This window comes from Ictidomys tridecemlineatus, chromosome 2, assembly GCF_052094955.1.
Source record: "Ictidomys tridecemlineatus isolate mIctTri1 chromosome 2, mIctTri1.hap1, whole genome shotgun sequence".
Classification (NCBI taxonomy): domain Eukaryota; kingdom Metazoa; phylum Chordata; class Mammalia; order Rodentia; family Sciuridae; genus Ictidomys; species Ictidomys tridecemlineatus.
Genome location: NC_135478.1, coordinates 57517891 through 57662069, shown reverse-complemented (window position 1 = coordinate 57662069; position 144179 = coordinate 57517891). Strand labels below are relative to the sequence as shown.

The 144179-nt window shown below is 35.0% G+C and overlaps 1 protein-coding gene across 2 annotated transcripts; it reads right to left on the bottom strand.

The window, feature by feature from the left end:
* Positions 1-68350: 68350 nt before the first annotated feature.
* On the bottom strand, positions 68351-137710 carry LOC144375089 (ankyrin repeat domain-containing protein 26-like). 2 transcript variants are annotated; one of them, XM_078038640.1, is made up of 15 exons: positions 137545-137710; positions 135944-136008; positions 119392-119464; positions 117002-117059; positions 116761-116909; positions 104286-104381; positions 101917-102010; positions 98042-98115; positions 89697-89790; positions 88594-88795; positions 86533-86716; positions 81036-81980; positions 75650-75922; positions 74686-74855; positions 68351-70355 (listed from the first exon to the last, which is right to left on the bottom strand). In XM_078038640.1, exons 3-14 carry the CDS (start codon positions 119422-119424, stop codon positions 74718-74720), a joined length of 2340 nt encoding a protein of 779 aa, XP_077894766.1. In that variant the 5' UTR covers positions 119425-119464; positions 135944-136008; positions 137545-137710; the 3' UTR covers positions 68351-70355; positions 74686-74717. The 2 variants fall into 2 exon arrangements, with proteins under 2 accessions (XP_077894766.1, XP_077894767.1); XM_078038641.1 differs by lacking the exon at positions 75650-75922.
* Positions 137711-144179: the final 6469 nt, after the last annotated feature.

Genomic DNA, 144179 nt, shown 5'->3' with positions numbered 1-144179 from the left:
GAATGTAGTGTGGTTTATTTCAATTCTTTTTAATTCAAGAATTTTAGGAGATGGCTCAGTTGATAGAGTGCTTTCCTTGCATGCACAAGACCCTGGTTTCAATAAAAAAGGCATTTTAAAATGTATTGCTGGTTTATTCTATGAACCACTCATCCTTACAATGTTTAATCTTCTTTGTACAATTTCTGTAGTTTTTCTTCCTGTTGAAGAAAACAGGGTTGGGAACAGTGGCACATTCTTGCAATTTCAGCAGCTTAGGAGGCTGAGGTAAAAGAAAATAGTTCAAAGCCAGCCTCATCCATAGGGAGATGATAAGAAACTCAGTGAGACCCTGTCTCTAAATAAAATACAAAATACAAAATAGATTTTTGTATTTATTTGGATTGGCCTTGTGGCCTAAAATATAATGTACTTGGGAGAAATTTTTATGAGTAGCTGAAAATATATATTTATCTACTGTTTCTTACAATATTCTGTAGATATCAAGTGCACTTTATAGTATCTTTTAAGTATAGATAAGATTTTTACAGTTAAAAACAGGGCTAATTTTTGCAGGTGAAAGCTAAATGATATGTATAATTAGTATCATATAATCACAATGCATTTGGAATAATCAAATGGAAAAACTGTGGATACTGGATTTTGAGAGAGCAGAATTAGAAATTAAATGATCCAACACAAAGGTTACTATGTAACTTGAATCTTTGTTGTTGATATATATCTGAAATACTCATAGGGAAATCTATGGATAAAAACATCAAGCTTCTTTATTTTTACTTATTTATTTTAGGGGGGTACCAGGGATGGAACTCAGGGGCACTCAACACTGGAGCACATCCCCAGCCATATTTTGTATTTTATTTAGAGATAGGGTCTCACTGAGTTTCTTAGCACCTTGCTTTTTGCTGAGGCTGGCTTTAAACTTGGGATACTCTTGCCTCAGCCTCCTGAACCACTGGGATTACAGGCTTGTACCAATGAATCCAGCTTGAAACTTGTGATTTCTTTACCTGACCATAATGTTTTCAAGGCTATCTATATTAGAACACATTTTTTTCGGTGGGGGGAGACTCCATTTCTTCCTCTATCCCAATAACTCTTAAATTTGGTCTTTTTATGCTATCCCATATTTCTTGTAAGTTCTGCTAATGAATTCTTACCATTTTCATTGTATAATCTACATTCTTTTCAAGATTATATATTTTATTTTCATTGTCTGAGGTCCTAATTGGAAGTGGTCTAATCTGTTGGTGATGCTTTCAATTGAATTTTTAATTTGGTTTATTGTTTCTATCTCATCTGGGATTTCTATTTGTTTTTCTAAACCTCTATCTCCCTTTTGAAGTAATATTTTGCTACTTGTATTTGTTTATGTAGCTCTTTGTCAAAATAATACTTTGCTGTTTGTATTTGCTCTCTTATATCATCTTTTAATTCACTAGACATTTTAATTAGGTACATCCTGAACTCCTTCTCTTTTGTCATATCTTCTGCTATGCTGGCCATGGATTCTAATAACGTGGAATCTTGATTTGTTTGGGGCACTGTTTCCTTGTGTCTTTTCATATTTCTTGTGTGTCTTTCCTTCTAGCACTGTGGATCCTAGGTGTTACCAATTTTACCCTATAGGATTATTCAGCCCCTGTAGGAATCAAATACCTCTCCTCTGAGGTGAAGGACAATGTTGTCAGATCTCAAGAAAAATAATGTACACCCTAAAAAACAAATGTTTGCTAGTAATACATTTATAGTTTGTTCACAAAAAATGTACAGAAATGATGAATTCAATTATTATCTACAATATACCCAGTAGGATTTTAAAAGTGTTTACAGAATTTTTGGGGTGAGGAGTAGAATGATATACTGATGAGGTAGAAAGTGAGGTTATAGAGTTGTTATGCCTTAGGAAGTGTGAAAGAGAAACCTAAAGAGAAAGATTAGTAGCAGGGGAAAGTAGAGAAAGTACCCTTGGGTATACAAGTAAGTGGGAAGAGAGTAGAATACATAAAACAAACATACATGTATATCAAGAAAGATAAAAAAAATGTTAAAATAGCAGAAATTTGTGGGAAAAAAGAAAAAAAGTTAAAAAAAAAGAATGTACAACGTATTGTAATATACTATTCAGTCATCCCAGACCTCAAAATCCTAATTCATGCAAAGTACCTGGTTTCACATATGTTGCGAATGTGAGGACAGGAAAGGAGAGGGAGAGGGAGAGGAAGAAAGAGAGAGAGAGAGAGAGAGAGAGAGAGAGAATCTTAAGGAAGACACAGGGCTTGTTTTGGTTGGTTATCAGTATATTTCCTGCTTCCCTCCTCATCCAGTAGGTGGGGTCGTCTGTTAACTGGTATCTCCACCCTCAGGATAGTGAAGGTAACCAGGGTGTCACTCTGATGGGTTAGCGGCTGCTGGGGAGAGCGGAGAGTTAGAAACTGGGTACCTGGAAGATGGTAATGAAGGTTACCCAAGATGGAGTCTCCTGCTTTCAGTGATGGGGTATCCAGTTGGGTGGGGAGGCTGGTGATGGTATTGGACGCTGAGTTCAGTGGCGAGCTCTGTGGCTTGACGTGTCCACGGACTTCAGAGCTTGTGTAAATTTCCTGGGTGCAGACAGGTTACATCGCATAGGGAATTATGTCCACTGCTGCAGAGTCCTAAAATGGCTGCGACTAGGGGATTCCCCACATTGGTAGATGGGGGTCCACATAGAGGTGGCAGCTGGAGTTCTTACTTGTGGGAAGCTATTGGGTGTCCTCTGTGGGAGCAGCATCCATGATTTCTGCTCAAATATTGGTGAAAACATTTTCATAAGTGTTGCTGTCACAACCAACGATGGACTCACTAAGGTATCCAGTAGTCCTGTGTGGGCGAGTAGTTGGGAGACGTACTCTGCTGCTGAGGCCTGTAGCCCTGCATGAGCAAGGTGCTTCCTGAAAGGGGGTCAAGAATATGACTGGAAGAGAAGCCTTATTCTCACAACATAAACCCAGGTCACGGAGTGGCACAGAATGCTGCCTCCCTCTGGCCTGCCATCTTGGAATACACTCTATCATATTTTAATTCTATTTTAAATTCTACTCACACCTTGACTCCTGACCCTGTTAATTTTGGGGGGAAAATGGAAACCATAGGCAACACTCCCAGTAACCAGGTGCTCCAGATCAGAATGGACTGGGGAAGAGGATGCCCATAATAGAGGATGCCCATAACTTCGACCTCAGAGCCAAATGGCAATGCACAGGGGTGCCAGGAATCTCTCAACCAGAAAGAGGCCTTGCAAAATATCAAGTGATTTTTAAATGAATTTGTTCTAGGTCAAAATGAGAGAATTCGATACTTGATAAATGATGAATCTCTCTGATCCCTAATACCCATGTCAATTAACTTAAGAGAAAAGTTTGGAGCCTAGTTCTCCCTAGATTGCTGCTATCCACCAGAGAATATAGTCAAATGAAGAGGCAGGTGAAATGTGCCACTGGGAACATCATGGTTCTGTGCTCTCCAGTAAGACATTGTCACCTTCTTAAAGACATGAAAATTCAGGGCCTGCAGAAAGAGGAATTAAAGACCTTCCTTTCCTAAACCAGCACAGGTTCTTCTCAGGTGCACTGAGTCTTTGCTGTCATATCCATCTGCACAAATGACTCTAGATCCTCAGATGAAGAACCAGGGTATAGGGGAGTCTTAGCAAAACTGTGCAAGGAGGCTTATTAGTGAGATTGTTTGTATCGGCAGAAGAGATATCAGTTCTAAAAGTCCTACTACAGCCAGAGGGTGTGTTCTTTATGGCACAATAAGAATATTTCCTTCCTAGTCTATTTATGACTTAATTTAGAGATTGCTGAAAACTACCCAAATTTTTGCAAAGAAGACATCAATAAAGTCTGGTTTTCCAGAAACTAAATTGCATTTACTGACTAGTTGCATTAATATGTAATCTATATGTAAAATGTTATCTGGAGGTTTTAAATATTAATTCTCTAACACCTTTTAGCAGGCAAGTTACATGTTTTAATTTTACTTTTGTGTGGAATACACATAGTTGTGCCTCTTTCATTATCATAACTTAAATAGAACTACTCTTGATATAAGTGACTTCTTTACTCTGTAATTTATTCAGGTTTTAAAATTGTTATGCCCATCCCCCATTTCTTTACTTCTCTCTTATGAAATTTGTGAAGATTTATTTTAAAATATTGTTAATGTCAATATTCTGAAACACAAGCTGTACTTACATTTATTTTTTTAATTTACTAAGAATTTTATATAATTTTAATCCTTTTTTCAGAAATACAACTTCCATTCGTTTGATCAAATATTCCCTAGGTTTTAGATTACCATATGCTGAGTGTCATTTATTTCAGAGAATCCCTGTATACAACATGGACAGATGACTGTTGAGTGCTTTGCCTCTCCTTGTGCACTGGCTATTTCTTCCTAGTCCCTAGACTAAGGCCACAAGATGGATCATGCTGCTAAATTTATTAATTGTCTCCAAACCACTTGCCTGAAGCAGAGCCTGTCTCACCCCCTAGATTCCTTTACCAATTTTTAGATCAATTTCTAGAAGGAGATGATAGTGCTGATAATGATGAATAACATGAGCTATGGTAAAATGGAGCTATGTGATAATGACACATCAAAGTCTGCTCTCTCTCTCTCTCTCTCTCTCTCTCTCTCTCTCTCGTGTGTGTGTGTGTGTGTGTGTGTGTGTGTGTGTGTGCGTGAGAGAGAGAGAGAGAGAGACAGAGAGACAGAGAGAGAGAGAGAGACAGAGAGAGAGAGAGAGAGAAAGATTGGATATAGATTGCTAAGTAATGGACATGAATCATGTTATTTAAACACATCTCCACTTTAAAAGAAGGAATGATTACTTAAGGTTTCAGAAAAAAAAAGAGATTTTTGTCCCTTCTTTCTCTCATGCTAGAATATATATCTGTCCAGCTACATGTCCAAGCTCACATTGAAGTGTGCAGAGATGTTTTCTCCTTTCTCTCCATGCTCCAGTACCCTCCAGGCCACCAGTTCAGGTGCAGCATCCTGAACATTCCTTACTAGTTTGGAGGCCTATTTGATGATGTCAGGTTTCATAGGATTCTCCAAAATTGCTGAATCTTCAGGAAAAAAACAATTACTAATATGATTATCCCTTGATTCATATAATAAAAGGGTCTTGGCTGGGTTATCCTTCCTCTGAGGGGACCCCAGCTCTCACTATCAACTCAAACATGTGAAACCTCTGATTTTTCTTACCTTCTCTAAGTGTGATGGATTTCCTAATCTTCTCTCTTCTCTCTTTCCTTTCTCCCCCTTCCTCTTCTCAATCTGACCTACTCAAGAAAATTATTATTTTTTCTCAATAAAGCTATATATAATGCCTATCCTCTCTGAAGACCACCTGTGTTTTTTTAATTGTGTGAAATAAGACTATTTTTTGAATTGTATAAGTAGTTTGTATAAATACATCTCAGCAAACATATTTCTAAGACTGGTATTTAGGGAGGATAATCTACAGTATTCTGCTGATGGCAGAAAGTTTCTATCTTATCCTCTGGTCTCCAGGACTGTTTTGTGCCAGCCAAGAGAGAGCCCAATGAGACACAGGTAAAAGGGAACGTTCTAGAGGATTTCCTGTTTTACAAAGGAAACATATTCACCAGAATGCTTTCTGTTAAAATGACTATATAACCCAGAATTAAATATACACATTTCTTTAAAATGCTTACTTATAACATTGAGATAAATTGAAGTCATATGTTTAACAAGTATATCTAATTGATATGTATGAAGATGATTCAGAAGTTTGAGTGTGATGAATAGAGAAATAAGTGTGCTCTACCCTGGTTCTACTTGGGAAGTAAAGTGGGTGATTAAGTTGACATAAAATCAGGCCAATTTCCTTGATCTGCAACCAAGTAAGTAGGTTAATTTTTCCTATTGCTATGGTGAAATTTCACTTTGGTGGGGGATAATTTCCAATGAGTTTTAAAGCTCCATTGCAGCTATGATTTTCTGAATATTAATGCAATTATTGGCATCTGTACACTCCTGACTCTCCTAATACGTTGACAGGCCTTCAGTTTCTGTCATAACATGGCAACTAATACCATTCAATGCCCTGATTAATAGGCAATTATAAGGTACTCCTTGAAGAGCTCTGTTATGTCAAGTATTTCTACAGCTCACATTTTTATTATTATTTATTAGCTGAATTTTCTGCTTTATTTTTTTATTTTAATTTTTATTGGTGCATTATAATTGAATATAACCACCAAATTCATTGTTACATGTTCATACATGTACACAATAGAATTTGATGTTAGCTCAAGTTTTAAAATAATTTAAATTGAATAAAGGACTGGGAATATAGCTCAGTTCGTAGAGAGTTTGCCTAGCATGCACAAGGTTCTGGGTTCAATCCCAGCACCCCATCCAAAAATAAATAAATAAATAAATTGAATTGAATTGAATAAAGGCAAAATTTGTATTCCACAGAAATCATACCAGTGAAAGTGGTTACAACTATTTTTAAATGATAGTTATTCAATAATAATATGTATATATTTAAGATTATATTTTGAACCAGAATCTCAGGAGCCTGAGGCAAGTTTGAGGCCAGTGTCAGCAATTTAATGAGGTCCTAAGCAACTTAGAAAGACCCGGTCTGTAAATAAAAAAAAAATTTTTAAAAAGTAAAAAGGATAGGGGATGTTGCTTAGTGATTAAGTGCCCTTGGTATCAATTCCTATTACCTAAAGTATGAAAAAAAAGTATAAAAAATGATATTTTTGAAAACTTTACCTCTGGATATTTTATCTTGCATTGAAAAAACAAACAACAACAGGCTTATGCCATTATCAGTATATATAGCTCTCATGTTATTATTTTTGTGAACCATAAAACTTAGAAATGAATGTAACTGTGGTATTTTACTATGTGTTCCTTGGGCTACTATGGTACCAACTCAAATGATTTGGAGGAATGAAAGGAGAAAATTGTCACATTACTTGATCATTACTTTTTAAAACCTGAACTTTTTCTTTTTGATCATCCTTTTATTCTGACTTCTCTTTATTGAGACTGAGAATAGGGAAACAAGGCTTTATTTTTTATAAAGAACTTTACAAATCAATATGAATATTGCAGAAAATTTATTTAACCAGGATCCTATTACTATTTTGAATAAAATCCCCATTAATCCTCCTACAGCTACCTTTTTCTAATAATATTATAGAATTTTGTTTCAGAAAATCTGGACTTAATGTATTAACTAAAAATGTGCCAAAGGTCTAAATTCTTCAGTGGTACCCCATGTTTGTGAGTGATTCCCCTTAGAATCTTACATTATAGAACCATTAGCCATAAAATGAATTACTCTCATATGCTTGATTTTCAGATGATAATTCTTTTATTCTTCTTTTACCTTTATTTGTTTATTTTTATGTGGTGCCTGGAATTAAACCCAGTGCATCATGCATTCTAACCAAGTGCTCTACCACTGAGCTACAGTCCCATCTCCCAGATGATAATTTTTACCATGAGACTGAAAAAAAATTTACAATACAATGTATCTCACATAGATGATATTTAATTAAATATACATTCTGTACAAGAAATATTGTCCCAGCAGATTATTCACCAATTTTTTCCAGCATAAAACTCAGGATTGGACCTCCTGAGTCTGAAGAAATGTAACCTTTAATTTGAAATACAGATAACATCTTTGAACTCATCTTTTAGAATTGAGCTAGATACTTTGTCCTTTAATTAAAAGCTTAAAATGAAACAATACCAAGTCTATTTTAATGGCTGTTCTATTTACTGCTTTGATTGTAAAGCAAAGAAAAAAAAAGAACTTTGCTTTTGGTAATATTTCTGGAATATTTTAACAGAACCTACTTATTCCATCTTGAAGATTAAAAAAAAGTGACATGAACAGCCACATCAGAGGATGACATGGGCAGGCAAAAATATAATTAGGTATTCTAAAAGAGATTATGCAAATATTCTACTAGGTTGGAAATTTCTGGATTTTCACTGAACCACATCCCCACTCCCTTTCAATATTTTATTTAGAGACACAGTCTTCCTGAGTTGCTTAGGGTCTAGCTAAGCTTATTTATTTATTTATTTATTTGTTTATTTATTTATTTATTTATTTATGGACTGGGTCTTGATAAATTGCTTAGGACCTCACTAAGTTGCTGACACCAATCTTGAACTTGCCTCAGCCTCCAAAGATTCTGGGTCAAAAATAATCTTAAATATATACATATTATCATTGAATAGCTATCTTTTTTTAAAAATATGTTTTTAGATGTTGATGGACCTTATTTTATTGATTTATTTTTATGTGGTGAGAATTGAGCCCAGGGCCTCACACATGCTAGGCAAGTACTCTACCACTGAGCCACAACTCGAACCCTGAATACATATCATTTAAAAATCATTGTAAAACTACCTTCACTGATATGATATCTGTGAAATACAAGTTTTGCTTTTATCACCACTTCTGGTGAACACAACCCTGGAAGTTCTTGCTAAAGTGATAAGGCAAGAAAAGAATAACACATACAAATTAGAGGAAAGAAGAGACATTGTCATTGTGGGTGACATGTTGATATCTGTAAAAACACTAGATTTCATTAAAAAATCCTTTTAGTATTATTGCATGAATTCAGCAGAACACAAAGGCAACACCTCAATAATTCTTTACAATTGCCATAAAATATATGAAAAAAAATTCAGGAAACAATACCATTTCTAAGAGCAAAATACTGAGGAATAAACTTGAGTAGTGAAGGGAAAGAATGTACCCTGAAAACTATAATGGTGAAAGAAATTAAAGCAAATGTGATAAGAGGAAAGAAGTTTCATGTTGATGTAAGTGAAGAATCAATATTAAAATATCAAGTTGTGGATATAGCTCAGTTGGTAGAGAGCTTGCCTCACATGCACAAGGCTCTGGGTTTAATCACCAACACTTCAAAAACACAGAAAAAGAGAAGGAGGGAAGAGGAGAAGGAGGAAAGGAACAAACTACTATGTCCATTGTCATAATGGTAAACATGTAAACATGGAACAGAAAAAGTCCCTTTAAAAAACAGGCTACATAAAACATCATTAAGAGTTATTTAAAAGCACAGCCAAATTTAGCCTCTTGTTATTGAATGCAAAAGAATGAAAATAGACATGATAAGTGTTCATTTGTTTATGGCTGTATGACATACACAAATATCAAATCAAGATGGATTGAAGATTTACATGTGAAACCTGAATTTGTAAACCTGTTAAAATAAAACAGGTGGAAACCTTCATGATATTGGACTAGAAAATGATTTCTTGGATATTACACCAAAAAGTCAGATAAAAAGTCACTGACATACAAATGAAATGATATGAAATTAAAAAGCTTTTGTACAGAAAGGTAAACAATCAACCTTCAACAGACAACCTATAGGATGGAGAATACATTTTTAAATCACATATCCGGAAAGAGGTTAATTTTCAACATTTATTAAAACCTCCTAGAATATAATGAAACAAAGTAATAAACTCATTAAAAATAGCTCAAGACTTGAATAAGCTATTCTGTATAAGAAAAGACACATATGTGGCCAAAAAGCAATGAAAAGATGTTCAACATCAATTAATTCTCAAGAAAATATAAATCAAAACCACCATGAGCTATCTTGTCACAGTAGTCAGGATGGCTATGGTGTGAAAAGAAATATAACAATTACTGTTGGACATATGCACTGTTGGAAGTATAAAATTGTTTATTTTCCACAGTACTGAAACCAGTATGGGTATTGCTCAAGGACAGGAGGTAGAGCTACCATGTGCTAGAGCCATGCCCTGTGGAAATTTATGCAAGTGAGTGAAAGTCAGCATCAGTAAGAGACGTTGGTACTTCAATTTCATGGCATCCTTATTAACAGAAACCAAGATGTGAAGGTATCTGATGCCACAGATGGATAATTAGAAAAACTGTGGCATCTTACTGAGTCTTTTTAAAAATATTTTTAGTTGTTGATAGACCTTTATTTTATTCATTTACTTATATGTGGTGCTGAAAATTACTTATATGTGGTGCCTCATACATATCAGGCAAGCACTCTACCACTGAGCCACAATCTCAGCCCCTTACCGAGTCTTTAAAATAGGGAAATCCTAGAGTCTTTTAAAATAGGGAAATCCTATCATGTGCCACAACCTAGATAAATCTGGAGAACATTAAAATAAGCAAAGTTAGCCAATTGCAGAAACACAGATGCTTATGGTTCTAAACAGGGAAATTCATGGACACAGAGTGAAATATTGATTGCAAGGGGGTGAGGGCTAGCAGAAAATAATCATTGCTCTCAAATGGATATAAAGTTTCAGTTTTACATGAGATTTGCTGTGTAACAGTATACTTATTTATAATAATACTATACTGTGCACTAAATCTCTTTTTAATACAGTAGAGTACATGGTTATTTCAAGGAAGAAAGAGAAAATTAAAGGAAGAAAGAGAAGATGGACAAACCAAGACTAGCTTCATGGGTGGCAGTCTTTACAGTCACACATGGATCCACAATCAGAACAACCCTGTGATTGGTTTGATGCCTGCCATTGCCATCATGAAATTCTTCCTTATTTTATTATTGTACTTGTGTTTTTTTAATGTGAAGTCAAATAAGAGATAGGATCATGAACCGAAGGGTTATATAGAAACACATCTGCTGCCATTATTTGCCACCCAGTTTAAACATGATGTCTTGTGTTTTCCTAGGCATTTATCATTTTTTCAATTCTTCATTTCTATCCATAGTTTCATGTTCCCATCACTTTTCATTGATCTAAATCCTGAGCAACTTCTATTGTATCTATCCTACTTGTGTATGTATTACAGATTAATGCTTCCAGGTTTCAAATCTGGAAAATGTCACTTTCAACTCTACTCTTCTGGGTTCCAGTGTCTCTGACAGCAATGTGCTATGATTGTCCTCAAGGGCCCTTGCTGTACTATTTCTTTGACAGGGTGTACACTGCTTTTAAGATTTTCTCCTTCTTTTTGGAAATTTTGCAAAGTGACATTTTCATCTGTGTGTATTTGGCCAACATTTTGATATACGATTCATTACAGTTTTTGGTAAATATGCTTTCATCAAGCTTGAAGAAAAAACTTAGTCCATTATTTGTTCAATGTCTTTCTTTTCTTTTTTTTCTTTTATTTGGGGGTCTGTAAGTATATGATTGCATGAATGTTTATGCCTTATGCACACTTCATATTTATTTTATTTTTCTTTGAGTTATACATGAAAGTAGAGTCTGTTTGACATATTTATACAAACATGACATGTCTTATACTTATGAGGATCTGAGTCTTGAGTTAGTACATAATGTGGAGGTTTACTGTGGTGTATTCACATATGCGAATAGGAAAGGAATGTCAGATTCATTTCACTGTCTTTCCTATTCCTTTCCCCGTGCCTTTCCCTTCATTCTGCATTGTCTATCCACTGAACTTATTTTTCTTCCCCACCTCCTTGTTGTGTGTTAGCATTTACGTATCAGAGAGAACAATCCAACTTTTATTTTTGTGATTGGCTTATTTCACTTAGAATGACAATCTCCAGATCCATTAATTCATGGTTAAAGTCATAAAAATAAAATGATTGGGAATCTATCTAACAAAGGGGGTAGAAGTCCTCTATAATGAAAACCAAAGAACACTAAGGAAAGAAGTTATAGAATACCTTAGAAGAGGGAAAGACCTCCCCTGTTCTAGAATAGGCAAAATTAATATTGTCAAAATGGCCATATTACCAAAAGTGCTATACAGATTCAATGAAATTCATATTAAAATTCCAGTGATGATCTGCATATAAATGTCCCACTTAATCTTATTGCCACAGACTCCAAAGAGGGAATGAGGATTTGACAGCACATGTTTTGGGGGTTTATAACCTATGACACCTTCTAGGGCAGCTGTTCACAGTTATAGGGCAGCTGTTCACAGCCATACCAACCACATTAGATTGTTCAGGTGGTGAGAGACAAACATTGTTATATTAAGCAAAAGATATGTGGCAGCTTTTCTTCCCTGCATTCAACATGTACTCCAATAGTAAACCACTATAAACCATGAGCAGAACAGAATAGAAACAGAAGCAAAGCAGAGCAGAAACCAGTGAAAAGAACAGACTCCTCTCTGAAGTTCCTTGGAATAGGTGGATCAGACACAGTGAGCTTCAGTCCAATCGGCAGTGATTTTTTTATACCCAAGGTAAAGAAATATATGTTTCAGGCATAGACAATAACATTAATAGACAATCGCTGAAATTCCTTCTTCTTTCTGCTGAAGCAGTCAGTACATCAGGCAACAGACACTTACCAGTACCCATCAGTCACGCACACCAGGCACCAGGAGGCAGAAGACTTATGTTCTATGGCCTTCAGCAACTCCACATTCTGACCACCTCTTCAGAGAGTGATCACTCTTTATAAGAAACTGTCACAACAAAAGCTTACATGCTGCAGATGGAATTATCCAGGATCCAAGGTGGAACTCATTCTGAGTCTTTTCTTCTCTGCATGTGTCTAAATCTAGCAGAAGAGGCAGAACATGGCAGGTCATTGCTTAATGGGTAAAACAGGAAAGACTCAGCTGAGCTAAGAGGGAGGACACAAAGAGAAAGTGCTCCAGTTGAGGAGACTTGCTCAGAGTAGGGGTGAACGACTCTGCACAACGTTACCAAGAGCACCAAGAGCAAGGGAAGGCACAAGCAAGCTGGAGGTGCTCTCATGTGCAAAGAGACAGAGGGCTAAAATATCGTTTGCTCTCAAGGTGATGATGCCTTCGGTTTTGTAAAGAAACAGGATGTGTATGGGGGAAGGGTGGACAGGCATCTAGGAAGACACCTCTACAAGTTTTACCTTGACCCACACAGCTGCCACAACCCTGTGGCAAGCAAACAAGCAGAGATGAAACACCATCAAGCTCAACTCACAAGCCATGAACTCAAATGTTTCTCCTGGGAGACAACCAGGAGAAAGGGGAACCTTTGTTACAGAACCCAAATGTGTCATGTTGTCTAATGGGAGACCTGTCTCTCCCGCCCTAGCAGCACACCCTTTAAAGACTTTTCCACACTCTCTGGTTGAATTCTCACAACATCATAAAGCTGAGAACACAAGCACCAATAAAGAAACTGAGGTTGAAATGTGAAAGACAAAACCCTGCAGGAGACACTCCTGAATGGGTCCCTTCAGGTTCCAGAGATTTCCTTTGGGCCTTGGGATTCTGGGGAAAAAAAATGAGACTCATGGGTGTTTGCCCAATGACAATCTTAAATTAATCTGGAAAAACAGAAGTTGATACATACAAGTGACTTACATGGACATATTACATCACATGACCACAAATTCATATTTTAAAGGGTGAGGCAAACTGGACATGGTGATGCATGCCTGTAAGCCCAGAGGCTTGGAAGGCTGGGCAGGAGGATGCAAGATCAAAGCCAGCCTTAGAAATTGAGAGGTTCTAAGCAACTCAGTGAGACCCTGTCTCTAAATAAAATTCAAAATAGAGCTGGGAATGTGGCTCAGAGGTTGAGTGCCCCTGAGTTCAATCCCCAGTTAAAAAAAAGTCAGCAAACCAGGTACTGTGGCCCACACCTGAAATTCCAGTGGCTGAGGGTTGAGGCAAAAGGATAACAAGTTCAAGTCCTACCTCAGAAACTTATTGAGACCCTTCTGTCAAAATATATTATGAAAAATGGAAACTCATCAATGGAAAATCTCAGGAAAAATAAACATGACCATGATCATACCAATATTTTTTTTCACTCTTTGTTGTCTTTGTAGATAACTCATCTATGAAGTGTGGCACATCCCCTTGTGCCATAATACTAGAAACCAGGTCACATAAAACTGTTTTTGATTTTGGATATAATTTTCTTTTATGATCTCCTCTAAGACAGGGAGGTGTACACAGGCTCACACATTGAATCAAACAAAACACTGATGAGAAACCAGAGCAGAATAATTGATTTTTATGTGGTATTAGCTTTGGTAGAAAATAAATGGATGAGCAGGGGATGGGGATGGGAGGCGATTCTTCTGTTGGAATTTAATTTCGTGGCTTATAAAAATCAGAGTTCAGTAAAGACAAGAAAATGACCCCAATATTGGCAAAGAGTCCTGAAGTATCCCAGTAATGACAGTTGTAGGAAGAGGCCATGGCTGAATTCAGACCTTTATCTCATTTGTGAATCTAATTGTGTATTTTGTTTTCCAAGAAGACCATTGGCCTAAAACACCCTGGGTAGAGGGTATAATAATAAATCTTCCTTAAGTAGTGGGAAAATTAGTTTCATGAATAAAATTCACTAAGTTACCCTAAAAGCAGTTGCTACTCCTAAGACAAATACTAAAGGGCTTCCCAGTAATCAAACCAATGAACAGGTAGCCCAAGGCTGTGGGCTTCAGTGAAAGTTTTAAGTCCAATTTTGGCACCATATCATGTCTAATAAGGCGCTCAGCACTTCTAACAAAGGGAAAACATCACATTATGTACACGGAGTATTAAGTGGGATGAGTGGGATGAGTTGACAGGTATTTTTGAAGGTTTGGGGGATTTATAGGGATGCAATTGGATGAGATAGCAACGGCCAGCTCCTGAACAGTCTTTATCTCACGGGTAGGAAAAGGGGTAGGGCAGCTAAGTGACATGATGAGAGGTGTGTTTTTGAATAATTCAGAAGTGGAAACTTCACCACGGATGGTATCAATACTTCAGATGCCTAAAGGGGCCTGTTTAATGCCTGCACAGTTCTGGCGCCATCTAGTGTCTAATGCCTGCTTAGTGCCAGAATTCTTGGGCTAGACCAGGAAGAGCAGGTCCCTTCCAGAGGAGATGCGGGGACTTGTGGCTGGTGTGTTTTTACCAGTGTCATCACTGTCTAGAGCTGAGCCTGGTACATGGTAGTTTTTACTGTTTTGTAAAGGGAGAGACCTGTCAGTCTTCCGGACAACACTGTCTCACCTGGTTTCTGCCCAATCACCGGTAAACCCTCTCTTAGAGACCCCTAGAGCTGGGCTGTCCTCACGGCAGCCTGAGAGGCGGTGTCGCTCCGTGTCCTGCTTCACAACAGCAGGGAGTCCCCAATGTCGCCCCTGGCGAGGTCAAAGCGGCTCCCACCTGCTCTTCTCTCTGGTCAGGAAGTCCCTGCCTGGGCGTCAGTGAGAGGGATCCTGGGAGCTGGACAAGGACGAGTGGGCCACTCTACCACTTTTTCTGGAGCTCCAGGTCACACTGTCTACAGCGCAGGCACCAGGAGGCATCTTCCTTATTCGCTGGGTCCATGGCCGCTCCCTGAAAAGCAAATCTCCAAGGCTACATCCCCAGGATCCTTCCAGAGACCCCACCTGAACACACGGAGAGGAGAGTCAGCGGGACTAAGGATGCTGCGCAGCGGGTCCTCAGCCTCCCTCCATGACTGCCTGTGTAAGTGGGAAACTGAGGCCCAGGGGTGCAGGCTCTGGGCTTACATTTTGGGGCTGCGGGAGCCCAAGAGTCCTGCTCCCCTTTGGGTCCATAGGGTCTTCTGATAGGATTTCCAGAATTATGGGCCTCTCCGGGATCCTTGGCCTCTTGAGGACGCACCCATCTTGCCTTCTGCTCAACTAGTGGCTCCTCATTCCCACTCTGAAAATGCCTTAGGAGTCCTGGGCAGGGCTCGTCCCCCATGGGATTCCACTAGTCCTGCCCCGCCTGGACCGCTGTTTCTAGGGGTGGACCTCCACTCAGCCCTGCCGCCACCTGGTGCCACCCCTTCGCTGAGGTCCCCTAGCTCTGCTGGGCTCCCCCCCCACTGGCCCTATCCTGCCCGCTGCTCCTAAAATTTGGCCCCTGCAGGATGACTCAGTCCAGCCCTTTGGCTCAGCATGGCTACGCTTGCTAAACCTGACAGGTAGACGACAATGCTTCTCACTGACTTCTCAGTGACCGCTTGAATAAAGTGAATAAACTTGGAGAGGAGTTCCTTATTCTAGATCACCGAATAGAGATGGGAGATGAAGTTAGAAGCCTGCTTTCTTCTGCTGCTAATTTGCACCCCCAAAGCAGGGAAGTGGAGCCTGCCACTGTGGTCCCCCTGTATGCTTCCTGGGTGCATGCAAGGTTCCACACAGGAAGCACCAGGGTCTAGATTCCTTATAGCAAACCAAGCCCCAGATCTAATCTTTGCACCCCCGGGATGAGGCATTAGACATGTTCAAACTTCTCATCCTACCAGCTGGGAGTCTGGAAGACAGAGCAAAGCACTTACCTGGGATTCCAGAGCAAGATAGTCAAAGACCCACTTGACCTCACTTCTGCTTCCCATGGGCTCTAGGGAAGGAAGGCCATCATCATCACCTGGACACTTATTAGAAATACAGGTGCTCAAGTAACACCCTGTTGCTTCTGAAAAGGGGGAGTGGAGAATCCTGTGGTTGTTAACAAAACCTTCTCCTGTTGATTCTAATGCCAGAAAACCCTAAAATATGCATATGTACACACACACACACACACACACACACACACACACACTCACACACACACACATACAGTAGTTATTTAGTGTAAAATGGCCATACATTTGTCTCAACCTCAAGTTCACTGGAAAATCGTCTTTATCTGGTCATCATTGATGGGCTTGTCACAAGAGAGTATACCAAATCTTGCAAAATCAGCAGTGATTAGTTTCTCAAATTTTGGAGTCAGACAGGCTCCTTCAAGTGGAAAATGGCTTGTAGCTGCCATTTAAGATATTTTAGACAAAGGCAAAGATCAGCTTCAGAAATAAAGTATTTTACCTAAATTTTTTATGAGTCTCACTTCACATGAGATAATTCTCTACCTCTCACTTTACACCAAGTTAGTATGTTTCCAAAGAAGATCAGAATTAAGCACAATTAATGCTATGTTTAAAAGATATATTTTTGATGTAAAAATTAATGTGATCTAAAAAAACTAGAATATAATATGTAACTAAGTAAAGGATTTGGATAAAATACGTTTTCTTATTCATAGCTACTATACAAACTGAACATGGTTTTATTCTTTTTAATTTAATTGTGCATTTTACTTGTAAAACTTTGTAACTGTTGCCTGTTTGGTGTTTTGCAGAAGCACTGCATCTAAAAGAACAACCTGAGTTGGGACAATAAGCCATCACCAATATGACAGATAGAATATAAAATATAAAACACTTCCAGTACTAACAATGATCCCAATTAAAGTGAAAGGGTCATTATAAAATTATATACATTGAAATTAAAACTCAGTACTACCACTTCAAGACTGGTGAAACTGAATTGCTTGATGTTTAAAATCAAATCCTGGAGACCAAAGTTAAGGAAGTAAAAGGGTCAAGGAAAAATAATCCAATATTTGGTCCCTTGCTCTCTGAGGTTAGCCAGAATCTAGGGAAATTTGGTACCCCTCTCCAGTCCCTACAACACTGCTAAGGCAACCAAAAGTCCATTCAGAGAGATTGAAAGTACCACAGAAAACAGGAATCCAACCAGAGCACATTCTACAAAGAGGAGGGTCATTCAACAGGGAAATATTCTGGATACAACCAAGAGAAGCAACATTTGTTCAGCAAGACTCTGACCCAACCTGTCAAATGGCACAACTGGTAGAGAAAAAGCTAAAGGTGCCAAGAGAGTTCTCAAAAGTTATGAAGAGTGATATCTGACCAATTTCAGGTGACTGTAACAGTAGATAGGAAAATGGTCCATTTTGACCAACTTGGTCTTAGACACCTGGCAGGAGAGTATAACCAAACCACAGCCATACATGACATTTAAAGGATAAGATAATAGTTATTTTATTGTTACTTGAGGTGTACATTTGTGTCAGTCCTTCCAAAAGTAAGTGAAACTGGTAGGTTGTGAAGGAAGGGTTTTCATATGGGTATGGCTGATAAATATCAAAGAAAGTTCTCTTGGAGTCACAATCTTTTCTAAGTCAATTTGAGACTAGCAAATTTTTTGACCTCCTGCATAGACAGACTAGATCTGTGTATGTTTTTTTTTTTGATTATTTGTTTGTTTGCTGGTATGGTTATTATGAACTTCTGCTCAGACTCCACCTCTAGAGTTTACAATTCATCAATTCAGCCAGGCAACATGGATTTAATCAAGATCTGTAAAGAAGACAAGCTTCAATTGAGATGGATGAACATTACCAATGTTCCTAATCACCAGAATAGCTATACAAATTGCTAAAAAGGAAAAAAAAAACTGTGTGTGTGTGTATACATGTGTGTGTTTCTGGGGATTGAACTGAGGGCTTTGTGCATGTGAGGCAAGCACTCTACCAACTAAGCTATATCCCCAACCCAGGAAAGAACTCTTATCCATGGGCAATTTCCACTTCAATATATCTAGGATTCCTAGCGATAACAAAAGGTGCAAGAATAAAACTGAAAATAAGACCAAAAAGTATCAAAAGTAAATGGGAGAACTCATGAAAAACAGAAAGTCTGGTAGCCCATTTTCAGAATACAGTATTTAGCCTTAATTGGGATGTAAGATCCAATCATGGGCATTTTGAACTTTTCAACCTGCATCCAATCATAGATATATAAAAGAGAGCTCTTCCCTTTGCCCGCCCAAATTTTAAAATTAGCTAATCCCATAGACTGTAAGCCAAGCTCCTCCTATCAGAGCAAAGGCAGGGCTCTGCTAGGATAAACACAGGTGGAGTGTCTGCCCAAGAATGCACAAGGAATGCATGCAAATTTTCCTACCAGGACTTGTTCTACAGAAGCCAAGTTTACCTTGCTCAGCTACTTCTGAGCATCTGTTTGATTTCTGATGGCACCCCAGTATTTGTCACTCTACCTGGGAGACAGTGTGGCTGTTTTTCTTTAATAATCTTTAGCTATCCCTTTGCTAAAAGATGGTCCAGGCCACACAAGATCCAGATGTTGACATTTACACACTCTTTCCTAACAAAGAGTGACAGCTTCTCTCATATCATGATGATGTAACAGCCTGTGGAGATGAGGTTAAAATAGACTTCTGGAGGGACAGGAAATGTTGTAGACCCAGCACTAGTTTGAATCTGCTGTAATATTTGAGTTGGGCACATCACTGTTCAGCTGTATTCAGCTACTCAAGTGGCTTAGGCAGTAGGACCACTTGAACTCAGGAGTTTAAGACCAGCCTCTTTAACAGAGGCTAAGAAACAGAAAACAATATTTGAATATTTTCTGATGCACAGAGTTTTTAAACTTACAATGATGGAGACACCCCATGATAACATTCTTCCTCTGGTTAGAGTAGACATTTCAATAGTCAGGAGAAATGACAGCCTCCTGGGTTCTTGGACAAGTAACCATGGGAGGCCCCCACAGTAACCCCAGAAATGCAGCTGAAATCTTCACATACTATTCCAGAAGGAAGATGGTGCCTTGGGCTGTCCTCCCGGGGTTTACAATTCCTGCCGCTAAGCAGCTTTCACATTGATCCTGGGTTCAATCCAGCAGACTGACTTCTTTAGTTAGGACCACAATACCACAGGTCAAAACACATAGCCACCTGCCATCCAGCTGTACTTTTGCAATGGAAGGATGCAGGACTGGGTTGGCATTTTAGCCTCTGGTTCTCAGGAGCATTTGCTGTGAATCCTGTGTGACATTTTAAAATAAAGGTCATTGTTGGGCATGGTGGCCAGTGCTTTTAATCTCAGTGGCATGGAAGACTGAGGCAGGAGTATTGAGAGTTCAAAACCAGTGTCAGCAACTTAGCAAGGCCCAAAGTAACTCAGGGAGACCTTGTCTCTAAATAAAATATAAAAAGGGCTAGGGATTTGGCTCAGGCTGAGTGCTCCTGAGTTCAATCCCCAGTACCAAATAAATAAATAAATAAATAAATAAATAAATAAATAAGGATTGACTAATTAATTAATTAATGTTATTGTTCTAGCAGCAATAGTGATCATTGGCTAAGAGCATGACCTACATCCTGACTTTCAAGGTCCACATCCTGACTCTCTTCAGATATTTCTTCTGTAATTTACTTACTTAATTTATCTGGGATTTAGTTTCCTCCAGTGGGGATAGTAGTACTGCAATCCTCACAATATTACTATGGTAACTAATAGTTAATATATACATAAAATATGCATGTACACAGATAGTAACTATTCTTCTTCTTTTATAATTGTGGCATGTTTTATAAACTTGAATCCCATTCTTGTGCAGGGGCCAGTGTAATCTCTGCACCCTCCCGATATCAGGATACATGCCGCCAAAATGAAGACTGTTGTTCATTTGCATCCATATCATAAGCCCCAAAGAGATACTGTCTCTATTTTACAACTGAAGCTGAAAGAGTTAGGCCACTAGTTCAAGGCCACAGGGCAAATAGAAGGAGAATTGGAATTTGGATTATATCTGTCTGTTTCCAATAAAACTGAGCTCTCTTTCTCCCCCTGACTCCTGATTAGCTACTGCTGCCTTTTCTGCCCTCACTATGAGTTTATCATTCAGATGAAAATAAAATAATATTGAAAAAATTTAAAATACAAAAATGCAGTTGAAAAAAATACCAGAAGAATAAAGGTATAATTATTGTTAGAAAATCTCCTGCAGTTTACATGGAGGGAATTTCATTATCCTTATTGATAGTTGTTACTCTAATAAAAGAAATGAATCATAACAGTAATTATATCAGACATATAGAATTGTACATATGCAAGTTTGTTCTCTCACTTGGACAAAGCAGAATTATTCTACAAGAAAGCATTTACAGCCAAGAGAGAAAACTTTGGACAGTGTAAAATATTTGGCTTAAGTGTGTACCGTAACAAAACAGCTCATTTGTGATTAAGCATCTTTTTTTTTGTACTAGGAACTTAACAAAGAGGCACTTAAATACTGAGCCACAACTCTGGCATTTTTATATTTTATTTTCAAGCAGAGTCTTGCTAAGTTTCTTATAGTCTCCATTAGGTGCTGAGGCTAGCCTTGAACTTTTGATCCTCCCACATCAGCTTCCTATGCTGCTGGGATGATAACTGCACCTGGGTTGATTTAGCATCTTCACAAAGAACAAATGTTCAAATTACACCTCCAACCACATCAATTTAGAAATAAATAATATGGGATGACAAAATAAGGGGTTACCTAGCACTGAATAAATATTTCTTCTCTTTTCCCAATGTGGATTGGAAGAACTTGATTATCCATTTATCAGTACTGATTAGCATCAAAGTACTGACAGTGGCATAGCTATTGCCCACCAGCATCTGGAACCTAATGTGAGCCAGGTAATTCTTCTGCATCTCTTCAGAACAGGAGGAGATAACACCATCCACAAAGTACATGAGCACAAAGAATACCATGAGCATCAGGGTGGTCCTGGTGGCCCTCAGTACTGGGGATACTCTTGGAAATAGGGTGGTGCTGTGAAGGTGCTGGCACTGCCTCTTGTTCCTGCACAGTAGAGCCACCATGTACTCACTGGAGAGGGCTTTGAGCCCTAGAAGGAAAATATCCCAGAGTATTCCCACCAGGGTAAATAAGGTCTTGAATTAGTGACCTGTGGAAGAAATAGTGCAGGATTCAAAGGCAAAAGCAAAACCTGATGTCTCATTGGTGGGGCTTTGTATACAGACTATATTATAAACATGAATGAACATGTTGAACACCCAGAGAATGAGTAAGTACTACAGACAGTAGTGTGGATACGAGTGTTTGAACTTTGCCAGAAAAGAGCTTCTGGGGCTGAGGGTGATGGCCTGAAAGACATTCAGCAAGGCAGGTGGTACCGAGAGGTTCCTCATCAACCTACAAGTAGATGACTGCTTTACATGTGATGTCATTCCAAATGTCCTGAATCCCCAAAATGGCTATATTAAGGTATGCCCTAATTATTAGCATCAACAAATGAATTACAACCAAGTGATCAATGGTCACATCAGTGGGCTTAGGCCTATGCTGGAGAAGGAATGACGTGGAAGAGAAGCAGGAAGACATTGGCTGTAATACCAATGACAATTTGGGAAGAAAAGGCATTTCTTACAGCAATAAAAATGCAAAGTTTGTTGTTTTGGGTCATTTTATTTTTCTGGTGAGAAGAAGTATATAGTCAATTTCTTAGAATAAAAGGAACAAAACAATAATGCCCACTTCAAAATATGTGTGTACTCTTTAATACACCCTTTTAAAACTCACTACTCAAGTACAGCACCTTCTGTTGATCTCTACTGTTTGCATAAATTGAACCACTATTAATTTGTCTTAGTATGTGCAGCAACCTGATAAAACACTCAGTATGTAGCATTTGACATGAGTTCAATTGAGCCAGATTGCAGGACTGTAAATAGAACTCTTAAGGAAAGAGCATCAATGGGGTGGCTTTGTACACTTTCTTATTTTCAGTGTTCTCTATTCTAGATTGTTCATCACCAATTTAAGTACAACATATCAAAATGTTGGCTCTGAAATCAGACTTCTTGATTTTATTAATATGTAGTTTTTGGTACTGATATCGAACAGAGGTTTCCTTAACCACTTATACTATTTTACATATATTTTATTATGCCAGAAAAACATACCTAATAAGGCAGAACCTTCAATTATTAGCAGAATCTTCTTTCAATTTTTTATTTTGTCCATTCTTAGGCACATGGAAAAGGAGTGGAAAGTAATCATAATTTTAGTATTTTTTTTAACCAGAGATGGAACCCAAAGGCACTTGACCACTGAACTACACCCCCAGCCCTTTTTATTTTATTTTGAAATAGTGTCTCACTAAGTTTCTTAGGCCCTCACTAAGTTGACGAAGTTGTTCTTGAATCTGCAGTCTTCCTTTATCAGCTTCCCAAGCCACTGGTATTTCAGGCATACACCACCACATCAATAAAATTTAAGTACTTTGGGGAGCATACATTTTAGTGTTTTAATTAGGAGAAAGGAATCCAAACTCATCCTGAGAAAGGAGTTTACATAAGTGAGCTAGCTTTCATATCTTCTTTAAGTAAGCAATAATATTTCTCCTAAGAATAGAGAGGAAAAATTGTACTAGATAATTGGATGATAACACCCTTGTGGAATATCTCCTTATAAAATGAAAGTCTTTTCTTCATTTCAGTTTTAATTCTGCTGTATATATATATGAAGTATGTAACATCTACAATGAGATTAGCAACACATCCTCTCATTTTATCATCTGAAAAACAAGTGGATAAGACTATATATTATTTTTACATCTACCTAGAAGATGGTAGTGTTATAACATCAGTTACTATGGGTTCACAGAAATGACAAGGAGTCAAGACAATTTAAGTGATTCAAGCCTAGTTAAATAATTGCTTTGAAATCTTTGAGGAAGTGTAATTGTCTAAAATGAAAATTAATTAGTGACATTATAAAAATTTAATGTTTTCTGCATGATTAAGTGAGTAAGAATTGTTTTTCCCCATTCACACCTTCAGCAAAAGACGATTTGCTTTCTTGGTATGCTAAAGAAAACAAAAGAAAAAATGCTAATATAGGGTCTAGGAGTCTTCACATTCTAAGACTCACAGATTGTTATTAATAGCCACAGTGCTACATGGTTTCTTTGTATTTTGTGTAGTTATGAATAGATTACATCTACTCCTGTGTCCATACTTGAAGTAAGTTATAATATATACACTGACGCTTTGATCCCAGAAGTCCTTTACAATAACATAAACTGGATATACCATTTGAAGATGCCCTTTACAAATTGCAGAAACTGAAATACTATGATTCTCTTCTAATGTGTTCTGAAATACAGGTTTCTCTTTGATTTAGATTAAGAAAATAAAATGCACAGCAATGAAAAACTGGAGAAACAGTCTATCTGAATTATCTGTTGACTGAGGGCACAGGATTCTGGTTTTCAGAACTGCCAAGGGAGGGAGAGATGGAGCAAGGGGGTGTCATGAACATGCAAACACACAGAATTGTGTTTTCAGCAGAGCTTTGAAACTTTTAATTAGGAGAAAGGAAACAAGTAGAATACTACTTCTTTTTTATAGGAAAAATTTTCTAGTTACAGCTGGAAAACCTTATCATTTTTCCCAAAATGCTGATCATGAAAAGTGGCAGAGTTGGATGCTCTCGTGGGTCCCCCACATGCATTATCTCCTCTGAAGCACCAGCACATGGCATGCAAGGAAGCAGTTGGCTTTCTCTGTGCTGTGCAGTTTGCACATGTGTGTACTAGTGAGACCTAGAGTGCATTTCCATTTTTCACAAGTAGTTGAATTATAAAGAATGTAACATTTCTACTTCCATGCTAACTTACTAGTTTTATTAGAAAACATCCTGAAAATGTGGACATTTCATAAAAACACATTGAAAGGAATCCTGTTGGTCTGTCCTCTCCCAGCTGTGTCTCACCCCACTCACACCTGCCAGTACTACTCAGCCTAGGAGATCAGGGCACTGAAGAGAAGGGCACTGTCCATCATCAGGATGATACCAAAACCTCTCCTCAGAGCTGTTGGAAGAAGGATGCTGAAGCGGCACCTGGGTACCCTGGTGTTCCAAGCTCCAGATCATGATTTAAACCCTGAATAACACAAGCTGTCCTCAGACTGGAGGTTCTGAATATGATGACACTAATCAAAAGAAAGTAACATGAAAAACAAGTTCAGAAACAGGCCACAGTTAGGGAGGTCACATCAGGGAAGAACAAGGAAAGTGTAAATTGGTAGATTAGAGGATAAAACATAAATGGAGAAAAAAATGTGAATGCAAGTCTTTTTTAAAATTATCCCCAGTGTCCTTAGTGTTGACAGTGTGACATCGTTTCAAGGGAAATGTAACACAATAAAGACTCCATTTCCTGCCCTGAACAAGCAAGTCATCACTTAAATATTTTGCATTCTGTCATGTCCAAATTATGGATAATCCTGAGATGTATGCTATTGACCAATCAGCCAGAAATTAGCAAAAAATACCAAAGTTGGTGCACCCTGCCTAGTTTGAGGAAAGCATACCCCAACAGCACCTTTGGCACCTATGGCCTGTGTGGAAAGACACAGGCTGGAGGAAGGAAGGAGGATATATCTGCTTTCTCAGGTGCAACAGGGACACAGTCACATATGTAGTATAAATATTGTGATTTGTGTCCCTATTTAGTGATGTGCATTAGATACATAAAAAGGGCATACTTGGATTTTGTTTTCATACAGAACAAGTTCACCATCACTTCTCCGCTAATGTCCCCTTTCACTTTGGTGTATTGGAGAGATGACACAATTGGACCTATGGAATCTGGGAAGGGGAAAATAGCTACTCTTACCATTTGGTTATAAAATTAAACGTTCACAGTCCTTGGTCACTGCTACAGCTTGAAACCTCCTGGTAGCCAGAGCACCATTGGTTTACTTTTGTGTGATCAAACATGTATAAGAAAACACTATTAGATATTTTTTAGGAATATGAGGTTAAACTCTCTTTATAAGTATATGATACAAAAAAACCCCAATATTTCATTCTGATTAATTGAGAAGCATTTCACTGTATATAATTATTTCTCATTATCTCAGGTAATAAATGTAAATGCTAAAATATTTTGAATTGATTTATGGAGATAAGAGAAGGAAAATCAAATACATAAAATAAAATTATTGCATTAGAACTTATCTCTTCTTTGGTGAATATTAATATGAACAAGTAAAGTTAAAATAGAAAATAACAAGGCAACTTAATGATATGTACTTGGAGAACTGGTAGAGAAGTAAATGAAATTCACTATGGTTTGAGAAATAGATGGAGATTTAAAATGATTTACTTGAAATAACTAGTTTTTACTACAAAAATTAACCATCTATTAAGAAGAAAATTTCCTATTGCATTCCTCTGAGCTCTTGAATATGGGTATATCTGAATACAAAATTTAGGGCTATCAAAGGACCTACCTAACATACAATTTAGCTATTTTTATTCTTCATCAAAATCACAGAAGCCTACTCAAACATCAGTACAACATTTGAGGAAAAATGGCACTTATCTGGATAGGTTGCATGGGGACTCAGGGGACCTGAGATGATCCTGCACCATTTTAAGGAATGGACATCTTTAACTCACCTCTCTGTAGGTCTTTAATTTTAGAATCCATAAGAAAGTGGCAAGATCCCACTGGAGAATGCAGAACTGTGGCTTCCCTAGTGGAACATGTCACCTGACTCTTATTTTAGTTTCCAATGAATAGTAGCAAACTGGTGAGAGTTGAACTCAAAACATTTCTCTCAATTCCCTGGACACATCTTTGAGAGGATCTGAAGGCTGCCAATCACATAGATTACACCCATTCTCTCCTTTCTTAAAAACTTATATTAGCTATGTTAACAAATTAGTGCAAACACATTTCATATATTGTAATGCATCTACTCTGGGGTGAGTTGTTAAAGGCACCTCCCAGGGGTTCCCTGTAGTTCTGAGGGTCTTCTCCCTAAAATGTGAGACTATCGTCTCTGTTCCACTCTCACAGTGATCATGTGGTTTGGGGTATTATGTGTCCTAGGATTCCCAAACTCAGCTTCAGGTTTGCACTTCTGTTTCAGGTTAAGAAAGAAACTAAAGTATCCATGTTGGCCATGAGCAAAAGAAGCGAAAACATTCATAATAAGCCAATTAATTTTTATTCTCCAGAAATTTCTTGTGTCACTAAATGCATTATAAAATTATAGCCCCTCCTACTGGATGACCACAGATTCTTGAGATAGAACATACATCTCTTCTAATAACCAGGAATCTTCTCATTCTGTGAGTGAGGAATGAGAAACCCCAGGGCAAAAAGAAAGAAAAATTATTCTTCATGGGCCACTATGACATGACCAAAGGGCTCTCTGGAAGTAGAAGAGCCTCAGGCTTCAAATCTGAACATTCTATAAAAGTGGTGACATTAGATAGGATGAACAAATCTCGACATTCTATATTTTATTAAATTGATTAGGAAGGAATCATAAAAGTGACACATAGTTCTTTCTATTCAAAGAAGCTTTTGGAAAGGAAAAATATATGCTCAAGACAATTTAAATATCTAGCTAAACTAAATACAGAAATTGAGTTTACTGGCTTAAAAAAGAATGTCATCAATAGTGCAGGTATCCATATTGTGGGGCTCACTCAGGCCATGACACATTGCATCCCTCATTCAGGTCTTTCCTCTTGTTCTTCAACCAGAAATCTGGCATAATTTTTTTTTGTGATTGCTAATAGGACAGACTGACAACAAAAGGGAAGATACAGTTAGTGGTAACTCACAAAAAATGATCAGGAATGTTCTGTCTTTTTATAGCATCTGAGAGAGAAATCAGTCAGACACAGAAGGCAGCTATTTGTGGTTTTTCTCAACCAGCTATGTGATACCAAGATTTTAATGTCACCAAATTAAGTCAGCAAAATGTAGGTTTGTGAGCTGCAATGTATTTTTCCCAGAAGAAACACTGCAACTAATGAGCAGCAGGGGCTGGAGATGGAGCTCTGTGGTAGAGCACTTGCCTAGCCTGCATGACAATCTGGAGGTGTTTTAAGAGCTGTATAAAAATAAGAAGAAATCAACACATAAAAAAGTTGGTGCTTGATTATAAAAGAGAATAAAATCATGCATTTGCAGGTAAATAGATGGCATTGGAGAAGATAATGCTAAGTGAAGTTAGCCAATCCCCCCCAAAATAAATGCCAAATGTTTTCTCTGATACAAGAAGGCTAAATTATAGTGAGGTAGGTAGGGGGAGCATGAGAGGAATAGATGAACTCTAGATAGGGCAGAGAGGAGGGAGAGAAATGGAGTAGGCAAGGGGTTAGCTGGAATGTGATGGACATCATTATCCAAAGTACATGTATTAAGACATGAATTGGTGTCAACAAAAATTTATATACAGCCAGAGATACGAAGAACTGTGCTGAATATGTGAAATAAGAATTGTAATGCATTTTGCTGTCATTTATTTTTTAAAATGGATTAAAAATTTTAAAAATGCTCCCATTCTCAATGTTTCAATAATGATGAAATAGGAACAATAAAGATAATACTTATTGGAAAATTTTTGTATGTTTAATGGCCCAATAGTGAATTGAAAATAAATGTTCAAATCTCACAGGGCATAAAAAGAAACAAACAAAAAGTTGGTGCTTTAAAAAGATAAATAAGAATCATGGGAGGGCAAGACTACAGATTACAGTGAGGCATCATTTCTCCTAGCTCAGCTACCCAGAACTCAAGCACAGGGAGAATACTGCTTCTCCCCAAGACTTCAAGTGAAAAATCCTGAGAGTGGAAGCACAGTTTGCTCTAGCTGAATCAAAGACTCTTTGACTTATTAAATGGATCTAAAAAGAAGTCACTAATTGTTCATGATGAGCTGATCTAGAAGCCATATTGCAACTACACATGGTGGAACCAATTGGAACTGGAAACCCTGTTCTGTGAGTTCAGCACAAGGTCCACATAAACCTATCTAAGCCTAGCTAAGATTTAACTAAGTCTAACAAGCCCATGGAAAATCAGAAACTGAGAGCATTTTGCCCATGAAAACACAAGTCAGAGAAGAAAAGACAATCGAACTCTTCCCAACCCTGTGAGTCCTGTGGCTCACAAAGAATAACAAGGACAGCTACAGCAGTTCAGGAAGTTAGAAGAGTGGATGTGAGGTCACTTGGATATCAAAATGCCTTAGCAAGGGTCCCAATGACTGCCAATCCAGCACTCTCTGGGTTTCCATGGCCCATTCAGTCCAGTTCCCTCTGGGTCAGGCACCAGTCCAATCCTTGGAGCCCTTAGAGTACAACAGGTCTGACACCTGTACAGTTTCTGATACCTGACAGGCCCCCTAGCACTTGTCTGTTCCTGTACCCACCAGTTCCCTGGATATATGGTGAACACCAGGTACAGAATCAGTCCTGCACACAACCAAGCCCCTTGACCCTTATCCCAAGTCCCCCAAAACCCAGGCCCCCTACCTAGACCACTGCTCTTACTACTAGACTTAGTGCTTCACCAGTGGCCCATAGACCAGCGTGCCAGGCCACCACTTTGCTGCCCAGCCTCCCCATCTCTACTTACCCACTGCTGCATTACTGGCCATTGAGGCCCATCAACCATCCATGATTAACAAACTCAGGACAGTCAGGCTTACTGGACCTAACCAGCTGGTTTACAACCCAGTCACATAAGAGCCTGCCTGGCCCACTACATCAAAACCAGGCTTGCCTGACCCAGCCAGCCACTATGCCACTCAGCCCACACATCTCTCTGCTTTGGACATGGTTTACCTGGTCTAGGCCAGCTAAGAGCACTCAAGAGGGCATTACACTGCCTGGCCCAGCAATCCACAGACAAACTTGTCCCACATATCACTTTCCTACCAGGCCCACCTCCCCAATCAGCAGCTTCACCATCCAGCCCCACAGCCCAGCCCACCCATGCCAATCTCCTAAGAAGGGAAGTTGGAGCATCTTAAACCCCAACCTTCAACATGATGAGGAACACATGTTGTTCGTGGCTCATACTTCACATTTATCTCATACTTTCTTTTCTTTTTTATTATTGGTTGTTCACAACATTACAAAGCTCTTGACATATCATATTTCATACATTTGATTCAAGTGGGTTATGAACTCCCATTTTTACCCCACATACAGATTGCAGATTCACATCGGTTACACATCCACATTTTTACACATTGCCATACTAGTGACTGTTGTATTCTGCTACCTTTCCTATCCTCTACTATAACCCCTCCCCTCCCCTCCCATCTTCTCTCTCTATCCCATCTACTGTAATTCATTTCTCTCCCTTGTTTTGTTTTCCCCATTTCCCCTCACATCCACTTATATATAATTTTGTATAACAATGAGGGTCTCCTTCCATTTCCATGCAATTTCCCTTCTCTCTCCATTTCCCTCCCACCTCTCATCCCTGTTTAATGTTAAACTTTTTCTCATGCTCTTCCTCCCTGCTCTGTTCTTAGTTGCTCTCCTTATATCAGAAGACATTTGGCATTTGTTTTTTAGGGATTGGCTAGCTTCACTATAAATGTCACATTTTTTAATCCATTCATCTATTGAAGGGCATCTAGGATGGTTCCACAGTATAGCTATTGTGAACTGTGCTGCTATGAACATCAATGTAGCAGTATCCCTATACTAGCTCTTTTAAGGTCTTCAGGGAATAGTCCGAGAAGGGCAATAGCTGGGTCAAATGGTGGTTCCATTCCCAGCTTTCCCAGGAATCTCCATACTGCTTTCCATATTGGCCGCAGTCCCACCAGCAATGTACAAGTGTATCCTTTTCCCCACATCCTCGCCAGCACTTGTTGTTGTTTGACTTCATAATGGCTGCCAATCTTACTGGAGTGAGATGGTATCTTAGGGTGGTTTTGATTTGCATTTCTCTGACTGCTAGAGATGGTGAGCATTTTTTCATGTACTTGTTGATTGATTGTATGTCCTCCTCTGAGAAGTGTCTGTTCAGGTCATTGGCTCATTTGTTGATTGGGTTATTTGTTTTTGTTGTGATTAGCTTTTTGAGATCTTTGTATACCCTAGAGATTAGAGCTTTATCTGAAGTGTGAGTAGTAAAGATTTGTTCCCAGGATATAGGCTCCCTATTTACCTCTCTTATAATTTCTCTTGCCAAGAAAAAACTTCTTAGTTTGAGTAAGTCCCACTTGTTGATTCTTGTTTTTAAATCTTGTGCTATGGGTGTCCTATTAAGGAATTTGGAGCCCATCCCCACAATATGTAGATCAGAGCCAACTTATTCTTCTATCAGTCACAGAGTCTCTGATTTGATATCAAGCTCCTTTATCCATTTTGAGTTAACTTTTGTGCATGGTGAGAGAAAGGGATTTAGTTTCATTTTTTTGCATATGGATTTCCAGTTTTCCCAGCACCATTTGTTCTACATGCTATCTTTCCTCCATTGCATGCCTTTAGCCCCTTTATCAAATATAAGATAGTTGTAATTTAGTGGATTGGTCTCTGTGTCCTCTATTCTGTACCATTGGTCCACCTGCCTGTTTTGGTACCAGTACAATGCTTTTTTTGTTACTATTGCTCTGTAGTACAGTTTGAAATCATGTATCGCTATATCTCCTGATTCACACATCCTGCTTAGAATTACTTTTGATATTCTGGGTCTTTTATTTTTCCATATGAATTTTATGATTGCTTTATCTATTTCTACAAGAAATGCCATTGGGATTTTGATTGGCATTGCATTGAACCTATAGAGAACTTTTGGTAATATCGCCATTTTGATGATGTTAGTTCTGCCTATCCATGATCAGGGTATATTTTTCCATCTTCTAAGATCTTCTTCTATTTCTCTCATTAGGGTTCTGTAGTTTTCATTTTATAAATCTTTCATGTCTTTTGATAGGTTGATTCCCAAGTATTTTGTTTTTTTTTTTTTTTTTTTTTGAGGATATTGTGAATGGGGTGGTTTTCCTTATTTACATTTCAGAAGATATGTCGCTGATATACAGGAATGCCTTTGATTTATGAATGTTGATTTTATATCCTGCCACTTTGCTGAATTAATTTAGTAGCTCTAGTAGTTTCTTTGTAGACCCTTTTGGGTCTTGTAGGTATAGAATCATGTCATCTGCAAATAGTGATAATATAAGTTCTTCTTTTCCTATTTTTATGCCTTTAATTTCTTTCATCTGTCTAATATCTCTGGCCAGTTTTTTGAGAATTATATTAAATAGAAGTGGTGATAGAGGGCATCCCTGTCTTGTTCCAGATTTTAGAGGGAATGCCTAGAATTTTTCTCCATTCAGAATGATGCTAGCCTGAGGCTTAGCATAGATAGCTTTTACAATGTTGAGGTAAATTCCTGTTATCCCTAGTTTTTCTAATGTTTTGAACATAAAGTTATGCTGTACTTTGTTGAATGCTTTTTCTGCATCTATTGAGATGATCATATGGTTCTTATCTTTGAGTCTATTGATGTGGTGAATAACATTTATTGATTTCCGCATATTGAACCATCCTTGCATCCCAGGGATGAATCCTACTTGATCATGTTGCACAATTGTTTTGATGTGTTTTTGTATCCAATTCGCCAGAATTTTATTGAGGATTTTTGCATCTAGGTTCATTAGAGATATTGGTCTGTAGTTTTTTTTCTTTGAAGTGTCTTTGTCTGGTTTCGGGATCAGGGTGATGTTGGCCTCATAGAAAGAATTTGGAAGAGCTCTTTCTTTTTCCATTTCCGAAAATAACTTGAAAAGTATTTGTATTAACTCTTCTTTAAAGGGTTTGTAAAACTCCACTGTATACCCATCTGGTCCTGTGTTTTTCTTGGTTGGAAGTCTTTTGATGGCTTCTTCTGTTTCCTCCTTTGTTATTGGTCTTTTTAAATTGTGTGTATCTTCCTGATTCAATCAGGGCAAATCATATGACTTAAGAAATTTATCAATATCTGCACTATCTTCTTTTTATTGGAATATAGGGTTTCAAAATAATTTCTAAATATCTTCTGTATTTCTGTAGTGTCTGTTGTGATATTGCCTTTTTCACCTGTATGTTAGTGATTTGAGTTCTCTCTCTTCTTCTCTTCTTTAGCATGGCTAAGGGTCTGTCGATCTTATTTATTTTTTCAAAGAACCAATTTCCAGTTTTGTCAATTTTTCCATGGTTTCTTTTGTTTCAATTTCATTGATTTCCACTCTATTTTTAATTATTTCTTGCCTTCTGCTACCTCTGCTGTTGTTTTGCTTTTCCTTTTATAGGGTTTTGAGATGAAGTGTGAGCTCATTTATTTGTTTTTTTTTTTTCTTTTTTTGAGAATGAACTCCAGGCAATGAATTTCCCTCTTAAAACTGCTTTCACTATGTCCCATAGATTCTGATATGTTGTGTGTGTATTTTCATTTATCTCTAAGAATTTTTTGATTTCCTCCTTTATGTCTTCTGTAACCCATTGATCATTCAGTAATATATTGTTCATTTTCCAGGTGATACAGGATTTTTCCTTCCTTCTTTTATCATTGATTTTCAGTTTCATTCCATTATGATCAGATAAGATGCATGGTATAATCTCCACACCTTTATATTTACTAAGAGTTGTCCTATGGCATAATATATGGTTTATCTTTGAGAAGGATCCATGTGCTGCTGAGAAGAACGTATACCCACTTGATGATGGTTGATATATTCTATATATGTCAGTGAAGTCTAGGTTATTGATTGTGTTATTGAGTTGTGTAGTTTCATTATTCAGCTTTTGTTTGGAGGATCTGTCCAATGGTGAGAGCAATGTGTTGAAGTCACCCATAATTATTGAGTTGTGGTCTATTTGATACTTGAACTGGAGGAGAGTTTGTTTTATGAACGTTGCAGCACCATTATTTGGTGCATACATATTGATAATTATTATGTCTTGTTGGTGAATGGTTCCTTTTAACAGTATATAGTGTCCTTCCTTATCCCTTTTGATTAACTTAGGTTTGAAGTTGATTTTATTGGATATGAGTATGGCCACTCCTGCTTGCTTCCAAGGACCATATGAGTGGTATGATTTTTCCCAACCTTTCACCTTCAGCCTGTGTATGTCTTTTCCTGTTAGATGAGTCTCCTGAAGGAAGCATATTGTTGGGTCTGTTTTTTTAATTCAAGTTGCTAGCCTATGTCGCTTGATTGGTGAGTTTAAGCCATTAACGTTTAGGGTTACTATTGATATATGGTTTGTACTTCCAGTCATGTTTATTTATTTTTTTATTTTAATTTGGCTTGGTTTTCCTCTTTGGTTATTCCTCCCCCCCTCCTTTACTGAGTTACCTCCCACTGTTAGTTTTGGGTGCTGTTATTCGTTTCCTCTTCTTGTAGTGTTTTGCTCAAAATGCTTTGCAGTGCTGGTTTTCTGGCTCTGAATTCTTTTAACTTTTGTTTATCGTGAAATATTTTAATTTCATTGTCAAACCTGAAGCTTAATTTTTCTGGATACAATATTCTTGGTTGTAATCCATTATTTTATAGTGTTTGAAATAAGTTCTTCCAGGATCTTCTCGCTTTCAACGTCTCTGATGAAAAATCAGCTGTTAACCTAATTGGTTTACCCCTGAATGTAATCTTCCCCCTTTCTCTTGTAGCTTTTAATATTCTCTCCTTGTTCTGTATGTTGTATATCTTTATAATAATGTGTCTTGGAGTTGGTCTATTATGGTTTTGTATGTTTGGGGTCCTGTAGGCTTCCAGAATTTGGCAGTCCATTTCATCTTTCATTTCTGGAAATTTTTCTAAGATTATTTCATTCAATACATTGCTTATTCCTTTTGTTTGGACCTCTATACCTTCTTCTATCCCAATGACTCTTAAGTTTGTTTTTTTATGACATCCCGTATCTATTGGATATTTTGCTCATTGTTTCTTACCAGTCTTTGTGCATTGGCTATACTCTCTTTGAGTTAATAAACTTTGTCTTCATTATCTGATGTTCTGACTTCCATTTGACCTAGTCTATTTGTAATATTCTCATTTGAGTTTTTGATTTTGTTTATGGTTTCTTGCATTTCTAGGATTACTGTTTGATTTTTTAAAAATCTCTATCTCCTGGTAGAGTTCATTTTTTGCTATTTGAATCTGCTTATGTAATTCATTTTCAAAGTATTCTTTCATTGTTTGGACTTGCTGTCTAATGGCTTCTTTAAGATTCCATTCCATCTGAGTCAGGTACTCCTTGAGTTCTTTCTCTGTCCATTTTTCTGATGCTTCTAGGTTCTCCTGTAAATTTAAGTTATCCTGCATTGTTTGTAATTTTTTCCCTTGTTTTTTTATGGTGCTCAAATTACTTTCCTACTCTGTTTGACTGCTATGTTTCTGTTTTCTCCTGTAAATTTGTTTTGGTTTTGTATAGCTCCAAGATCTCTCCTTTGTGTTGGGAGACAATGTTTAGAGATGTTGGATTTAATTGTGATTTAAGGTAAATTCATTAGTTTCATTAAAGGCCTACATATTTTGATGGCATATAGAGAATTGAGGTTTGAAGTTAGGATTTTATGTTAAGGTTGGGCGATTTGATGGTAATGGAGGTTAGTATATCTTAGCTTCTTTGGGGGGGTTGCTCAAATGCAGGCGGATTTTAACAAGAGAATAGACAGCAGAACTTGGGGGTAGTTAAGGGCTTAGGCAGACTATAGACCATCTCGTAGTATTCATCTATTTAAATTTAGTAAATTACACATAGTTAGAGTGGTCATGCTTGGGAGGAAGATGGGGAAAAGGTAAGGAAGCAAACCAAGAAAGAGAGGGAGAGAAAATAGAAAGAGAAAAAATAGAAAAGAAAAAGAAGAAATGATAAAAAATAATAAAATACAGTAAAATAAAAATTACAATTAAAAAAAAAGGCACTATTAGCTTTCTATTTTCTTCGCTTCCAGTAGGTGGTGCTGTGCCTTCCGGACCAAGATTTTGCCCTCTGGCTGTAGGAAGCAATCCATATGAGGCTGCTTCCTGCTCCCGCACCTGGTGTCTCTCCAAACCTGTTAACTTAGGTTTATTCCTGGTCTCTAGTCTCCTCGCTTCTCCTGCCAGACAGGCCTTCCCCAGTGTGATACCTCTCCACAGTTCAAACTACACTCTGGGCCTGCAGTTTCCTGGATGTGGAGCGCAGATATTGGGAACCAGCCTTCTATTCTTTTGATTCCCTTCGATAGCCACTCCTCGGACAGTTGGCGAGACAGGTTTCATTTTCACCACTGGTGGGAGGGGGGAGTTGGAGGTCAGGTGCCTTTACCTTTCCCCATGCCTCTATTCATGCTCACTCTGATAATTACACCCCTAGAAAGCCAGGGAGATATTTTTTATGTGATTTCCCCACTGTATGGGAGAAGAGCTAAATGTCACACACCTGTTCTATCGCTGAACTTGCTGTGATGATGTTGGATCTGTCGGAAACTGGCGATGGTGACGTCAGCTCTCCAATATGGTGGCCGCTGGCTTCCTTGGTGGGTTGTCCAGTGTGGAGGTCAGATCTGGACTGTTTCTCTCCCCCGTCTCAAACCCAGAACTCAGCCTGAAGCACTGTGAGGGCACAGTTGGCAGTACCCCACAGAATCTGTAGCATTGTTTCTCTGCATTGCTGGCTCTTCAGTGCGCCGGCTCCAGCTGCAGGGCAGCCCGCTGATCAGTCAGCCTGAGTCTCCAGGTGCACGGTTCACTCGTGATTGAGCTGCAGTATCTGATCCTTGGGTGTTGGAAATTCTTCCTCTAGGTTTCAGTGCACCCCAATTTTGCTGGAAATTCCTAACAAGTCTTTGCCACTACTCTATCTCCCTTGTCCCCCTCTCTTTTATTCCCATCGCTGACAGCCAAATTTCATCGTCTCTTTCCTCTATATTCTTACTATTATTTTTCATCCTGTTCTTAATTAACAATATATCCTAAGTTGCCATGTGTCTGCTGTATTCACCCATTTGAAATGGCAAACATTCTTTTACTCTCCTGTCTCTCCTTCTTTCCTTATACTCGACTCAATGCTTAATACCATTTAATATTAATGGATGTACATATTGCCTGCCTCTACCAGCAATGCCACAGCAATAATTAATACAGCAGAAGTCATAGCTAATAATATTGTTTGATTTTATGCCAAAAGTAATTTGTTATGATTTTAATATTTATTATTATTATTATTTACTTTTTTATTGTTAGAAATTGTTAATCCTGTTTCTGTATATTGCAACAATTAACACTGGAGACATCAAATAGAGACTGTGTTTCTAATCCACTGCTATATAAAATTTATATACATTGTTGCTATTATAGCCTCTCCCAATCTGTGAGTTACTGGCACATAGAGGGACACTAAGCTCATAAGGTAGAAATTCTATGTCTTCAGATATATCAAAAACAATAGACACAAAAACAACATGAAAATGGGAGGGAACAAACTATCTGAAACAAGAGAGAATACCTCAACAACAGACTTCATTGATCTCATGGTGGAGAAAATGACAGAGATGGAATTCAGAAAGTTCATGGTAAAACTCATCTACAAGGTACCTTATAAGAAATGAAATCAGAGAAAATAAGAAGTGAAAGATCACTTTAATAAGAAGATAGACATCCTGAAGAAGGATCAGTCCAAAATCCTCAAAACAAAAGGATCCATAAACAAAATTGAAAATTCATTGGAAAAGAATCACCAGCAGACTAGACCTCTTGGAAGATACCAGTTTCAGCCAAAGAAGACAAAATATGTAATCTTGAAATTGAAGTTGGCCATGGAGAACATGTACTGGGACATGAGCAGAACTTACAAGAAATATGAAAAGACTTGGGATAACATCAGATTTGTTGGGATGATTGAAGGCTCAGATATATAAACCAAACGAATGTACAATCATTTGAATTTAAAAAATGAAAAATTTCCAAACCTAAAGAATGAAATAGAAAAATCAAATATAGGAGGCATATAAGATACCAAATAGCTCAGTGGTAGAGAACTTACCCAGCATGTGTGGAGTCCTGGGCTTTATCCTCAAAATTGCAAGAAAAAAATCCAGTATTCATTTTATATCTGAGTATCTTGAGTCTAGAGAAATGCCAGTGCTCTCTGGAAGAAGGGAGGAAAACCTCATTGTTGAGAGCCACAGCCAAAGGGTCCCCAGCAAACTTCCATCTGATTGGCTCACAGCAGCCCCAGCAAACTCACAGCTGATTGGCTCACAACAGCCCCAGCAAACTTCCAGCTGCCAGCTGATTTGCTCCTCTGTGGTGGTGCTCATTGGGCTGTTTCCCCATCCTTTCAGACCATGGAGCTGCTCATTGGGGGAATCTTTTGGCTCTGCCCACACAACCCAGCCAATCGGCCTCAAGAGTGGAAGGAGTGGGGGTTCAGAGGCTCGCTGGAAGGTGGTGATGGGAGTTGGACTCTGAGGGAATTCCTGAAGAGCTTGTGTGGTGCAGCATGTGTGTTCTAAAAATAAAGTTCATTCCTGCTTGACAAGAAGCTCATGAATTGTGCCCAGCCAGACTGTGGCATTTGGTGGCCTGCATGGGGAATGACTGAGGGTAAGAGATAAGGTAAACTGTTCGCCCCTGAGGACAGGGTGAGAGGGTGGGTAGCCATTTTAAGATTCTTCTTTCATTTTGTTTCACTTTTGTTTTAAGTTGCCTGTCCCTGGAGATGGGTGAGATGGAAGAAAAACCACTCACATCTGAGGAAAAACTATTCATGTTGAGGAACAGATAGAGAGAAAGAACATATGGACATTTCAGGAGGATAGAAAGACTGTCATAATGAATTGTTGTTCCATTTTTGTGTCATTTTGTCTCGGTTTTGTTTTGCATTATCTTAGTGAGGGATATCATTGTCAAAGAAATATGGAATTAAAAATTAGTAAAAAACAAACCAAAAAAATGTTAAGTAAATTGTTAGAGGAAGGAGGCACCCCAGTAATATCAAGAACAATTAGGGCATACGTTAAAGATTTAAAAAGGATAGAAAAGGAAAGCCCAGGAACTCTGCCAGTTGACACATTACTGTTATGGATGTTGGTACAATCTTGTTTACTTAGTCAAGGAGAAGACATATTAGATCAAGTAAAAGAGGAGGCCTCTCGAGATAGTCAGAAAGGGGAAGAAAGTTTAGAGCAGAAAAGGCAATCAGAGGAAAAGTTACAACAGGAGACTGCTACTAACACCGCTCTATCACCAGAGGACATAAGTGTCCAACCAACAGCTCCACCTCCATAGGCTGAGAGGCCCCCAACCCCCGTAGTTGATAGATGGGATCCTGAGACAGGACCTCAAAGATTAGCATGCCCTGTATTTGAGCAGGCAGGAGGGCAGTGAATTCACCATGCTTTAGATTTCAAAACAGTGAAGCAGCTAAAAGAGGTTGTAACAACCTATGTTCCTCAAGCACCCTTCACTGTAAGTATGGTTGAATCCATTACCAACTTGAACATCATGCCAGCAGATTGGACTAGTATGTGCAAAGCTGTGCTAAATGGAAGATAATAGCTGTTATGGAAGGTTGCCGATGAGGAATTTTGCAAGGATATGGCTAGGAAAATGCAGCAGCCGGTTATCCCCAAAGAAATCTAGATATGTTGTTAGGAAAGGGACCTTATGAGGGTCAGCAGCAACAAACTGGATATGATCCTACCATATACTTACAAATTCCTGTAGATGCAGTTAGGGCATGAAAGACTTTACAAGGACATGAAGGTTTACAAGGTCAATTATCTAAGGTAATACAAGGAGCTAATGAACCTTATGCTGAATTTGTAGATAGGCTTATTCAAACAGCTACCAGAGTTTTTTGGGAATACAGAACAAGCAATGCCATTAATAAAACAACTAGCTTATGAGCAAGCAAATCGTTGGTGCAGAGAGGTCATTAGACCATGGAAACATGAAGATTTAAGCACATATATTAAATTATGTAGAGACATTAATGAACAGGGGCAAGTCTTGGCAGCTGAAATACAACAGGTTTTATATGCCAGGCCCAAAACATGCTACAGTTGTGAACAAAAAGGACATTTTAAAAGTAATTGCCCAATAGAAGGAGGGCTTAACAAAACTAGGTATCAAAGGAGTAGAATACCAGGCCCACGATGCCATAGAGGGAGACATTGGGCTAATGAATGCCATTCTCAAACCACCATAGAGGGTACTCTGTTATCAAAAAACAGACAAGAGTCAGGTGTTTACCCATGATAACATGAAGAAAAGTATCGGGCTCCATTGCCAAAAAACGGACAAAGGGGCCCCATGCTCCTGGGCCCACGACCAAAAATATATGGGGCACAAAAGTAACCCAGCAACACCATAAGAGTAGTGCCCAGGACACATTATCCATTAGATCTCTCACTAGACAAACCAGAGGAAGCACAGGATTGGGCATCTGCGCCTCTGCCAAAACAGTATTAACTCCAGAGATGGGAGTTCAAATCATTACCACTGGGGTAAAAGGGCCTCTTCCCCAAGGAACAGTAGGCTTATTATTGGAACACAGTTCTTCTACTCTAAAAGGACTTTTGATAAGTCCTGAGTATTGATCCCAATTACGATGGTGAAATAAAAATTATAGCCAGTTCTCCAAGGAGTATATCAGTAATTTCACCAGGAGATAAAATAGCACAGTTATTAATAATACCAGCCTACATGATAAATTTTCCAGTCATATGTAGAAAGAGGTTACAGGGGATTAGGCTCCACAGGTGTACATTGGGTGATGCTTTTTTAAAATTTAGATTCTCGCCCCATGCTAAAACTAAATATTCAAGGACATGAATTTATTGGGCTACTGGATACAGGTGTAAATTTTGGCATAATCTCTTGTCAAGAATGGCCAAAACATGGGCTGTTACAACAAGCCCCTCAAATGCTTAGAGGCCTAGGAGTGGCGACTAATCCCCATAAAATTGCAATGGTATTAGATTGGATGGATCCTGAAGGATGTAAGGGAACTATACTGGCATATGTATTGGATCATCTTCCTGTAAATTTATGGGGAAGAGATGTCCTAGATCAATTAGGACTAACATTAACAAATAACATCAATTCAAATGCATCCATTATTATGGCTAGACAAGGTTTTAGGAAAGGAAAAAAGATTAGGAGAACAAGAACAAGGTATAGCAGCACCAATACAAATAGATCAAGGAACAGAAAGACATGGATTGGATTTTCAGGAGGGGTCACTGAGACAATAAAAATTATTTGGAAATCAGAAAGACCAGTATGGGTTCCTCAGTGGCCCCTGACTAAAGAAAAGACACAAGTAGCCCATGACCTGGTCAAACAACATTTAGCGGAAGGACATATACAACCTTCTGTATCTCCCCATAATACTCCCATTTTTGTCATCAAAAATAAAGCTGGTAAATGGAGATTATTGCAAGATTTAAGAGCCATTAATAATGAGATGGTTATTATGGGACCTGCTCAACTGGGGATTCCCCAATTGTCTGCTTTAGCAAAAAACTGGTAAGTTTTAGTTACAGATATTAAAGATTGTTTTTTTTTCAATTCCATTTTATCCTGAGGATAGTCCACGTTTTGCATTTACTATCCCTGCATTAAATCATGAAGGTCCTGATCAGAGGTACAAATGGAAAGTACTCCCTCAAGGGAGGGCTAACAGCCCAACTGTGTGTCAAATTTATGTTAACAAAGTAATCCAGCCACTTAGAAATCAAAATCCTGAATTACAAATATTTCACTATATGGATGATGTATTATAAGTACACAAAGAAAAAAACACATTGCTAGAATGTTATGCCACACTTAAGAACTAATTAAAAAATTATAATCTTGAGATAGCAATAAATAAAGTACAATTAAATTTTCCAATTAATTATTTAGGAGTTCTATTATCTTCAACCATGGTCCATCCACCAAAAATTCAAATACGAGTAGATGAACTCAAATCACTTAATGGATTTCAAAAGTTATTAGGAGACATAAATTTGATAAGGCCTTATCTAGGCATACCAACAGGAGAGTTGGGACCTTTATTTGTTCTCCTAAAAGTTCCATCAGATCCAAATTCACCCGTATGTTAACGCCTGAAGCAAGAAAGACATTAAGAATCATTGAAACATATATGAAAAATATGCATTTGGATAGAATTGATATAAGTTTGCCTTTATTATTTATTGTACTACCAACAGAAAATATTCCTACAGGAGTATTTTGGCAAGAAGGTCCATTATTATGGATACATTTATCTTATTCTCCTAACACTATTCTTACTAGGTATCCTGAGGCTGTAGGACAATTAATACTCAAAGGAATAAAAGCAACAAAGGGAGTGTTTGTAATTTCTCCCAATAAAATTATTACTCTTATACTATAGATCATATTGATCAGTTAGCTAATGAGATAAATACTTGGGCAATAATCATTTGCAAACCTAATGTTTTATTTGATAACCACTTACCATCTAATCCTTTGTTGTCTTTTTGGTCTCTGCATCCTGTAGTTTTTGCAAAAATGACAAGAAAAACACCTATCATGAATGCTCCAAATATGTTCACTGATGGGTCAAATATTGGCACAGCAGCAGTAGTTACCCCTGATCAAACTTTTCATTTTTAGTACCCAAACAATCAGCTCCAAAGGTAGAGCTTAATGCAGTATTACAAGCTTTTGTGATGTTTAAAGATTCTGTATTTAATTTATTTCCTGATAGTCAGTGTATAGTTAATGCTATAGTATCCCTTGAAGATGCTGATAGGATTTCCCCTTTCTCTACTGTTTTCTCTTTTTTTTTCTACTATACAAAGTCTAATCTGGGACAGAAAAGATCCATTCTTTATAGGACATACCAGGGCACATACAGGATTTCCTGGAGCCCTTAGTTTGGGCAATGATTTAGCAGATAAAACTATACATGACATACATATTTTTCTACACTAGAAGAAGTTACAAATTTTCATAAAAAGTCCCATGTCAATGCTAATACTTTACAAAAGCATTTTAAAATAACTAAGGAACAAGCTAGACAAATAATAACACAATGTCAAAACTGTGTGACCTTTTTAACCACAAGGTAATCTTGGAGTCAATCCTAGAGGACTGATACCTAACCATATTTGGCAGATGGATGTCACACACTTGCCAGAATTTGGAAAATTAAAATATTTGCATGTTACAGTTGATACTTCTTCCAGATTTTTGATGGGTTCTTTTCATACCAGAGAAAAAAATTAAAGATATTATAGCTCATTGCTTACAAAATTTTTGCCACTGTAGGAGTTCCAAAACAGTTAAAAACAGATAATGGTCCTGCCTATACTTCTACCTCTTTTAAACATTTTTTTCTTATCATTTGGAGTTACTCATATAACAGGAATCCTATACAATCCACAGGGACAAGGCATAGTTGAAAGAGCTCATCAAACTATTATAATGTACTTATTATAGCAAAAAAGATGGAATTAGGATGGGGTATATATCCCCCAAAGATAAAGTTAAAATAACCCTTTTTACTCTAAACTTTAAAAATTTGGATTCATCAGGGCTTAGTGCTGTGGAAAGGCATATGTGTCCAAAAAATGTACACAATCCCAAGGTACTTTGGAAGGATATTCTTACAGGACAAGGAAAAGTACTGACCCAGTGATTGTCTGGAGTTGGGGGTCTGTTTGTGTGTTTCCACAGTGAGAACAGCAGCCAATTTTGATTCCAGATAGATTAACTAATGTCCTGACACTGTGATTGTCTGGAGTCAGGGTTCTGTTTGTGTGTTTCCACAAGGAGAACAGCAGCTAATTTGGATTCCAGAGAGATTAACTCAAGTAAATTCTATAGAACAAAAAGAAGATGATTTGGCTCAAATCCATAACAGCTGATATCCAGAACTCCAGTTTTGCTATCCTTACATCTGTGACAGTGGTTTTCCCACACCTGGAGGCTAATGAAACCAGAATCATTATTTTCAATATCTATTTTATTATTGCCCTTTCCCATATCATGAAGTTCTATTTTGTTTTTTGAGCTCATACAGACCTAGATTAATATTTTTCTAATCAGTTCTATTTTTTGACTATGGAGTTTTTAAACATTGTGATGGAGATTTCACCTGTAAAAAGTTACAAGGCCTTTACTATTATGTTATATGTTTTATGTATTATATTATGTGTGCACACTTGTGTTTTGTGTTGTATGTTTGTATGTGCATATGTCCATATATCTTATATGATGAGTGCTCATGAAAAAAACCAATCCAAATATTTCTTATTCACGTGATTTAAATGGTTTAATTTAAATTGGTTAAACAGGTGTTTAGGATTGTTCTAATATGTGAACAAAAAAGGAGGTTAACAGATCTGTTTGTTTACTTTCACCTTTCCTTTTCATTATATTTAATAATTCTGTTCAGGATAATGTTCAGGAAATTGTTTTATTTTAGTGCCTGCTGGAATGTTACATAATTTTTTCTTTAGTCATCATTGCCAGAATTCCTATCTTCATCCCAGTGCCAGTGAAGACAGAGATAAAACCAAACTAGAGCTTCTGCAATAGCTATCACTGAACTGCTTGCAGAACTTGCCTGGACTATGTATCACTTGTATGCATTGTGAACTATCTGTTGGTTCAGCAACTTGTGGTAGTGCTGGCATATTTTTGCTGATGGTGTCATCGGTGGTACAATTTTTCCAAAAGGAGCCGTCAATTGGCTTGGTGTCATGGCATTTTTTATCCTCGTCCCTTCTGCTTGTGAAGGTCGTTCAGCTAAAATTTGGGGGCCAACAGAGGTGAGGCAAAGAACCTCACCCCCCCACTGGTACAAAGGCCTATCCACAGGTGTGGCTGTATGCTGGACCAGTAGTCAATGACGGGTAAGATCCAATTGCAATACTACCAACCTAAGACACAAGGCTGACACCTTGAGGTCAGCTCATCCGATGATGGATCAATTCTTTGCATGAGCCACCACACAGCTATTCAACAATTAATAATGGATTGGTGCATATGCTCTCTGTGTTGAATGAATAGAGGAAGTGCGATAATTTAAATAATTGCTTTGAAAATTTTGAATGAGAAATACATACCAGATTATTATTTAAATGGCTCCAAAATAACCTAAGAACTTAATATTTCTGATTGATGTGTGAAAAGGAGCCCTGAGAGGTGAACATCACTTACATTATCTGTATGAGTCCATACATTTATAAATACATATAAATGTTGGAGGGACTCTTAAGAAGTCAACAGTCTCTGTAATCTGCATTATGCCTAATAGAATGTAAGTATATTTTGTCATAAATTGCCATCTCATCTGTCAAGAGTACTTTTATGAATATAAAAATAAAGTAGATACTGGGACAAAAACTATTATTTGAACACCATTGCTCATGGTACCACTATTTATCATAGGCAATGGTAGATTCACCTCATGTAAACTATTGTTCATAATCTCATGTAAAATCCAGTATCAATTTTTGACACATGAATATGCAATTATACCAACATAACTTTTGGGAGACACTACTCATTCTCCATTCAATTTCTCTGACAAAATGACAAGAGTTGTGGAGTTTACTTCTAGACTTTTAATTTTCTAACATTATTCTATTGGTAGATCTTATTCTCATTATAATAACTGAATATTCAAATAATTATCATGTTTAAGGCAATAGGATATGTTCATGTCACTAAGATACCCTATGGCACAATAGAAATATTTAATTAATTATGTGTGATATGAGAAAAATCAACCAGTACGAATAATTCAAGCCAAAAATCTTTAAGAAAAACAATTTTTTGGAACCTGGGATTGATCCCAGCATCACTGCACCACCGAGCCACAACTCTGCACCTTTTTATATTTCATTTAAAAACTGGATCTCTCTTCGCTGTTTAGGGTCTCACTAAGTTGCTGAGTCTGTCTTTGAACTTATTATATTCCTACCACAGTCTCCTGGGCCACTGGGATGACAGGTTTGTGCCACCATGTTTGGTTATTTAAAATACTTTTAAGAATGAAGACACTGTTCTTCCAAGTTATTGGAAATAACTTATTATCAGAGATGTTACCAATCAATAAAGTTTGAGATAGATGTGGCCTGTCCAGTTGATAACTGGAACTGAATTTTTATCTCTATATCACTGACCATTCTTGTGACAGAGGTGGCTTTATGCACATCAGGTTTCTATTAATATTGATTTTTTAAAAAATTATTAGTTGTTTTTCATTCATTTTCATTTGTAATTTTTTTCACTATAACATGTTTGGATTTATCCCAATTAAATTTTTATAATAATTTCTTGCAATTAAATTTGTGATAGCTCTATGTTACTGCATATAATCAATAATCATGGAATGCATTTCCCATTTGAATCTATTAGAAATCCTTTTGTATTAACACAAGTTCCATGTAGCTTCATGTTCTTACATAGATAAGCCCAGATAATAATCTCAGCAGGGAGTTCTAGTGCATTCTTTGTAATTTTATTTAAAAGTGTACTCTCCTACACTATCTTTTATGTGATATTACATTTTCCATTTTTAGCACTATTGGGACACAGATGCAGTCTTATCTTTCTAAAGTTTCCATAGAATATTTTATCACCATGCCTATGGAATACACTGTAAGTTTATGAGCATGTGGCATGTAGCTCCCTGGAACCTCTGTGTGAGCACTGGACAGAAGAGATAGGTTACACTACCCAAAATCTTCAGGGGTCTACAACTCCCAGAGGCCTCCCTGGTAGGAGCTGGTCAGATAGGTTAGACTGAATTATCTGCAGTTTCCTCTGGTGATGGTGGGAGTGGGCGTTTTCAGCTCCCAGAGATTTTCAGAGAATTTGTTTCTGAACTACAGTTTTTCTTCACCTCGACTGTCCTTTATGTGCTAGCATTTAATTTTTTTTCCTTAAAACCCATGACCTTAAAACTGAGCCAGTCCCTGGCTTTCACTCTGTCTTAAAGACAATATTTACCAGAGGCTTCTTGGTGGCTTCTGTTTCTGGCTTTTGACCTAAGGGCACATGTATGACCAGACAGGTGCTCTGTGCAGGTGCATATGGTCACCCAGGACCAGGTATTTCATGCCTGTGATGTTGCTGGCCCCCAGGCTATAGCAGTGCTTTGCCTGGTCAAATGTTAGGCTCTTAAAGAAGATCCCAACTCACTTTTTATCCTCTCCTAAATTTATTTATTTTTTTCTTCTCTCCTGAATTTTCACTTTTGTTGATGACAAAGATAAAAATCCAGACAAAAGTCCAAGGAGTGGGAAAAGATTTTATTCAGTAACCATTGATGGTAGAAGAAAGAGCTGTGGTCTCTTTCCACCTGTGCAGAGGTGATTTGGAACTTTTCAAAGAGAGAATGAGGGAGTTCAAGCATGTGAGTTTGGAAGTCAGGGATGGGAAAAAGAATAAAGTGATCATTGGTGTGGGTGTGTCCATGCCAGTGGTGCTAGTAGTTTTGTTTATGGCTCTCCCTGCAGAGACTGCAGATGGCTTGTCTTTCTGGATGGTTGTGTTTGAGAAAAGTTGCTCTCTGCTCTGAGCAAGGCCTTCCTGAACCACACGTATTCCAGTCTTAGCCCTTTTAATAAGATCTTCAAGAAGGGAGGTCAGAGTCCCATGGTCAGGGGTTGGTTATGTCATGGTTGGTTTTATGGCAGCCCTGAGCTTTCCTTAGGCAGACAATAAAAGGAGGTGTGGAGGTGGTGTCCTTCTGGGCTTACCCCAAGGACAAAGTTTCAAAGCTATGTGAGTTGAGCTTGGTGGGGTTTTAAGGAGATATGGAATTGGGGAGGTGGGGTACTGATAGGGTCACCCCAAGAACAGCTTCAAATCTGGGCAAGATGATATTGGTGGCCCCTCTTAGTGCAAAGATTTAGACTGAAATATCATGACCTGAGTTCTGCATTTTTAATGAGTTTCTGTCTGACTGTGCATGTATGTGTTCAAGTGCACTTGCTCATTAACTTGTGTTTGTGTAACTTTGCACATTTTCATATGCATGAGTCCATTAGTGTGCGTGAATGTATATGGTTGTGTCCCAATGTTCATGTGTACGTGTTCATGAGTGTGTTTGTGAGTGTGCACGTGCATGACTGTGTGCATGGATTATGCATATGTTCAAGAGTTGTGTATGATGGTGTGTGCATGTGTTCATGTGCCTATGTTTATGGATGTGTGTGACCATGTGTATGTGACTCTGTGCAGCTATTCTTGTGTCTGGTTCATGAGTTTCTATGTGAACGTGTGTATGACCATGTGAATATGTTCTTGTGCATGTGTTTTTGAGCGTGTGTGGACAAGCATGTGTATGACTGTGTACATGTTCAACTACATGTGCCCATGAAAGGATGTCTATGTTTGTGCACATGTACATCCCCTGAGGGGTACTGAGGGGATGAAGCAAGTTTGCAGAATAGGACTAAATGAGAAAGAATCTGCACCACAGCATTCCAGCTGCTTATGGGCCACTTGTGGAATTGTTCTCCAGTTCAGGCAGCAAATATTTGATGGTGTGCCATTTCTGATAGATGTTCAATAAATACGAGATGGAGACTTTAACACATCTTTCCCCCTTCTACATCCCTATCCCGACTACATCAAAGGGCAGCTGACTGAAAATAAGGTTGGCTAGTTAAACATGCAACATGGTGTGATGGTGCTTTTCTCCATCAACCTTATGGAAGGATGATTGGCAAATAGAAATTGTGCACACTCAAGGGGCATGGGTGGTGATGTGAAACATATTTGCACAGTGCATTCATCTCCAAAGTCAAACTGTGCATGGTAACTGTGCACAGGTGATAATTTGAAACACATTTACAGAGGTGACTGATGTGTGGTGCTACCACCTGCTGCAGATGAGGGAGGATGCCAGTGCAGGGCTGGGTGGTGCTTGGAGGGGTGCAGGTGAGGAGGGACCCAGTGAGCAGGGAGGATTCTGCCCCTCTCTCTCTCTCTCTCTCTCTCTCTCTCTCTCTCTCTCTCTCTCTCTCTCTGTCCCTTTTCCTCTCTCCACCTGTTTCTCTCTGCCAGTTTATGTCTCTCTGTCTCTGTTTCTGTGTCTCCACATCCTTGTTTCTCTGTCTTTTCATCTGTGCCTGTGTCTCTGTCACCTCTCCATTGAAATAATGAAATGAATTCTCCATATCTTCATTTCTAATATTCAAAACTCCAGCCTATTTTTGGGAGCAGACTTAATTGCTATTGCAGATCCCTCTACGGTAGAATGTTTCATTATACATTTATAAACAAACTTGTAAGGGTGAAATATCATGAGTTGCCTATGCCCCAAAATACCCTTGATGTGTTGTCAAAATTCTCTGTTGGCTCACGGAATCTTCAGTTTCTGTCTTCACTCTTTTGTCAGAGTAAATAAAATTGATCTGAAATCATTTGCTTCATACAGGGGACTGGAGTCACCATCCAGGTGCTGTCCTCCAGAATTTGCTGGAAATTATTCCTTAGGAATGTTCACCAATGCTGCCACCTCCTGCTTGCCTATGTGTTCTCCTCCAGACTCTCCTGGAAGTTGTCCCTTGGGAGTGTTGACCTGTGCTCTCACTCCCTTTCTGCCCATGTGTTGTTCTTTAGAATTTATCGAAAATTCTCACTTGGGAACATTAATCCATGCTGTCACCATCTGCCTTCCTAGATGCTGTTCTCCAGACTATAGTACAACCTCCCACTTGGGTAAGTTAACCTGCACTGTCACCTCCTGCTGGCCCAGGTGCTGTCTTTCAGACTCTTCTGGATGTTGTTCTGTGGGGACATTAAACTACATTGTTACTTCCTGCCTTTTCAAGTGCTTTCCTCCCTTCTCTGCAGGATGCTGTACTTGGGAATGCTCTTCTCTGTATTCGTAGCATCCAGTTTGAGCAATAACCCTACTCAACCTGCTAAATCAAGTTATTTCTCAACCTGGATATCTGACTAGATATCATTACTCTGGTCTGCCTTTAGCAAAAGTTCTGTTCAGTTGGTTCAGCAAGAATTTTCCTTGCCCCTGATGTTTTCTCTTACTAATTGTCCATCCAGTGACTCTCACTCTACTCCTTGACTTTAAACCCTCCCCTGTTCTTATTGTATTCATAGTTGAACCAAATCTCTGTCTTCCCCTGAAAGATCTCAGTTACTGAGGTTCCTAAACCTACTTTGATAGCCTCTCCTTGCATAAACTCAACTTTACAGTATTTAATAAGGCTCATGGAAAAATTTTTAGAGTTAATTCCCAAAAGAAATTGAGGATTTTGGAGGGTTGGTTCCAAAAGTCCTATAACATTTGCAAATGCTCTCATCCTTTATTTAAAATGTTATAATATCTGCATGTAATCTTTTCAAATCTTTCTGTATGCTTGAAATTAAATGTAAATAATTTATAATACATAATATTATGCAAATTCCATGTATTGTATTGTTTGAGAATGACAAAAAGTCTGTACATTTTCAGTATATATGAATTTTTCTTTTTTATTTTCTCTCCAGTTTATTTGAATGCGTGGATGTGGAGCTCATTGATTCTGAAGGCAGACTGTGCTTACATTCACAGTAAAATAGTATAATGTATTTTGCAATATAATAGTATTATATTGCAAAATACATTATACTATTATGCATACTAAAAAGAACAAATAACAATTTGAAAAAGAAACTTATTTACAAACTTTTATTTTTTAGTTGTTTATTTGCTTTTGGCAATGGGAATTGAACACACACAGGGGTGTTTTATCATGCTACATCCAGAGTCCTTTTTACTTTTTACTTTATGACAGATTCTTGCTAAATTGCTAAGACTGGCCTTAAACTTTTGATCCCCAAAATAGCCATGAGTTATTAAAATTACAGGAATGCACCACTGTGCCTGGATACATGCAAACATTTATGGTAGCATTATTTATAATGATCAGAATGTGGAAACACCTCAAATATCCATCAACCAATGAATGACTCATCAAAATATAGATGGTATTCTTATACAATGGAATATTTTTGAGCCCTTGGGGATATTTGGCAAAGTCTGGAGAAAGTTCCAATTTTTACTTCTCTGGGTATGTTACTAGAATCTCTGGTGGATAAGGCTTGGAATGCTTCTAAGTATCCCATAATGCCCAGGACAAGCTCCCATAACAAAGAAAGTTAAACATTATTTTCAACATCACATATTAGTACATGGCTAGGATAAAACTTGCTTTTTGGTCTATCATCAAAAATGAAAGAGCTACTTCTACTTGAAACAATGTTGCTGACCTCTTGGTAGTCTCCCCAAAGATTCTTTGAAACCCGAGACTTATACAGAGAGTCTGACAGTAAAAACAAAAATAAAATAATATCAAAACAAACAAACAAATGAAAAAAAATTGCTGAGGGGCCTGCCCTTCTGGCATTGACTGTGGGAGCTTGAGGACATAGAGAAACCTCTCCAGAGATGGTTTCAGAGAACAGCATCTTCTTTATTGCACAGCAAACATAGCTTTATGGAGACATGTTCCAATTTACATATAGTAGTCACGATAGACCAGAGGTCATAAACAACATACTATCTTATGGGAGTCCAGACAAAAAGAGTCTAGAAACTGACAGTTAGGCTGATCTTGCACCTACAGAGGAAATAAATCCTTGTCAAAGGAGCAAGAAAATTGCACTTGCCAGTATTCTGACAGCATTTTGTACCAAAACATAGCATTCTATATTACAGCTTCCCTTCTGCACAATGAGCAAGATAAGCATTCCCCCATGTAGGTTCAAGGTCAGGCCCTGCAACAGTTCCACCCTCTAAGTTTTGAAAAACCTTAGTTATTAAGACAACTTTATGTTCAGCTTCAGGCATACAGTTAATAAGACATTAGATAACAAACAAGTTTAACAATATATACCTATATTCCTAATATGCCCATATATCTAATATGCCATATGTTAACAGACTGTAGGGATTAAACCATAAAATTAACTTTTGTCATTGGTCAAGTTGGTGTGAAGTTCACATTAAAAGAAAGTGGAAACCACAGGCATCTTAATTTAACTAGAATTAGTTTTTATAACTTGGGCAGCCAAATTAAGGAGAGTTTCTTGGAATTGACTGTCCCAAGGTCCATGAATATAATTTGACACATTAGTATAATTTTGTAGAGAATCATTTTAAGGAAATTGATTCAAATAAATGTCCATAAGATGCATATCAAAAAGCAGTAGTTAAATTTGATGTAGAACTTTAATTTTTTTCATTTATATATGACAGCAAAATGCATTACAATTCTTATTACATATATAAAACACAATTATTCATATCTCTGTTTGTATAAAAAGTATATTCACACCAATTCATGTCTTCATACATGTACTTTGGATAATAATGATCATAATATTCCACCATCATTTATAAATCCATGCCTCCTTCACAGCCCTCCAACCCCTCTGCCCCATCTAGAGTTCATATATTCCTCCCATGCTTCCTCTGCTTATCCCACTATGAATCAGCCTCCTTATATAAAAAAATTCACCATTTGGTTATTTGGGATTGGCTAACTTCACTTAGGATTATCTTCTGTAACTCCATCCATTTACCTGTCAATGGCATGATTTTATTCTCTTTTAATGCTGAGTAATATTCCATTGTGTATATATGCAAAAGTTTACCTATCCATTGATCTACTGAATGGCATCTAGGTTGGTTCCATAATTTAGCTATTGTGAATTGTGCTGCTGTAAACATTGATGTGGCTGTGTCCCTGTAGTATGCTGTTTTTAAATGCTTTGGGTAGAAACTGAGGAGTGGGATAGCTGGGTCATATGGTGGTTCCATTCCCAATTTTCCAAGATCTCCATACTGCTTTGCATATTGGTTGCACCAATTTGCAGTCCCACCAGCAGTGTATGAGTATACCTTTCCCCCAACATCTTTGCCAACACTCATTGTTGTTTTTATGCATAATAGATGCCATTCTCACTGGAGTGAGATAAAACCTGAGAATGTTTTGGATTTGCATTTCTCTAATTGCTAGCGATGATGAACTTTTTTAATATATTTTTGACTGATTGTATATCATCTTCTGAGAAGTGTCTGTTCAGATCTGTGGCCCATTTATTAATAGGGTTATTTGTTTTTTGTTGGTTGGTTTTTTGAGTTCTTTATATACCCTAGAGATTAGTGCTCTATCTGATGTGTGAGGGGTAAAGATTTGCCCCCAAGATGTAGGCTCTCTATTCACCTCACAGATTATTTATTTTGCTGAGAAGAAACTTTTTATTTCAAGTCTATCCTATTTATTGATTCTTGACTTTAATTTTTGTGCCATTAGAGTCTTATTAAGGAAGTTGGGGCCTAATCCCACATTATGGAGATTAGGGCCTAGTTTTCCTTCTATTAAACACAGGGTATCTGGTTTTATTTCTAAGACCTTGATCCATTTTGAGTTGAGTTTTGTTCATGGTTAGAGATAGAGGTTTAATTTTATTTTGTTGCATATGGATTTCCAGTTTACCTAGCCTCATTTGTTGAAGAGGCTATCGTCTCTCCAATGCATGTTTTTGGCAACTTTGTTTAATATAAAATAATTGTAATTGTGTGGGTTAGTCTCTGTGTCCTCTATTCTGTACCATTGGTCTACTGGCCTGTTTTGGTGCCAATACCATGCTATTTTTGTTACTATTGCTCTGTAATTTAGTTTAAATTCTAGTATAGTGATGCTACCCGCTTCACTCCTCCTGTTAAAAATTGCTTTAGCTATTTGGGGTCTCTTATTTTTTTAGATAAATTTCATGATTGCTTTTTCTATTTCTATGAGGAATGTCATTGAGGTTTTAATCGGAATTGCTTTAAATCTATATATTGCTTTTGGAAGTATGGTTGTTTTGATAATATTAATTCTGCCTATCCAAGAGCAAGATAGATCTTTTTATCTTCTAAGGTCTTCTTTGACTTCTATCTTTAGGGTTTTATAATTTTCATTATATAGATCTTTCACCTCTTTCATTAAGTTGATTCCCATATATTTTATTTTATTTTTTTGAAGCTATTGTAAATGGGATAGTTTTCCTTATTTCCCTTTCTTTGGATTTATTACTGACATGCAGAGCTGCCTTTGGTTTGTGGGTGTTTATTTTATATTCTGCTACTTTGCTGAATTAATTTACTAGCTCTAGAATTTTTCTGGTGAAACTTTTAGGGGCTTCTAGGTATAGAATCATATCAGCAAATAGTGCCAATTTGATTTCTCCTTTTCCTATGTGTATTCCCATAATTTTTTTCATCTGTCTGTTTGTTCTGGCCAGTGTTTCAAGAACTATATTAAATAGAAGTGGTGAAAGAGGGCATCCTTGTCTTGTTCCAGTTTTTAGAGCGAATGCCTTCAATTTTTCTCCATTTAGAATGATGTTGACCTGGGGCTTAGCATAGATAGCCTTTGATGATGCTGAGATATGTTCCTATTATCTCTATTTTTTATAGTGTTTTGAACACAAAGAGGTGCTGTATTTTATCAAATTCCCTTTCTGCATCTATTGAAATGATCATATAATTTTTATCTTTAAGTCTATTAATTTGACAAATTACATTTATTGATTTCCCTATGTTGAACCAACCTTGCCTCCCTTGGATGAATCCCATTTGATCGTGGTGCACAATCTTTTTTGATATGTTTTTTTTGTATCTTATTTTCCAGAATTTTATTGAGAATTTTTGGATCTATAATTATTAGAGATATTGGTCTGAAGTTTTTTTTTTTAAGTGTATTTTCCTGATTTTGGAATCAGGGTGATATTGGACTCATAGAATGAGTTTGGAAGTGCTGCCTCTTTTTCTATTTACTGAAATAAATTCAAGAGTATTAGTATTAGTTCTTTAGAGGCCTTGTAGAACTTGGATGGGTATCCATTTGGTCCAGGGCTTTTCCTGGTTGGTAGAGTTTTAATGGCATCTTCTATTTCATCACTTGAAATTGATCTGTTTAAATTGTGTACATCATTCTGATTCAGTTTGGGCAAATTATATGACTATAAAAATTTGTTGATGCTTTTGATATTCTCTATTTTATTGGAGTACAAGTTTTCAAAATAATTTCTAATTATCTTCTGTATTTCTGTAGTTTCTGTTGTAATATTTCTTTTATTCATCACATATGTTAGTGATTTGAGTATTTTCTCTCCTTCCTTTCAATAGCTTGGCTAAAGGTTTGTCAATTTTATTGATTTTTTCAAAGAACCAACTTTTTGTTCTGTCAATTTTTTTCAATTGTTTCTTTTGTTTCAATTTCATTGATTTTAGCTCTGATTTTAATTATTTCCTACCTTCTGTTGCTTTTGGTGTTGATGTTCTTCTTTTTCTAGGGCTTTGAGATGTAATGTTAAATAATTTATTTGTTGACTTTTTCTTATTTTAATGAATAAACTCCATGCAATGAACTTTCCTCCTAGAACTGCTTTCATATTGTCCCAGAGATTTCAATATGTTGTATTTGTGTTCTCATTCACCTCTAAAAATTTTTAATCTCATTTTTGTCTTGTTCAACCCATTGTTTATTCAGTACTCTATTATTTAGTCTCCTGATATTAAAATATATTTCATTTGTTATTTTATCATTGATCTCTAATTTCATTCCATTATGATCTGATAGGATGCAGGGTAGTATCTCTACTTTTTTTTATATTTGCTAAGCATTGCTTTGTGGCTTAGTATATGGTCTATTTTAGAGAAGGATCCATGTGCTGATGAGAAGATAATATATCCTCTCACTGAAGGATTAAATATTCTATATATGCCAGTTAAATCTAAGTTATTGATTATATTATTGAGTTCTATAGCATTTTTCTTCAGTTTATGTTTGAAGATCTGTCTAGTGATGAAAGAGGTATGTTAAAGTCACCCAATATTATTGTTTTGTGGTCTACTTGACTCTGAACTTGAGAAGAGTTTGTTTGATTAATGCAGATGCTCCATTGTTTGAGGCATATATATTTATAATTGCTTTGTTGGTGTATGGTTCCCTTGAGCAGTACATATTGTCCTTCTTTATACTTTTTGATTGACTTTTATTTGAAGTCTACTTTATTTGATTTGAGGATGGAAAACCCTGCTTGCTTTTGCAGTCCATGTGAGTGGTATGATTTTTCCCAACTCTTTACCTTAAGTCTGTTAATATCTTTTTCTATGAGATGAGTCTCTTGTAGGCACCGTATGTTTGGATCTTTCTTTTCTTTTTTTTTTTTTTTGATAGAATCTTCTAGTCTGTGTCTTTTGATTGGTGAGTTTAGGCTATTAACATTCAGGGTTATTACTGAGACATGATTTCTGTTTCCAGACATTTTTGTTTATTTTTGTTATTTAACCTGGCTTGGTTTCTCCTCTGATTAGATTTTCCATTAGTGTAATCCCTTCATCTGCTGAATTTCATAATTGTTTTTTACTTCCTCTTCTTGAAATATTTGGCTGAGGATGTTTTGTAGTTTAGGATTTCTAGCTATAAATGATTTTTTCCTGTATTTGCTCTTTTAGGTCATTCGTCAATTCACAGATCATTTAAATTATGAACCTCTGAACTCCTTCTCTGACATTTCATCAACTTCACTGTTTTGGGGTTCTGTGATTATAGTTTCCTGGTTTGTTTGAAGCACTTTCATCCCTTGTTTTTTTCATGTTGTGTATGTGTCTTTTTTTCTTGCAATGTGGATCTGAAATATTACAGTTTCTTCTCTATATTCTTGTATTACCTGTGCAGATTGTCTTATCTCACCTTGATAATGGGCTTCCAGACCTTGCTGGTGTTTCTCAATAAATATTACTGCATCCTGGATCTGGATCCTTCACAAGTTATTGTGAGTGGAACTGGGTCACTGGGCTTGACCTCTCTCAGTAGCCTGTTGGCTGGAAGGGCCAGTCCTGTGCCAGAGGCTAGGTTCTGGCAGGTGACTGCTTCACTGGGGGGAGGGTGGACAGGGTCTACTTAGAGCCTGGGTCTCGAGCAGGCTGGTGTGGGTGATCTGGGCTGGATCTTGGCTTCTGCAGGAGTCTCCTGCTCAGAAGGGGTGGTCCTGCACCTGAGGCTAGGCTCTGGAGGGTGTCTTCCCCACTGGGGGAGGGGTGGAATGGGCCTGCGGTGAGCCTGGGGGCACCAGGCCAGTGTTTTTTCTTCTCGAATGTTGTTTTGTTTTTGGATAACCAAGATGGCAGCATGTGATTTTTGATTGATTTGTTTTTGAGTCTCAAAAGTGGTACTTATTTATTATATTATGTTGTTATAAATAAAAACAAAGAGGTCTGTCTTGCAAGGGAATGGAGAAGTTCCAGGGTACTTTGGAGAAGCCTACTGGATGAGCAATATCTGCAAACAGGTGAGAATTATTGATAAAAAATTGAGGAAAATGCCCAACCCTTTCCACACCTATAAGGAAAGAAGAGTAAGCTGTGAAGGTGCACAAATAAACAGTCTGTGCACTATCAATGGCTAAAGTAGTTAAAGAAAAAAATTAAGAGTATAGAGTATAGAAGGCTGGGAGATATCTTGATGTTTCTCCTGATCTGTTCAGCCATCAAGTGTTGCACAAGTCTTGCTGAGATTCAGACTGGTTGGCCTCCATTTTCTGAGAAGACACAAGCAAAACCTTGCCCTAGGTTAATAAAGGGATGATAGTTGCCATTGTTGTTTCTGATGATCTTTTCAGACCACTTGTGGTTGCTGTGAGAGGCTTTTTAATGGCTCCCAATTTTTCTGTTATGAGGTATGGTAGGCATCATCAAATTTCAAAAAAAAATGTAAGGTAAATAAAGCCATATTGGTTAACATATGAGGTATTGCTTCAGTTAGCAAGGGATTTCTCCTTTAAGTTTTGTGATTTGCAAGATTTTGATAGGCTCTCTCAACAATGGCTTGTCTTTGGGGGTTATAAGAAGTTACAGGAGAATGATTAATGTTTCCTGTGCACAGAATACAGCAAACCTTTTGGAAGTATAAACTGAACTATTGTCTGATTTTACATTGTGTAGGATACATTTTGTCACAATGCATTTGAGCATATGTTGAATGACATTAGTTTTTTCCCAGCTATAGGAGTAGCTGTAAGTAGTCCAGAAAATTTGCCAATTGTGACATGCAAATAGTTTATTTTACCAAACAAGGTTATGTGTGTAACATTTATTTGCCATAAAGATAATGCCTTTAAACCCCATGGATTGACTCCTCGAGGTTGTAAGGGCCCTAAAGGCAAGAAAAAAAGGCACAACTTTTACAAGTTCTCACTGTTTAGTTTGTTAGATACCGAGTGTAGGAAACAATTGTTTTAAGGATGTGGGCTGATTGATGGAATTGAGCATGTAACTCTTTTGCAGATTCCCAATCAGTGACAAATGTACTTCACATGGCTTGATCTGTTAAATTATTCAACTTTGAGAGAAGGCAAGAAAAAACTGTATGTTATGAATCCAGCCTAATTCCATTTTAAGATTAGGGGCCATCTGTAACAAAGTCATGAAAAGTTCATTTCTGTTTTAATGTAAAATACTAAGATTTCTATTTGTCCTGACCACACTTTGATATTTTAAACTTGCTTTGAACTCCTGCCTGTTCTTTGAAATTACTTCTACCTTTCTCTCCCTGACCAGATAACAACCCTCTCTAAAAATCTCAGCTGATCCTCATTAAGTCTGATATTGGAATCTGAGTTTACTCCCTACTTTGAGATGTTAAGACATGTAGATCATTAACCTGCTGCCTTTGTATTATGCTTACCAGGACCCTGTCAGCTATAAGCTCCCAAGATATTTATGTTTTAACTTTTTATGTTTTAAAAACTTCCCTGCTCTTAGACCAGACACTGTCCTCTGGCCCCACTTTTATGTGAGGCAGTCACTGATCAGCTCTCTTGTGTACATAATATAAGCTTGCTTTAATTTGGTTTAAAATTAGAGTCAGTGGTCCTTTCTTTCCATCCTGGGTTTAACATATGAGATCTGATATGAGTGATGAACAGTGAGTTAGTACATTTTTCAAGAACTCTTTTAACAGAATGAAGGAGTATATCCAAAGCTGATTTTTCTTCAGCTTAAAATAAAGACAACCTGGCTATAAGTTGGGCACAATAGACACTATCAGTAAGGATACATATAGCTTGTGAGGTAGCTTTAATGGCCCAAGTGATTGCCTGTAATTCTAATAATTGAGGTGAGGCAGGTAGTTCAGGTTCTGTATTCATCCCTGGTAAGATTGTAAATAAGAATTTATAGGCCACCAGAATAACTAGCATCAGTAAAGACGAAGTCAGCTTCAGGGATTTGTTTATCACAAATTATCTTTAAAAAATAAACTGTTTTACCAAGTAAAGCTTGGATAGATTTGCAATGAGGTAAATTATTATCCAATTTTCCTGGAAAATTAATAATTTAATCCTGAAACATGATATTTTTTTAAGTGGAGGTTTACTTTCTGTTTGGTTAATGAAAAGACAAGTTTATCAGGTTCTATCCCAAATAACTGAAGAGTCCTGGTATGTAGTTGCAATACCATTAGACAAAACACATTTAATTTGGAGGAGGTCATATTGGTAGAAAAAGCAGTAGAAAGATGCACTTAAAAGGGCTACTTCATTCCTCAAAAAAGATCACTGAGAGTAGGTGAGGTGTCTAGAACTATAGCAATAATGTTTTTGTTGGGATCCCATTGGCTAAGATGCAAATTAGAAAGCTGATTATTAACCTTTTATAAGGCTTTCTAAGCTTCAGGAGTTAATCTTCTTAAAGACAAAGGGGATGAATCACATTCCAAACATTTGAAAAGGGGAGTTAGAGCCCTTAAAGAACTTGAAGAAATGGCCTAAGCCAATTTCTGTCTCCTAAAACCTTTTGTAACTCATTTAAAGTAATGGGAGATTTTATGTAAATGTTTGGAGCCTGTACTGAGATCTCTGCAGGAGTTAAAATGACTCACACAAAGTGAAAATGTGTTCACTTCTGAACATTTTCTGGATCTATATTTAAGTCAACTTCTTTAATTGCTAATTGAACTTGTTGGAAGGTAGAACCTAGGTCTTGTGCAGATGGGTACTCTAAAAGAATGTCACCCATATAATGAATAATCATGAGGACTGGTACCTTTAAGAAAGGCTCCAAGGCCTGGAACACATAATATTGACAAAAATAGAAATGGTTTTCATGTCTTATGTTAAGCCTAACATTGCCATTTCTGACATGGGACAGCTTGATTTAGTATATGCAGGAGGAGTTGACTCCTCTAAAAAACACTGTTGCAACATCTGTGACAAAGAATGATATAAAGACATATAGCTCTCTCTACATTCCTGCTACTGTTATTTCCCCATTTCTGATTAAATCTCAACATCTTGCATCAGTTACCCCTTTTCATCTACATCTATGTTACCCTTTTCTTGCTCACCCCCTGGCACCAGCACTATCTATTGTTCTTGTTTGGTTTCCACATTTTCCTTCTGATCTTCTCTTGCCGTAGCTGTCTTTCCCAAACAACAGTGAGCCACTGATTTGATCTCTTCTCCAACTAGGGGTGAGACACTAACAGCTAACAAAATGACATAAAAGGAATTTGAGGCTTGTTTACATGTTTGCAACTCCTGCCAAGGAGCATTGTGCAGAGACAGTTGGTTACCAAAAGTCAGTATGGAATATTCCTTCAACAGGAAACTATAAATTTGTAGCTACAAACACTTGCCTAAAGGTCTCTAATTCCTCATGGTTTACTTTTACACCCTGGGCTTTTAAAAGCTGTTGTGCAATTAGTAGATCAACACATTTATGTGAACCAGGTAAATTACCCATTGCCCTGACCCTTACCTGTTTTGAGCTTTGAATTTCTTTATGGCCAGAGAATCCCTCAAGCAAAGTCACCTGATTACACAATGTTTGAGCACCAGAAAGCTGAGGGGCCTTCCTTTCAAACGTCTACTGTGGAAGCATGAGGGCATAAAAAAAAAACCCTCAAGAAATGGTTTATTGTACAGCAAAGAGAGATTTATAGTGGTTATGTGCCAATTTAAATAAAAGAGTCATGATAGGCCAGAGGTGATACGCAACATACCATCTTATGGGAGTTCAGACACTAAGAGTCTAGAAACTGAATGTCGGCTGACCTTACACCAACAGGGGAATGACTCTTTGTCAAAAGAGCAAGGAAATTCCACTTGCCAAAACATAAGATTCTATGTTAACACTTCTCTGCTGCACAATGAGCAAGATAAGCGTTCCTCCATGTAGTTTCAAGGTAAGGCCTTGCAACAAAAACTGAAACAAACAAAAAATCTGTAAAGACTTACTTGGAACTAAGGCCTGTTTATCTGAACCTCTTCTCTACTCTCTTGAGTACCTGGAATTGTTTCTTGTAACAACATCAGTAATACATGTTTATTGGTCATAGCACACACCACCTTCAAATAGTTAAAAGAAAAATATGACCTGTAAAGGGGGAAAAGTACACTAATGAAAAAAAAAAAAACTATACTAACCTCCTATCTTGACTGTCATTATCCTGCATAGTTTTAGTGCAAGGGCCTTTATTATATGCTGGAATATTTGCTCTTGACCCCTCTTGGCCTTCCACCTCCCTGGAACACCGTTTAAATGAATGCTTGATTTTCAGGCTTAACCCTTTAAATTCCCCAAAACTCAATTCTATGATTATTTAAACGAAATTGGTGCAACTGCATTAAAATAGGTTGAAACTCATCATCCAGAGCTTATATATTTATTTTAATGTACTTATAGTCTTATAATCATTACACATCACATAATTATATGTTATATACTGTATTTAGGTTTTTATAGGTTTTCCATATCTGGGACGTTGGGACACTGTTTCTCTTCCTTCTTTGTTCTAGAACTGCTATAACATTTACATGACTTGTGTGCATGTTTGTGTGCAAGTGGGCTGGTGTCTGTTGGCGCCCTCTGCTGGCCTAGGGCCAAAACCCATCGTTAAAGCACTGTGCAGGTGTTGAACACATCCAGCACTGGCTCGTTCCCAGTTTGGCTGATACATGTTCCAGTAGTCCTCCCACCAAAGCCATAAAGGCTAGTAAATGATTTTGCATTTCATCAACACTCTGATAGCACACAGCCTGTCTCCATTGCCTTCTATTCCGCAAGAAGGGGTTCTCTAGATTCCAAAAAGAGGAAAGTGACCCTCTTGTAGGTTCTGTGTCAGTCCACCAACCAAACATCCTTCTGCACCTTTAAAGTGGGGCGAGGACCCAGGAGGTGTGGAATAGTGGAAGAGATAGGTGGCTCAGCCAATCACAACGGGACAGTCCTGGAAAGGGTGGTCGCCAGAAGTGAGTATGGAATAATGCTACATGTAATTGGACATTTCCCTGGCTGTGCTTCTGAGGAGCCAATCATTTTGAAAAAACAATTTTAACTTTTTCAACATTACTCCTGAATTTCTGTGTCATTTTTAAATGGAAGTTAGAAAGTCAAATTTAAGGAACAAGGCTGGGCTTTGGCTCAGTGGTGAGCACTCACCTGGCACATTTGAGGTGCTGTGTTCCATCCACAGTGCTGCATAAAAAATAGTTAAAAATTTTTAAAAAATTAAGGCACAACTAATGACTTTCTGTGTCACAATATAAATTTTATCCCAATTGCCCAATTGACTTAGGAAACAGATGTTTTGACTTCATGAATTTTTTCACTTACAGCTAAGTACAAGATCAAGATTTTTTCTTTGCTTATCCTCATGGTTTACAGTAGCACTTGGAAGGCACAGTATATACCAATCAAGAAAGATTGAATAAATTAATGAAAATGTGGTAGTTTGGTTACAAATATGGCACTGAGTTTTCACAAACTTCCTATGTTTTTGTGCTTTGACTTGACACATTCTGTCATCAAGATAATATCTTATGTACCCTCAATTTTGGACTGACCTTGATATGGGACTTCTTGGCTAAGAGATTAAGATTACTCCATTATTTAAGTACCCAAATTTTTCCTCTAACTTTTGAAGCCTTCATAGCAACATGAGGAAAGCCCTGATGGAGGGTTAGAAAATAGTTTCCAAGCCTGATTCTCAGACCCCTTTAGAAAATCTGTAAGCTACCTAATGCCCTTCAATAAATGTTTAATTTCTGTAACAAAGTCTTCTGACAGATACCTGAAGTATTTTGCATCTTATTTCAAGATATTTTAAGACTATCAGTGGACCATGCATAATTCGGTTCTTTTGTAATACACAGGTACTATTACATTATAGTGACAGATGGAGATGTCAAAATTTAATGAATATTGGAGTCATAGGGCTTCTTAAACTGAAGAATCAACTTTGAGCAGAATGAGCAGTCTGTTTGGCTACTCCTTACCTGCCCATTAAGAATTAGGTAGTGTATTTCCTGTACTGAACATAGGTAGGACCATGACCAATTGCAAAGGTGGTAAAGATGCTTTGTGACTTCCAGGAATAAATCAGACAATGGACACATCTCTACCTTATGTCCTGAGATGCCCCAAGCCACCATGAAAGAAGTCTGGCTACCCAAAGACCCCATGCTGCAAGGTAGATGAGACCATAATGATTAGCCATATTAGGTCATCTCACTGACAGACTTAGCTGAAGAATCAGCTTCGAGACACAGTCTGTTGTTTTGTTTTTTTACAAAAATTGACACTTGAATTTTTTGGTTTTCCCTTGACTTTCTTGCCATGATTTGACTACTGGAGGAAAGCTAACTCTTGCCTGGCCTTGCCTTACCTGGCCTTGCCTTGTCTCTTTGTGGCATGGCTGCTGAGAAGATAAGCCTTGCTTGGCCTTGTCTAACATGACCTTGACTTGTCCTTCCAGCCTTATCATAGCTTGTGCATCAGGGGAAGCCAAAGTGGGGGAGAAAAGCCAGATTTGCCTTGCAGCCAAAGCAGAAAAAAAGGCCAAATTTGCCTTGCCTTATTTTTTTTTCTTTCTTTGATGTCCCTTGCTGTGATTGAGCTATCTAAGAAAAGCCAAGCCTTCCCTGGTCTGGCCTGGCATTTTCACAGCTTGGTTATGAAGGAAGCCAGGCTTTGCCTGGCCTCACCTTGCCTTCTGTGTCAAGAAAGCCATCCCTTTCCTGTGAGCCTTTGCTTGCTTTCCTTCCTCTCCTTATATTTCTTCTCTTGCATTGCCACGGCTTGGCTATTGAGGGGGAAACAAGCCTTGCCTTGCTATGTTTTTGCATTGCATTGCCTTGGCATGGCTGTCATTGGGAAGCTGTTTTTGTCTCACTGTTCCTGTCCTTGCCCTTAGCTTTGCTATAAAGAGGAAGCCAAGCCTGTTGATTAGACATAAATTTTCTGAGAGGGATCTGCATTTATATCTTTAGAATGTATTTTTTTTGTTTTATAGATTCTCTTTACAGATGTTCTAATTAGATTTTTTCCACTTCCATTTATTTGTACAACTTTTATGCCATTGAATTTTTGATATTCATGTTTTTCCAAATAAATAAAACACTTGAGACTTTCATGTTAGAATCCTGTAGTCCAGAACATATTTAAACACCTTAGAATCTAATAATCTGGTCTTTCAATTTAGCTAGAACTCAGCTATTAACTTATACTGTCTGCTTGTCCATCTAATGGTAGCTTATAGTCCCCTTTCTGATATAATTCATCCATTCATATTTGTCATCAAGTTTTTGTGTGAAATTAAAAAAAAACAGTTCTTGATTCTCAAGTGAATTGCTATTAATTACCTGCCATATTCTCTTGTGATTTTGATGAATTTATTCATTGAACTCAGTGGCACTCTTCCATCAAGCTCCATCCCCATCTTTTTTATATTCTAATCTGACACAGAGTCTCATTGTTGCATAGGGCCTTGCTAAATTGCTGAAACTGGCCGTGAATTTGTGATCTTTCTGATTCTTCCAAGTAAAATCACTGGGACACATGTATATGTCAATTCTTATTTTTGTTACAATATCTTTACTGGACTGTCATTATTACTCTTTCTCATTACTAATATTAAAGTTTTACTTGCCTTCTTTTTTTCCTTTATTTAAGGATGGGAAGCTGAGCATAGTAGCTCATGCCTGTAATCCCAGCCTAGTAGAGGTGGAAGGAAGCAGAGCATCCTAAGTTGGAAGCCAGCCTGGGCACTTAGTGTCACAAAATTAAAACTGGTAATTTAAAAAGGACAGTGTGTACAGCTCAGTGGTGGAGTACCCATGGGTTCCATCCCCAATATTGACGGTCAGGAAGATTGAGAACCACAAATTTCATAATCATTTGCATTTTCAATCATATTTTTTTATCTATCCCTGAATATTGAATTTATTGTAATTTGTTTTTCATTGTTATTTCTTAATATTTTTAAAACTGAAGTGTTTTTGTCATTCATTATTAACAGAAACACTAAGAAATCTCATTTTCTAGGCCCCTCAGTTTTTACAGGATATCATGGCTCTGTCTTCTGCCTTTTCTTAGGGGTGCTTCTTGAACTAGTTTGCCTTTGGTTGAGAATTTCAGATTAAATCTTCTTTCTCCTGGTGGCTTCACCCAGGGGAAGACTTTCACCAGTGGGCTCCTGCACCCTTTCTGGGGACACACTCTCTTCAGACATTAGATTTCCAGGCAAAGAGCTATGGGCTTCTGTCAGAAGTACATAATCTCTTCCTCCACCTGGTGTCTGCACTGGAGGTTCTTTGGTGTTCAATGTTTCTTTCCTCTTTCTCAGTGTGCCTACTTATAAATAACATGCCACCAGTCCTGAATCACAGGAGACAGAAAAGAGTTCCCTGAAAATCCAGAATGTTGGAGCTACATTCTCCTCTTTTCTCTGACCCCAAATTGGGAAAACTGAGAAATAGGCAGTTTCTCCTGATCATACAAATGTGTCAACTTGGAGGGAAAAGCTGATCTTTGGGAAAGGCAACAGCTTTCCTTCCCCATTCAGCGAGGCAGTACTTGGCTTTGCCCTCTATCTCCAGTTCTTATTAGTTTTACTACAACTATTTGGCTTGGTATTGGGCCTGTATAAATATATTTATGTGTGGTTGTGGGAAAGAGAAGTCATTTGTATAGCTGTTTGTGTCGAGTCTAAACTTTCTTCAGCTGGTTGGAAATTCTTGTTATTAGAAATGGAAATGTTTCATTGATGAATGAGTAATTGTAAAAATTAAGTGCATGAAGTTATGTTTAGATGTATTAAAAGTGAAATTCAATGGTAAATTTGGGAAAAGTAATTCTTGGAGGTATGCAGGAAGAGAAAACCACAAGAGTGAGCTTCACAAATAAATGGAAGACTTGAGATATGGCTTAGTGGTAGAGCATGTCCTGGGTTAGATCCAGAATATCACCAAAAAGAGGGGGAAAAAAAGAAAATTGATTTGATTTTAAGTTGGTGTCAACAGACCCTCCATTGAAAGACATTGTATCTAAGTGGCATAATGGGGAATAATATGATTTTGTTCTTCTTTAACTGTATTTTTCAATCTTTACATAATGATCATATGCAACATTTTGAACATTTTTAAAATTGCATATGTAACATCAAAAATGCTAAAAGTATTAAGTAATAAATTCATAAAAACTTAAAGTCTTGAAAATTTTCTTCCTGATTTATTAGATAAGCTAATTATTAGTTTTCTCATATTTAAAGATAACAGAGGGCTGGGGTTGTTCCTCAGTGGTAGAGCACTTGTTTAGCATGTGTGAGGCACTGGGATTGATCCTCAGCACTGCATGTAAATAAATAAAAAAATAAAAATCCATCAACAACTAATAATAATATTTTAAAAAGATAACAGAATAATTTTTAAGGGAAGATATGCAAAGTATTTATTCATATTAAAATGGTGAATTTAATAACAAAACATGAGGGCAAATTCAAAAAATATTCTTTTTCAAAATTCTGGTTTATTGCTGGACAATCAGAAAATACTCTTATTTCATAAACTGAAAAATGATGTAGTGCATATAAAGTGTGTTGTGTATACAAAGGAAAATGACATGCATTCAGGTCACCACTGAAGTTTCACTGCATTAGCAGCACATTGTACCAACAAATCAAGACTAAATACAGCATTTAACCTGTTTTGGCAAATAAATTGTTTCTGTTGTTTTCTTTTGCCATGCTGGGATTTGACCTCAGGCTTCATATATGCTATGCAAGTACTCTACCACTGATCTATGCCCTCTTCCCATGAAAATATAGTTTTATTGGAATGCCATCAGGCATTCAATTATTATATATTGCAGATTTTAGGCTATGACCAAAGAGGACTTCTGGTCATAAAGCCTAAAGTCTTCATGATGTGGTTCTCTGAAAAAAATTTGCAAATTCCATTGATATAATTTTATATCACCAAAAATATTGACAGGTTAGTGGAACATGAATCCCTATGTCCAATCCACAAGAAGAATTCAGGTTAATTTGAGAGTCAAATATTTGAGCATTCATCCACTGGTAATGAAAATTAAAATCTAACTATGAGTAAAATTTCTGTAACCAAGTGGAGTTCCAGTGTGGCAGGCAGCTTCTTTCTGCAATTTGGCAAGTTGTTAGAACTATTAGAACAAAATGAACTTAAGATGTGTTAACAAGCTAAGTGCTTTAAATATGCTTTATATTTGAAATAATACATACTGTATAAATCTCACCTCATTTTAAAAAATGACTGCATACCACATTATTTACAGATGTAAAATCAGAATTATTAAGAATATTTAGACTATTTCTAATTCAAAAGTAAATCCTATAATATTCTTTACATGTGTATATGTAATATATCAGTATAAAATCTTTTTATATATGAATACATACATAAAAAATTAGGATAAATACAAAAGATCCTTCTTGCATGTTTTCTATATAAAATATACACATTGTGGGCTGGGGTTGTGGATCAGTGGCAGAGCACTTGCCTAGCATATGTGAAACTCTGGGTTTGATTCTCAGTAAAGAAAAAAAATAATATATATTTGTATGTTATAAATATGATAAATGTCCTTAACACAAAAACCCCAAAGGAAATAATGATAACCACCACAAATACTGGTCAGATATTTCTCCTCTAACAGAAAACAGAGCCTCTAGAAAAAATTTCTAATCCCAGCTCTGGAACAAGAAAATAAATGATGTGCTTGAAACATCTTGTTGTGCAATAAAGTCAAAAGTATTCCAGGATGAATAGGAACACATCAAAAATATGTGAAATCAACTTAAAAGGGCAGCTGCTGTCCATTTCTGGGGGATGTGAATAACAGAATAATAAGCTTTTTCTTCTTGCCCACTTTTGCAAACAAAAGTTTATTTGTTTATGTGGAATCAATAAAAAAAATTATTTGGCCATCACCATAGTAATAATTTGAGACAAGGAGGAATCATCAATAAAATATTAATTTTAGTGGGTAAAATTTTAAGGACCAAGCAGATATATACAAAATATTTATGAAAAAAAGGAATATAAAGGGTAAATAAATGCTATGTTTATCATGGCCCAATGTGATAGATACTACCTTAACCAAATAATTAGTCAACACTAAACAATGTTAAAACCAAGTGTCCCTACATACCTCCACAGTTTCTTGTGTCTGTGTAATTGAGGCTCCAGATATTTGCTTACTCTTAAAAGTAGAGACTAACTCTAGATCCTAGAGGATGCCCACCATTACTAGAGGCTGATCACAGTTTGTGACCATGTCTGTCAGTGCTGCCTGAGTATGCTGTATTATAAGAAGTAAGCATTGCATGCATGATGGTCTTTCTCTAGTGGCATAACCTGAATTCACTCATGAGAAAACATCACATGATCCTAAACTGAAGGAAAATCTACAGAACTACTACTGACATACACCATTCAAAATCATAGATGTCATGAATAGCCCAGAAATACTCAGGAACTGTCCCAGATTTGAAAAAAAAAGACAGAAGAAACAAGACCACTGGAAACAGTAAATAATTGATACTAAAATTTCCCAAAATTGGATTTATTTTGGTTCAAAGACAATTGTTGAAATTACTGGCAATTTGGAATAGATTTGTAGAGTAGATATTCATAATACAATTTCCCTATTTTGATTATTGCACAATACTTATAGAAGGTAATTTCTCATTTTAATAAAATATTACTATTTAGGAATAAAAAGACATGTGCATCTTGCAAATGGTTCAGAGATAAAAACTGTTATGTACCTATTATCTAGAAATGGAGAAGAAGAGATGAAACAAGTTAACAAAATAATAACATTTGAGGAATATTTCCTAGGAATTCTTTGCACTACTGTTATAAATCTTCTATAAATCTGAGATTGTCAAAATTGAACATTTCTGAAAGAAAAATAAATCTTAAAAATATTAACAAGTAACAGCATACTCAATAAAATAAACCATAAATCTTTATAGGTATAATTAAATGAATAAATTTAGTGGTGGATGATTGATTAGGATATTTATAGCCTCAAACTATCTCCCCACAAAAATATTAATCAGAAAGTAAAATCCTGCAAATACCACATTAATGACCAATATTAACATCAGCAGTAATGAGGATATTATAAGTCATATGATGTGATTCAAAGAAAAATTACAGAATTGATTCTGTGATACTCTTGCCAAAAAACATGTAATCGAGTTCCAATCATAAAGAAATGAGAAAATCCATCTTAAGCAATTCTACATGCTTTCTCCCTGGAAAGATTCAAGGTCATGAAAGTTAAGACGAAGAAATATTTAAATCTGAATGCACCTGTAAAATACAACAATTAATTTAATTTCGTGGCTCTGAATGAAATGTTTTCTTATAAAGGACAATATATCAGGCTACTAGAAAAACATGAAAATAATCTTAGGATTTAAGTGGTTGAAGGCATTATGATAGAATGTATTAGTATTGATTTGAGAAACATCATTTGCTTAATTTTTTTTTTTGCTTTTTTCTCTTTATACAATCTTGGAAAATAATAATGAAGTTGCAGGTTCTAATATAAAATGCTTTTGTCCACTGAAGCATTTTAAAGTGAATTGCTAACATATGCCATCTTTCATGATATGTTTAGTATTTCCTACAAGTCAGAACATGCTAGATAACAATATAAACTTCATATGAAATGGATATGATTAACAAGTATGCTGTTATGTGTTAATATTTTAAAAATTAATTCACAATGAATTAAGGTTGTATTGTAGTTATCTAGCATGTTCTGACTTGTAGGAAATTCTAAAAATATCATGAATGATGGCATATGTTAGCAATTCAATTTAAAATGTTTCAATGGACAAAAGTACTTTATATTAGAACCTGCAACTTTACTATTATTTCCCAAGATTGTATAAACAAAGAGAAAAGGCAAAAAACATTAATCAAATACTGTTTCTTACTAGGAAGAAATCGTAAGTCAGTGCTTCAAATTAAAATTATAAAAATTTAAAGATTATATGTTTGATGGCAATATAATAATTCTAATACATTAATCCATTAGTGAATACAGTAACTGGCATACCAAACTAATGTTGCCTAATTCTCTGGACCCATATTCAGTGATACATTTTTTATAATACAAATAATCCATCATTAATGTGATATTTAGATCCACCAAATTACTGTTGACCATTTGGTTGTTGAATGAAGCTTAGATGCTAGCATTTAGACAGTTTGAAAACATATCTCAATAAAAACTGGTTTGCACTTGCACTTTAAATTTTCTTACAGATGTAAATAATTTTCATATTTTGAGAATTTTATCATATATATATATAATACACACATACATTTAAATTAAGTTTTTACATCACACATTTCATCAAACACTTCAAACATTATATCAACAGTCTGAAAAACACAATATTAGCTTTCATATTTTTTTCCTTAAAATCTTTGTATATACTTATGATGTTTCCAAAAATAGATCTTGTCTTGGCTTATTAGTAATTCTTAAGACGCTCCCATGGTCAAGATTCGAATTCTGTAGCAAGGGGAGAGAAAAAGAATTATATTTTTTCTCAAAGATTTTATAAGTATGAACCAATGAAGAAAAGTTGAGAACTTTTCATTGTTTATAAGAATAAAAAAATAGATATGTATGTTCAATATACAAAATTACTATGAAATGCAATATGCCCATATTTTCATACACAGCTCTCATTATTACTGAGTATTAGAGCTTTGGTTTCTTCACACCTTATGCAAAATTTGACATCCATATGCTAGGGTATTCTAAAAGCACTAGGATGATAACATGGAGATGATAATGGACACCCCTCAACAGTCATATACCATAACTTGAAAAGCAGGCAAGCAGGCAATTTCCATACAGATTCATTGTCATTATGACAGAGATAAAACAGGATACTACTGGAACACTTAGAAGGGACTTCTGTCCCAAATTTGTGTCAGTGTTTGTGGTCCTTCAGTGGAAGTAATATGTGAATTAATACCTGAAGGAAAAGGAGAAATTGTGACAGGAAGGGAAGAGAAGCATGCAGACAATGAGATGAGAAAGAACACTTGTGGAGTCATCAGTGGTGCAATGTCACTAGAATCCAGAGCAAAGAGACAGTACAGCTAATGAGAAGAGAAAAAGCTAAATAACCTGACAAGAATCCAGTTGATTTGGGTATTTTAATTTTGGGCTAAGAAATTTCAGACTTTTATTTTGAGGGCAAAATGTAAACTAATGTCAGAATCATGACAGGGTATTTTAAATGCTTAACTAGGTCAGTCTGGGCTTTTGGCCATAAGCCACAAAAATGGGTGAACTCATTTTTTCCCACAGAAGACTGTCAGTGTACAGGCTGACAGTTTCATAGTGAGGTAGAAGTGGGGAAAAAAGGTAGTTTCAAACTTAAGATTTTTCATTTGTTGATTTTCAAACTTGAAAAAAAATAGCTCTTTAATTGTAATTAATTTCTTCTCAGAAGTTATGACCAGCATTTTTGAAGCATTTGGCTCATTATAGGTGTGCACTTGATGAGAAATGTGTGAAAATACTTGCAACTCTTGCATAAGTATTATCATATAGAGTGTCCTTTATATAAAAGCTGTTCTCTTACTAATTTCCCAAATAGGGTCTAAAATAGTTTACTGAACACAGTAAGTATGTTGTAATGATAACAATAAGGTGATGTCCAATGCCTTTACACTTTTGATGTGAAAACAAATGATTTTGATCAACAGAATTCCCATTCCTGTCTTTTATTTCAGGGAAATTAATTTAAACAAAATTTTTACTGGTGCATTTAATTATACATAATAGAGAAATTATGAAATATTCACAGATACACATAAAATAATTTGATTACTCTTTCTCTCTAGTATTTTCTCCTCTCCTCTTCTCCCTTCATCTTTGAAAAAAATTTCAGTGATTAAGAAGACATATCTTTGTGTCTTAATAGAAGAGAGCTTTTGAAACTCTCTGATTAAGGGTAGCATGAAATACAAATTAATGTTCCACAAGGAAATCTAGAACTATTAAATTAACTTTTAAATAAACTAGCTTATGAATAAGTAAAAAAATAAATATCACTTTCTCGAAGAAATACAATGGGAAAAGAATTGCCCCTCAAATCCCTTTGCATTGTGTCTACATTCACACACATTGTCTGTAAATGGTAAATTATCTCATTTTTCTGTTCAGAACTAATAAGAACAACTTATACTTTCATCATACATAACAACTTTCATTATATTTTTGTACATAGTCATCCAATTTTATGATTCTGAAGCACTTCAAGCCTGATTTTTATTTTTTTCAGAAAGATATTCATGTAAGAAACTGAAAAAAATATACATTGTAATTTATGTATTAAAAACTATTCTTTCTGTCACAATTATTTGACTGCAGCATTGTTTTGAAAAGTTTAGATTTGTTCTCCTGTGATTTTTTTAGGTCAAAATGTCAAATAAAAGAATAAGGTTGAGGCCACATTTAACATGGATGTGCACGGCTTTACTGTGAGTTAAAGAAGATCATCAAAACACTATGGAAGCAGGGTGTGGTGGTACATGCCTGTAATCTCAGTGGCTCAAGAGGCTGAGACAGGAGGATCACGAGTTCAATGCCAGCCTCAGCAACCGTGAGGCTCTAAGTAACTCAGTGAGACCCTGTCTCTAAATAAAATACAAAATAGGTCTCGGGATATGGCTTAGAGGTCAATTTCCCTTGAGCTCAATCCCTGGTATAAAAAAGCAAAAATGATCTAAACCAAGGTTCAGTGAAATGGGAATTCTAACAACAATGATATGCAATGAAGGCAAGATGCTACCTTTTATTTGTTCATTTTCAAGCAGATATTTCATTGTTGTAATATTACCCCTGATCAAAAAATGGTAAAATATTATAGAAATATCTTCAAATGGGTTCAAAATACTTGAATATTGTTTTTCTTGCCATCTCTTAAAAATATGGCTTATCACAGTTGGAATAATATTTGACTCAACCAAATGAAGTCTTAATATAAAGGAAATCACATGGTTGTACTGAAGAGCTCCTGTTACACAATGAAACCCTGATCTTAACTCTAACCCTAACCCAATCCAACCCATGGAGTTGGGGACAGCACTCAGTGTGGAATAGTGAAATGAATCTGATCAAATTTTTCTGTGTATGCTTATGAACATATCACAGTGAATTTCACCTTCATGTATATCCATATTTTATAATTTAAAAAAACTAGAAATAAGTATAACATAGATTAGTAGAGCAGAAGAAAGAGAGCACAGGGAGGAAGCAGGGGAGATAAAGCAGAAGTACTGGTCACTGAATTAGAGTACATTATATTTCATTCTAGTTTAATTATATAAAAATTAACCTCAATATTATGTATAAATATTATATATATATTTTTTTCACCAAATTAAATAATTTTAAAACTTGCCATAAGATTAAGTAGAGGGATTGTGGCTCAGTGATAGAGTACACATGTGAGGCACTGAATTCAATCCTTAGCACCACATAAAATAAATAAACAAAATAAAGATATTGTGTCTATCTACAAATAAATAAATTATTAAGAAAAAATAGTAAGTGGAAATTCTCAGTAAGAGGGCACAACACTGAAAAGAATCAAAATAGAGAGAGTGCATGCAATCATGAGTTTGTAATTTCTCTAAAGAAGTTCACATATTTCTAGGGGGCTTCAAACTTGCAATTAAAGTATTGTAGGTGAAAGATAGAAAACAATCAGAGATGTGTGACTTTTCAGGTAACAATGTGCCTTCTTGAAAAACTCTTTTTGGAGGATGCAATTAGAAATATTGGTATTTTAAAGATAACTATAGCAGATGATATATACCTTAGTTTATTTGACTACCAAAGCCATTTTACTATGTTGAAGTATATTAAATCATCATGGTTTCCATAAAAATATGCAACTAGAAAATTTTAGTAAAGCTAGAAAGATCCATACTTAGTGAACCAGTTCAAGAACTTAAAGAACATTCTTTGAAGATCTTTTCAAGCATTTACTACCTCCACATGTATATTCTACCTCGATAAATCATCTAGATAAATTAAGCATTTGACTCTGAGAGCAAATGCTTAATTCAGAGCAACAACCACTGGTGCAGAACAAGATACCTAGGTTGGTGATCAAGATAAATTATAGCTGCTTCCAAGAAAGATGACACATTAATTTGTTACCAAGGCTTCAGGAGACTCCTGTCCATTCATTCTGTCATTCACAGGCCCCAACACTGATCAACAGAATATTTTTAACCACTTTGCAAGTTATACTTCCCTTCATTCCTGTGATGATCTTTCCCTTTATCACAAGCATGACAATGTAGAGACAGAAAACTATACATAACATTTTGTCTCTAGGTACCATCTAAGGATAATATCAAATATCAATATAAAAGGCGTCAGAATGTGCCGAGAAGGTAGTTTTAGCAACACCGACCATGTAGGGTTTAAGTAATAATCTTTCAAAAATTATTAAACTTGTACATGTTTCCATGTTATGAAATGCTTAGAAACAATTTGGACACAATATACCTATCTGGATTAAAAACTTCAAAAATACTTAACTAGAAGTCTAATAGACAAGATTACATATAGGAGAACACTAAGAAAAGAAAGCTTGATAGTCTGCTTCCAGATGTAAAATGTGAGTGAACGATAAATTTCCTAAACTAATATATCAAAAGTACATTAATTTCCTAACATTACATCTACACATTGTATTGTCTAGTTAGCTTTTGCATGCTACTGATCTCATGAATCTGTCTTGAAGTTATGCAGTAGAGAGAAATTAAGGAAATTAAAGTGCTCTCTTTAAGTCTAGGTTTTGTCATACTTGTGGAATTTTGATTCTTCTATATAGATGTGCTATATTCTTCCAGTTGCATTTCTTAGAATTTTTAGTTCAGATTCCAGATGGCTAATTCTGAGTTCCATTTGACTTCTTATTGAAGCAAAATTAGTCTGTCTTAACTGCTGTGAAATTTCCACAGCTGCTGCTTGTGTCTAAAGAAAATAAAAAGAATGCATTTTAAAAACAATTAGAACTAAATAATTATTATGTTTTTATTTCATTTAGTTCTGAGTCAAAAATTCACCCCACAATTTTAAATGTGAAGAAGAAAGATGATAGACTTTAAACTTCTGTCATCACTATCAACTACATTAAACCTGAACTAATAATAATTAAGTTCTTTCTTTCCTCCTTCCCTTCCTCCTACCCTGCCCATAAACTACATTAAACTTGAACTAATAATAATTAAGTTCTTCCTCTCCTTCTTCCCCTTCTCCTCCCTTGCTCACCTCCTCCCCTCTCCTCCTCCTCATTTCTATTGCAGATGGAACCCAGGACCTTGCACAGGCTAGACAAGCTATCTACCATTGAACTGTGCTCTTAGTCATGAATCATTCTCATGTTAGTACTCAGATCATCTGATAAAGAATAATAGAATCAATTCAAAGTATAAAACTTGAAAAATTTAAACTAACAATTCAAAAGTATGTTATATTTCTTCATCACACTTTTTCTTTTCTCCTCATAGTCTTATTTATGCTCACTATTATACAATGTCAAAGTTATCTGATAAAAATCATTATTCATATTGAATTAGCTATATGAATGATGTAAACTGAGGTATTTGAAGGGGGCATCAAATGTCTTCTTCCTCTTAGAAATCTACACAACTTTCCTCAAGAGATATAGAATACACATATAATGTATGTATCCAAAATACAATTTACAGTGAAATAAATTAAAGCAGATTACAGATAAATAACATAGTCTGTAAAACCAGAAGTACTTGTTTTTGCTTCTCCTCTAAATTCCATGTTGCTTGTTGTTCAGTGCCAGATTTCCACTGTACTCCTTGGCATTGTTCTACTCTAGTGCTCTGGGTGTGCCTTGAAAAGTTTGCTACATTTTCTTCCAACTTTTTTTGATTCCTTTCTATTTTTTCAAATGTATCATGTATACTTTTCAAAAAAAACAAGTTCTGCATAAAATATTGATAGTTTGATTTCAATTGTAAATGTTTTGAAGATGCATTGTCCATCTTTGTAGTAAGATCATCCATCTGCGTGAATAAAATAAGTATGAAATAACACAGTATGAAAATAAGATACTGAAAATATTTAATAAAAACTTAAAGAACAAACTTTACATAAATTCAATTGGAAAAAAAACATAATCTACCAGCATTATGATGAGTAGATTGTTTCTATAATGCAAGGTATTAGCTTTTCAGTTGGTCAAGGATTACAGATCTATAAATCTATTCTGGCTACATAATGAACGTTGGGGAAATCTATATAGAAGATTTTTCCCATACTGACACAAGTATGAGCATTATACAGATGAATTCACTATCAGGTTAAATGAATTTAATTTTACATTTAATCACTAAAGTATAGTTAGAATAAAAGTCTTAACAGATCAATCTATTAACAAAAAGTATTGGTATGATATCAAATAGTAATTTTTTAAAAAACAACTATTAGACAATAATATTTTCCATTCATTCTAAAATAGGTGTGAATATCAGATATTACTCTCACCTTGAGTGAATTTATATTTCAACAAGATAATCACCAGTTAAACACTGTTGGTGACAAAAAAGACAGAGAAAATGCATAAAAAATAAAAACTTATTTTTTTGTGAGCTCGGAATAAAAGAAATCAAATTAATAAAAACAGACAAGACAAAAAGCACAGCATGAGTAAGACAGAGAGATAATAAAATCTTCACAATTCATGAAGACCACCAGCAGGTAGGGTAATAAAAACATGTCCAAAAATTAACTTGTAAATATATGTTTCCAGGCATGTAGTACTGGTGTAGTCAAGAGGTAGAAGCATTTTAAGGTTCATCAATTGATGATTGGCTAAGTGACATATTCATAAAACAGAGTTCACTAGACAACAGAAAAAAAATAAAAGTGATGCTTGCTACAACACAGAGGATTCTAACAGTATTCTAAGTCAAAGAAACTGGTAAAAAAAGAAAAGACCTAGAGTTGTATAAAATCTACTTGTATGAAATATCTATTACAGAGTAATTTTAGAGTTGAAACTATAAGCCAACTTCCTCAACAAGATTCCCCAAACCAAGAATATCAAGAATCAATAAATGAGGGCTGGTAATTCAGTGGTAGAGTGCTTGCCTTTCATGTGTGAGGCACTGTATTTGATCCTCAGCACCACATAAAAATAAATAAAGATATTGTGATCTATATACAACTAAAAAAAGTTTTAAAAGGATCAATAAATCAGTTGGTATTGAACTAAAAAACTTTTTCACAGCAAAGGAAATAATCTAGAATATGAACAGAGAGCCCACGGAAGGTGAGAAAATCATTGCCATGTGCACCTCAGATAGAGCATTAATCTGCAGGATATACAAATAACTCAAATTATTTAACACCAAAACAACAAAACCCAAATAACTCAAATCAATAAATGGGCAAAGGAACTGAAAAGGCACTTCACAGAAGAACATATGAAAATGGCCAACAAATAAATGAAAAAAAAATCATCTCTAGCAATTTAGAGAAATAAGCCAATCTTCCACATCCAAAGGCTGATATTTAATCCCACTCCAGTCAGAATGGCAATTGGCAAGAATACAAGTAATGATAAATATTGATAGGACTGCAAATTGGTGCAATCATTTTGTAAAGCAGTATGGAGAGTCCTCAGAAGTCTTGGAATGTAACCACCATTTGACACATTTATCCCACTCCTTGATTTATAAACAAAATCCTTAAAATCATACTACAGTGACACAGCCACAACAATGTCTATAGTAGCTCAAATCACAATAGCTAAGCTATGAAACCAACCTAGGTGCCCTTCAATAGATGAATAAATTAGAAAAATATTACTCAGCTGTGAAAAAGAATGAAATTATGGTATTTGCCAGTAAATGGAGGGAATTGGAGATTATCATGCTAAGTGAAATAAGCCAATCTCCCAAATCCAAAAGCTGAAAGTCTCTCATAATAGATGCTAACACATAGTAAGAAATGGGGGAGAAAAGAATAGAAGTTCATTGGATTAGATAAAAGGGATGGGAATGAGAATGAGAATGGAAAAGACAGTAGAAAAAATTGACACAACATTTCTATGTTCACACATGAATACATGACCAGTATAACTTAACACATAACACATAAAAATGTGAAGTTATACTCCATGTATGTATATGTCAAAATACAGTCTACTGTCATGTACAACTATATATATATATATATATATATATATATATATATATATATATATATATATAAATTACTTTTGTCTACATTTATAAATTATTAAAAAAATATATTGGTGGGGCTATGGCTTAAGTGGTAGTGTGCTTGCCTGGCATGCACAGGGCACTGGGTTTGATACTCAGCACCACATAAAAATTAAGTAAAAATGTTGTGTCCACCGAAAACTAAAAAATAAATATTAAAAAATTATCTCTCTTAAAAACACACATACACACACACACACACACACACACACACACACACACACACACACACATAGTGGTTTTCTAGGACTTTGAAAGATGGAGGGATTAGAAAGCTGACAGCTAAGAGATTGCAGGTTTTTTTCAAGACCACGAAATGATCTAAAATTGACTGTAAATGGTTATATAACTCTGTTACTATTCTAAGAGACACTGAATTTTACATGTTAAATGGGTGAATTGGATGGCATGTGCATCATATATATCATAAAAATGCCTTTTAAGAGGTCTACTGAAAAAATTAGATGACATTTTTTATTGTCTAGATTGGATATCAGTCCACACGTTATACAAATATTTACATGCTTTCATAATGTATCTAAAGTGAAAAAAATAAATAGCCAAAGTTTTCCAATAATTAAACAATAAATTAAAACACACATGTATTTTGAGAAAAGCATAAAAACCTTTTTTTTACAGACTTTTTTGAGATTCATTTAGTAATTACCTGCTGATTCTGTATAGATGCACAAAAATGAAGGTAAAAAAACCAAAATTGCCTGAAACATTCTATTAAATACTAACCTCTGATTTAATTTTCCTTGTCTCACCATGGAAGTAGAGATAACATTAAAAGCTGCTGGGTTATAGAAAAAAACTTTCCTCAGGGTAGATATTTTAATAAAAGATGTATGATGTTGTAAGAGAAAAATTCCATAATAAAATTTAAGTGTAAGAAATAAGTGCAGAATAAAGATCCCAAAATATAATAAAATCAATTATAATAAAAATATAAAGAAGTCTCTTCATTGAAATTAGCATCCCAGAACAATTTTTATTACTTAAGCTGGTGTAGATTTACAATTGTCATGTTCACTTTTATACATAGTTAACTTGTCATTTGTCCTAGTGTCTTCATTAAATCCTGTCTTTATCTTTTAAATTCATGTGAAAATGTGATAAATCTTCTAGTGAAGCCTCTTATACAGATTGTAATATCAGGGTACCAGCCAGTTGTTTTTCAAGATGTCTTATAATTACTTGATATTTCTGTTAATAATTTTGTTATTCAGCTCACTTTAAAAATATACTAATAATATTTTATTATGATATTTTTACTCTGAAAAAAAATTACTACTTACATCACTTTATCCTCTTTTTTGCATGCATGTACACTCCTTTTTATTTCTGAATTCCCTTAAGGAAACAGAAGGTTCTGTATTTTTGCCTAATCACTATCACATTCCTTAGATGATGGGGTCAGCTCTGTATCTCTACATACTGCTCTTGATAGAGTTGCAATGTTTAACAACCAACTAAATTCTCAATCAGAAATGATTACACAAGTCTAATTGGTGGTGGTGAATTGTAAAGATGTTATTATCCTTCTCATATTAGATGATCAAATTAATACCCCAAATCCTCGCATCTTTAAAGCTTTGCTAAAATAATTCCAATATACTTTCATGAACTTTTGCTAAAGTAATTCCAGTATACTTTCATGAACTTTTGCTAAAGTAATTCCAGTATACTTTCTTGAAGAATAAAGAAGACCCTAGGTAACCTGGCCTCCACCTCACTGCCTGTCCACATCTCCTGGAAATCTCACTGGTCCTCACACCAATCCTGCTGTATATAAATCCTGCCACCCTCTTTAGAATGGACATGGAGGTTCAGTGCCAAATTAATAAACTTTAGTTTACAATTTTCTTTGTACTGAAAGACACTATATAACTTTCAGAATAACAATTGGGCCATAAAATGAAGAAAAATATTAGCAAGTTATCATGGATACATACAACAAATTACAGATTAAATCAACTGTGGTTTTACTGCAATTCTTCACATTAGTCCCAATTTATGATAATGACAAATTGATGCTTTTAAAGAGGTGGACAAGTCATGAATGAAAATATAAAATATCAGGTCAGTTATTTTCAGATTTAAGATAAATTGAAATGACTAAAAATAAATTTATCAACTAGAAATATATAAAAATATAGTAAAGAAAATATATTACAAAATACAGCCTCTACATTTCAGTTCAACTGGGAAATCTGAAATGTGCTGTCAAAGTAACTAACTTAATTGAAGCTAGGTATGAGTATTTCAATTTATCTGTTTCATTGTGATCTTAAAGAATGGCAACAAGAAGATATTAAAATTGTTATTCAGTGATGGGATGTATCTCATTGGTAGAGTATGTGTTTAGCATGTGCGAAGGTTTGGGTTGAATTAACAGCACCAAAATTAGATATTGTTTCAGCATTATTTAGACCATATTACTAATATCAGCATATACTTCTACTAAAAATCTGTAACTCAACCTCTTAAATCTTTATAAAAAACAAAATTTCTTAAATTGAGGGATCTGTCAGATCCAAGTTTTTAAAATGTCCTCCTTTTAAAATATTAAAATTCATTTTATCTGTCATTTATGTTTAGTTGGCACATGACTACCTACAGTTATTTTAAAATATGTACACAGAGTGTAAGAATTAGAGAGGGAAATTAGAAGACTTAGCACTTCAAACAGAGATTGGTGGTGCTGGGAATGAGGCCTAACTTATATTTGCTGGAAACCAGGTTGTACTTCTGGGTTGATACAGAAAACACATTTATAATATCTAAATTTTTATTTTCATCAAGATTCAACATTTATCCATAAGCAGATATCACTTTGAGTATTTCTTCAAAAACTCTTTATACATTTATCATTCTTGATACTTACTTCTTCTGCTTTCTCCTTTCCATATTGATCCAATTGTTCTTTTAAATGATTATTTTCATTGATTAATTCCAAGTATTTGTTTTCCAGCACTAGATGATGTTTGTCATTCCGAGCTTGAAGTTTTTTTATAACATTATAAAATTGAGTTTGGATATTAATAACCCCATCTTTTTTAATGTCACCTTTGTTCTGATAGTCATGCAATTGGTCTTCATGCAATGTAGTGTCACTTTGTAGTTTAGAAATCTTCTCTCTGGAAGCTTCCTGCTTTCTGAGGTGTTCATCCCTTTTTCTTTGTTCATATTGAGACCTGTGTTCCATCCCCATAAGTTGGAACTGTCTTTGTTTTAGGTGTCTGTTTACCTGTTCAGTAGCCAAAGTCATTACTCTGAGAGTACCTCTTGTCTCACACAGCTCGTTTTCTAGGTCACTTATTTTTATTTCAGACTTTAGATCCTGTTGGGAAGGAATCTCACTACTAACTTTTAGGTTAGATACATCAATATTCTTTTTTTCCTGTGAACCAAAGTCTTTATCTCTTGCTCTCTGGAAAGCAAGTTCTAGATGTCTTTTTGGTGTTGGACTTTCACCATGATAGTGTGGAGCAGCACCGGGTCTGGCAGGGTGTGATTTGGATTCTGTTTCTGGTCTCTCTGTGCTTTGTTTTTCACTCTCTAGTGTGAAATTTTGCACCACATTCTCAGCTTTCCAAATATCCAACTGTTCTTTGTATTGGAATATTTCTGGAAGTGTTTCCTCATTCAATTTGTGTGCCCATGGAAGTCTGTCATTCTTTTCTATTAAAATTTCAGTATTCACAAAGCACTTATTTTCCTGATTCTGATATTTTATTGTGTCCATTTCCAGTTTCCTCATAGAGATTTCATCCTTTCCCTTGTAATATTTATGCGATAGCTTGTTCACTGTCCCATCACTAGTAGAAACCTAAATAAGACCAAGGATACATTTAGCTACCACTCAATAAAGTGACATTTCATAATTCTCACTGAAATTAAAGAATAACCTGTACATTTATATGGTGAAAGGGTTTCAATAAATAGATACCCCACTGAAGAAAAATTAGATGTAAACTTCTGAGCTTATAGAAATACAAATTCCAAAGAGTTCAAAAGTTAATTAAAAAAATAGATCTAAGAGAGTAAAAGAAAAATGGAATTTAAAGAATGTCAGAATTGCCAGGTGTAGAGGCACATGCCTATAATCCCAATGTCTCAGGAGACTGAGGCAGGAGGATTGCAAGTTCAAAGCCAGCCTTCAGCAATTCAGTGAGACACTGACTCATTCATTCATAAATAAATAAATAAATAAATAAATAAATAAATAAATAAATAAATGGCTGAGGATGCATCTCAGTGGTTGAGCACTCTGGTTCAATTCATGATTATTAAAAAAAGTAATTAAGGATTGAAAAAATCTGCATTACAGCAGAATGAAAGACTAGAGTAAGTGATTAATTAGTTTTCCAATGTAAAGAGATCATTTTTCAGAACAGAACCAGAGAAAAACCCACATATATACAGTTATCTAATACTAGATAAACACACTATAAAACATACATTGTAGAAAGGATAGGTTCTTCGACAAATGGTGCTGGGAAAACTGAAAATTTATATGTAGTAGGAGGAATATAACACCTATTTCTCACCCCACACACAACTCAACCCAAAGTGGATCAAGGACCTAGACATTAGACAAGAGATCCTAGGCCTATTACAGGAAAAGACAGGCACAAGGCTCCATCATGTCAGTGTAGGAACTAAATTCCTCAAAAAGACTCTTAAAGCACAAGAAGTAAAATCAAGAATCAATAAATGTGATGGTATCTTTACAGCAAAGAAAACCATAAAGAATGTGAACAGAAAGCCTACAGAATGGGAAAAGAATCTTTGTCACTGACACCTCGGATAGAGCATTAATCTCCAGAATATATAAACAATTCAAAAAATTAACACACACACAAAAAGAAACCCCACAAAAAACAAATAACACAATCAATAAATGGACAAAAGAACTGAGCAGGTGCTTCAAAGAAGAAGATGTGCAAATATTTAACAAACATATGAAAAAAAAATGTTCAACATCTCTAGCAATCAGAGAAATGAAAATTAAAACTACACTGAGATTCCATCTCACTCCAGTCAGAAATGATAAATATAAAGAATGCAAGTCACAATAAGTGATAATGAGAATGTGGGGGAAAGATTCACTCATACATTGCACCAAGCAATCACTCAGGGAAGCAGTATAGATATTCCTCAGAAAACCTGGAATGGAATAACATTTTGACCCAATTATTCTGCTCCTCACTGTATTCTCAAACAATACTATAGTAACACAGTCACATAAATACTTATAGAAGCTATTTACAAAAGCTAAGCTGTGGAACCAACCTAGGTTCCTCTTTCAACAGATGAATGGATAAAGAAAATGTGTCATATATACACAATGGAATCAGCTATGAAGAATGAAATTATGGCATTTGCTGGTAAATGGATGGAACTGGAGAATAGCATGCCCAAGTGAAAATAAGCCAGTCCCTCAAATCCAAAGTCTGAATATTCTCCTTAATATGTGGATGCTAACACATATAAATGTGGGGGAGAAAAGAATAGAAGTTTGTTGGATTAGACAAAAAAGCTGAGAGGGGATGAGAAAGATAGTAGAATGAATCTGACATCACATTTCTATGTTCACATATGAATACATGACCAGCAAAACTTCACATCATTTTTGACCTCAGGAATGGAATCCTAAATAGAAGAAGTTATATGTTATGTATGTATAATATGTCAAAACACCTCTACTGTAATATATACCTATAAAAATAATAATTCACTATTTCTCATGTTGATCCACTTTTAGAATTATATTATCTACACTTTAAGCAGTTAAAAATTCCAAATATTTTATTATATAACTATCTGTTGTAATGGCTTCAGTGGCAAATAAAAGAACATTTAACTTTAAGAAGAATAAGTTTGCAATCTGACACCTCATGTATTCAACCAGCTAGTAGTAAAAGCCTTAGCTCTACATCTACTGAGACATACAAAAATTCCCCAAGGTCTTTTCCTGAAAGTATTCCTAACATATTCTGTTTTCTAACATTTTGCATCCAGGAATGAGAATTGCATCTATTGATAAATGACAGATGTAGGAACAGCACTAAACACATGTATGTATATCAATGAACAATGTATCACTATTCTGAAAAGGAGCACAAAGCTAAAAACATAGGCAAGTTGCAGGATTTTCTCCAAGTCTTTTGCCTCTGCTTCTAGTGCTCATCCACAAAGCCAGTTATTTCTGTCTTGTGAATGGATAAACACCAAAGAAGAATTGTGTTTCAAAATACAAATGCCAAAAAGGCAAAATGTATAAGGCTCTACTCAGAAAACCCTGAGATTGCTACTCAGTAGCATTTGTTTCATCTCAGTGAAATATGAAACATGAGTAAATATAAAATAGGGAAAATAAATGGACCTTATTTATTGGGAACAAATACCAGTAATTTATTTCTAAGAACATATTATGGTATGCCATTGTTTCCAAAGGTGTTTTGTACTGAAATAGAAGATTACTTGGAGCAAAGTGTTTGTTTCTCTCCTCAAATGTGAGAAAATAATATACAAAACTAGAGTATTCACTGGCCCCACTTTTCCTCCTTACTTAACAGTGGGAGTAATAATATACATCAACACAACAAGGGAGTGAAGTCATTTCCCCAAAATAGAAGATCTACTATTAGAAGCAAGGGTTTTGAAATCATAAAAAATCATCTATTCCTGTGGAAAATATTAAAAGTCTTTTCTCTTTATAAGGTTACTCTGAAAGTCATCATGGGACTCCTGCAGAGAAATAGAGTTGAATTAAGAACATTATTTAATTCAATGGGACAAAAAAATGGCACTTCACCTCCAATATATGTACATTTTGGTTATAAATATATGGATTTAAAACCTTCTATATGTTCCCATGATGAATACTGGCAAATAAAAGAACATTTAATTTTAAGAAGGATGTTTAACTATGTTACACACACACACACACACACACACACACACACACACAAACACAAACACACACACTCACTCATTTGAAAACAGGAAAATAATTCAGAAAACATTTCCTTTTGCATATGTCTATTTCTTTTTGCTTGCAAAGATGTTTTACTGAAATTTCATATTGTAAATTCTAGCATTTGGGTCTCACAGAAATTGTAGGTTTCTTTTTGTCTTGCTAAAATCTACAAATGTGTTTCAGCAAGATTTTGTCTGCATATCAGCAGGTGATAGAAAGTCTAAAAGGTTAATTTAAGAGTGGTACCTTCAAGATTAAAAAAGAAATCTAAAAGGTAGATTTATTCTTTATGAGTAAATGTCTTATATTTCAACTGCACAAATGACAGATAAATTTGGCTGAGTAAAAACATTTCTAAAATACAGGCAGAGATGTAATTGTGAGACACATTTTTAAAGGAGATATGCATTTGGAATGGTCATTGTAAAATTATCTATTACTAGTAAGCATTTGCAAACAAACACATTTCCCTCAAGATCTTAATGAGTAAATAAATTATAGTAATTTTACAATATAATTCCTTGACATTTCTAGTAAATAAACTAGAATTATACATGTCAGCCTAATAGAAGACAACACTATAAACTACAGAGTGTGGTGTGTCGTTTCCAAGATATTAAACCTACCCAAATGATATGTAACTTTAGTGATTTGTAAAAAAAGTAATGGTATCATCTTTATAAAATCTGTGAGATTTTAATGTACTACATTCAAAATACTGGCTATATTGGGGAAATCAAATAAGAATCAGGTTACAAGTAGAAGATATCAATATATCTGATATGTTTATGACTTTCAAAATATCCTATAGCAAATGTCACAAAACACTAAGCTGAGTTTAATGTGGGTGCTGGGATACCAGTTTTTTAAAGTATTTTAAAATTAAAAAAAAATTATAAAAAAATGTTTTAACTAGTTCATAGTTATTTAGTCTGTATCTTAACATAAAAAGCCCTAAATTGGTATTCATTTCAGTGATCAAACTCAACTTCTTCATTCAGGAAACAACTGCTAAACATCTTCGGGATGCTAAGATTTGCAGTAACTAGTTTTGCCATAGATGTCATCATTTAATTTTAAAGTCAGATAACATTGTGTTTTAAATCAAAATAGTAGTTCACACAGCACATACCAATGCTTTTGGATACAACACATTTCATATAAATGGAGGTCCTGAAAGTCTTTATTTCCTGTGGTAGATGTCTGAAGTGTATGGAAGTACACACACACACACACATGATGACTGCATGTTGGTGAAATTGCCAAACAGCACATTCCTCAGACCACATTGCCATGGTTAAGTAAAACATGGCCACATACAGTAAATTAAAGGGATTTTATAATAATGCTGATGAAATAAAGTAAAAATTTGAAACTTTACTGAAGGTTCATTTACCTGATTAAAATGATTTCTTGTACTCTCCAATTCTGTATCTATTTTACAAGCAGAGATTTCAGGTTGGTTTCTCACTTTATCCTCTTTGTTATATTCTTTTTCTTTTTCTTTTAATGGGTAATTACTTTTTTCATGCAACATATCATCATTTTTTCTCTTCGCCTCTTCTTCTTTTAAGGTACATCTGAAGTTAAATATGATTACCTTTAAATTGATTTTTGCCAGAAAACAAAAATGTCTTTTATATTCTGGTTCTTTGTATGCTGATTTAGTATCCTAATAAAAATTCTATGTTCTCTGTAGCTTTTCTAGGTTCATATTTTTAATTTCTCCTTTAATATTATCTAAAACATTCATAATTGAAAAGCAATAATAAAATATTTTTTGTTATTTGGTAAGTTTCTATTACTAGTAAATCCTTTAGATACTACACAAAAGGAATTTTGAAATGACTTCGTAAAGTGACAAGTTAAAAGTGATTTATTGGCACTATCATAGATCCTTCCAAGTTAAAATGATAATTTCAAGTCAAATAAGTTTTAAAGTCTTGTCGTTTGTTTATATACAAACTTATGAATTCAGTAGTAATAAGATTTTGTCTTCATAAAATGTGTCAGCTATATCTACAATTGGCTTACAGTGTAACAACATATTCAAAAATTCTTCTTTTAACATGTATCTTTTGTTATATATACTATACTATAACCCAAAACTGCCATAAGAAATCTAATACCTGTTATTACACTTTTTATGTTTCCTTTATGGTAACACTTTCAACTTGTTGATCATTATGTATTTTACAAACAACTTAAAACCCCCTTTTGAACAAAAAAAGAAGCTAATATTTAATCCAATAATGAAGAGTAATGCCCTTCACGGATGGATGGAGATATATATATATATATATATATATATATATATATATAAATATGCATATGTATATATATGTATATATATATATATATATAATATGCATATATATATGTATATCTATATATAACACACACAAAATGGAATATTAGCCATGAAAACTAACTTTATTTTAACATATAGTCTACTGTCATGTATAACTAAAAAATATATATGTTTTTTCAATATAGAAATCTGAACAAATTTGATTTATGAATAAAAATGAATTTAAATAAATAACTTATGATCAGTTTTAATTTTATATTTTAATGAATGTTAATGCTAAAAATGTAGCCGAGGGTCTAGCTCAGCACGAGCACATTACATTAGTCACACAAAACCCTGGGTTTGATCCTAAGCATCAGAAGAAAAACTATAAATCTATAAAAACATGTTTCAGGGCAGTGAAAAATGCCTCATTGGTGGAATACAAACTTTCTTGAGAACAATTTAGAAATCCTGATCAAATATCTTTTTAAAGTTCCCCCACTAAAACTAAATAACTCTACATTGAATTTTTTTCAAAAGTAAACAAAAATATAGAAAATTATTTTTCTTTCATTTTCTTTTGTTCTCACCCCCATCTTTGCTACTCAGGATTGAAACCATAGGAACTAAACCACTTAGCTACATCCCAAGGCCTTTTTCTTTTTTTTTTTTTATTTGGAGACAGGGTCTCACTAATTTGCTAAAACCTTGCTAAGTTGGTGAGGGTTGATTTGAACTTTTGATCCTCCCGTCTCTGGCTCCCAAGCTGCTGAAATTATAGACACATACCATGGCATCTGAGTAGAAAATAATTTTTTTCTAAATAATATTTCTTCAACTGTTAATTGTAATGAAAAAAGTTAAAATATAAACAAATAGCAATCCCAAACTCTGTTTGTTAAATAAATAGATTTAACAAAAATAAGCAGTTGGGTTTCCATAGAGACATTAAAATTGTGGTGGGAATAAATATGCATTTAGTCTTTAGAAGTAATCACATTTAATAATGAATGTTATATCATTTGTAAGAATTTTATATTTTATTCAAGTTTTATCTACTGCAAAATGCTAACAGATAAGTCAACAGTTAAAAAAAATCTTCTTCTTATTTCTACTAGAATAAAAGAAAACATGCCACCCTTTCTTTAATGTAGGATGTAATACCTCAAATTGTGAAGTTGTTGTTTCAATTCTGTATTTTCTTGCTTAAACTCTGATACCCTCTTTTTTAGCGCATGAATCTCATTGTCCAGTTGTGCATTTTTTTTTACATGTAGCGAACACTGTGTGCAGTGACTTTTTTTAAGTTTTATTATTCTTTGAAGTGATAGAACTGCTTTCTGGGTTTTTGATGGGCTAACAGAATCTGTCAGAAATAAAAGAAGACAGAAATAAAATATATGAGAAAATATATGAGTAATTTACATATATTAGTGCTATATATTTCACATGCATTATTCATACACAAAACCAATGAGTGTCTAAACATGTGATACATTATGCTTCACTCTGCAGATAAAGCAGATGAGATAAGACCCCTTTTGTTCTTTATCTTAAAGTTTAAGGGAGAAGAGAGACACATAAAAGATTATTATAATTTTAGACAGATGATATAAGAGTTTGTGATCTAATAAAGGAATCTGATCTACAGAAAAGATTCCTTGAGGAAAATGGGAATACACTGAGAAATGAATAGAAAGCAGGTAGAATATGAAGAACAGTATTCTTTCCAACATAAAAAATGTTCTGAGAATGTTATGCAACCTGGGTCTATCCAAAATGAAGTAATAGATACAGATTCAGTTTCTACCTGAAAAAGCCAAAATCAAAACACACAAACTTCACTCATACCTTCAGTCACGTCCATAATTGAAACTCCCATTTTCTTACCACATTTTGAATTGGCTGGTCTTTTTATTCTGGTACGTGAATGAAATTTCTCTGCCTGCACAGCTTCTTTTTCCTTCATTTATTTCCTGTACTCACTCTCTCTGCCTTTCTCAATGTTTATTCCCACTTCTCCTCTCTACTTCACAATTTCCAACTCCCCTGTGATCTATATATGTCTTGTATAGAAACTAAAAGGGACAATCCCACTGTAACCTGCTGCTGGACTTTTGGTCTTAAGAGAGACAACTCATTATTTTTCTCACTTTTTAATTATTACCTATTTACTAGGTTCATTTCTCCAATTATTAGAATATATCAGCACTCATGTTAGAAATCAATATTCTATTCAAGAACTGTGAAGAGTGTGTAGTTCTTACCATGGACATGTCCGTCTGCTTTCTCTTTTGCTCTACAATGTTTCTCTCCAGATGACTGAGAAACACACATCTGTGGATGACCTTCAGAGAATATCTGCAAAATAAAGGACCCTGATGAGCTGCATGAAGACTTCATGATCACTCTTTTAGACATCATCCAAATTTTGGTCTTGAAAGCAGCTAACTAAAATGTAGACAAGAACAGACTGAAAAGTCATACTTTCCACAGGGCAACTTAGCATTCTGCTCCAGATGAAGCTGAACTCTTATCTTCCAATGGCTCCTGATTTGGTAAAAGCAAGATGGATGGTTTGTTTTATGAACGTAGCAGCACAATTTTTTGGGGCACATAAATTGATAATTGTTATGTCTTGTTGGTGAGTGGTTTCCTTTAACAGTATATAGTGTCTTTCTTTATCCCTTTTGATTAATTTTGGCTTGAAGTCTATTTTATTTGACATGAGTATAGCCACCCCTGCTTGCTTCTGAGGCCCATGTGCATGGTATGAATTTTCCCAGCCTTTCACCTTCAGCCTGTGTGTGTCTTTTTCTATCAGATGAGTCTGCTGAAGGCAGCATATTGTTGGATTTGCTTTTTTAATTCAGGTTGCTAGCCTATGTCATTTAATTGGTGAGTTTAAGCCATTAACATTGAGGGTTACTATTGATATATGGCTTGTACTTCCAGTCATGTTTGTTTGTTTGTTTGTTTATTTATTTATTAAGATTTGGTTTATTTTTCCTCTTTGTTTAGTTTTTCATTCCCCCCTTTTAGTGAGGTACTGCCCATTGTTGTGTTTTGTTGTTGTTTTTTATTTCCTCTTCATGTAGCATTTTGCCCAAAATGCTTTGCAGTGCTGGTTTTCTGGCTGTGAATTCTTTCAACTTTTGTTTATCATGGAAGATTTTTATTTCATTGCCAAACCTGAAGCTTAGTTTTACTGGATATAAAACTCTTGGTTTGCACCCATTATCTTTCAGCTTTTGAAAAATGTTGTTCCAGAATCTTCTCACTTTCAGTGTCTGTGTTGAGAAATCCGCCATTTATCTAATTGGCTTACCTCTAAATGTAATTTGCCTCCTTTCATTTGTAGCTTTTTATATTCTCTCCTTGTTCTGTATGTTGGATATCTTCATAACAATGTGTCTTGGAGTTGGTCTATTATGATTCTGTATGTTTGGTGTCCTGTAGGCTTCTAGTATTTGAGAAATTATTTTGAAACCTTTTACTCCAATAAAATAGAAGATAGTGAGGGCATTGATAAATTTCTTAAGTTATATGATCTGCCCAGATGGAGTCAGGAGGATACACACAACTTAAACAGACCAATATCAATTGAGGAAATAGAAGAAGCCATCAAAAGACTACTAACCAAGAAAAACCCAGGACAAGAAGGGTATTCAGCAGAGTTTTACAAAACCTTTAAAGAAGAAATTATACCAATACTTCTCAAGCTATTTCATGAAATAGAAAAAGAGGGAGTACTTTCAAATTCATTCTATGAGGCCAACATCACCCTGATTCCTAAACCAGATAAGGACACTTCAAAGAAAGAAAACTACAGACCAATATCTCTAATGAACCTAGATGCAAAAATCCTCAATAAAATTCTGGCAAATTGGATACAAAAATATATCAAAAAGATTGTGCACCATGATCAAGTAGGATTTAATCCCTGGGATGCAAGGCTGGTTCAATATATGGAAATCAATAAATGTAATCCACCACATCAATAGACTTAAAGATAAAAACCATATGATCATCTTGATAGATGCAGAAAAAGCTTTTGACAAAATACAACATTATTTTATGTTTAAAATATTAGAAAAACTAGGGATAATAGGAACTTACCTCAACATTGTAAAAGCTATTTATGCTAAGCCTCAGGCTACCATCATTCTGAATGGAGAAAAATTGAAGGCATTCCCTCTAAAATCTGGAACAAGACAGGGATGCCCTCTCTCGCCACTCCTATTCAACATAGTTCTCAAAACCCTGGCCATTGCAATAAGGCAGATGATGGAAATTAAAGGCATTAAAATAAAAAAGAATAATTGAAATTAGCACTATTTGCAGTTGACATGATCGTATACCTAATGGACCCCAAAGGTTCTACCAAAAAACTTCTAGAACTAGTAAATGAATTCAGCAGAGTGGTGGGATATAAAATCAACACTTATAAGTCTAAGGCATTCTTATATATCAGTGAAAAATCCTCTGAAAGGGAAATCAGGACAACCACCCCATTCACAATATCCTCAAAATAAATAAAATATTTAGGAATCAACCTAATAAAAATGGTGAAAGTCCTTTACAACAAAAACTACAGAACACTAAAGAGGGAAATAAAAGAATATCTTAGAAGATGGAAAGATATACCTTGTTCATGGATAGGCAGAATTAATATCATTAAAATGGCCATACTACCAAAAGTATTCTATAGGTTTAATGCAATGCCAATCAAAATCCCAATGACATTCCTCACAGAAATAGAAAAAGCAATCATGAAATTCATCTGGAGAAATAAGAGACCCAGAATAGCTAAAGAAATCCTAAGCAGGAAGAGTTAAACAGGTGGTATAGCCATACCAGATTTCAAATTATACTATAGAGCAATAGTAACAAAAACAGCATGGTACTGGTACCAAAACAGGGGGATAAACCAATGGTACAGAATAGAGGACACAGAGACCAGTACACAAAATTACCACTACCTTATATTAGACAAAGTTGCAAAAAGCATGCAATGAAGAAAGAATAACATCTTCAACAAATGGTGCTGGGAAAATTGGAAATCCATATGCAACAAAATGATATTGAATCCCTTTCTTTCACCATGCACAAAAATTAACTCAGAGTGGATAAAACAATTAGAAATCAAACCAGAGACTCTGCATCTAATAGAAGCAAAAGTTGGCCCTAATCTTCATCTCGTGGGTACGGGCTCCAAATTCCTTAATAGGACACTGAAAGCACAAGAGTTAAAATAAAAAATCAACAAATGGGACATATTCAAACTAAAAAGCTTTTTCTCAGCAAGAGAAATAATAAGTGAGATAAATATGGAGCCTACATCCTGGGAACAAATTTTTACCCCTCACACTTCAGATAGAGCGCTAATCTCCAGAGTATACAAAGAACTCAAAAAGTTAAACAACAACAACAACAACAACAACAAAAACAAATAAGCCAACCAACAAATGGGCCAAAGATCTAAACAGACACTTCACAGAGGAAGACATATAATCAATCAACAAGTACACAAAAAAATGCTCACCATCTCTAGCTATCAGAGAAATACAAATTAAAACCACTCTAAGATACCATCTCACTCCAGTAAGAAAGGCAGCCATTATGAAGTCAAACAATAACAAGTGCTGGTGAGGATGTGAAGAAAAGAATACACTCGTACATTGCTAGTGGGACTGCAACTGGTGCAGCCAATTTGGAGAGCAGTATGGAGATTCCATTTGACTCAGCTATTCCCCTTCTCAGACTATACCAAAAAGACCTAAAAAGAGCATACTGCAGGGACACAACTACATCAATGTTCATAGCAGCACAATTCACAACAGCTAGACTGTGGAACCAACCCAGATGCCCCTCAAAAGATGAATGGATAAAGAAATTGTGGCATTTATACCCAATTGAATATTACTCAGGAGTAAAAAAATAACAAAATCATGGCATTTGCAGGAAATGGATGGCACTAGAGCACATTATGCTAAGCGAAGTTAGCCAATCTCTACAAAACACATGCCGAATGTCTTCGCTGATATAAGGGATGTGACTCAAAACAAAGTAGGGAGGAAGAGCATGAGGAGAAGATTACCATGAAATAAGGAAAAGAGGAGGGAGGAAAAAGGAGGGAGAAGGGGAAATGCACAGAAGACAGAAGGAGACCCTCTAGGTTCACAAAATACATATACTATGGTGTGAGGGGAAGGGAAAGGAAAAAAAAGAGAGATATATAAGTATCACAGTAGTATGGGTAGACAATAGAGATGAGAAGGGAGGGGAGGGGAAGGGGGAGATGGAGGGAAGCAGAGTACAACTGACCCTAGGATTGCTGTATGTATACACATGGATGTATAACGAATGTGATCCTGCAATCTGTACACGTGGAAAAATAACAATTCATACCCTATTTGAATCAAATGTATGATATGTCAAGATCATTGTATTGCCTTGAACAACTAATAAAAAAATAAAAAATAAAGCAGGATGGATGTAACAGAAATGGAATTCCTTGATAATACAATAACAGAAATGTATGTACTCTAAGTGTGTAACCAACCATATCTCACAACCCCACAAGAAATGAGAATGCATTAAATACTTAAGCACTCTTGAGAAATATAATATTGTGTTGCATTACACATTTTAAACAATGAACTTACAGATTTTTTTAGTGTTAAAATATGAGACTTCATGTGATAAAGAGTTGGAATTATGTGATGTTGAGCAGATAAATTGATGTTGGACTTTCCTCATTTTGGTCATCATAGTCTCTGAAGAGCATTTTTAGTAAATGTTTCACTGAGAGTAAATCCAGTTCAATAAAATGACAAAGTAGGATGAAGAAACGTGTTTTTTTTTAATCTTACTGTTATAAAGCAGCACACAGAATCTGGGTAGAGTAAATAATATGTTCCTCTAAGAGTGAACTAAAAAGTACACCAGTGAAGAAAGATGACAGCACAAAAATATACAGTACTTCCTGACTATTTTTCAGAGCTCGAGTTATATTGGCTGGTGTGTGCTTTCTGGATGAAAAAGAGCAGCTGTGGGAAAATCACTGGAGAGAGCCTCAGACCACATAAAACCCAGAATTTTGGCTTTTAGAATAGTAAATGAATTGATAGGGTGTTGTGAACCATCCATGGGTTGTGTGTGTGAGCTATGCAAGCATTTGGGTATATGAGGAAAACTGGTCTGAATTTGCTGCCCTATTGGGCTCTGCAATGTATATGCGCCTTTTCATTCACTCTGTCTGTGATCCCCACACTGCACCTGAGATGGGTGTGAATTTCCAAAATGTCAGCCAAACTGCTGACCAAGACATCACCAAGAAAGACTTCACCCTCCAAAACCTGACCCCTTTCTTTATTTGGGTGGATATTCTATGAATGTCTTCTCCCCAATAGGTGGGTTTCAGGTATTATGTCTCTCTTTGCCTGCCTCTGTTGCCTTTCTTTGACTCCCTTGTGGGAGCTGAGGCTGAGAAGCCATACTGACCCCAATAAAAAGATATTTTCTGTGTCTGTGTGGTTATTTAGTTCCAGCCCAATTCACCTGGAGTGACCCTGATTCCATCACATGTCTGCACAATAGGAGAAATATCCTGCTGCATTGTTAGGGAAAAATTGAACGGGGTAGAAAAAGGGAAGCTCCTCTCTAGTGAGATGAGGAGAACAATTCTACCAACCCCATTTATTAATAGAGAAAAAAGTAAACACTCACATATATTGTTTGTAACCCTGAAAATAAGAACTTCCACTTTGAAAAGCAGTGTGGAGTTTCCTCAGGAAAACTAGGAATATAATTACCTCAACACCAAGCCATAATACACCTTGGCATATATCATGAGAAACTAAAAATCAATTTATGAGCAAGACACATCAACACCACTGTTTGTAGCTATGTAATTTGTACAACAAGTTATACAATCAGCCCAGATAAATGAATGGACTGCAAATTCCTGCTAGCAGTGTCTGGGTACTGGACAGAAGCCACCTTTACTCAGGGTCATTTTTCTAGTCATTTCTCATAGAAGATCAAAAACCCCAGCATTTAAAAAAATCTTTTTCAATATTTTACAGTGCTCTGGAGGCATACCACAACACTATTCTTGACAGGTCTGAGAGAGAAAATGAAGGACAGAGACACAAGAGCTCTGGGCAGCTACAGCAGGCCTTGTGGTCTATGGAAGGATGAGAAAAACCCAAGGTACTTTCATTCTCATGTTGTGTTTGCAGTTCTGTGACATCATGCCAGGGAAGTGTCTGGTAGAAAACTTATACCATGCATCACCATATATGTGAGCAGATATCCCAGGTGAAGTCAACCCACCATGATCAGTGGCTTTGGAGTATTTGCTTCCATTTCTGCTACAGAAGTGATTCTAAGATCTTCCCTTAGAAGAGAAAGATGATTTAAATGGGCCCTTCTGGTCGACCCCCTTTTGGAAGTGTCTGTGTGAAAAATCAGAACGCATGGCCTGACTTGTACTTTGAAGGTGCAGCTTCAAGTTCTCCTCACAGGATGGCAGCCATTTGACTTGATACTGTGGGTTTGTGACAGAGACTGAAGGGAATGTGGTAAAAACTCTCATCATCAAGAGGTGTGTTGTGTCAACTGGACAATCTATACTGTAGAGGCCAACAGGGGCACTGCACATTGCAAATAGGTGCGTTGAGAATAGTGGTTGTGAGGGAGAAAAGCTGTGTAGTAGTTCAAAATACTTAAAGATCCAGGAGAGCTAGGGGCAAGGTCTGGTGAGAAGATAGTTTCTTGCATTTTTTTCCAGAAAAAAAGCACAGATTCTGCCAACAGACTTCATATACCATGCTCAAAGAGAGTGCCAGAAAACCTCTCAGACATTTGGAATCTTGTACACCCCTGAGATCACTGACTGCAGGAGTCCCCAATTGGGGTATGCATCAGAGACCAGTCTACAGATTCCATGGTGAAAGCATTATCAGAAAGATGTACCCCCCCATCCCTGAGTAAAAAGAAAAGTACTGAGGGTGAGTTTTCATCTGCACTGAAAACCTTCCCTGAGCATCCCATGCAAGGAGCTGGGCATAACTGAGAGAAGCTCAGCTTGTGTTCTCCACTATCATGTCACTACCAGATTAGGTGTGTTTCAGCTGTAGAAACCAGAAAAGTTGGACTACATCTGCCTTCAAGCAATCACACCATGGTTTTGGTTTTTATAATTGGAGATTCTAGACAGAAATTCCTCAATTTCAATTTCATTAACAATAAGAAATTTTGTTTTTATTGCTGCTCTAGGCTTTTGTGTGAGTTGTTGTGTATGGAGGATTCCTCATTATGTCTTTCCTCATGTTCCTTCTCATTTCTAAAATTTTTGTCTCCTTTCTTATATGTTTCCCCTATATCACCTCTTCTTGCCACTTCAAACCCAATTCTTTCTCAGTTTTATTACTTTTTCTCCTTATTTCCTCCTACAGCTATGTTTAATCACATCAATTTCGTTCTCCTTTCTTATTGAATTACACCCAAAAAATTTTATGACCACTACTGACTGTTTTTTTCAGCCAGGTGTATACTGTTATTTCTCACCACACCTCGCCAGTTTGTGAACTTATAGAGATCACTTACAAGCATTTTCTTTAATAGGTAATATATGTTTTGCTTTAAATTGACATTCTTACTGGAGGTTATTATCTACTCTTAGAAAGATCCTGGTGGGTGAAACTAGCACCTTGGTAATTTAAAGTTGGGTACTTCACGCTGAGATATCACCCCTGCCCAGCGTGCATTCCAAAGAGAAATGTTTGCACTAAAGAACACACACATATCCTCGGAAGAGAAATCTATCCCAATGCATGCAAAACCTTGGCCTTTCTAACACAGACAACATGAGAAAAAAATGCAAAAACACATCAAATTCCTTAATTCTCCAATAACAGCATTCAAAGACTTTTTGCTACCACTCATTAAGGAGGTTAAATAAAAATGTTTAATAATTTTGAATGTCTTATGGTATGGAAAGAAAACAACAACAACAAAAACAAACAAAAAAGAGATCTCATTCTGGGAAGTTTCAATTTCCTTAATAGGCCATTGTGTACCTTCTTTGAGGCTACTATTTTCATTGACAGAGACACTGATGTCTAGGCTGTACAAAAATCTTTCACTTTGGCATGAAAGCATGTTCATATGTAACTAAAACTGAGCCATTGGGAAGGACCATCTTTTACCATAAATGCACTCAATGTCCATTGACACTCTATATGCTCATTAATTAAAATAGATATTCACAAAACCACTTAATTTTAACTTCTCCATCATTTATGGGAGTTAAAAAAATGTAAGCACAAACAATATCCAGAAAAATTTCTGCCTCAATAACAAGGATAATGTTATATATATATATATATATATATATATATATATATATATATATATATTATCATGAATTCTAATGCTATTTTCAGATTCATAACCAGTTAAATTCTTTTAGACTTGAATACTAAATCATCATCTTTATATTTCAAAACACTGTTATAAAAGATAACTCAATTTGCCCTTATTACTTTCTTAAAACAAGTAATACATGAGGAAATCCAGAATTTAAAAGTAAATGTATACATACCTTTGGCTGCTTATTTTTGGTGCCATTGAGACCTTCCTCCTCTTCTTCAGATGATGAGAAACAAAGAGGTTCAGCTGAAAAATGTATGTAAATTTACTTAAACTACTTAGAACATTTAGAGAGAATGTTAGTCTTTCAAAAATAAAAAGTAATATTAGGTGATTATTACCTTTTTAAATTGTTTATTAGTGGGGTATACTAGTGTGTGATCAGTGATTTAACCCCAAAATATTGCAACATTGGAAAGTGCTCTGCCAGAGTTGTATCCAAAAGCATATGTATATATATTGAGACTGGGTCTCTCTAAAGTGTTTTTTCTGGCCTGAGACTTGCCATGCTCCTGTCTCAGTCTCCCAAGTACCTGTGTTTAGAAGTGACCCACTGTACCCAGCAGATACTGACTATTTCAGAGAATGTTTTTAGTGATAAAAACTTCAACAGTCTACCTGGGGAGAACTAGGTTTAAGACAAAAATATCTCAAAAGTATATCCACTCAAGATGAATAAAAAGTTGTCAGAAGTAAATTTGAAAAACACTATAGAAATGTGGGGATTCACACAATTTGCCATTCTCTTCCTCATAATAGTAACTATTTAAAAACAACTATTCAACTAGTCATTTTCACAATGACTGATACGTTCTATACTGTTATCAATGAATATCTTGTATATGCAATGTTTTTCTTCATTATTCTGAAAAAAATGTGTTCATCTATAAGACTCAGTCTATTTAGTCCTGCATGATTATCATCTCCTTGTCATAAAGTGTTGCCCCCCCCCATTGGGGTTCCTTAGCATTTCAGCCACTGTTCAACTGAATATCTACAAGCTGACTTGTAAATTACTCCTTCCCCTGTCTACCCCTTTGGCTCCTGGACTTAAGGAGATCACTTTTACATCCCCTTAGCATCAACAGTTTATTTGAACCCACAATTATTATGTTCCCTGTGAGAATAGAGTAAAAAGGTGCCAGGGATAGTGGCATTTCTGGAGCTAGGACTCAGCAGAGACTAAAGGAGTAAGGTTACCAGCCAGAGGCAGAAAGTGGGGAGAGCTTAAAAGGCTGTAGCTAGACATAGAGTCAAGCATTAAATGAGTCAGTATTTGAAAATATAGGAACTGGTGAGGAGCAATGCCAGAGCATAGTGAAGGCAAGGGAAGGGATAAAGTGTTAGGCTGAACTCATGAAAGATTTCTGGGTAATTTTAAAAGCTGGCCTTTCACCGTATACAGAGGTTCATGGCACACTTTCATTGTAGCTAGATAGCTCCAAATGCTGGGGGCAGGATGAGTGTGGAGAGGATATGCATGAGCAAAAATAAATAAGAAGGCAGCAGAAATTCCAAATAGAGGAAGGGTGACAAAACCACCCACACATTCATGCTTTTGGATGCAACTCTGACAGAGTACTTGCCAACGTTGCAAAGTTATTGGGTTAAATCATTGAGTACACACAAGAGTGACAAAACAACCCACACATTCCTGCTGAATCAACATGGAGCTGTGTTCCATGGGTTAGCTTTGATAAAGAATATTATAGCTTTTGGGTTTCTGTGTTTGCTGTGTTTTGTTGTTGTTGATGTTGAGTACAGCAACATGACTGAAATATACTGAAGGAAAATATCCACTATTAGTTTAATTAAACATTTAGTTAAGTTTTCAAATGTGTGATTATATTTCCACTTACCATAAATATAATAGGGAATGTACACCTATCAAGTAAAAGTGATTGAGGGAATAGAGATATTTAATCAGAGGAGCAAAAGAGAAACTTTGGGGCATAAATATATAAAATGAAGAAAATAATTTATATGCAGGTGTGTTTAATATAGCCTATCACAATCATTTAATCAATATTATTACAGGTATGCATCCTGTTCCTCTATTTGTCCTACAATATAATAAGTCCAAAGTTGTGATAACAGTCAAGTGCAAAGTATAATTCACTTCCATTGAAAAAAGTTCTCTAAACTGATCAGCTTAGATATGTACTTATTAAAATTATCTATTTTTCCATACCCATGCAGGACAGTGGTGTATCTTCTTTTACTATATCCTCTGGTCTGACCCACTGAAATTTTCTAGATCCACTCATTTGAGAAGACATAGAGACTGTATTTCATAAATAATGTTTAATAAGCATAAAATATTAAAATATGGTAATCCAAAGGAGAAAAGTGAACTGAAATGCCAAAGAATTATCAGATATAAATAACCTTTTATATTTCAAATTCATTGGCATATATACCAAGAATAACAGCATTGATATACAATAAATTAACCTACAAAGTCTGGTTTGGTATATCCTCTTAGACTTTCAAGGATTTTCATGAAATATCTGTCCTATCAGAATTTTAGCCATCTAGAGATGTGGCAGAGTAATTGAGTGTATTCCTAGCATGCCCAAAGCCATGGTTTCAGTAAAGAAAAAAAATTAACTATCTTTTAAAATATCCAGTGTTTCTTAAATACTAATTTTCTCTTCTCAACTACTGATATCAATACTTCCCTATTCTTGGTAGTTATGGAGCAAAGAAATACACAGTGGCTGGTTGCCCCAGTTCTAAGAATTTTCCCCACTTAAAATTATCTCTAGACCTGTAATTCTCACTTTGGTTTGAAGGCAGATATACTGAAACCAGCTGAAATGCAATCTCTGAGTCTTCTTATTACCTTCAAAATTACCTAATTTTGTGCCCTCCCCATTACCCTTCTCTTTGCTTTTCCAAAGCAGTCTCTATATCTGTGGTGTTGATTTTTTTAAAAAATTGTTGTTTATTTTTCCACAACTTTTTCTGCCCAATCAGAAACTCTGTCTTATACAATTTCGAGGGACTGGGTTTTGGTTTAGTGGTAGAGTGCTTGACTAGCACATATAAAGTACTGGGTTTGATCCTCAGAACCGCATAAAATAAAGGTATTGTGTCCATTTACAGCTAAAAATATCTTAAAACTTGATCTGGTTATGCCCTGAACTAAGACACAATGGCTTTTTATTTAGATTTTCTAAAGGGCAGTTTGTTCCTTTTCCGTTTCCAGAATGTGTTTTGTGGATCAAGGAGCATTGGAAACATCTTTGAATGTATTCACAATGTAGAACCAAAGACCTGCTAAGTCAGAACATACATTTTGTACATTGGCCCCACCCCAACATATGATTCACTAAAATTTGAGAATTCTTGTGCATGCTTAATCTTCTACAAATTTCTCTAACTTAACTTGCCCATTTGATGTTTCTTTTTGCTTTGTTATTTTGTTATTGGTACTGGGGATTGAACCCAGGGGTACCTAACTACTGGGCTACATTCCATTCCTTTTTATATTTTATTTAGCGACAGGCTTTTGCTGAATTTTTTTGAGGGCCTCATTAAGTTACTCAGCTGGCATTGGATTCAAAATTCTCCATTTGTAGCCTCCAGAGCTTCTGGGAATGTAGGCGTGCACCATGTGCCTGTCCATTTAATTTGCCTATTTAAAATTCTCCCTATCTTGTCCCCCAAATTGTAGGTGTATTAGAAGTCATTATCTTTCCAGGGAACATTTTATCAGGCCATGATCAATGTTCACCTGCTTCTTTTTCCTTTCCTTTTTTTTTTGGTTGTCTTTAGTCTTTTCTCATTCTTCATTCCCACTTCTTCCCTACCCCCTTACTTATTTCTCAACTTTCCTCTAATCTAAGCAGGTCTGGAAATGGACCTAATAATTCAGCTCCTCTAGGGCCCCTCCAACTTACCCTGTGCTTGCAACTTGATAAGATACACTAATTCAATCTCCTTACTATTTATTATTTTCATTTCTTCCAGTATTAAATCATACTAGTGCGCATGTTTTAAATAAGCATTATATCCAATGATTTTATAATGAGTGGCTCTTACCTTCTGTATGTCCACTTACACCATCTTTTGCTCTTTGATGTGCTTCACCAAATAAATGACCAACATTACTCTGAGGAAGAATCTGAGAGATACTCTGAAAAATTAATAACACTAATGAGTTGTATGAAGATTTCCTAATTCCTATTCTAAAGAGACACCTAATTTTACAGATTTGAAATAAATTTGGACTTAACTAGAGAAGTACACATTGGAAATTGAAATATTTTATATCAGAGTGTCATGTATCCTCTGCAAATCAGCCAAATATTATATTCATTTGTCTACTAACTCTATTAAACCAGGATAGGAAGACAATGGAAAACTACCAACATGGGGGCTGGGGTTGTGGCTCAGTGGCAGAGGGCTTGCCATGCATGTTTGAGGCACTGGTTTCATTTCTCATCACTGCATATAAATGAGTCAAACAAAGGTCCATAAACAACAACAAAAAATGATAATAAAAGAAAACTAACTGATGTGCATATTTTCTATCAGGAAGTAACTTCCTTATACCTAACATTACTCATATTTTACCACTAAAAACAAGAAGACCCTCCACCATATATAACATATATAATATATAATATGTATAATTTATGCAAGTTGTATATATATATATATATATATATATATATATATATATATATATGATGCTACACATCATTAATCTTTAAAACATTCTAATTATAAGCTTTTAGTGCTGAACTAAGGGGCTTTGTTATAGAGACTGAATTATGTCACATCAAGTAGAAAAAAAGCCATGCTCCCACTTTCTTATTCAGGTAAGCAGGGGCTTACAGAAATCTAAATTTCTTTTGATGAATCTTTTACTGATAGAAAATCTAGTTTAATGATAAACTTGTTTTGTAAAGGTTTTCTTTTTTTAATATATGATGGTAGAGTATGCATCAGTTTCCACTCAAGAATAAAACTATAAAATATTATACTATGGTAAAAAGCGTGTATGTAGATGCATACAGTGGTAACTGATTGCACCCTGAATTTGAGACACATCAACTGATGTGTGACTATATAAACATTGGTAAGGGGCAAGCAGTGAAGTGAAACTACAGAGAGCCAATGAACAGATAAAATCCAGAAATATATATTTTTAGAGTAATAAAAGAGTTCATAAAATATTTTATCTTCAACAGTTGTCAGAGGAAAACTGTCTAGGTGGAAGCTCTTCTCTGGTAGGCGCACACAATCTATAATCTCAAGAAAATCATATTTTAAATTCCAGTAATGAGTTTCATCCAGTTGGATTCTGCCTGAGATGTCAATGGAGGACAGGTGCACTGCAGATTCTTAGCAGAATTATGAGTGCCTACTCAAGAAACTTCTTCACTTGGGTGTCCCTTTTCTAGACTTTCTTGATGGGAGATTAGAAACTCTGCATTTATGTTCTTATATTTCCAGTACCCAACAATGACATGAATTTGGTAGGTCAGGAAGCATCCAAAACACAAGTCAGTCTCTATCAGATATACTAATTGAGACACAGATCTGTAGGGAGCTCTGGAAAGCTGTAGTCATGGCTACATGGCCAGCCAAGGGATAGAAATTGAGGTGAGTTTCAATTAAATGTGCCTGTAGGAACTATGTGACAGTGTGTGTCAGGATTGATTCTGGTAGAAAAGTTCCTGCTACAATCTCCAGAGGGGAGAGCTGATCTCCCAAGTCAGGCCATCTCACTATGCTCAGAGGCATGTGAAGGAAGAATCACCACTTCTTCAACTGAAGCAATTATAGTCACTTCCTTGGTGATTCACCAAGGGGGTACCCCCTTTAGAAATGTCCCATTGCTGCAACTCTGTTTTTGAGATATCAGAATCTCTTGCATGTTTAATCTCCAAGACACAGGGACTAACTCTCTTTATTTGAATTGTAGATACCCACACTTTTGGTTCAGATTAACAGAGATGTGTTGAAAAATCTGAGCGGAAGGAAGTATGATGTGCTGTTTTGCCACCTTATGGAATGAAGGGCAGTGGGGACATCTCCATGTTAAAACTGGTGTTTAGAGATTAGTAACAGGAAAGAAGATGAGCTGTGTGTGGTTTTCTGGGGTAGAATATTTTGGGGAGTGCTTGAAAAGGTCTTGTGAAAAGCTTGTTTCCTGCATCTCCCATAACCAAGCACAGATCCTGCATGCAGTCCACCTCTACCATGCTTAGAGAAAATGAAACCAAAAACCACAGAGACTTGGAGTCTTGCATGACCCTGAGCTCACTAAAAGAAGTTGGAAATTAGGGTTTTCAGCACAGACAGACTCACATGGTTTATGTGTGAGAGTTTTGTTGATAGCTCCTACTATAGCCAGAGTCCAATCCTCAGGTCCACAAAAACCAATATTGTGAATGATTTACCTCTTCATATGAAAATGGTCCTATAGCACTTCCTGGTAGGCATGGGTGAAAATTTTCCACATCCAAGACTCCACAATCAGTACTGGCCTGTTTGGGCTAGAATTGAGAAGAAACGAGTACAACTGTAGCTACTCCCCAGAAACACCCCCAAAATGGTTAATCTTTAAACTAGAAGTTGGGAAAGAAACTGTCTATATTTGGTTTACATCAGATAAGGAAATCATATATTTTTCTTGGCATTGCATCTTTAAGTGGCTTTTCTTATCATTTGTTTTTCATTTTCTAACTTACATGATCTTTTAACTTTCTTTGTACTTGTTTTCTTATTTTTCATTGGTATTTGCACTATTTTTATTCTTCATTTTTTCCTTATTCTCCATTTTTCTATTTCACCACTTTTTTTCTATATATTTTAGTATTAATTTTAGAATCACTAACACATACATTTTGGGCATTATTTTTTATTACCACTTCTGCATTGGTTTCTGGAGTTGTAGAGACAATTTTTAAAAGTTTTTGTTTTGGTCATAAATCAACATGTGTTTAGCTCCTAACTTTTTGATATTAATGATGGCTATTATTTTCTCTTAAAGTGCTTTGTGTTAATGGTCCTAGCACTTCTGTCAATGAGTTGGGACTTTGAAAATAGATCATACATTCTGTTCAGGGAATACCTGAAGAGAAATCTACTCAACAAAATGATCCACATCTAAGAGGGGAATAGAAACCTATTTGAACACCTGCACAAAACTCTGCATGTTAAACAGGAAACATGAGAGAAAAAGACAGTAAGACACTACACAAAGTGATTAATTTCCCAATAATTTAATCCACATACATTGATGTGTAGGATATGCTGAGCAAAGAATTCAAAAAATTTATTATGAAAATAGTTCAAGGAACTAAAGGATTAAAACATGAATTAATGAAGGCAATCCAGGTTTTGATAGAACATCTCCACAATAAGAGTTTCTGGAAAAAAAAGGAGAGAATTCAAGCTCCCATTCACCTGCCTCTCGCAGACAAACCGCTGTGACTCAACACTAAATGATCCCACTGAAACAACTGGTCAGCCGTTGTGAACCTACGGAGGTTAATACCAACCAATCCTTCATAGGCACTGGCCACAGGATTGAGATGGGGCTTGGGAGAGCCAGTCAGGGCCCACCTGTTGCATGGGTCACCCGGCAAAGGGAACGAACTGACGCCATTTGCATAGGATACCACCATGACAGAGAACTGACATCACCAGAATGCGGTGGAGGAGATAACTTCATTAAAACCAGCGGTGAAAGTGACATCTTCCCTTCCCTTCTAATACCTTTCCTCCCAAGCATCAAATAAATTCATAGGAGTAAACAGTAACTCAGCAGTCAAACAGAACAAGAAGTAACATGAGTAGCATGAAAAAGCAAGGAAGAAAAGGAGTACAAATAATGCAGGAAAGCCTAAATATTCAGAAGGACCTAAAGGCATCAGAAAAATGGCCAAATAAAGAACTCAAGGAATACCTTAGACCGATGGAATGAAATCTTAAAAAGGATATGAGACAGCAAATTCAAACAGTGAAAGAACACATTGAAAATGAATTACAGAAACAGATAAAAGAAGCAAATAAGCATCTTTATCAGAAAATAGAGATTATTAAAAATTCAAACAATAATTCTAGAAATGAAGGAAACTATAAACCAAATTAAAAACTCAAAGGAGAGTATCACTAACAGAGTGGAGCAAGTAGAAGCCAGGATGTCAGATAATGAAGACAAAATATATCATCTTGAAAAGAGTCTAGCCAACTCAGAAAGGCTGGTAAAAATCACAAGAAAAACATCCAAGAGATATGGGATAACATAAAAAAAAAAACTTAAGAGTCATCAGGATAGAAGAAGGTATAGAGGTTCAAACTAAGGGAATGAGCAACCTTCTGAATGAAATAATTATAGAAAACTTTCCAGAAATAAAAAAAAAACGGATATACAAACTGACCATGCATACAGGAAACCGAGCATACAAAATCACAGTAGACCAATGCCAAGACACATTGTTATGAAGATATCCAATATAAGAACAAAGAGAAAATATTAAAAGCTACAAGAGAAAGGAGGCAGATTACATTCAGGGGTAAACCAATAAGGTTAACAACGGATTTTTCATCACAGACGCTGAAAGTGAGAAGATCCTGGAACAACGTATTTTAAACACTGAAAGACAATGGATGCCAAGCAAGAATTTTGTATCCAGCAAAATTAAGCTTCAGGTATGACAAAAAAATAAAAATCTTTCATGATAAACAAACGTTAAAATAATTTGCAGCCAGAAAACCAGCATTGCAAAGCATCTTGAGCAAAACACTACACGAGGAAGAAATGAAAAACAATAACCAAAACCAACTATGGAAAGTACCTCAGTAAAGACAGAGGGTTGGGGGAAATCTAATCATGGAGAAAAAAAATAAATTAAAAAAATGATAAATAATCAAACATGGCTGGCAGTACAAACCATATATCAATAGTAACTCTAAACGTTAATGGCTTAAACTCTCCAATAAAGCGACATAGGCTGGTAACATGGATTAAAAAAACAAATCCAACAACACGCTGCCTCCAGGAGACACATCTGATTGGAAAAGACATACATAGGCTGAAGGTGAAAGGTTGGGAAAAAATATACCACTCACACAGTCCACATAAGCAAGCAGGGTTGGCCATCCTCATATCAAATAAAATTGACTTCAAGACTAAGTTAATCAAAAGGGATAAGGAAGGACATTATATACTGTTAAAAGGAACCATTCACCAACAAGACATAACTATTATCAATATTTATGCACCAAATAATGGTGCTACAACATTCGTAAAACAAACTCTCCTCAAGTTCAAGAAACAAATAGACCACAACACAATAATTATGGGTGACTTTAACACACCTCTAACACCATTTGACAGATCCTCCAAACAAAAGTTGAATAAGGAAACTATAGAACTCAATATCACAATCAATAGCCTATACTTAACTGACATATATAGAATATATCAACCATCATCAAGTGGATATACTTTTTTCTCAGTAGCACATGGATCCTTCTCAAAAATAGACCATATATTATGCCATAGGGCAACCCTCAGTAAATATAAAGGGGTGGAGATAATACCATACATTTTATCTGATCATAATGGAATGAAACTGGAAATCAATGATAAAAGAAGAAAGGAAAAATCCTACATCACATGGAAAATGAACAATATGTTACTGAATGATCAATGGGTCACAGAAGACATAAAGGAGGAAATAAAAAATTCTTAGAAATAAATGAAAATACAGACACAACATATCTGAACCTAAGGGACACAATGAAAGCAATTTTAAGAGGGAAATTCATCACTTGGAGGTCATCCCTCAAAAAAAAAAGAAAAAAAACAACAAATAAATGAGCTCACACTTCATCTCAAAGCCCTAGAAAAGGAAGAGCAAAACAAGAACAAATGTAGCAGAAGGTAAGAAATAATTAAAATCAGAGTTGAAATCAACAAAATTGAAACAAAAGAAACTATTGAAAAAAAAGACAAAACTAAAAGTTGGTTCTTCGAAAAAATAAATAAGATCGACAAACCCTTAGCCATGCTAAACAAGAAAAGAAGAGAGAGAACTCAAATTACTAACATATGGGATGAAAAAGGCAATATCACAACAGATGCTACAGAAATACAGAAGACAACAAGAAATTATTTTGAAAACCTATATTCCAATAAAATAGAAGATAGTGAAGACATTGATAAATTTCTTTTTTTTGCCATTAATTTTTTTTTAATTTTCATTTTTTTATTGATTGTTCAAAACATTACAGAGCTTATGATATATCATCTTTCATACATTTGACTCAATTGGGTTTTGAACTCCCCAAATACAAATTGCAGACTCACTTCTATTACATACTCACATTTTTACATAATGGCATATTAGTGACTGTTGTATTCTGCTACCTTTCCTATCCCCTACTATCCCCCTCCCCTCCCCTTCTCTCCTATCTTCCCTCTCTACCTCCTCTGTTGTTGTTCAATTCTCTCCCTTTTCCCCCCTCCCCCTTGCCCCTCATAATCTCTTATAAGTTTGTGTATCACTGAAGGTCTCCTACCATTTCCATATGCTTTCCCTTCTCTCTCCATTTCTCTCCCCCCATTCATCTTAGTTTACTGTTAGTCTTTTTCTCATGCTCTTCCTTCCTGTTCTATTCTTAGTGGTTCTCTTTATATCAAAGAAGACATTTGACATTTGTTTTTTAGGGCTGGGCTAGCTTCACTTAGCATAATCTGCTCTAATGCCATCCATTTCCCTGCAAATTCCATGATTTTGTCATTTTTAGTGCAGAGTAATACTCCATTGTGTATAGCTGCCACAATTTTTTTATCCACTCATCTATTGAAGGGCATCTAGGTTGGTTCCACAGTCTAGCTATTGTGAATTGTGCTGCTATAATCATTGATGTGACCCAGATTGAGTCAGGAGGATACACACAATTTGAACAGACCAATATCAATGGATGAAATAGAAGAAGCGTTCAAAAGACTACCAACCAAGAAAAGCCCAGGACTGCATGGATATACAGTGGAGTTTTACAAAACCTTTAAAGAAGAATTAATATGAATACTTTTCAAGTTATTCCAGGAAATAAAAAAAGAGAGAGCTCTTCCAAATTCATTCTATGAGGCCAACATCACCCTGATCCTGAAACCAGACAAAGACACTTCAAAGAAAGAAAACTACAGACCAATATCTCTAATGAACCTAGATGCAAAAATGCTCAATAAAATTCTGGCGAATTGGATACAAAAACACATCAAAACAATTGTGCAACATGATCAAGTAGGATTCATCCCTGGGATGCAAGGTTGGTTCAATATGCGGAAATCAATAAATGTTATTCACCACATCAATAGACTCAAAGATAAGAACCATATGATCATCTCAATAGACACAGAAAAAGCATTTGACAAAGTACAGCATAACTTTATGTTCAAAACATTAGAAAAACTAGGGATAACAGGAATTTACCTCAACATTGTAAAAGCTATCTATGCTAAGCCTCAGGCTAGCATCATTCTGAATGGAGAAAAATTCAAGGCATTCCCTGTAAAATCTGGAACAAGACAGGGATGCCCTCTATCACCACTTCTATTTAATATAATTCTCAAAAAACTGGCCAGAGAAATTAGAGAGATGAAAGAAATTAAAGGCATAAAAATTGGAAAAGAAGAACTTATATTATCACTATTTGCAGATGACATGATTCTATACCTACAAGACACAAAAGGGTCTACAAAGAAACGACTAGAACTAATAAATGAATTCAGCAAAGTGGCAGGATATAAAATCAACATTCATAAATCAAAGGCATTCCTGTATATCAGCGACATATCTTCTGAAATGTAAATAAGGAAAACCACCCCATTCACAATATCCTCAAAAAAATAATAAATTACTTGGGAATCAACCTATCAAAAGACATGAAAGATTTATACAATGAAAACTACAGAACCCTAAAGAGAGAAATAGAAGAAGATTTTGGAAGATGGAAAAATATACCCTGTTCATGGATAGGCAGAACTAACATCATCAAAATGGCGCTATTACCAAAAGTTCTCTATAGGTCTAATGCAATTCCAATCAAAATCTCAATGGCATTTCTTGTAGAAATAGATAAAGCAATCTTGAAATTCATATGGAAAAATAAAGACCCAGAATAGCAAAAGAAAATCTAAGCAGGAAGTGTGAATCAGGCAGCATAGCGATTCCAGATTTCAAACTATACTACAGAGAAATAGAAACAAAAACAGCATGATATTGGTATCAAAACAGGTGGGTGGAACAATGGTACAGAATAGAGGACACAGAGACTAATCCACAAAGTTACAACTATATTATATTTGATAAAGGGGTTAAAAGCATGCAATGGAGGAAGGATAGCATGTTAAACAAATGGTGTTGGGAAAACTGGAAATCCATATGCAACAAAATGAAACTGAATCCCCTTCTGTCGCCATGCACAAAAGTTAACTCAAAATGGATCAAGGAGCTTGATATCAAACAGAGACTCTGTGTCTGATAGAAGAAAATGTTGGCTACGATCTACATATTGTGGGTTTGGGCTCCAAATTCCTTAATAGGATATCCATAGCAAAAGAGTTAATAACAAGAATCAACAAATGGGACTTACTTAAACAAAAAAGTTTTTTTTTTCCTGCAAGAGAAACAATAAGAGAGGTAAATAGGGAGCCTACATCACGGGAACAAATTTTTAGTCCTCACACTTCAGATAGAGCCATAATATCCAGAGTATACAAAGAACTCAAAAAATTAAACAAGAATATAACAAATAACCCAATCAACAAATGGGCCAAGGACCTGAACAGACATTTCTCAGAGGAGGACATACAATCAATCAACAAGTACATGAAAAAATGCTCACCATCTCTAGCAGTCAGAGAAATGCAAATCAAAACCATCCTAAGATACCATCTCATTCCAGTAAGATTGGCAGCCATTATGAAGTCAAACAACAACGAGTGCTGGCGAGGATGTGGGGAAAAGGGTACACTTGTACATTGCTGGTGGGACTGCAAATTGGTGCGGCCAATATGGAAAGCAGTATGGAGATTCCTGGGAAAGCTGAGAATGGAACCACCATTTGACCCAGCTATTGCCCTTCTCGGACTATTCCCTGAAGACCTTAAATGAATCCGCTACAGGGATACTGCCACATCAATGTTCATAGCAGCACAATTCACAATAGCTAGACTGTGGAACCAACCCAGATGCCCTTCAATAGATGAATGGATAAAAAAATGTGGCATTTATACAAAATGGAGTATTACTCTGCACTAAAAATGACAAAATCATGGAATTTGCAGGGAAATGGATGGCATTAGAGCAGATTATGCTAAATGAAGCTAGCCAATCCCTAAGAAACAAATGTCAAATGTCTTCTTTGATATAATGAGAGCAACTAAGAACAGAGCAGGGAGGAAGAGCAGGAGGAAAAGATTAACATTAAACAGAGACATGATGTGGGAGGGAAAGAGAGAGAAAAGGGAAATTGCATGGAACTGGAAGGAGACCCTCATTGTTATACAAAATTACATATAAGAGGTTGTGAGGGGAATGGGAAAAAATAAGGAGAGAAATGAATTACAGTAGATGGGGTAGAGAGAGAAGATGGGAGGGGAGGGAAGGGGGGATAGTAGAGGATAGGAAAGGTAGCAGAATACAATAGTTACTAATATGGCATTATGTAAAAATGTAGATGTGTAACCAATGTGATTCTGCAATCTGTATTTGGGGTAAAAATGGGAATTCATAACCCTCTTGAATCTAATGTATGAAATATGATATGTCAAGAGGTTTGTAATGTTTTAAACAACCAATAAAAAAATTTTAAAAAAGGAGAAAATTTGAAAATAATACATTTGTTATTAGAAGTACTGCCAATGTACTACATCAGATAGATGAAAGAATGTTAAGGCTTGAAGACAAGGTGGATGATGTAGAACTTTCCTACAGTAATAAAAAGGAAAGACTTTTAAAAGAATATACAAGCATTTTACGACCACTTTAAAAGATCAACTGAGACTAAGCTCTTGAAGGAAGGAGTGTATATACAAACTGAAGGCATAGAAAAATTATTCAGTGAACTAGCACCAGAAACATACCCTTATTTGTGAAAATAATATGTACATCAGGCACAGAAAGCATTTAGAAGGCCAAATAGATATGGCCGAAAAAGAAACTGTCCACATTATATTTTGGTTAAAATTCCAAATTTCAGAGCTAAGAATGGTTTTTACAAATTCAAGAGAGAAGTACCAAGTCATTGATAAATGGTAATGTACCTGGATAACTCTAAGTGCCTTTATGTATATTAATGATGCACTAATTAAAACAACTACAAATAAATACAAAAAAAATCAGTAGAGAAGAAAGATAACAGAGGTAGGCAAGAAGGGAGAGTACTGGCGATCAAACTGGAAAAGTGTATACCAATCTTGTATGATTATTTCAAAATTAACCCCAATATTATATATGAAATAATTATCTAATTAAGAAAAAGAAGTAAACAGTGAGTAAAACTATAGAAACTGCATGAACACTTGAAGAATGAATAATACAATTGCATAATCAAAGGGTCACTGATGAAATCGGGGGTGGGGTGGGGAAGTTTTAAATAAACATCAGACCCATGTGAGAATCAAAACACAATATGGGATATAGTAAAAACAGTTCTTTTTTTTTTGTTCTTTGGTTTTTTCTTTTCTTTTATTGAGAAATTGTGTGTGTATGTGTATATAAAATAATGGGATTCAGTATAACAAATACAGAAATGCACATAATATATTTTGATAAATCTTACTACCCAGTACTTTTTCTTTCCCTCCCCATGTCTCTCCCCTAATGTACCAAAAGCAGTTGTATGAGGGAAGTTTATAGCAATAGCTACCTCCATTTAGAAATCTGAGATATTTCAAATTTAAAACCTCATGATGCATCCCAAGGTCTAAGAAAAACATTAATTCTAAAACCAATACAAAAAAAGAATTAATAAATGTCACAGCCAAATTTATAAAGTAGAAAGTTAAATTTAAAAAACCAACATAGTACTAATGAAACAAATAGTTGGTTGTTGAAAAGGTAAATAAGATTAATAAACCCTTAGCAAAGGTAAATAAAAAATAAAGAGAGAGAGAAGGAAGATACAAATGAATAAATCTAGAAACAAAAACAGAAATATAACAACAGATACCACTGAAATCCAGAGGATCTCTAGAGAGTGTAAAACTAGTATTTCAATGCATAGGAAAATCTAGATTATATTAAAGACTCAAATTGCAATACATGAAAAAAATCTAGAAGATATTGATGAAATATGTCCTAAAATTTTTGAATCAAAAGGATAGAGAAAAACAAATAGCTCAATACCAAGCAATTAATTTGAAGCAATAATAGAAGCCTCCAAGGCCAGAGGTGAATGCATTGCTAAATTTTATCAGATATTTAATGAAGAACTGATATTAATCCCCCCATTACATGTAAAAGCAAAGGAAAGATGCTTTCAAAGCAATTCTGTAAAGTATTACCCTGATTGGAAAAGTGAATGTGGACAGAACAAGGAAAAAACTAGAGACCAATATCCTTGAGGAACAAAATATAAAAATTCTCATAAAAATCTTTGCAAACCATATTCAGCAGCACATTACAAAATAACATACAATGTCAGGCATGGTGGTATATGTCTATATTCTCAGAAAGGTAGGGTGTTATTTCAGGCCCACTGTAATTTCAAAGCCAGCCTGGGAAAATTAGTGAGACCTGTATCAAAGTGAACAATAAAAGGGGCTGGGGGTGTGACTCAGTGGTACTGTGGTCCTGGTTTGAGTCTCTAGTTTCATATACAAAAAAAAGTACAAGCTGATTTTGCTCCAGGATAATTCAATAAATGCAAATCAATGGAACTAATACACCACATATAGAATCAAGGGCAAAACCAAATGATCATTTCATCAGCTGCAGGAAAAGCCTTTGACAAATTCAATGGCCCTTTATAATAAAGCTCTGAGGAACTAGAAATAAGAGAAGTTTATAACAAGATAATAAATACCAAGTGTATCAAACCCAAAGCCAATTATACTTAATGAAGAGGAACATTTTCTCTGAAATCAGAAAAATACAAGGATGTTCATTGCCACCAACCTCACTAATCACAGTACTTAAAATTTTAGACAAGAGAAAGAAATAAAAGGGATTCAAATAGAAAACTTAAAATTGTTAAATTATTTTTATATGCAAATTATATAGTCCTATTCTTAGAAGACCACAAATGTCATAAGAATTCTACTTCCAATGAATAAGTTCATCAGAGTAAAATGATACAAAATAAATATATATATAACAATAAATTGTCTATATACCAATAGCAAACCTGGAGAGAATAAAGCAAGGGTAATAGGTCATTCAAATAGCTTTAAAAATAGATAGGAATAACCCTAGTTAAGGAAGTGAATGTCCTCTTCAAGAAAAATTACAAATTACTGAAAAAGAAACTAAAGAAGACAACTGGAAGTAGAAAGATCTCTACTTCATGGAAAGGCAGAATTAATATTGTGAAAATGGCCATATACCATAAGTGAATTATAGATTCCATGCATTCCCATTCAAATTCAAATGATATTGTTCACAGAAATGTGGGGCAAATACAAAACAAATAAAACTACTCCTAAATTTATATGGAAGAAAAAAAATGACTTAGACAAAGTGATGCTGATCATAAGAGCAATGATGGATACACCACAATGCCCAATTTCAAAATATAAAACAGAGCCACAGTAATAAAAACCATGGTCTTGGTGAGAAGGAAGACCCATAGACCAATGAAATAGAAGAGAAGTCAGAGAGCCAAACCCACAGAAGTACATTCATGTGATTCTAGGCAAAGTTGCCAAAAAAATATTTTGGAGAAAAGACAAAAGACATTTTAGAAATAGTGTTGGGAAAACTAGATATCCATATGTAAAAGAAAACTAGATGACTATTTTCTAACACTGTACAAGAGTTCATTCAAAAAGGACTAAAAACATATGTACCAGACTAGAAGGTTTACAACTGCTAGAAGAAAATATATTCAAAACACTTAAGTATGTAGGCAATGACTTCCTGAATAGAGATTCCTACAGCTCAGAAAATAATAGCAACAATGGATAAGAGAGAGTGCTTCAAACTGAAAAATTCCTGCATAGTAAGTGAAACATATTAACAGTATGAAGAGGTAGCCTCCAGAATTGGAGAAAAGCTTTGCCAGCTACTCTTCTGACAGAAGGTTAATATCCTGAAAATATTAACACAAACATCTTAACACCAGAAACACAAAAATCTTCTCAATCAATGAGCAAATTCACAGCTGGTTCTCAAAATAAGAGATATAAATGGCCGACACTTTGGTTAAAAAATGCATAACATCTTTAGCAATCAGGGAAATGTAAATCAAAACAACATCAAGCCTCCATTTTCCACCATTCAAAAAAGTAATCATCAAGAAAACAAATAATAGTGGGAAAATTGAGGAGAAAATCTCTTATACGCTATTGGAAATTTGTATGAAGGCTACTCAAAAAACTGAACATAAAACTACTTTATGATACAACTATACTACTCAGTACTTACAGGAAAATATTAAAGTCAGCTTACTTTAGAGATATACATATGCCCATCTTTACCATGACACCATTCAAAATAGGCAAGTTAAAGAATCAGGCTAGATGTTAACAAAAAAAAATGAATAAAGAAAATGTATTATATATACACAAGGAAGATTTTTACACATAGAAAACAACAAAACTAAATCCATTTTAGGAAAATGAATGGCATAGGGAAGCATAATGTTAAGTAATATAAACCAGACTCAGAAAACAAGTATTATATATTGCTCTCATATAGAAAACTAGAGGTAGAAATGTTCAACATGAAAATAGATGAATAATAAATTTTATCCATTAGCATACATAAAATTGGGAGTATGGATAAAGAAATGTTAAAGTTAGTATTGGGGGAGTATAATTGATCTATATGTATGTACAAACATGCCACCATAAAAATTTTGTGTAATTTTTTTAAATTAACCATCTTTTTAAAATTTTCAGAACTTTATTTATTTTTTATTTATCATGTTCATTACCACTATTACTTGTTCTGTTTAGATTTATATTTTCTTTGAATAGCAGTTATATATATATATATATAATTGATTTCTTTTTAGTTATATGTGACAGTAGAGTTCATTCTGATATAATTCAACAAGCACTAACCATCAATAAATTAAGTTTATATTAATTGATACTAAATATAAATTACTTGAAGGTTTAATAAGAACAGAAGTAAAGAAACTATTGATTTTTAAGTGTCTAAAATATGCCTCATTTATTTGTTTATTTCTCTATTCATTATAATCACAAAATTATTGTGATGGTAATCCCACACCCTGCCTCCTAGTCATTCAAGAATGTCAAGAGTAAAAAACAGACAAATATGACACATTGTTCAAATATCCAGCATGTACTTCCCCAAATATTCCTATGTTTGGACTAATATTGAGTTGCTACTCTTATTAATTTCAATATTTCTTATTTTAAGTATCAGCCATCTTGACTCTCTTATTCAATCTGGATACTTATCTTGCTCTTCATATGCATCCCCTTTTCTCAGCTTCATATTTATAAAGCTGTTCTTTTGGCTTCTTTTCTATTTCTTTCTTTCCATAAGGGCACACCAAAGAATTGTTTATTCCTGCCACATTCTGTCAATGTTAATTCACCTGTTGCTATCCTTGTTTTCTATTGTAATTTTGTAGTCTTATTTCTTTCTAGCATTTTTGTCATCATGGAAGATGATATGCAAAAAAAAGAAAAAAAGAATGAAAGAGGTTTTAAAAAATTACCTTTGATTCAGGTGATGAAAAGAAAGGACAATCATTCTTTATTCTGATTGCTTGCACAAGTGTTTCAACTACATCCTTCTTTTGACTGGCAGGGTTACTGTTGTCAGGTAAGTTTCCACTCTTTTGGTTCCCAGTGTCATATTTTACTTCTAACAATAAAAACAAAATAAATGATATACAAAAATTCTGTAATTTCAAGTCAATAAGCTGCACAACATCAGGCAGTCTTCAAATAGCTTACCATCCTTCATGGATTGTCTGGAAGCTTCAGTTAATTCTCCTCCTTCTTCTGGGATGTTCTAGGGAAAAAGAGATTAAGATATAATAAGAAACAAAGTTAAAAAATTAATTAATGTTCTCCATGACTGTAGGTACAATAGAATAAGCATGTTGATGCATACTCAAACTATAATTTTCTCACTTACTAAGCTATACCTTCTAATGAGGAAAGGATTATGAGCCATGACATAGAGATTTCCAAAATGTACTCTTCTTATCTTCAATTGATTTTTACACAAATACTGAAATCCATTATACTATTTTCTTAAGCTGAATGATGTAGGATAAAAATTGTAGCCATCTTTACTTAGAGTACTTTTGAAAAAGACTAACAATATGAGAAATTATATATGGTATTTTAATGTGTTTTATGACTTATATTGGCATGAATTACCTCTTGTGGGGAAAGCTGTCAGATATGAGCTTTAAGAGTATCTATTAAAGAAGAGTGATTGGATACATAAACAGTATAAGTTTTGTCCATCCTATGTGTCAAATAGCTCAAGATAAATGATTATTCAAATTTTTCTCCTTCCAAGGAAAAGAGGAATGACAAAAAAAATCATGTGGGAGTGATATCAATGAATAAAAACCACACAGTGTTGTTAAACAGAAACATTAACTCAATGACCAAACCACAGTGACAGAGATGGCACAATGAATAGACAATGAAGAGATGTTTTCTTCAAGGAAAATAGTATTAGAGTAAGTCATTTGTTTTAGAAAGGGGCATATCGTCTTTTTATTCCAGTAACTTCATATAATTGAGTTAACAATAAGATATAAAACAATAAAACATTTTTTTATAAACCAGGTGGTGCTGCAAATCATATCACCAGGTTTGCTTGACATAGGTAACAAGACAGTGGAAGAAGTCCTTTTTTTTGCATTACAATTCTTAATACACCTTTATACTACAGTTTATCATCTCCTGGTTAGTATGTAGGTTAGTATATAAGGTATGTTGACACCAAATTTACATCTTCACATGTGTATTTGTATAATGAAAGATAAGTAAGAAGGATTCTTCCTTTATAGCACCAATTTGAGATAACTTACTCAAACTTTCACATACCATATATTAAAAGAGAATACAAACTTAAAGCATATTTTTGAATTCAGTAGACTTAATTACTAGTTGTCTGATGCATATTACATTACTTAGGACATTTCAGCAAGTAGACATTTATTTTCTCCACATTTACTCATGTTCAATACTGTGTATAACACCAGCTTTTAGAAATGGTGCATTTCTCCAGGCCAAATGAGCTCAGTTAAGCTATGAATAATACCATAATAGCATTCTAAGTGGAACACACTATGATAGCTCTATATTAATTTCCCCCAAATAAATATTACACACTTCTTTTTCACATAATATTTAGCTCTTAATCACTGAAATAAAATTAAAGTCATTTCAAAAACAAAATTTAAAATTTAAATTTTATTTTACTACTCCAGGATTTTTACAAATATATTTCTAACCTGGAATAGTTCATAAAAATAGTAGTGTTTTACAATGAATATTTAAGTAAATACAGAAACTAAAATTTGAAATTTCAGAATGTGACATAGAATTTAGATATTTTAAGAAATTATAATGGAAAAACAACAATTCTGAAACTAAAGTATTACTACAATTATTGAGAGTCTCTGCTTCTAGAACTGATTATTACTTTGCACACACCATCTATTCTTCAATTAGATGAAGAGTAAATTTTTAGAAAAGTTCATTACCTCATTTTTTTTAGATTTGTATTGGTTCTTTTTAGTTATACATCACAATAGATGTTATATACTAGCATATAATTATAAAATTATAGAATATAATTTGTTCTAATTCAGGACCTAGTACTTCCTTCTGTTCTACTAATCTTTCTGTTATTTACAGTAGTTTTTTTTTTTAAATTACTGTCACTTTTAGTGGAAAGACTCAGAAAGTATGGATATGTAAACACTTTTTAATACAAGTATTAAGATACATATTCTAAACTTTTGGTTGCCACAATTCCCAATATTATTTTAGTATAAATACAGAGCCAAGGAGAGAAATAGAGAATAAAAATCTCTGAAAATGTTATGATAGTAAAACATTAACCAAGGGTTCAAATGAATAAAGAAAAGCTATGTGCAATGTATATTATACATTCCAAACTAAAAGCACCAGGGAAATTTCATGATTCTAGAAAAATTAATTTAGGCATTAAATTATTAAAGTATTATAAGTCTTGTTAAACTAAGAAAATTTTCATATAAAATGTCAGAAAAAAATATAGCAGAATTTTCAGCATTAACATCTTAAAAACACAAAATTCAGAGCAAGAACATGAATTTTACAAAATATCCCTTTACCTTAATATGAGCTTCATAGTTGTTCTCAATCATTTCAAAGCAGGACTCACCTGGATGAGTTTTTTGGGTAGATCTTTAGAAAAAAAATGTACAACAACAATGGGTGAGTTATTTTATTTTAAAAATAAAGTCTGTTTAAAGTTTAGGTATAATTTATTAAATGGTGGTTCTTGATTGAAATAATTAAAATATGACCTCCATTTACAAAAAAAGCTCATATTCACTTCCTTCTGCCTCTTCTGCTGTAAATCTATAAATATTCAATGAATGTACTCTGAGTTCCAATTCAGAGTGATAGTCAATACAGCAGCAGAACCTGAGGACAATTTATACTTGCAAACTGCCAGGCTTAAGGCTGAACTTAAACCCAAGTAATGGCTGACATTTTTTTTCCACCTGAACTGAAACAAATCTCTGATAACCCAAGACAAGGTAACAAGATGCGTAATTCCCTCTCTTGAATATCTATGAGTCAAATACTAAGGAAGAGGGCTTGAAAATGGCAGTCTTTGTTCTTCAGCATGGAAATCACCAATAGAAATACTGTATTTATTCCCTTTACCCACAAACAGAGCACAGAGTTCTCTGAAACTTAAAAAAAAAATTGAAAGTTAAAAAGTGAATATATATGTTATTTAGAATACTTTTGTCAGAAAAATTGAAATAAATTATAAAATTAATTTTTCCTATATAGGTCCAACTTTATTCAGGTCCAAATAAACTAGCAAGCACTTTAAAACCTTTATAGGCACTCAGATGCTCAAGGGGAAAGACTACCATAAAAGCAGAGTCTTGGTGTTCATACCTCTGTTTCCCTAACCATTATATAAGTGTCTTCCTTCCTCTGGGAATCCATTTCCCAGTACCTCATCTGCAGAACTCAGTGGCAGTCTCCAAACTTGAAATTTATATCCCATGAATATGCAGATTCCTGACACAAGGGTAAACTAAATGGAGTCTCAATGGCCTGTCTAAATACCTTACCAACTACTCAACTGAATCTTTGTAATGACTTTGCCTGTCAATCATTCCTGCACCCAATAGTACATGTACATTGTAAGAACACCAGCAAGTTGGAAAGAAAGTGAAGGTTAACGGACACCCACTTTGGGCCACAGATCCATATATTCCAACAAATTTTATCCATGTATTCTAACAAATTCACTAGTCTCTAATTCACTCTTGCATAACAAGGATGCAAACAAAAAAAAATACAAGCTATCAGAATCCTCTAAATATTGTATTAAAATGCCTTTAGAGAGAGCTTTTAATATTAATTCCTGTTTTGTGTGCATCAAACAGATCATAAACCCCAAGATTTTAGACTGTTTTCTAAAACCCTTATTCCTATGAGATACAGTATTGTTACTCTTCAAAATAGTCCCTTTCTTCATTAATTAAATTTGATCCTCTATTACACTGGTCACTTAATAGTTCTAGTCTTGTCCTCTTTATTTGGGGTTCCTATAGTCAGTCCTCATTCTATTATGAAAAAAAATTCACCTTAAAAATTATAACCAGGGGCTGGGGATGTGGTTCAAGTGGTAGGCGCTCCCTGGCATGTGCATGACGCTGGATTTGATCCTCAGCACCACATAAAAATAAAATTAAAGATGTGGTGGTATACCAAAAACTGAAAAATAAGTATTAAAAAATTCTCTCTCTCTCTCTCTCTCTCTCTCTCTCTCTCTCTCTCTCTCTCTCTCCCTCCCTCTCTCTCTCAAGAAAAAATAATAACCAGTAAATGTACTAAGCTTAGAACTAAGGAACTGGAGTTCAAATATCATTGCTGTCATCATTTGTACCCACAAAAGCCCCTTTAATATTTTTAAATTTCAGGTTCATTCTCAAAATTATCATTTGGCCAGCATGTCAAATACATGTTGAAAGACTAGATGGTTGCTAAAATTCTTTAAAATTCTGAAATTCTCTGAATTTTCAAATCTGTCAGCAGAAAAAGAAATAATATTCAATTCAATTGACAAAATAAAAACACAAATGGAAAAAAACAGAAAATACAAATAAAAATTAAATCAGAGATTATAGTAATAGAAAAAAAGGATCAAAGTAAAAGTCTTCATAAAATGGATGGGATAGTAATTAAAGAGAAACTTATTGGAAAATCAGGAAGTAGAGAAATCAAAATGTCCTCTAAGTATTAATATAATTAATACAACATTGTCTAAACAATGTTATTCTTCACTTCCAGAAAAATAATTTTTCTATAGCACTTGTCTGATCTTGTTTATTAGAAAACCATGTGGCCATAGATCTGTGAGATTTTACATAAAAGATTTGTGTATTAAAAAAACAAACAAACCAAAAGAAAACTGGTTACCAGTAAACTTTCAAAGTCAGGACAAATTCGTTGACTATAACCCGGCTTCTCAGTTAAAATATAAATCAGAATTAACACATAATTGCCTTTAACTTTCTAAACTGATGATATAGAATTGATGATACATCTCGGTATCAATCTGTACATTGTGACAACACAATGGAGTTGTCAGCCAGGTAAGGCTACAGTCTAACCACAGGCCCAACACTTATTAAATAGGCAAATATGGGACAAATAGTCATCTCTATAAATGACTGCTGCTTTATTAGTAATTAACAGGTTATAATAGCACAGACACTTTCAAAGTGTTTGTAAGAAAACTTTAGGAAAAAAGTGTTAACTGAATGTGGTGTCTGTCCCAGAATAGAATACTCAACAAATCCTTATATCTTCACTCTCCACTTAGTTAGTAGATATTTTTCATTTAAAATCTATAAATTCATACCTTCTTAATGAGTCATCTTTAGAACTTTCTTTTACTATTAAAGAAAACAGTAAAATATATATTTAATCAAAAACAGAAATGTAAAATACTAAACGTTGATGACTGATGTTTTATTATAAAATATTCCTTTAGGCCCATACTTAGAGAAGTTTTAAAATTAACATTAATTATATTTCTGACAGGCAAGCAATGATTAACAACTCCTATGTCTCCTACTATGTACTTATCAAATGCAAGGAAGATACAAGAAAATTGCAAAAATTTGATAATTAAAAGTAAATAATTACCATAATCATAATCCTTACTAAAAGCTTCAAGATGAAAGAAAACCTTATCATTGTCACATAAAATAGCATAAAGATATCAGTATCAAACAAGGGGAGACATGATGGTTGATTAGCAGGAAGTGGCTTTTCTCACAGCTCCACCACATGGGACTCAGAGTGAGAAAACTGCTTCTCTGTGAGGTGGGTGATAAAAGCATGCCACTGGTACTCAATATTGGCCAGAGAGCCTTGAAAACTGGGGAATTTAGGGTGCATTAGACAAAGATGAAAAACAGAAATGGAGCTTAGGTTCTATGGGAGTTGGGTAAATCAGTACATAAGGACAGGAAAGACTGAAAAATGCTGCAGAGAAGGGGCTAGGGTTGTGGTTCAGTGGTAGAGTGTTTGTCTAGTATGCATGAAGCACTGGGTTCAATCCTCAGCACCACATAAAAATAAAATAAAAACACTGTGTCCACCTAAAACTAAAAAAGATAATGATAATAATAATAGTAATAATAATAAAAAGAAGAAGAAGAAGAAGAAGAAGAAGAAGAAGAAGAAGAAGAAGAAGAAGAAGAAGAAGAAGAAGAAGAAGGAAGAAAGAAGAAAGAAGGAAGAAGGAAGAAGGAAGAAGGAAGAAGAAGGAAGAAGAAGGAAGAAGAAGGAGAAGAAGGAGAAGAAGAAGAAGAAGAAGAAGAAGAAGAAGAAGAAGAAGAAGAAGAAGAAGAAGAAGAAGAAGAAGAAGAAGAAGAAGAAGAGTGCTACAGACAGTCTTGGAATGCAGAACCTTGGACCACAGGGTCAAGCCTAACCTGGGCAGACTCAGAAGCTATTCTAATCAATAAACTGTGACATAAAAGTCACCCCTGGTCTACCTGCTATGTTTGGGGAGCTGAAGTTGGAGACATGTTTGAACATCTGCATTGCTGTGGCACCAACTCAGACTGGGAACTTAGAACCCTGTGTTGGGGCTCAGTCCAATAAATAAATCTGGCAGACACCAGCCACAAGATATAAACTGAGCCTAGCAAATCAGGAGAATATCTGGTATGGAAATAAGTTTTCCTGGGGGTAATGCAAGTCAGATAGGCCAAAGAAAGCCTTCCTACTCTCTTCTCTTGATAGACCAATGCCTAAGACCAGTGGCAGTGGATTCAAAATCTGAATGAGCAGGAGTGATGGAGCTTGGTGCTTGGGAGCAGATCTCAGGAGGTCAGAAAGAATAGTATCTCTGAAAAAAAGAACTGGTGAAGAACTGGCTTTTCTGTGACATGAGTGTAGCTTTGGGGAGAAGAGTGGGGTATAGTCCTAGGGGTGCATTGATTTATTTATGCCCAGTAACTCTTCATGCAATGAAACACCTGGGGCAAAAACTAGACCTCATTGCCTCCCATGAGAACATCTTGTAGAACCCAGCATAACCTATACCCTGGGGGTAGAGTTGACAGCACCTCTCACAGTTCTTCATACCATCCCATGGAGAATGAAAACTGAGAGATGGAAAGACACCCAAAACAGCAAGCACATACTCTCACTGACAATCTTATAGGTTTTTTTTTCCTTTTTTAGTTTTTCAACGTGTATTGATGAATACATGGTAGACATTTATACAGTTGTACATGTACATATATTTTTCTGCTTTCTAATTTGTAGCATTCTTAAACATGATTATTTTTCCTTATTCTGTTTTTTTTTTTTTTTTTTTTTTTTTTTTGAGGTTAGGCTTGACCCTCTGGTCAATTAGCATATTTTGTATTGACTTTATATTCTGTTTCAAAACTTTTATTTCCCTTTGTTTCTATTTCTCCTTTTTCTCTTATAAACAGTCAAATTCCATTGTTCTCTCTTTACTCTATATTTTTACTTCTTTTTTTCTCCTTCTTCCTCATAAACAACACATCCTATATCAACTATGCATCTGCCCTATTCACACCTGGAAACTACAAATCGTTTTCTATCCTCACTGCACCTTTCCTCATAAGGAAGTTTATTTTTAATTTCTCCTAACACTAATTTGTTTATAAAACTCCACAGACACCACCACTAATGCTGAAACAACAATTAATACAGTTGAAGCCATTAGAAACATCTATTCTTCGATTTTATGAAAGATATAATTCATGGTTACTTACTGTCTTTACTGACAGAAATCAATACAGTTCTGTTTATTGTAACAACTTTATGTGAAAATAAAAATTAAGTACTCAATTTAGTTCTATATATTGTACACACAGTTGGTTGCAATTATTTGACTCCCCCTCCCCCAAATATCTGAGCCACAGGATATCTTCAAGATCACTAGAAATGCATGGACTAGAAGTTCTGTGGAGGCAGATTCATTTAGATAAATGAGTGGACACACAAACAATATGAACAAGCAAGGGAACAAATCATTCCAAACAAACCAGAATGACTCAACAGCATATTCCACAAAAACCACAGTGAAGAGAACATCAGAGAAGGAATTTTGAAAGTTTATACTTCAACTGACCTATGAGATAAAAGATAATGTAAGGAGAAAAATCAGAGAAAACACAAGAAGTGAAAAATCACTTCAATAAGGAAATAGAAGTTCTAAAAAAATCAATCAGAAATTCTTCAAATGCATAAATAAATAAACCAAATTAAAAATTCAATACAAAGCATCACCAATAAACGAGGTGACTTGAAGGACAGATGTTTAGGTGATAAAGCAGTAGTACATAATCTTGAAAATAAAGTTCATCATGGAGAAAAGATGTTACCAGACCATGAACAAAATTTTCAAAAAATATGCGATAATATGAAAAGGCTAAATTTAAGATTAATTGGGGTAGATGAAGGCATTGAGTTTCAAACCAAAAAAATGAACAATCTATTCAATGAAATAAGAGAAAATTTCCAAAATCTTAAGAATGAAATAGAAAAGCAAACACAGGAGGTATATAGAACTCAAAATATATAAAATTGCAACAGGCCCACTTCTAGCCACATTATTATGAAAATGCCTAACAAACAGAGTAAATATAGAATTTTAAAACCTGCTAGAGAAAAATGATTGGTCACATTGAAAAGCAAGGAAAACCGATCCAGATCTCAACTAACTTATCAACCCAGACAGTAAAAGCTAGGTGGTGTTTGAATAATATATACCAAGCTCTGGAAGAAAATGGATACCACACCAAGAATACCAAATTATGTCAGATTTAAATATAAGTTAAAAGTATCCATAAAAAAATTTTTAAAAAATCACAACTAGAAATCTGGCATTATAAAACATACTCAATAAAATATTTCACGAAGAAAAAATAAAATATTCAAATAAAAACAGAGTAAAACTACAACTAAAATAATAGTTAATCAAAGTAGAATCTAATTCAACTAGATAATTAGAAATAAATCAAAATAAAAGTAAATACAAATCATATCTCAATAATAACACTGAATGTTAATGGAATCAACTCATCAAAAGGTATACGCTGGCAGATTGAATTAAGAAACAAAACCCAACACTATGCTGTCTCTAAGAGTCTAACCTCATAGGCAAAGATATTCACAAGATATCCAAAGATATCCACAGTGAAAGGGTAAGAAAAGCACATCAATCACACGGATCTCATAAACAAGCAGGTGTTTCTATTCTCATATCTGACGTAATGGATTTTAAGCATAACTTACTTAGAACAGATAAAAAAGGCCATTTCATATTGCTTAAGGGAGTAATATAAAAGAAAGAAATAACAACAGTAAATATATATGCTCCAAACTATGAAGCATCTATGTAAATTCTTCTCAATATTGAGAATCAAACAGATCACAACACAATAATTTTGGGAACTTTAACATGCCTCTCTCATCACTAGACAGATCAAAACAAACAAAAATTAAACATAGAAGGTACAGAACTAAAGTTACAATTAATAATTTAGATCTAACAGAAATATATAGAACAGTTTACTCATCAATGACTGAATACATTTTCTTCTTAGCTACACAGGGAATATTTTCCAAAAATAGAACATATTTTAGTACATAAAGCAACATTTTGCAAATACTAAAAATAGAGATAATATCTTTCACTCTATCATATCATAATGTTATAAAACTAGAAATCAACAAGATTAAAAAAGCTAACACTAGTAGACTAAATACACTACTGAATAATGAATGGATAGATGAACAAATCAAGGTTAAAATAAAGAAAATATGAACAAAAATGAGAATTTTGATATAATATATAAAAATCTTTGGGACCCTGCCAAGGCAGTTTTAAGATAAATGTTTATATCATTGAGCCCATAAATTAAAAGAATAGAAAGTTATTGAGTAAATAACATTACCTCTCAAGGTCCTAGAGAAAAACACTGAAATCAGCAAAAGACAGGAAAGAATAAAATTTAAAGATGAAATTTATAAAATAAACATGTAAAAATTGAAAAATATGAATCAAAATGTTGTGTTTTTTAAAAAAAAAATAAATAAAACTGACAAACTTTAGCCAAGGTAACTAAGAGAAAAAAATGCAAAGTACCAAAACCTATGGTGAGAATGCAAATATCACCACAGACACGACAGAAACAGAGCATATATAGAAGCTATTTAAAATATATATATACCCCAATAAGCTAGAAAATCTTAAAGACATCAGTAATTTGTGGAGATATGAGCTACCCAAATCAAACCAGAAGAATCTAGAAAATTTAAACAGATCAATTACAAGTAATGAGAATAAAGAAGTCACTAAGAGCCTACCAACGAAGAAAAGCTCAGGACCAGATAGATGCTCAGCCAATTTCTACCAAACCACTAAAGAAAAACCGATACCAATCCTCCTCAAATTATTTCATGAAATTGAAAAAGAGGGAACTCTTCAAACTCATTCAATGAAGCTTATCTCACACTGATACAAATCTAGACAAAGAAACATCAAAAAAAGAAAAATTCAGATTAATATCCTTGATGAACATAGATGCAAAAATCTTCAATAAAATACTGCTAAACCTCATTCAAAAATATATTAAAAAGATAGTGCTCCATGACCAAGTGGGTTTCATCCCAGGAATGCAACATTGATTCAACAAATGGAAATCAGTAAATTTAATTCATCACACAAATAGACACTGAGATAAGAATACATAATTGCAGCATCTCTTTTTGAAAAAATACTACATCCATTCATGCTTTAAACACCAGAAATAACAGAAATGAAAGAATCATACCAACACTGTAAAAGCTACATATGACAAACCCAAGGCCAACCTAATACTAAAGGAGTACTACTACAGTATTCTTTCTGAAAACTGGAATGAGAAAGGGGAGCCCACTTTCACTATTTCTATTAGTACACAAACCAACTTGTAGCAAGTACAAAATGTAGAGATAATACCCTGCAATCTATCAAATCATAATGTAATAAAATCCCAGAAGATAAAATTCACTATTGAATGAATAGAGAGCTGAACAAATCAAGTCTGTTAATCTCTAGCCAGAGCAATTTGGCAAAGAAAGGTAATTAAAGGAATATGAATAGGGGAAAAAAGGGCTAAAACTAGGTCCACTTGAAGAGGACATAATTATATATTTAGAAGACCCCAAAAGAAGTCCACCAGAAAACTCCTAGAACTCAAATTAATTCATCAAGTTGAAGGATACAAAAATAATACTCATAAATAAATTGTGTTTCTATACTCCAATAACGAATAAACTAAAAGATAAATTAGGAAAATTATCTCATTAAAAAAAAACTTGTGAATCAACCTAACAAAAGAGGTAAAAGATCTCTACATTGAAAATTACAGAATACTAAAGAAATAAATTGTGGAAGACCATAGGTGATGAAAAGACTTCTCTGTTCTTGGATATCCAGAATTGTCAAAATGGCCATCATACTGAAAGTGTAAAAAGATTAATGCAATTCCCCTTAATAGTCCAAAGATTTTCTTCACACAAACAGAAATAGCAATTATGAAATTCACTTGGATAAACAAAAGACACAGAATATCCAAAACAACCCCTAGCAAGAAAAATGAAGCAGGAGGCATCACAATATCAGACCTCAAATTACACTACAGAGCTATAAAAAGAAAATCAGTATGGTATTGGCAACAAAATAGGTAAGACCACCAATGGAACAGATGATATAGAAACAAATCCATATAAATACAGTTACCTCATACTATATACAAAGGCACCAATATTATACATTGGAGAAAAGATAGCTTCTTCAACAAATGGTGCTCAGAAAATTGGTAATCCTTATGTAGCAGAATTAAATTAAACTCTCATTCTCTCACCATGCACAAAACTCAACTCAAAGTGGATCAATGACCTAAGTATTAGACCAGAATCCCTGCACCTGCTAGAAGAAAATGTAGGCCCCAAACTCCACCATATCTGCTTAGAATCTGATTTCTTAATAAGATCCCTAAAGCACAAGAAGTTGTTGGTGGGCCTGACCTTGGATCTATGTGGAGGAATGCTTATCTTGCTAATGATTGTGCAGTAGGGAAATGCTAACTACAGCTCTATGTTTTGAGACAGAGTGTTGTCAGAACACTGGCAAGCACCATTTCCCTGTTTCTTTGACAAGAAGTTATTTCCCTGTTAGTACAAGGTTAGCCTACATGGCAGCTCCTAGACTCTTGGTTTCAGGACTCCCATAATATGATATGTTGTGTATCATCTCTGGCCTATCATGATTGTTATATGTAAATTGGCACATACCCACTATAAAAGCTATTTTTTGCTGCACATACAGCCAGACACCATTCTATGAAACTGTTTCTGGAGGGGGTTTCTCTGTTCCCTCAAGCTCCCATCAGTTGATGCTAGAAAGGCAGGCCCCTCAGCAAGAAGTAAAATCAATTATCAATAAAAGGTATGGCATCAAACTAAGAAGCTTCTTCATTGCAAAGAAAAAAACCAAGGATGTGAAAAGAGAACCAACAGAATAGGAAATATACCCTTCCCCCTGCACCTCAGAAAAAGCATTAACTTCCAGGATAGATAAAGAACTAAAAAATATAAATTAAAACTATACCACCACCACCCACCACCACTCAATTAACAAATGGGCAAATAAATTTAACAGGAACTTCACAGAAAAAATAAAAATGATCAACAAGTATATGAAAACATCTATAGAAATTAGAGGAATTCAGTAAACAGTTTTAAAAAGACATTCCAGTGTAGGAGACAGCAAATATGCTGATCTCTTACTTCCAGCTACTTTTTCTATCTTATGTGTATTACAAACAGAACTTTACCTCCCCTAGGAATAAAACTGTTGAAAGATTACACCTTTCGGAGTTTATACACTCTTATCCATACCACATTGTCATGGGGAAATGTAGAAAGAAGCACTAGGGAGGTAGCAGAAAGTTGTTATGTAGTAATAGTTGGCATGATAAAATATTTAAATAGGCTATTAAGTCACTCATGCTTTCAGAATGAGCCCAACATTGTCTTTCCAAACAACAAACAAACAAACAAAAATTTGAATTTTGTGGCATTTTCTCGGAGAGAACCTACTGGTAGGACAGAGGAAAGAGCTAAGTGGTAATGTAATGTATTACATAGAATGTGTGAGCTCTGGCTTCAATGCCCAACAGTAAAATAAATGATGATAATGACTATAATGATAATGATTATGATGATTTTTAAAAGAATTGTACTATTAAAATTATAAAGACTGAGTTTATACTCACCACTCAAAAGAAGAGGATTATTTCAATTCATGCATTCCATTCATATCTAGTCTTATTTCCCATGGGATTGTAGATGTAAAAGACTTTTTGAGGACAATTTTTTAAACTATGACTTCTTTTTTTAAAAAAAAATAATATTTTTAGATGTATTTGGACACAATACCTTTATTTTATTTATTTTCATGAGGATCGAACCCAGTGTCTTGTATGTGCTAGGCGAGTGCTCTACTGCTGAGCCACAACCCCAGCCCAAACTATGACTTCCTGAGACTGTAAAATTCCATTGAGAAGAGTTTATCTGGTCCCAGCAGAGCAGGATGGTCCAGTTAGTACTGTCATACAATATGATGTCAATTTTCTCAATCCTCCTCATAAGTGAAAAATTTTTATAGACTGCACACTTTTTCAGCATGTAATCTATATGACTTCATGCCCTATATTGATGAACAAGAGTACTAGAAATGAAAGAATGACTATAAATGTAGCCCACTCACAGAGAATGTGCCTCAATTTCTTGATTGTATGGCTTCAATTACTAGCACCACAAAAGCACTGAGATCTATTTAAAATATATATATATATATATATATATATATATATTCTTTTTTTCCTTTCCTGTTTAATTGTGACCTGAATGATTCATGGACATTTATACATATTCATATTTTTTCTCATTTCTAGCATTTATACTGCAGATTCAACTCAGGGGCACTCGATCCCTGAGCCACATTCCATCACTGCTTTGTATTTGATTTAGAGACAGGTTCTCACTATGTTGCTTAGCACCTAGCCATTGCTCATACTGTTTTTGAACTCATGATTCTCCTGTCACAGCCTCCCAAGCTGCTGGGATTAATACACATGTACCACTGAGCCCAGCCATTTCTATCATTTTTGAACCAGTTATTTTTCATGGATCAGTATTTTTACCTACCAATAAAGAAAAGTCCAGGACTAGATAAATTTTCTGGAAATTCCTACCAAACCTCTAAAGAAGAACTAACATCAATACTCCTCAAATTATTCCATGAAATAGAAAAGGATGGAACACTTCCAAACTCATTCTATGAAGCAAGAATCACCCTGATATCAAAACCAAACAAAGATACATCAAACAAATAAAGCTTTAGACAAATATCCCTAGTGAACATACATGTAAAAACTCTTAATAAAATACTGGAAAACTACATACAAAAACATATTTAAAATATAGTGCACCATGATCAAGTGGGGTTAATCCCAGGGATGCAACCTACAGAAAGCAAAATGTAATTCATCAATAGACTTAAAAAAAAAGAACCACATATTTATCTCAATAGATTAAGAAAGAGCATTTGAAAGAATATAGCATCCATTCATGTTCAAAATGACAGAAAAACTAGGGATAATAGAAACATAACTGAACATTTTAAAAGCTCTATACCAAAAATCCCAAGGTGAACATTCCAAATGCCAAAAAAATAAAGAAAACAAAAGAAATTAAAGGAATATTCATAGGAAAAGAAAAGCTCAAAATGTCCCTATTTGCCAACAACAAGATGCTATATGTAGAAGACCCCCAAAAAACACCACACAACTTAGAATAGTAACAGGATATAGAATTAACACCCTTAAATTAATTATGGTCCCACACACAAATTATGCATCAGCTGATGAATTACAATAGAATCTAAAAATTTTAAAAATAAAATATTCAGGAAACAACCTAAGAAGTGAAAGACCTCTGTAATGAAAATTACCAAACACTAAAGAAAGAAATTGAAGAAGATCTTAGAAGATAAAGACCTCCAATGTTCATGGAGTGGCAAAAATATGTTATCAAAATTGACATATCAAAATGCTACAGTTTTTATACAATTCCTATTAAAATGTCAATGATATTTTTCTTAGAAATAGAAAAAGTAGTCATGAAATTCACTTGGAAAAACAAGAGGATCAGAATATTCAAAACAATCCTTATTGAGAAAAGTGAAGGAGGTGGCAGACATCACAATGCCTAATCTCAAATTATACTATGGAGCTACAAAAATGGAATGGTGCATCAAAACAGGAAAGAAGTCCAATTGAACAGAAAATACATCACAGAGACAAAACCACATAAATACTGTTACCTCAAACTAGACAAAGGCACCAACAACATACATTAAAAGAAAAGACAGCCTCTTCAACAAATGGTACTGAGAAAAACTGGAAATATGTATTTACCTTGCACAAAACTCAACTCAAAGTATATCAAAGACTTACGCAATAGACCATACATTCTGTATCCACTAGAATAAAATATAGGCCCAAATCTCCATCATGTTGGCTTAGGAACTGACTTCCTCAACAAGACTTCTAAATTGCAACAAATAAAATTAAGAATCAATAAAAGGGAAGGTAACAAAGTATAAAGCTTTCTCACCGCAAAGAAAATGATCAAGAACATGAACAGAGCACCTACAAAATGGAAGAACATTAGTCTTCTGGATATATAAAGAACTCAAAAAACTAGCTCGGGGGACTGAAACAGGAGGATCGAGTGTTCAAAGTTAGCTTTAGGAATGGTGAGGCACTAGACCCTGCCTCTAAATAAAATGCAAAACAGGGCTAGGGCTGGAGCTCAATGGTGGAGCACTTGCCTTGCTTGTGTGAGACTCTGGGTTTGATCCTCAGAATTACATAAAAATAAACATACATATATATTGTGTCCATCTGCAACTAAAAATAATAAAAATAAAATAAAATAAAATGTAAAACATAAGGCTGGGGATGTGGCTCAGTGATTGAATGCCCCTGAGTTTAGTCCCCAGTAATTCCCCCCCCCACAAAAAATCAAAAAACTTCACACACACACACACACACACACACACACACACACATAACCCAATATTCTTGGGTCTATATTTTCTTCTAGTGGGTACAGGATGTTGATAAATGTGCAAAGGATCTGAACTTGTAGTTCATAGAACTAGAAATACAATTGGTCAACAAATATATTTTTTAAATGCTCAACATCTTTAACAATTAGAAAAATACAAATTAAAACTACATTGAGATTCCATTCTCAGTCAGAATGGCAATTATCAAGAATACAAGTAACAATAAATGCTGGAGAGGATGTGAGAAAAAAGTTATACTCATGCATTGCTAGTGAGACTGCAAATTGGTACAAGCACTCTGGAAAACAGTACAGAGATTCCTCAGAAAATTTGGAATGGAACCACCATTCAAACAGTTATCAACCCAGTTGTTTCTTGATTTTATTTTTTGCAATTTAGAAGTCTTGTTGAGGAAGTCAGTTCCTAAGCTGACATGATGGAGAGTTGGGCCTACATATATAACCAAAGGACTTAAAATCAACATACTGCAGTGACATGACATAACCAAAGGACTTAAAATTAACATACTACAGTGACACAACACAGCCACATAAATGTTTATAACAACATCACAATAGTTAAGCTATAGAACCAACTCAAGTGCCAAGATAGACAGCTGGGCCTAATGTATATCAAAATGACTTAAAAATCAACATACTACAGTGACAAAGCCACATCAGTGTCTTATAGCAGCTCAATTCAAAATAGTTAAGCTATAGAAACAACCTACATGCCCTTCAAAAGATGAAAGGTTAAAGAAAATATGGTACATATACACAATGGAGTATTTCTCATCCATAAAGAAGAATGAAATTTATGGCATTTGCTGGTGAATGAATGGAACTTGAGACTATTATACTAACTGAAATAAGCCAATACCAAAACAAACAAACAAACAAACAAAAAAGGCCAAATGTTCTCTCTGATCCTAAATAGAATAAGTTATAGCCCATGTATGTACAAAATACATTCTACTGTCATATATATCTAAAAAGAACAAATAAAACCTGGTGCTAAAAAAAATAAAATAATAACAGAGATAAAATGTTTCCACCTAACATTCCCATTTAGTAATGGATAGAGATGACCAAAATTCAGTAAGGTATGGACACTCATTCTAAAGCAAGACTAGAAATAAATGAAGCAACTCTTATGGAATTATGCAGGTCTTCAGGCTAGGTCTCTCCCATATCCTTTTAGAGCACAATATTGACAAGTTTGGAGGAACCACCATAGAAAGTGCATTTCAGATACTCTACTGCCTATATCACTATTCCACCAACATGACTTCACTCTCACAATACTGATGCAGAAAATTATTACCTAAGAACTTGACAGTGTAAACTATCACAATTTATAAATCACAGGTAAGACATAGGAAACTACAATACATACACCATTTGGAAAATAATTTAACATTATGCAATAAACCAATAGCACAAGATGCATCATGCAGAGCAGGCTATTTCCTAAGCAGACTCTCACATAAATGTGGTTTTATATATACCTGAACATATAAAAATTTCAATATAGAAATATAAGAAAAATAAAAAGATCTGTATGATTGTTTTATAGTTCATAACTCTAGAAACTATTTCCAAAGATACTGCAAGAGACAAAATGATGAAAAAATGTCAAAAAAATGTTAAAATAATGAATTAATTCAATGATAAAGCAAAGAAAAACTGAATAAATTAATGAAAACAATGCAGGACATGAAAGAACAGTTCAATAAAGATTCTGAAAAAGAATCAAGTAGAAATCTTGAAAATAAAAAGCCCAATATCTCAAATAAAAATATCCACTTGAAGTCAGAACCATAGACTAAAGTGAAAGAAAAAATATCAGAGCTTGAAGTTGATGATGAAATCTCACATTCAGACAATACCAACAACAATTAAAAGAATTATAAACAACTCACAAATCCAATAGACACAATTCATAGACTATTATTATGAATCACAATGGAGGAGAGGTACATTCTACAGGCAATGCAAGCTTTTTTGGTGAATAAAAGAAATTATTTCTTCGGTGAATAATAGAAATTATTTCTTAAATCTTGTGAAACTTATGGACATCCAGGTACAATATGCTTTTAGAACACCAAGTGGACATGACTAGAAAAGAACCTCTCCAAATCATAGTCTGTAAATTTACCAAAGGTAAACTGAAATTTATAAGTAGGGCCAAAGCAATTATAAACACATCAGAAAAATTTCAGATTTCTGAGTAGAAATTTTAAGGCCCAGGATATTAGGAAATGATATATTTCAAACCCTAAATAAAAGGTTGAAAGAAGAAATAAGGATAAAAACTATAAAATGAATGGAAAGGGTGGTCATCACGTTAAGATGAAAAAATCAGAAACAAAACTCCAATTATCACATGCTCTCCCTAACATGTGGAATCTGGGAAGAAAATAAGAATGACTAGAAAATGATGGAGGGATTATTAAGGAAGAGGAAAGGTAACTGGGGATGAAAAAGAAAGAAGGGGAAAAATGAAAGTAAAGAGAGTGGTCAGGATTCAAGTATTGTATTTGTGTATATAGAAATATCACTGTGAAATTCACTAATTTGTGCACACAATAGGAGTTGATATTAATAGTTGACAAGAACATCTGTTTTTATAATAAATCAAATTTGCTATCATTTCACCATATACAAAACACAAGTACTAATTTAATAATATCTTTTTCTTATTTCTGCAAGATATAAAATTTCAGGTTCAAAATTAACATAAAATTTCTTCAGGCAATATCATTTAGATGATAAAGTTCCTACAATTAATTACTAAATTATCCTGGATTCTATAGGATCAAGAAAGATATTAAGAAAAAATATGAGTGGAATTTGAACATTTACTTTTTTCCACTGTTCTTTTGTGATCAAACTCTCTTACTTTTATTTAACAGGGCATGAACACCAAGAGTAACTCACTTTTGTAAGTCTTACCTGTACTGAAAATTACTGATGTTCTAGATTGTGCTTTCATATGTCGAAGAATTAGATTCCTGTTGCTAGGTTTGAAAAAGTAATAAAATTGGTATTTTAATACACACAAGAAAACATTGACAAAATATAATTCAATACTTAATGTTTTAGATCTAGTATCAGAACTTTTTTATATACTCTCCAAATTTGTATGCCCTATAGACATTTAATTGACTTGAAAATTATTTGTACAATGTTTGTTCTGTTCTGTTTTTGAAATGGCATTTCATGATGATAGCCAGTCTGATCTTGAATTCCTGGGCTCAAGCATTTGTCCCACCTTAGGCTCCCAAGTATTTGGGGTAAATGCATGAGCCACTGCACCCATAGCTCGTAATTAGAGAAGAAAAAAAATAACATGAAATGATCATGCATTGAGACAAGACAGGTAAATATATTAACTAGTGTAGCTTGAACTCAGAAAATGCCCTGTCTCTGTGAACAATAGCTTCTTGTTCTTGCACAAGTCCTTTCTCTTAGGCATAAGGCCTTCTAAAAATTAAGGGTTGTATCACTTTAGTTCACCAAGTTGTTATGAAGATTTACTAAGATAATATAGAGTGCTGCTGCTTCGGAAAGATGTCATTGAGTCAAAAAGCATGAGTGCATGTGAACTAAAAAGAGTGTTGTAACTTTTGAGTCTAAGTGTGTATTACCATGAATACTCAGGGATTGGGATCAGTCAAAACAGGTTGTAATAAAAGCTATTCACTACCAGTCTGCAGGGTCAGTTCCGGCAGAAACACTGCAGTAACAGAACTGACAGAGACAAAGGAACAATTTTAAATCCCTTTATCCCCCTCCAACTGACTACAGAAATATCTTTCTTAAGTTTCTAAGATATCATTAGGTCCTTGATAAATTGAAGGAGGATGGTAGAATAGATAACTTCTGCTAAATTGAGCATTTCAAGACTCAAATAGCTAATTAGAAAAATCATAGGTGTGATACTATTTTTTCCCATTAGTAGGGGTTATACTGGAAATGAAATGGATAATGCTGGAAACCCTAAAGATAAAGGTTTAGAAAGTTCTAAAATATTGGTTAGTGGTATATCTCAGTGGTAGAAAAATTTCCTAGTATGCATGAGAAGAAAAGGTAAGGAGAGGAGAGGAAAGAGGAGAGAACAAACTTTAGAGGTGATTCATGTATGCATCATTGCTTTTATAAATTAATTTATTTTAATTATGTATATATGGCATCAGAAAGCATTTTGATTCCTGTTATACAATTGCAGCACAACTTTTAATTTCTGATTGTACATGATGTAACATTGCACCATATGTGCAGTCATATATGTACCAAGGTAATAATGTCTATCTCATTCCATCTTTCCTGCCCCCATGACCCCTGCCCTCCCTTCCTTCCTCTTCACCAAATCAAACTTTCATCACTACTTCTTGGCTAGACTTTTGAAAGGTTTCTTACTGATGAACTGTCCTAACTAACTACTGTTCCATACATAGTTATATTATGAAATCTTACCTCATGTGAGATGCAACAGATATAACTATTGTGGATCTAAGTCTAATGCTGATTAGTATTTTAATGTAAATACTTACACAGTATTACCACTAGCAATGGCATAAGACAAGGCAATCTGTCCATAGTTATCTGAAGCAGACACATTAACACCTCGTTGAAGAAGCAGCTCAACTATTTGTGTTGATTTATGCTCCACAGCAAACATGAGGGCTGTTCTAAAATAAGAAAGATAACTTCAACCTTAGGTATTTTAATAAATTTATTTAAACAGACAATTTATTACATTTTACCAATTTGATATATAGCTTTGCATACACTAACAGATACAAACATCTTAAAAGATCATTTCATACATACACAAATATTTTAAAGATTGTTTGTTTACATACACAAACATCTTGAAAGATCAAATCTTTATCTTTGAAAATCATCTGTAAGTCTAAAAGGAAAACAAAAACACAAAAAAGAAATATCTTGTCCCAAAAGGGGAGAGTTACAAACTTAAAAATCCTTCAATGGACAGTAACTATGATAAGGTCATTCATCTTCAAATGGCACAGATTTCAATGAATAAAGCTCAGTTTTCTCCCTAGGGCAATGGAATATATTGTAGCTCACAGTCAGCCAAAGATCAAGAAGTAAAAAAGCTATTTTCAGGCATACCATAATAACAGTAGCACTAGTGATGATAATAGTCATTGTTGCTTCAGTCATTCACTCTGAGAAGCATTTTGAGGCACTGAAATAAATGCTACATGTATAATCTTGCAACCAGCCTTTAAATGTATGGTATTCTCTTTTTCATTAGAAATGGACAAAATCTGTTAATAGTAATTAACTCTCACTTAGAAAAAAGTCTAAAATCAATATTTAAAGCAAACAATTATCCAAAGGACAAAATTATTTTCAATGTCTATTTATGCTCAACACAGCATTTCCAAAAGAAAACTATACCAGCCAAAGATAAAAATAACAAAGTTTAAAGTTCAATACTTAATAAAAAAGCAAACTAAAAGTCCATATTTTACATAACTAATATGAAAAGTCTAGCTAACACAAAATCACATAATCAATAAAATCAAATAATAATGATAAGCCAATAATTATCTGGGCATGTGAATCATACTACACACCCTCATTTTTGTTGCTCAATTTGAATAACTGCTTTTCTCCCTAATTATAGTTATCTTTTGTTCATATATTTCATACATGTTCATATATTTCACTCTATTCCAATGATTATGTCATTCTCATTAACTTAATATTTTTAAATTGACTAATTTTTTACTACAATATTAAGATTTTTCAAAAACTAATAAAGTACTATACCTTCCCTTGTCATCAACTGCATGTATGTTTGCTTTATTCTTAATAAAAAATTCTGCCATCATCTGTCTGTTTTTCTTTATGGCGAATAAAAGTGGTGTTTGTCCACTCTGAAAAAAACAACAAAAATAGTTTATTCACAAAATTACTACTTCTCAACTGAACTTAACCTTACAAAATACTGTATGAATATAAGCATATAATAATAATGTAAAATAAGAGTAGCCACTCCATTCTCTTCCCATTCTGCTTCCATGTATGCTGCTCTTTCATTTTGAAATGCCTCTAGAGTGGACACATGAACTCCAGTCATTTCTAAAACTGCTTCAAACATTTACTGTTTCCACAGTTCTTTGCCTCTGTCACAGCATTCATCATGGCATCTTGGGATTAAGTAACCTGCACCCACCTCATCAAGAGTGTGTAGAGGACATGAACTGTATCTCAGTAGCCCCATTCCCTAACACATATTAGTAAACGATGTAAGTATTGTATATTTAATTAACAAGCCAAATTTTCAACTCACTAATAGGGTGAATCAATTATTTTCTAAAGAATATCTACTTTTCCAGAAATACCAACCCTCATCTGAAATATTCCTTGTTTTACAGAAATTGTGCACTGTATGTCCAGTATTACATAAATAGCTTTCCCATTTCTTAATACCTATTTGACATTGATTTTTCATAGTACATATTCACATATGAAGAATTCAAGTTTCAGAGATATAGTCCTGAGAGCTTTCCAATGACATGGAAGTGTCCTCCATGTTATACAAGTCCTCTTGATTCTCTTCTATTTATGGAATCAGAATCCCAGATATCAATGTCAGGCATTCCTGCTTAAAAGCAATAGACTTTGAATAAACCATGTTTCTTTTTCATAATTGGTCTCTGTGTCTTCTTTTATTATAAAGATGAAGGACATTTATCTTTCCTGTTAGAAAGCTTAATATGAAAATATATTCTTCCTACACAATTGGAGAAAATTTTTGCCAGCTAATCCACTGATGGGGAATTCACAAACAGAAATAACCAACTCAAAAAACAACAACACTGAGCTGGGGTTGTGGCTCAGTGGTAGAACACTCACCTAACACATGCAAGGCCCTGGTTTGACCCTCAGCACCACATAAAATAATAAAGGTATTGTGTCCAACTAAAACTAAAAAATAAATATTAAAAAGAAACAAACAAACAAAAAGCACCCAGTCAATAACTGGGCAAAAGAACTAAATAGAAATTTCTCAAAAGAAACACAAATGTTTATATATATATATATATATATATATATATATATATATATATATATATATATATATATATATATGACTCTTCTACACCTCTATCAATTAGGTTAATGCAAATCAAAACTACACTAAGACTTTATCTTACTCCAGCCATAATGGTAGTAATAAAGAACACAAACATAATAGCATGCTGGTAAGAATGTAAGGGGAAGGCACATTTGTACACTGCTGGTGGGAATGCAGACTAGTACAATCACTCTGGAAAACAGTTTGGAGATTCCCCCAAATCTAAGAAGGAAACCACAACATGAACCAGCTATCCCATGCCTCAGTATTTTCCCAAAATTACTAAAATAAAATTTGCCTAGTATAGTAATACAGCCACGTGTGTTTACAGTAGCACAATTCACAATAGGTAAATTATGAAATCAACCCAGGTATGTGTCAATATATAAAAGAATTAAAAAATTGTAGTACACATGCATACAATGGAGTATTACTTAGCCATACAGAATAAATTATGCCATTTGCTGGCAAATGTTTGGAAACAAAGAATACCATGCTAAGTGAAATAAGTTAAGCTAAGAAACTCAAAGGTCAAATGTTTCATATGTGGAAGCTGAAATTAAAGAAAAAGATAAGGGAAAAACAGAATATCAAAAGATGGGGGCTGGGATTATGGCTCAGCGGTAGTGCGCTCGCCTAGCATGGGCAGGATCCAGGTTCCATCCTCAGCATCACATAAAAATAAAGGCATTGTGTTGTGTCCATCTACATCTAAAAAATAAATATCTAAAACAAAAAAAGTGCTGGGGATGTGGCTCAAGTGGTAGCATGCTCACCTGGCATGCATGTGGCCTGGGTTTGATCCTTAGCACCACATACAATCAAAAGATGTTGTGTCTGCCAAAAACTAAAAAATAAATATTAAAAAATTCTCTCTCTCTCTCTCTAAAAATAAAATAAAAATAAATAAAGATATTAAAAAGTAGAATATCAAACGATGTAGGGAAGATCATTAGTGTAGAAAAAGGAGACTGAGAGAAACAGTGGAAATGGGAAAGGGAAGGCAATAAAGAATGAATTCTTCAAAAATCATGTTACATGCATATATAAATATACCTTTATGTGTAAGTGCAAATAAACAATCAAATATAAATAAATAGACAAGTGAGAGGAAGTCCAGGAGAAAAGAAGCAGAAGGATGAAGGAGGAGGGGTAGGACAGGAGGAAAAAGAGGGGATCATGAACTCAACTGGAATTCCTTGCCTGTATGATTTTGTGGTTGGGATGAACCCAACTACTATGTATAATTATAAACTCTAATAAAAATAATATTGAAAATGTATTCTTACTTGTAATGATAATCCCAGTAACATAATGCTAAGCTACTTTTCAAAATTCTTTTTTACTCTGGTTCCACTTTAATTGCTACTTAAAGTTATTTATAATTTTTGGCAAAATTTAATTCAGAAATTTTGTGTACCAACAAGATTTATGCTGATTTATACAGATTATTTTTAGCATAATGAAAGACACTAAATCACTTGTATTTTTAGGGAACAAAATTGATAACTCATGTACATAGTACAGCTTGCAAAATCCATGAATTATCTACTTCTAGCAATAATTTATCCACTTCCAGCAATGAGTAACCTAATCAGGCTCACAAAAATTCCAATGGGAATATGATTTTTATAGTGTACAGAAAGAAAACTATTTAAGTGCCTAAATTCTAAATTCAAAAATTTAATCCCATTTCAAAGATATTCATAATATATTATGTGGGACATATTCTTGTACATCAGTAGAAACCACCATGAAATCTTTATCAAAATATATTATAAAAGAGTAGTTGTAACCTCATTCATAGAGGCAAAGTAGGTGATCTGAGTGAATGCTGCAGTTGCCAGTATGCCAACTGAAGAACATGTATGCCCAGCATGTGAGAGGTAAACCCTGCACACCACACTGTGCAGTACTATGGCTCAAGGGGTACCACATCAGATTCCTTCACCGAAGCTTGAAGTTTAGATTTCTGCATGAGTCTCTTGGATTCTAAATGTGGACACAATTCAAGGAGGCAAACTAAATATACACATGAGCTACAAAAGAAGGAGGAGGAATACGAGAAGAACTTCCATCATTTGCTACTATTCTAATTGAGAAAATTCTGCTTATGATCAGTATTTGTTAACACACATCACTGTTAATTTTAAAGAAACATATTTCAAGTATTTTGGAAATAAGGTGATTAATGTATACCGTGTTCTTGGCTTCAATATCTGCGTTGAATGAAAGCAATTTTGTTGCTATTGATGTGTTCCTATAAAACATAGCACAGTGGAGAGGAGTTTCACCCTTGTTGTTGTGAACATTTGGATTGGCACCGTTTTCTAGAAGAATAATTGCACATTCCTCTTCCTCATATTGTATGGCCTGTCGATTTTAACCAAGAAATAGATTGTAAATTTGGGGAATTCAAGAAAAATATTTCACATTTTACTAATCAGTTATAACTAAGTGGCATTAACCAATTTTTCTTCTAAGCATTTAAATCAAAATCATTTACTGCAAAACCATTGGCTACATCTACCTTCATCAACGGTGTGTTGCCATCACTGTCATACAGGTTGACACTGCATTTCCTCTTCACTAGAAGAGCCACCACAGCTGGATTGCCATAGGCACAGGCATAATGTAGAGAGGTTCTATGCAAGTAAGAGGCTTTATTAAAAATTCATAAGGCACCTTTTGAAATATACAACTATTCATGCAATTATAAACATTCTATTTTCTTCTGAAGAAGGTACAATATTTACTAGCTGTTATTACTTATTAAATTAATAAATGATCAACCTATGCCATTGACACTTTTTAAAATTTCTTGTTTCTGATACTGCTGCGGATTAATCCCCAGGGAACTCAACTACTGAGTCATATCCTAAGCACTTTTTAATTATTTTTTAAAATTGGGATGCAGGGTCTCACTAAATTGCCCTCCCTGGCCTTGAATTTCCAAGCCCATGCATCAATATCATAAGTCACTGGAATTATGGGCTTGTGCCATGCCTTATTTCATACATTTTACTTATTTTTGCTTGTTTCTGTGGTGCTGGGGATGTAACCCAGGCCTAGGCATTCTGGGTAAGGAAGGTCTCTACCATAGAACACATCCCCAGAGCAGAGCAGTCCACTTGCCTAGAAAGAACATGGCCTTGCAATTTTATCTTTGATTTGAGTTCTACTTTAAGCTCTGTGAAATACTATTTATTCCATAATCTTCCTCTCTCTCAGTTTCCTCACTAATAAGGTAAGGATTAAAAACAATAATTACTTCTTAGGATACTACTGGGTTGCTTAGTGGAGAACCCATGTAAAATATCTAAAGAGTTTCTAGCACAAGCAACAGCTCAATAATTAATTACAATAGGAACCAATCAACAGAGTATTTAAATTAATAAATTAGTAGCATTATAGTAGTTTTGACAGATATCTTTTAAAAACTATATATTTCAATGAGACTTAGATGCTTTTTCTCCCTATCATTTTAACAATACTGAGATTAAAATGCCACTAATAATTCAGGGTGCATTACAACTATAATTGACAGCATTTAATTTTTTTCTTCATATACAAAATAAAGGACCATCATAATTCATGGTATCTTACCTTAAATGAAATGTGAGACAATAGATTTATGGCTGTTTTAGTCACAAGGATGGCATTTAAATTAAGTTTAATTCTTGAAAATACTATAGAAAAAATAGGCTGAATAATAACAGCAAAAGACCAAACTGAAAGAAAACTAATCCTTGCTTATCTTATTTATTTCCAAGTAACTTTAAACCAAAGGAAAAAGGACCCAAATAAATTAGTATGGTTAAATTCATTCAGCATTTAAATATATAGGATATATGCAAATCAGATATTTCCAATGTTCAGCATTTAATATGATCTTAACTTTTCAAAAGGAAGTTTATAATTTTCTACCTCCATTAATGCTTGATTGATAAAAAGAAAGAATTTCATTTGAAACTGAATCCTATCACTTCAGTTTTAGTTAACTGGTCACTTAAAAGGGAGTTTTTATGTAAGAGTTCTGTGAGAGTAGAATATGTCAACTACAAAATAAAT

Excerpts from the sequence above, each read along its gene's own strand:
- LOC144375089 (XM_078038640.1), bottom strand. The coding sequence starts at position 119,424 with ATGATTGAGAACAACTATGAAGCTCATATTAAG. Across the intron at positions 102,011-104,285 it reads GACCATTTTCATATGAAGAG|AGTATCTCTCAGATTCTTCC; the intron begins GTAAATCATTCA and ends TTAATTTTTCAG. Across the intron at positions 74,856-75,649 it reads TAGAGGAGAAGCAAAAACAA|ACACAAGCAGCAGCTGTGGA; the intron begins GTACTTCTGGTT and ends TATTTTCTTTAG.